General features: G+C 43.3%; 3 long non-coding RNA genes across 3 annotated transcripts; 1 reads left to right on the top strand and 2 right to left on the bottom strand.

Moving 5' to 3' along the window:
- Positions 1-61,619: 61,619 nt before the first annotated feature.
- Positions 61,620-68,001, bottom strand: LOC143663586 (uncharacterized). The gene is made up of 3 exons (XR_013166056.1): positions 67,891-68,001; positions 67,257-67,308; positions 61,620-62,046 (listed from the first exon to the last, which is right to left on the bottom strand). It is a non-coding gene; the product is annotated as an uncharacterized LOC143663586 (long non-coding RNA).
- Positions 65,857-69,968, top strand: LOC143663578 (uncharacterized). Its single transcript, XR_013166051.1, has 4 exons — positions 65,857-66,036; positions 67,899-68,059; positions 69,334-69,435; positions 69,656-69,968. It is a non-coding gene; the product is annotated as an uncharacterized LOC143663578 (long non-coding RNA).
- Positions 69,173-120,546, bottom strand: LOC143663570 (uncharacterized). Its single transcript, XR_013166049.1, has 6 exons — positions 120,421-120,546; positions 94,165-94,234; positions 88,758-88,852; positions 80,796-80,904; positions 69,669-69,814; positions 69,173-69,228 (listed from the first exon to the last, which is right to left on the bottom strand). It is a non-coding gene; the product is annotated as an uncharacterized LOC143663570 (long non-coding RNA).
- Between the last annotated feature and the right edge of the window lie 23,633 nt (positions 120,547-144,179).

The raw sequence follows: 144,179 nt of genomic DNA, 5'->3' as shown, positions 1-144,179 counted from the left end.
TGTTGAGTTAAATCAGGCAACACAAATAAATCCCTATCCCAGAACTCTGCGTTCAGAGCCACCTTCTGCATCTCAAAGCCTTTAAAGCCTAAATGCTCACCAGACCTTCCTGTGAGGGGGGCCCTTGATTGCTTTCCCCTACTGGGGGTAGAGGCAGGCAGGTACACTCTCCCTTTCTCAGGGTGGGCTGACCCTTCGGTGGGGTCAGTCCCTCCAGCCCCAGAACGGTGCTCAGGTGCAGCCCCACATCAGGACCGTCCCAACCCCAGCTCTGCTCCATTTCTCAGGTGCGGCAGCACCCGGCGCCCACAGTCTCGATTGCAAGGCTCAGAGGAATCGCTTGACTCTGAAATTGGTTCCAGGAATACTTTTGCTCCCATTATTATACTGCCTTCCCTGACACCCCCTCCCCCAGCACTTTTTTTTTTTACACTAAACTTTCTCTGAATTCACCTGATTTTTCCCATCTCCTTTACATTCTTTATGGCAATGGAGAAATAATCACTGCTTCTCCGGCAGGGTGATGGGAGTGTGCAATATTAACTGTAAATCAGGCAGAAATTGGTGGAAGGGGAAGGGTTTGATGAGGTGCAGAGACATTATATCATTTTAAAGCACTTTTCTGGTCTCCAGTAATCCCCATGTAAATGAAAAGGAGGCGATGTGCCTCTCTCTCCGAGGCTGCCTTTAGAATGCAGAGAAAATGCTCCTAGAAGGACACAGGATAGAGGAAAGCTTGGCTAGGACCTGGCAGGAGAGGCAGAAATGCCCAGGGCTGTGCCCCAGACCCTCCAAGCCAGGGCTGGGCATGCACCCTCAGACTCAAATAATCCAGGCAATGCTGCGATTTCTTGGAAGATGAAAACCTCCGGCTAGGGGGAAGGGGAGGGTGCTGTGCACCAACAGGGGGCAGGGCTGCATCAAATATCCTGCCTCCTCCAGTTCAGTGGTTTCATCCAGGAGTGGTACTGCCCCCAAGGGGGAGTCTGGATTGTATGGAGGTTTTAGGAATGGGGGGGGGGGGGTTTCCTTTGTCACAGTGACTGGGGGCACTACAGGCCAAGGCTGCTAAACATCCTGTAATGCATTGTGTGGGCATCCCATACAATGAAGAATTGCCTCTCTTAAAATGCCAATAGCTCCCCTCTGTGCAGCCCTCATACAAAGAAGATGATATTTTCTACCAGAGACCCATAACCATAGGAACAGCCTCACTAACACAGAGTACATTCCCTCCCGTGAACTCCTGGGTTGTCTTAAACTTAAGTCAATTAGCCTCTGCTTATTGACTGCTGGTTTCTCTGAATTAGCCTACCTGTTTTTCATCAAATCTAAGATGCCATTAATTGTAATGGGCATTATTGGTTTATATATTCCTAAGTAAGGAGAAAATGCAATGACCCAAAGCTTTCTCATAACTTAGGTTTTTACTTTATACTTATTGATGGTGTTCTTTAATATTCAGTTACTGACCCTTATATATATCACTGAAGGCACACCTAGAAAGAATATTAGGCATGCAATAAATAGGTTACAGTATCCCTAACCTTCAGACTCAGGAGCCATCTCTTGTGAATTGCTTTTCAACTCATAGTCATCAATGTCCATGCTTTTCCTCTCAATATCACCCTCCATGACATCAGGAATGTGGATGATGGGCCACGGTGGCTCAGCAGGTAAGAGTGCTTGTCTGCCATGCCCAAGGACCTGGGTTCGATTCCCAGTGCCTGCCCATGTAAAAAAGAAAAAAAAAAAGAATGTAGATGATGCTGCATTTCTCCAAAGAGGGTTTCATTAATGTCTCTGAGATTTTCTTCCAAACCATTGTTGCCCATTTTGCATTATTATTATTATATTTTTACATGGGCAGGCACCGGGAATTGAACCCAGGTCTCTGTCATGGCAGACGAGAACTCTGCCTGCTGAGCTACCGTGGTTTCATTTTGCATTTCTGACGCAGGCTCTTTCTTGATCTTCCAAGAAGGTGTCAACAGCACAATAGACAGGACTTATTCCTATCCTCAAAAGGTTGTAGAATATTTAGTTGAAGGGCTGCTGACTGGCCACACCTCCAGCATAACCATGAAGATGGCAGGTGTGCACGGCTCCATCATCACTGCCACCCCAGTCGCACAACTGTAAGACGACAAGATGCATCCGTTATAGAAGTGGTAAAATGGGTAGACTCTATGAAATATAGTATTCAAAAATTAGTGGGTCTGCATGGATGTGTGCCCAGAGCTAGTGTGTGTAGACATGCTCTAGGAGGCTCCTCAGAGACTGTGTCCGCAGACATGTCTGGGATGCCTGTCCCAGGGCCATGCCTGCAGAGGTGCCTGCGTTATTGGGTTGCCAGCTATAGGACATAAAATTGCAGGATGCCCAGGTTGGAAAATGGTGGCTCAGTGGCAGAATTCTCTCCTGCCATGCTGGAGACCCAGGTTCAATTCCCGGAGCCTGCCCAAGAGGAAAATAAAAAAAACTGCAGGACGCCCAGTTAAATTTGAATTTCAGATCAATAATGAATCTTTTTTTTTTTTTTTTTTTTTTAGTGTAGGTGTGTTCCATGAAATATTTGGGACATTTGAGACTCCATTTTATCTGGCAACCCTACTTCAGTGCCTAACATGCTGATATGGCCAAGATGTTTGAGTTCTGGCTGTGCCACAGGCTCTCCCTTAGTGGGTGCAAACCAAGGTGCCCTCATCTAATCTGGCACATTTATAACCAGCTTGACATTGGCCTCAGTTTGGCCCAGTTACTAACTTATACCGCACACAATCAGCCATGAGGTTGGGGTAACAGCAAGAAGTCGGATCAGGCCCCAGGCCTGGGGGTCCCAGTCCAGGGCAGGACAGACCTGCAGAGTTCTGGGTCAGGCTCCAACAGAGAGAGCTGGAACGGAAACAATCTCTTTGCCAGGGATACTCAGGAGGTTTCCAGACAAGGATGCACCTGGGACAAGCAGAGAAGTAGGGAGAGGTTTGTAGGCAGAGGGACTGATTTATGCTCAGAAGCATAAATATGAAGACGTCCTAGGAGTCCTAGGAGCAGAGATTAGGGATCAGTGTGCCTGGACCAGGAGGTGCGTTGGGAAGAAATGTGGAGGGAACTGGGTTGAACTCCTGGCTCTGTAACGTCATAGCTATGTGACTGAGGAAAGTTATTTCCCACTGTGAGTCTCAGTTTCAAACCGATAAGTGCTCAGCCTCAGGACTCCTGTGGCACCAAGCAGCACGGTTTGAAAATCACTTCTGAGGGCATGAGGATCTAACAAAAGACATGCAATGCACAAGATCAGGGCGGGCCATGGTGGTTCAACAGGTAAGAACGCTTGCCTGCCAAGCCCGAGGACCCGGGTTCGATTCCTGGTGCCTGCCCATGTAAAAAAAAAAAAAAAAGAGATGCACAAGATCAGATCAGTTCATTCTGTTTTAATTATTACAACAACAACAACAAACTAGCTACCAGTGACTGGAGCACTTACTACATGGTAAGCACTTTGCCATTATTAAATTAATTATAAATTATTTTAAAATAATGATAGCATATGCCAGGCATGCAGATAAGCATTTACTTGCTTTATCTCACTTGGGCCTCACAACATCCCCTCTGGGGTCAGTTTTTATTATCCCCATTTCATAGAGAATGAAACTGACACTCAACGCAATGACAAGACTTACACGAACTCACACTGAAGTTGGTGGCAGAGGCCAGACTGGGGACCCAGACTGCTGACATTTAGGCCTAGTTCTTATTTCTCTTTGACTTCCTGAAACTCCTGCAAAGCCGCTGAGGTTTCCTTATATGGCATATTCTGCATCCTTTCCCCAGGAGAAGGCAGCAGCTTTGTCTTTCCAAGCAAAAATAAGTACAAGAATCAAAATTCTACATGCATTCTAACTTCTATGCATAATATTTTAAATGACAAACTGCAATGAGAAAGCCCCTAACCAAAATTGGAGTCATGTGCACCCAGGTTAAGGTCAACGTCCACACAGGGGTGGTCTCAACTCAGGGAACAGAGTCCTAGTGGGATGGACTCTGAGCCAGGGGTGCCAGGGATGCCTGGGGTGGGAGAACTAAGGGACTCGAGGCAGGTGCCTGATTTCTCTGCCAAGTACTTGCAATTACAGCAGTTCTCTCAGTGCTGCGGACTCCCAGGGAAGATTCATCTGTTGCTCAGTTAAACTGATTAGGGATCATTTTCTCTCTGTTTCAGAGTCATTCCTGAATCTCAGCAGTGCAGTAGAGTTGTTGCCCAGGCTTCCAAATCATCAGGGATCATAACTATTCCAGACCCATCCGAGATGTCCCTGGAAGTCCCAGGGGTTTTTGTTTCTGCCCTCTTCTCCTCTTGCCAGGTTTGTTCATAGCATCTTACCATAGCATCCCTTCGAGTCTCCCCTGGGGAAGTTCTGAAAATGCAGTTCAGGAGCCTCTCTCCCAATCCCACTCAGGGGTCATGTGGTCCCTCGGAGCTTGGGTTGGCCTGAGTAGTACTAAAAGGTGGTCCATGGAATGGCCAATCATTGGTCTGCCACGAAATGGGGTATCCTGCTGTGATAAGCTGCCCCTGATCCCACATCGCAGAGAATAATTTCCCTGGCTGTGTCCTGGATGCTTGCCTAGTGTTCTTCAGCAGCCCATTCCGGGCAGTTTTTCACCTTTTTTGGCCATTAGTCCGTTTTGTGTCATATGACAACCTCGAAATCTCAATGATTTAACACAGCACTCACTTATTTTCAAACTCTGCACATCAGCTAGGGTTCGGCTAATCTAGAGTGAGTTCATATGGACCAGGCTGGCCCTTGGCTTCAGGTAGGATTGAGGTCCCCTCCTGTGTCTCATTCCAGGGCTCAGGCCTAAAGGGTAGTGGCTGCCTGGAGCATAGTCTTTCCACAGCAGATCGCAGGGGCACAGGAATGCCAAGCAGAAACAGCAAGGTACTTGAAGGTCCCAGCTCCAAACCAGCACACAGTCATTCCCACCCAGCTCCCCTAGCCAAAGCAAGTCATCTGACCCAGTTCCTCATCAATGAGACAGAGAAACATCTGCCACCCACTGTGGTTGCAGGAACTGCAAAGTCACATGATAAAGGGTGTGGATGTGTAATTCTGATGTAGAGGGAATAAGGAATACAGTGAACAACACAGACAATATAGTCTAAATTCTCCAGGGACACCTGTAACTAATAGTCTGACAAGATGGCCTGATACACCTGAGCTGAGGCCCTGAGCCTGGACACAGATGTGCAGACACATCTGGAGGGGTGTGGGGGTGTGCCTTCTAAGGAACACATGTGAATCCACAAATACAACCATGGTGGGAAACAAGCACCTCTTTAGAAGATAGCAAGTATCTACAGGACAAAACTAGTTTATTTAGTTTTCTTTTGCTCCAATGCTCTGTCAGGAACATGGCTATCATCCCTTTTTGACCTTCTTGGGACTGATGACACAACTGTGCTCATGAAACATGAAAACAATAGAATGACTTGGGAACATCTGGATTCACAGAGCCAGGACAGCAGGGCTGTAAAATCGGATCTTGACTTGTCTTGGAGATCTCAATCTTCTAGGAGGCAGGCTCGGGGCCTTCATTTGTCCAGAGCCAGAGCCTCAACTGGCTAAAAAGTACTCATATGAGTCTGTGTTTTGATTTGCTAAAGCTGCCAGAATGCAATATACCAGAAATGGACTGACCTTTACAAAGGGAATTTATTAGGTTACAAATTTGCAGTTCTAAGGCCATGAAATGAAATTTGGCCATGCCAAATTAAGGAATCAAGAGGAAGATACCTTGACTCTAAAGAAATGCCTCTGGCACCAGGGTTTCTTCTGTTTCATGGGAAGGCACATGGTGATGTAAGGAGTCCCTTGCTGCTGGGCTCCACTGCTCTCAGCCTCTTTTCCAGAGACTTTCTTTCTCTCTGAGCATCTATTGGTTCTTGTTTGCTTCTCCCGAGACACCTCTTTGAGCTCTCTGTGTCCTGTGGGTCTCTCAGCATCTCTGGGGCATCTCTCTCCCTCTGTGTCCTTCATTTGGTTTCATCTCTCTGCTCTCTGTATCAGATCTCTCCAAAATATCTCTGGGCATTTCTTTTTCTCTCTCTAAACATTTCTAGCTCTTTCTCATAAAGGGCTCCAGGAAAGAATTAAGACCCACCTTAAATTGGGAAGGGGGGGGTCACATCTTCAAGGAAACCACCTAATCAAAAGGTCCCACCTAATCAAAAGGTCCCACCCAAAAGCCATTAAAAGGACATGACTTTTCAAATAAGCACATTCAGGGTACCAAAACACTCAAAGCTCGCCTTTTTGCAGGCATCTGCCAGGTACACCAACTCTTAGCTCAGAGACAATCCATTTCAGATCTGGAAGGGTGCATAAGGGCATGTAATCAGACCCTCTTGTTGTGCAGGTGGGGAAACTGAGGCCTCAAAAGGAAAGGTACCATAGAGTCTGGCAGGGCTCCTTGTCTCACACCTCAGTGCTTTTTCCAACACCCCAGGGAATCTGATGACCCCCCCCCCCAAGACCTCCTAGCACCCCGTTCCTCACATTATCTAGTCATCCACCGACCTTGCCTCTACCCTGACATTGACTTTTCAAGAATCCTGGCAGAAGCTGTTGGTCCAGTTGGTCTGTTTCTACTTGAGAGAAATGGGAATTTCCCCAGGAAGGATGAGATGGCGACAGAACCAGGGACTGGAGTCCAACCAAGAAAGCTGGGGCCTGTACAAGGCCCAGCCAGGCTGATGGAGAGGCGTCTGGGTCTCAGCATCCAATTAGCACCCTCTGTTTTAGAGCTGCCAATGGAGACAGCTGCTGAGCAGCTGGAGGGGAGCAGGCTGGCTGGCCAGCTGGTGAATGAGCACTAATTGAGTGTCAGGAACTCCAGGCCCCACTGGCTCCCTTCACCTCCCCTCCAAACTCTCAGAGACCACCGCAGAGAGCCAAGGGCGGAAGGCAGCTAATTGGTCCGGGCTGCCCAGCAATTCCTTTCTCCACATTCTGATGCCCTGTCATTCAGCTTCCTTTGTCTTCCATTTCAAGGGCTTGGGAAAAAATGCCCATGTTGGCTGAGAAGTTCGCTGTAAACCTCAGAGTGGGAGGGGAGCTTATTTTTAAAGAGGCTCTTAGCAGAGACATCTTGGCGCATTTCCCACAAATGGCCCCAGTTGTCCTGACTGTGGAGAGCTGAGGCCAGCCTTCCTCCACACTTCTGCTTGCCTATATTTTTAGACAAGAGTTACCAACTCACCCGAAGACTAATGAAATTATTTTCCTTGCCTTTCCTTGGCAGCATCACTGTTTACTTCAGGGGAAAGACAAACTATTCATAACACTTAATCTTCCCATATTTGGGGGAAGAATACACCACACTTACCCAAGAGGAAGCAGGCGTGGATCTGAACACGTGTACATGCACAAACATACAGCTGTCAGGTGACCCTCCTTGTAAATACACTGGATACACTAAATGAGGAACTTAGAGAAATGATGAAGTAGGCTAGAATTTATTTAACAGGTGTGGCTGAGATGATATTTTGAGATGTGAATCTATCGAATTTATGTTTTTAATCCCCTGTAATTTCCCTCCCCTCCCACCCCATCCCCTTCCCCAGCAGGTAGTCAGCTCTGGGCTCATTACCTCAGGGGAGAGATTGAGCAGGGCGGAAAACAGAAATAGCCTGCAAATCTCTCTGGTTTTTTGCGTTCCAAAAGTCTGAGCCTTTAGGGGAAGGGGATTTTTCAGGCCTTGACAAGTGTTTTGGGACCAGAAGCAGGGGGAGAGCTGGGCTTCACTTTCCATTCCCAGCTCAGAGGACCACATAGAGGGTCAGGTCGAGAGAGAGAAAGAGGAACAAAGAAGACCCATCCCTGCTTCTCATCAGCCCCTCTAGGAGGGTCTCCCGGCAGACGCAACTGTGAACAGTCCATGAATTGATCTCCACCTGAAGCGTGACCCAGAAGCAGCAGATAGCCAGTAGGGCAGATAAGAGGCCCGACACCAAGGTGATGTGGAGACCAGGGACAAAGGACACGATGTCTATTCCCTCACCCTCCCTCCCAAGGCGTTCACTCTGCCTAGGTGCTCAGAATCGCAATTCTTCCCTGGGGGTGGGGAGCCCTGATATACAAGTTGATTTCTAGCCCCAACTTCTACGAAATGGGGGTACAGAAGTCAGAAATTCAATTTGGTAGTAGAGAAAGTTTTGTCAGTAATATGCTTTACACATCTGAATTTGAAGCCATACCATCTGTGGCCTTAAGACTTTTTATATCATATCTGCTGAGAGGCCTCCCTTGACCACCCTATCTTAAACAGTTCTCCTCTCCATTCACTCTCTAGCCTCTTCACCTGTCCTTTCTCCATAAGGAGACATTATCTGACATTACATCATATATCTGACATGACATCATATATTGTATTATTTCTTTATGTTATTGCCCTTCTTCATAAGGGCAGGGATGTTTTTTATTTTGTCCACTACCATACCTACACTAGAACAGGGCCTAGCACATAGCAATCTTAATAAATATGTTGAATGAATGAGCATATTGCATGCTCAAGGTGACACCTGGTGGTAAATGGGATATTGCAGCCCAGCTCTATTAAACATCACTGCTTAACTAAAAAGAAAGAGGGAGCATTTGTCCAAATACTGAAAGTGATACAGTTGGAAAATTCCAGGTATAGGAAATTTTTCTGTATCTAAGATGCAGACGTAAGAAGGAACATTGGGCTAGGAGTAGAAGAGTGTTGGGAGTGGAGCATGAGTCTAATGAAGAAAAGAGAATTTAAGATGGGGCCTTTAACTCTAGAAATATAATCACATGAGTGTGCCATGATGCCTCACACTCTGCAAGGTGGTCACCCTCCTTCCATTTAATTCAATTCTATTATTCCTCTTTTATTTCAATTTATTCCCTTCAACTTTTATTGAATTTTAACTAAGCACCAAGTGGGGACTGAGAAGGTGAGGAGAAAGGAGATTTGTAAAAGAGGTATAAGGGCATCCCAGAGAAAGCTTAAGATCAAGCTGAGGAGATATAACTGGTTGAGTCTCTTCTGACACTTGCAAACTGCCTTCTTGTCTAATTCCTTATTATGTCTTCCTTTGGCTTATCCTGGTTCCTAAGGCAGGAACAAGTGCCATTTTAAAGATGAAGATACTCAAGCTCCATAAAGAAAGCAACTTGTCCAAAGTACTCCCACCCCCGCCAAATTCTGGTTCTATCAGGATTCACACTTAAGTCTCTTCTCTTTTACCTCATGTGGTCTCAACAATGGAGGAGCAAAAACTCTCACTGGGGAGTTGAGCAGAGAGCAGGAAACAAACAGTAGACCCTAACAGACCACCAGAATCCAGTGGACCTTGGGAACCCAGGGATATAAGAAATGACCCTATCCCTGGTAAAAATCTTCACTGTAGTTACCTTCCATGAACAATCCCCCATTGTATCTGGAATATTGACAAAGTGGGAATTTGGCATTGCCAAGCAGGGGTCAGAAAGCCAGGTCCTCCCCATCAGGGCATCCACACCCTAGTCTTTATAAGAGAAAACCACTGACTGTACCCCTGGGAAAGTTTGCCCCAATTCATTATCAGACCATTTGTAGTTATCAAACTGTGCTCCCTCACATTGACCTTTAGATAGGAAACAGCTCTATTTAGGGAAAACCAGCCTTCTGTAATTACCCTCACATCGATTACTTAAAGGTTGGCTGTAGATGTGACTGTATGATCCGTGGGAAGGGCTGCTTCCAGAATCCCTAGATAATGATCCAAACCAGACAATAATTAGCAAACATTTTCTGCACATGAATCTGTCCCTATTGTTAAGCCCAGAAGACCCTGTAATGACCCCTGATAACACTTACTGTCCCTGGGAGTCCAGAAGACCTACTAGGTCAAAGTGGCTTCTTCTAGATAGAATCACAACAATCTTCTCATGCACATCTCTTCACTGTTTACAAAGAACTTGTTCATATCTTGCTCCATTTATTCCTCAAATCATCCTGGTGAGATACATATTCCTACTAACAAATGAGGAAATTGAGGCTCAGAGAGGTTAAGTGGACTTGCTCAAAATCATCAAGCTGAGCCAAAACTTTGGGTCTCCTGGTTCTAAATCCCTTGCTCTTTCCTAGGAAAACTATTCCTTTAAGAGATATTTTTGTGTCTACTATGTGTCTAGCCCTGTAGTGGATTGTGGAAAGAAAAGAAGCCCTCTGCATAGTCCCTCCTATTCAGAAATTCATGATATGAAGCAGAGGGAGTGGGGTGGGGGCACATGAGCCAATGGAACCCTAGAGGTAGCAGATGTGTAGTGAGTGTCCATAAAGTCACCCGCAAGGTGGGCTTCGTACATCAGAAATTAAGACTCAATTTATTTGAAGAGGTTAAGGAGGATATTTGGTGCAAATAAACTGAAAACAATGGATGAAGATTCCAGTTTGGGAGGGAGAAAAAGCATAAAGATGGATGAACTGAAATCCTAAATTAGCATATTTAAAGTAGCTAAGTAATGACGTCCTTACTCTGATTGGCACATGTCACCCCATCCCATTGTGAAGAGGGACTGGAGATTGGGGATGTGAATGACATTCCCTCAAGCATAAATTTCTTGGTTTCAAAGGATGCTTCAAGGAGCCCACAGAAGGGCGGCTTGGGTAGGGAGGGTCTTTAGGCTCCACCATCCCTTCACTGAGAAAAGTTCCATCTTTATTTGTTATACATATTGACCTTCTTATAGAGATCTATTGAATAATGGTTTCATGATTTTGGGGGGGAGAGAGGGAGGGGCAGCGCATGGTCTGGGAATTGAGCCCGGGTCTCCCGCATGTAAGGTGAGCATTGTATCGCTGAACCATCCGTGCACCCCATCATTTTTTAAAAATAAGCTGTTGATTTATAGACTTTGTCATAGGTATGGTGGTTTAAGATATTTATAAAGTGCCATGAATATCAACTTCACCATTGCTTATTTAAGATACACACACAAAGATAGGCATCAACAGTCTATTTTTAAAAAAACAAAATCTGTCTCAGCTGACTGGCTAATAATCAAATTCTAACAAGTTGAAATAATGATAAAAATAATAATGCTAATATTAATAATTATCTCTTTAGAGTTTCATTTATGTTAGAGATTCTTGTCTGTACTTTACAGGCATTAATTACTCTGATTGTCCCCATAATCCAGTGAGGTGGTCACGGGGGGCACCATTATCACCTCCATTTCACAAGTGAAGTAACGCGGGCAGAGAGTTCACAAGAGGTGATTCACATGGGTCACGCACTTCGGTTGAGCCAGGCAAACTGCCCACGGCGGGATGGTAGATCCACAGAGAGACAGCAGTCAACGTCAAAAAGAGAAAGGAGTTCTAGTAGATGCCGGGTTCCGTCTCATTTGGCAGTGATAAGCCTACCAGAAAGGTATTCCAAATCAGCAGGAACTTGATCACATCTGATTATGACTCCCTGGTAAGTAGCACGTAAGAATGGTGGGCCTCTAAGAATAGACCAGGTAGCTGCTGAGTTCCCTTCTAATTCTGAGATTCTGAAGTAATGAAGTTGCTGTCACCCATCCCTTTGTGTGCCCTTGTGTCTTTTAGATATCAAGCACACGACTGGCCTTCCATGGGGAGAAACAAATAGCCCCTGCAAATGTGAATTAAGCTTACTCAAGCTAGGCTTAAGAGAGGCAGAGGGAGAGAGAAGGAAAGAAAGAATGGCCAAGTCTCTTAACAAACTCTTGAGATAAACTCTACCATAAAGATATTGTGTATTCCTTTAGCAAAGACATTTAGCCAGCACTTTAGAACCACACGTTTAACTACAAACAGCATTCATTTTTTTCCATTTAGTACAGCAAATGAAAATCATTCTATTCATTAATGCAAATTCCCAAAGATCTGCCCTGCTGCACGCCCTTCAGTCAACAGGTATTTACCGAGCAGCCTTCCAGTGCCAGGCACTGGGCTGGGTTCTTAGATCTGGGATGCACTGTCCAAAATCTGTATCATCCAATACTACCCACAGGTGGTTATTTAAATTTAAATTTTAGTTAATTAAGATTAAATACTGGGCGGGCCATGGTGGCTCAGTGGCAGAGTTCTCACCTGCCATGCCAGAGACCTGGGTTCGATTCTCAGTGCCTGCCCATGCAAAAAAAAAAAACATTAAATACTATTTAGAATTCAGTTTCTTTTCTCATTTGTCACATTTCAAGTGTTCAATAGCCACATGTGGACACCATTGTTTTGGAAAAGCACAGAAATAAGATACTTCCATCACTGCAGTGGTTCTATTGGACTGTACTGACAGATAAAGCAATATCTGAATTGGGTAGGATGCAAGTCTGCTTTAATCTTTGGTTATTCTATATAGTAACAGCTGTCTTTTCATATATTCAATGATTCTGTTTGTTTTTTACCAAATTTATACTGGCCCAGCCCCTGGTGAGTCTGAATGAGTAAAATTATTCTCAGATATACTTGGATACCAAGAGCTGGGTAGCAAAAGAGATTTTTCAGGGGCTCATAATGAATGGACATAACCTGCTCATTTGAGCCCATATGGCAGTCCATATGCACATAAACTCACATGGACTTACACACACCTGCTCTTACAAATATCTACCCATCTTAGACGCACACAATGTACACACGCACACACTTGTGCATGTGATTTTGTGTGCCATCACATCAAACTCTTGTAGATAAATGCACTTGCACACACAGCGCTTTATACAAATGCATCCTAGGTTGCTGCTGGGATGTCACACATGATTGAGTTGGCTACAGTTAAGTTCTGTGGCTTTTTGCTATCCTGATATAACACAGAAACAGATGGGCCAATTTTTCTTGCATTTTACAGATTCAAGATAAATGCTCAGGAACTCCACGATAACCCTGTCCTTGGGATCCATCCATTTATTCAGCGTTCAGCAAGCATTGATTGAGGGCTTAGAAATCAACAGAATCACAGGGGAGATTTGGTAACTAAACCACAAAAATTCTATGATGAGTATCAGACCCAGCCCAGGGGAATTGAGGTGTCATCTTGTAGAATACAGGGGACAGCAGCCCCTACCCTGGAATGAAAACTGCAAGCAGTGACCCATCATCGCCCCCCATGTGTCTGCCAAGGATGTGGGGCTGTACTTAAATCAGAGGGTGGGGTGGGGGTGGGAGGAAGGAATTAAACCTCTGGATTAAACCAGATGGTGTGGATTAGGGAAGTTCAAAGGTAGAAAATACTGCTGGCCTTAGCCTCACTTCCTTCTTTCTCCTGCCGGTGTCTTCAATGTCGCTCTCATGCCCAGACTTGCCATCACCACATAAACAAGCTTCCATTTTCCCTTCTTAAGAAACACGTCACTTTACTCCCGCCCCACCGCCTTCCTAACCTCCAGCTATTGTCTAAACTCTCTTGGCCACAGAAAACTCCCCCAAAGAATTATGTACACTTCACTTCCTCATTCCAATTGATTCTTGGTATCTGCCCCGTTCTTCCTCTGCCCATCCCCTCCTCCCTGCAATCCCCCCCCCCATCTGTCTGTGTTCCCTCCCCATGAAGCTGCTAGGAGCGAATGGTGCTGGGATCCCCCAGCTGCATGAGTGCACTCAGCAGCCGCCTCCAGCTGTCAGCTCCTGCGGTGCCTGCTGTTGCCCCACCGACAGTCACCGGTCTTGGGGCAGCCTGCATCAGGGGGCTGATCAAGTGGGTGGGGGGCAGATATTAGGCTTGACCATCTCTGCCTGGTAAGGGCTCTCTGATGAGTAAACTCACTCCAGAGCACCCCGCCAGTTTGGCCAAGGCTTGCGTGGCACTTCAGCTGCTCCTTCTGCCCAATTTCTCCGGGCAGGGGGTTGATCCCTAATAAACATCTTGTGTCCTAAACTCCTTCTCAGCATCTGCTCGTGGACAATTTAACCTGCAACAGGAAGCCTCAACTGTGCAGGTGGACATTGTCCATGCCGAGGGAGCTACCCCTGAAGATTTCCAAGCTTTGTGGTCCAGGTGGAGGAAAGCTGAAGCTCCTTCCCCCAAACAGCTCTGCTTTGTCCAGAGCCTCACAAAGTCTCTTTTGATTTCTGCCCACTTCCATCTAGGATTTCTTCACCGAATATCTTATCAAGCGTCTTATGAAAAAAAGAGTTCTGTCCACTGGTCCTCTTTCTCTGTCCAAAATGCTCAGACCCAGGCTACAGGAGGAGCGGGGGTGGGGGCAGATGGGAAACAGCACACATCAGCACCTCCACTCTCCTCCCAGCACAGCCCCCTCCCCTCTTTCGCTGTACAGGAAAAGCTGTCATGCGACGTAATGGTTATCAACCAGACCCAGAGCGGGAGGGAGACAGTGGAGGAGAGGAAATGGGGGAGGATCCAGAACCAGCCCCATTCCGCATTTAAAGCATTTAGCCCCGTGCCTGGTCCACAGCGAGTGTCCACTAAATGATCCCTATTATCATCATTATTATTATTATGAACCACAAAGCTATCACCAGTCCTTGGTCTGCTGGCAGCGGGAAGCACTGCGGGCCATGCTGCTCCCTGCTCCAGAGCACTAACCCAGGCTAAATGATGGTAATTATGACTGAGGAAATACTAGTAACAGTGCCAAGTTCCAGAATAGTTACAGTGATGAGTCAAGAGGTCCCTGGCTCTCTCTGGCCTGCAAGGCTCAGTGAGGATTTGCATGCAGTCGGCTACCTGGCGAGGTGGGTGCACACAGGTCCACTGTGGGAGACCATCCCCTCCTGCCACCAGGAGTGCACAGCCCTGCATGGCACACAATGAGGAAGGGATGCAGCTCCAGCGTGCAGAAGGAACCACAGGGCTCCAGTTCTGGTGCCATGACCTCAGCCCCAGCGGCCAGGACCCCCTGAAGGCCTTCTGTGGCTCATTAAGGACATATGTGTGGTCCTTGCTTCATAGGCAGCCACAGATGTCAACACAGCCTGGTCAGGCTCTGGTTCAGGATTGCATTATGCTGCCAATTATTTTCGCAGGAAAGCATTGCTGCTGCCCGACGAGGCCTCGTGAGAGGAGCTCAGGGCTGCCTGCTCAGAGTTACTAGAAGCCCAGCTGTAAATGAGGCTTGTGGCCGGAGGAGTTGGTACCTTCTCCTTTAGAAAAATTATTCCTACTGATTCCTCCTCCCACTAAAATCGTCCCTAGTCTTACCTTTAATAGCCAGTGGGCAAACAGTCAGGTGCAGTGGAGTCTCAGCTGCTGAGAGGGTGACTAAAATTATGCCCATCAAGTGTTTTCATCCTTCCTGCAATTCCCAATGCCTGCCAGGTACTGGCAGTTCCAGGCTCAGCAGGGCAAGGTAGAGCAAGGACCCTGCGATGAGCTTTAGGGGTCCCAGCACCCTCTATCTGCTGTTTGTTCACAACTCATCAGCTCCCTCCAACCAGGAAGCAAAGGCGTGGCTCTTCCCAACATTTTTCCTGGCCAGGGGGCCTGAAGTTCTGTAGAACACTTTTGCTCAGCATGTGAAATGAGTTTCTACCTCCTCATGATAATGAATTGGGGTCTCTTTTCTTGCCAGGTCTATGTTCAGTTACTTGCCTCCTGAGATCCAGACACACTGAACCCTCAAGCACTCCTGCCTCCAAGCTTTTGGAACATGTTTGTTATAACTTCCCCCCCGAAGGTCCTTCTCCCTTGTCCACCTGTGAAAGCCCAGTCATTGGTCAATGCCCAACTCAAGGGTCAGTTCCTCTTTGTAACTCTCCTGGATTTCCCACACCCCTACCCGACCCCGTCCCACCCTTGATATCCACTGTTCACTCCTCCCTCCGCTGTCCTTCCACTGCATTCTGAGTTTCCACCTAACTTTGCAATGTGCTTATCTGTCTCCCATTCAAGCTGGTCCAGAGTGGAAGCACAGCCCTTCCTTCCATCTCTGCACCCTTGGCTTCACTTAGTATTCATTGCCATGATGTTAAATGAGCAAAGGTGGGAGAAAGGACAGGGGATGGAGAAGGAATGGGGAAGGAAAGGAAGAGACTTAAAAGAAACTTGAAATAGGACAGAGAAAGAGAGAAGTGAGGAAAGGAGGGGAAAAAAGGAAGCAGGGAGAAAGGGACAGAGGGAGAGCTAAAGAGATGGAGAAAGAGGGGAGGGAACAGACTCTCAAGGGCCTGACACTTTTATATCTTCCTCAGATGATCTTTGTATCAGGTGTTCCTCCTGAAGACTTTGGAACCCCTGCCTTGGCAGACACAAAGGTGGCAGTGAGGGGCACCATGAGGAAGGGGCTCCATGAAGGAAGTACCTGGAGGAGATACTGTTGGTGCCAATTGGCGTCCTAAGCCAATGCTGGGGTAATACACATACCAGGTTCCAGCAACATCCCAGACTTGTGCTCCATAATGCCCCATGCTGCCTCTTCATCTCCCAAAATGCCCACTTTGGTACCAAATTTAACCCTCTTCTAAAGGCATTCTACCTTTCTTTTGTCCTGTAGCCTACATTAAAACATGTATGGAATGTTCTCTTAATTCTAATTCCCTCCATTACTCCCCAGTCACACCTGGCTTAGGTATAAAAGTTGTAATATTGGTTATAGTGTAACTGATTTCAAACTGATTCCTAATAATTGCTCCCTATACTGTCAAATCTCATTTTCAGAAAAATAAAGAACTTTTTTATTTACTCATGATTTTTTAGGGCCACATTTCTAAGTAAATTGTTTCTTGCGCCAAGGCAACAAAGCTAAGAAAAAAAAAATTGATACCAATCAAAAGTAATGGGTTCTCTGCCTGATGTGCTCAAATGACCAATTTCTGAGACACTGGGGGTTTCAAAGAGAAACTTTGGGTTAGTTCTGAGTTTATTGCTAGCACTAAGCAGGAGATCAAATGGCCTATAGGCCTAAAAATCTGCAGTAATTCTGATAGTGTTAAAATATCAAAAGATGGGCAGGTTTTAGGATAATGAACACAATGGCTCAAGATGACAAGCTTAGAGATGATCTCATTATTAAACAGACTGATTACATGCTTAGTCACAGAACATATGTAAGAGAATGGCAGCCTGAATATAGGGATGGGCATGATTTTTAGTATTATAATGAGATATAGGTCACTTATAGGTTAAAGTTTAAGCTACTGTGCCTGTCAGGCTGACCCAATTTGCTTAGATCCAGCTTTGTTTATCAAGATAGCCTTGAACTTGGGGTGGGTTAGTTCTGAGCTGACCCAAGGCCCTTCTTTAATAAACATTAGGTGAATGTCTTTAGTGATCATAAGAACTTAAAGTTGAAACAGTGGGTAAAAGGGGTACAAGAAAAGGTCATTCACAAGGTTTTTACAATCAGAAGATAAAGGCTATATAGGTATGCAATCATTATCAAAGATCAAAGCAGCTGGATCACAGCTCAGTAATTTCAAGTATTTCCCTCTGTCTATTCTAATATATTAGAAAATAAAAAGGAAGATCCATGCAATGATTCAGTAATTATAACCATCCCCTAAATCCTAACTTATCAGTTACATTGACTTGTACACAGACCTTGCCCCTCAGACCACAGTTCTTGTCCTTTAGTTGGATATTGGGAGAATGCCCCACATACTTTTGAAAAATCTGCAGCTTTTCTCATAGTCCACCATTTGAATCTGAGTATGAACCTGGCCGGACCCTCAGGGGTCTTGTTCCCCTGTCTTGCACATAAGCCAGCAGTGGCTCAGCAAATTCCTAATAAATCAATGAGCGAAGGAAGAAACAAATGGAGGAGCAAGTGAATGTTTGTGAGCTGATCAGTGAATGAGTGGGTGAATGAATATGTAAACGAATCAGTGAATAATGAGGCCCACTAAGCACTAGAGGATGCTATAGTTCTCCAGGAAGTGGGATTGCAAGATCAGTCCCTGGGAGGCTACACTCCCAATCTTCAAAAACACTTTCTTTTTCCATCATGGGTATGGCCTACTCTTTGAAAAGATACTTGGCTTGGAATGGGAGATAAGCACTTTAATGCAAACCAGCCAAGACTTTGTGATCATTTTCCATCCCAAACCTTTAAAGGCAACCCCAAATTTGAGGTCTGGGACAGTCTGGGACCAGGTTGCCCAATGAAGAAACAGGATCTTACAGGTAGTGGTGAGCTCCCACTGCTGGGATTTCCAAGCAGTCTGGATATTCCTCCCCATTCTTCTGATAGGCATGGTCCCTTCCAAACCGGAGTTTCTAAAGGCTCCATGCAAGAGGAAAATCATCAGCCGGTACTTTCACTTAATGTTTCCCTTTGACAGACACTCAATACGTGGCAAAAAGAAAACATTCAATAAACAACAACTATATGCCATTCATCTGTGAAATGACAGACTGGATCCCCAAGTACAAAAATTGTATAGCACCCCCCTACTTCCCACACACACCTCACCCATGGCACTCATCAAAATGCAGTTTTACCTTGACATGTGAAATGTTTGATTAAAAGACTGGTTCCCTACAGGAGATTGATTGATACTTCTAGTTTTATAATAGAAGGCTGTATAGTATAGTGGTTAAGCTCTTGAGCTCTTAACTATGTGGATTAATACTATGTCTCTTTCACTTATACTGTATGACCTTGGACAAGTTATTTAACCTCTCAGTGCCTCAGTTTCCCCTTCAATAGAAAGAAGGATAGCACCTACCTTATGGGGTGCTTGTGTTAAAATAATTCAATGAATTCAGTTTAAACAGTGCCTAGCACGTAGTAAGTAACAAAGCTATTGCTACTATTTTAATTATTTATTTTTATGGAAAAATGAGATAGGTCACAATTATTTTCCCTCAGAATTTTGCAGCTATTTTCTATCATGTTTGAGCATAATTTGAAGATAAATCAATGACAATCTGATTCTCTTTTCTTGTAGGAAACAGATTTTTCTGTCTAATACTTGTAGGCTTAAACTTTGAACTTCCTTCAATATTTCTTCCCAACCATTGATGGATATTTTCATTTGAAGACTTAGGTAATTTTTTTCAACTCAAGGACATTTTCTTCCAGTGTTTCTTTGATTATAGCTCACCTCTATACAATGATGCCCTCCTTGGGGCTTCCATTATATGAATGGGTAACTTCCTGGATCTGGCCCTCCATACCTATTTTTGCTTATATTTTCCCATTCTTTTAAAAATTATTTTCCTCTTCTCTCAACATTTCTGAGTTTTGTGGAGAACTTCTCAAGCTAGTCTTCTAATTCATCAGGTTGGTTTTCTTAAGTATCCATTAACTACCCACAACCTCTACAAGGTACTTTAAACTTCTTTTCTAAGAATCCTTTGTTTTCAGATTGATCTTTTTTTTACTTGACATAACAGCATCTCAATTCTCACTAAAAAATGCAACTAGGAGGGCTTTTTAAAGTCCTCCCTATTTCCTGAAAATCTCTATTTTGCTGGAGTTAGTTTTTGCCAGCTGCTCCTATTAGTCCCTTGGTTCCTCTCTTTGAATTGATAATTCTTCTCACAAGACTGGTGGCTTCGCACCGTTCGCTCATACTTGTAGGTGAAGTCTATAGTTGGTTCACTTTGGATAACCCAATGGTGGTTAAGTCACTATACCTTCTCCCCAAAAGGAGAGGAGGGCAGTCAGCAGTTCAGGCTTATAAATTAGAATTCACTTCAGCTGCAAGTATCAGAAAATCGAAAATAACAGTAGTTCAAACAAGAAAGACATTTCTTTTTCTCACAGGCAGAAGAAATCTAGAGGTGGTCAGTATGGGGTTGATAGAGTTCCACAATGTTAGGGGCTCTGGCTCATTCAATCTTGTTGTTTCACCTTCCTCAGCATATGGTCTCTATTTCAGAGTCTAAAATGGATGCTTCAGCTCCAGCCATCAAGTCCATGTTCCAACCAGCAGTAGAAAGGTGTAAAATCACACACCCTCTTTTAAAAAACACTTTTTGAAATGATCCTTGCCATTCCATAGGCTAATACTCATGCAACCATACTCAGCTGCAATGGAAAATGTAATCTTTATCCTGGGTGGGCACTGGATCAGCTAAAAGTTCCATTGCTATGAAAGAAAGGAAGAAAGGATATTAGGGGACAATTGGTAGTTTCTGACATAGAATTTTCCTTTCTCTATTTCCATCTGTACCACTCTGATTTAAGAAGAATTAAGGGCTTGGGGGCAGAGCGGGAATTGATTCACTCACTCTCCCAACCAACAAATAGCAGAATAAGCAGTCCGTGCTTGTCCCCATCTGCTCTCCCCTTCTCCATTTTGTTTACCCAACTCAGAGATTTCATATAAGTGGGTGAGATCTTTTTTGTAGTTCCAAGCAATTATATAGAATCTCACTGTTATTTTGTTTGTGTCACTTCAGCAGGAATGATGAGAAGAAATCAAATTCAAGAACTTACTTGGGCATTATGGTTCGAGAACCTAAAACACAAATCTGAATCTATGACAGTATTGTTTAAAATCTTGCCCTCAATGAAAAGACGTTAATTATCATTCGTCATCAGAAAAGCACACGTGAAAGCATAGTGCGCTATCACGACAAACCCACTGAAATGGCTAAAATTAAAACGATGTAGAACTCCTGGAATTTGCATGCACTGCCCGTAGAAGTGCAAAATGATACTACTCTGAAAAACAGTTTGGTGGGATTCAAACCCACACTTACCAGCAGTTCCACTCCTAGGTATTGACCTAAGAGAACCGGAAACTATGTCCACACAAATATTTGTACATGAATGCTCACAACAGCTTAGTTTGTAAAATTAGAAACCAGAGAACAACCCCCAAATCCCCAAAAAACAGACAATCAAATTATGGTATGTCCATACAGTGGAGTACTACTCAGCCATTCAAAGGATAAAAACCTGACACACACAACAACATGGGCCAAAAACATTATGCTAAGTAGGAAAAGACACAACAGAGCACTTAATGTGTGATTCCATATTCCATTTGTATAAAATTCTAAAATAGACTAAGTTAATCTATAGTGGCAGAACTCAGATCAGTGTTTTCTGTCAAAGGACACAAGGGAACTTGGAGAGGGTTATGAAAACATTTTATGTCTTGGTTCTGGTGGTGCTTGCATGGATGAATACATTTGCTAAAACTCATCCAACTGCACACATAAAATGGGTGCACTTTTTGTTTTTGTAACATACTCTGTAAAATTGAATTTAGGGGTAGAAAAAAACCTACCCTGCTTCTCTGCTTCCTATGCCTGAAATAATAAAGCTCAGGCTCTCTAACAGAACTTAGAAAGTCTTTTCATGCTCTGGCCCCTGCCTCCTTGTCCACACTTCAGCTCCAAGTGGTCATGGTGACCTACTGCTACTCAAAACTCCAATCTGCTACGTCTTTGATGGAGAGAGCATTGCAGGGGGAAAATCCATTATTGCTTAATAAATGCTGTATTCTTGGCAGATACTATCTTTCAGGTCCTAGACTCTAAAGAAATAATAAAAGGAGACCTATTGGTATGGGGGCTGGGAACCGTTGAAAAAAAAGGCCAAGTCCCTCAGCTTTAACATCTCAGACAACAGTCCATCCATCCCCAGAAGAGCTTTCCCACTGCAGCAATATGCTCCTAAGAGTACTTTTTGCAAGGACAGGCTGGTTATTTTCCTGCTTGAGAACAAATTTTAAATTTTGAAGAGATAGGAAAAAAACCTCAGATGCTTGCAGTCACTCATTTCATACCACCCGTAATATGTCACTCTGCCTTGATGTCTCCCCCTTAATGGGTTCGGCATTTAGTGAGCTGGGTAGTGGATTATGTGCAAAATGCATTAACCTCTCACATGATTGTAAAAATTGCCTTAATAAAATAGAGCTAAATCCTACTTAATAGCAATAAAAGAGGAGCCACTATGTTCCAGGGATGCTAATGACCTTTGAGTCATTTCTTTTGATTTTAGAAGGTTGAACATTTGGAATTTGTCCCCCTTTTTTTTTTTTTAATGAAACTTTTAAGTTTGGATAACTGCTGGAAAATCACACGAGTTAAAATAAACTTCCTGCTCACTAATGTCCAGAGAACCAAGAAACTTCCATCATCTCCTTTAAGTTCTATCATCCTGAGACGTGCTTTTCAGGGCACAGATGCGAATGGCAAAAAAAAAGAAAGTGCACTGCTTATAATAACTAATATTTACCTGGTGCTCTACTGTCTACAAGAGACCTGTGAAGCCAATGCTACGGTATCTGTTTTACATGACCTAGAAATTTAGACTTCAAGAGATAATTTGCCAAAATTCTCACAGCCAATAGTATTTGAATCCATGTGCGAATTCTAGGACCACGCTGTCCCTAAACGCTGATGTTGCATTTACTTTTAAAAATATCACTTCCCCATGAAATGGAAGAAAAGGGTAGTGGGTGCTCAGTAACCTGAAAAACTGCCATGCTCCAGTCCCTGCTTGCCCAACAAAGTGAGGTTTACCATGACAACATCTATCTTTTACCAGAACCATGGTTTTCTGCCAGGCCCTGAAATAACAACAACAATCATTATTATTATTCTAATAATATTAATAGTACGATTGAAATAACATTATATAATATATTATATATTTTATTATACAATTATAATATATAATAATTTAATTATATTATCATTGTAATATAATATTATAATTATAACAAACATGGGCACAATAACTGCTAACCTTATTGAGCACAGGACCAGCTACCATCATTAAGCACTGTGTCAGGCACTGCGTTGGTTTGCATCTTTTTCTTAACCACATGCAGTTTACCACCTGACAACCACACAGTGCAGCCCAGGTGGCCAGTGGAGATGACGAGGAGGGTACAGGTTTAGTAGCTATTTAAGAGGCATCACCAGCCAAGCTTGGAAGAAAAGAGAGGGAAGGCCTAACGTGGAGCTCAGGATATCTGGCTCAGAACTGAAGCATAGAGAAGGAAGGCCACCACTGAGGCCCCTGTGGAGGACAGGAAAGAGAAAATGGAGTGAGCTTGGAGGAGATTTAAGGAGCTTGATGTGGGACTTGTCGAGTTTGAGAGCCGCGTGATTGCTAAAGGCCCTTCCTGTTCCAATATCCCTTAATAGTAATAGTCCTGATACTTCTTACAGGGTAGTGGAAAATGAGAGGGGCACAAGCCAAGCTCAAGATTTGGGTCTCACTCCCCAACATGGCTTAATGAGAAATGAAAATGACCTAACTTTAAATTGATCATTTAAGTCAAATGCAAAACCGAGAGGCAATTTGACAAAATTTTGATATCGTTATTTAGGTGCACATTTTCAAGAACTTATTTCTCCTGTGTTTCACGTCTGCTAGGGCATTGTCTTCCCCCAGGTGCTCTCCAAAGTGATCCCAGAGAGCAGGAGGGAGGAACTGGGAGTGTAAAGCAGAGAAGGGAGAGCCTGGGCAATGGCATGTTATTACATTAATTGTCACTGTGGGCACCAGGATCTTCTGAGAAGCCAAATAGGCAGAGCTATGTAGGACCTTCTGTGAGCCTCAGAGTTTTCTACCCAAGATAAAGATGTAAGGAGCATTTATCCTTTGACTTCCACACCCACTTTGGTCAGGGCTTGCCCCATAGGGAGCTAACTTCATGTATCTCCTAACAGCACATATGTGAACGCCTGGCAGATTCTCACTGGGTCCCACACAGAAGTTTCCAAGAACAGAGGCAGAAGGCAGAAAGTGGGACGTTCACAGTAGAGTTGAGGGGAAGTCCTGTCAGGTCATTCCAGTAGTGGCAGGAGTCAAAGGCAGGCCAAGAGGATGTGAGAGAGGACAACAGGCATTTGAGCTGAAGAAATCTTTAGAGAAGGCTCCTATAGTGAGTTTCACCTCTAAGATAACAAGGGTCTAAATTTATCCTGTGGTTCAGATTTCCAAGTGGCAGGGACTGCTGTGACTCCATCTGGAAATAAGGGCCACTTAGCAGATCAGAACTAGGGGGAGCCATGGCTCACCCCATGCCTTGTACCCTTTCAGGTCCCTGTCCCACCCAATGTTCCTAATGTGCCATGATAATTTTCCCTGAAGTCAGGTCTGCTCACAGCGCTGGGCTTTAGATCTGCTGCTCCCTCTGCTCAGGGCATCTTTCAAGCCCCCACATAGCTTGCAGCCTTCTCCTGGGAACCGTCCTGGCTTTGTGTGAACTGAGTCATGTTCTCTATAATTGTAACTGTACCTGTAAGCTGGGAAATTACCTGTTTACCTATCTGGCTTCTTTACCTGTCTATGAATCCTTGAGGGCAGGGACAATCTCCTAACACTAACTTTTGCTGAGCATTTTGCTAAGTCTTTTGCCTGGTGTACCAGGCAGCCAGTGGGTTGAAGAGTTTCTCCCCAAAACCCGTGGCCACCCAAAACCTCAGAACACGACCTTATTTGGAAATAAGGTCTTTGCAGACATAGCTAGTTAAGATGAGGCCTTTACTTTTCCTTCAAGAGAAAGGAAGAGCACCGTGAGGGCAGAATTGTGGACACAGAGACAAAGGCCAGCAGGGCCTCCTTGGGCCCGGGCGGGGGACAACGTTGAGCCACAGCAGATGATTCTCAGGTCTTGAAACCTAATGGAACTGGCCCTGCTAGGTTCTGGACTCCCTTTGGACTAGTGACTCCTCATTCCTTAAATTTTCTCCCTTCTAGAATGGGAATAGTTATCCTATACCTAAATTGCTATTGTATTTTGGAAGCAAATAATTCATTTTCTAGTCTCACAGATCCAGAGATGGAGAGGAATTTTGCCCAGGATGGATCATACTCAGTCTTGCCTAAATCTGATTTAGATTATTTTTTTAGATTTGGCATTTTTTGAATCAATGATATTTAGACGGGATTTTGGATATAGAGTTAATGCTTGAATGGAACAAATCTTTTGGAGATATTGAGATGGAGAGAATGTATTTTGCACATGGGATGGACAAGAATTTGGGGGTGCTAGACAGCTGTCATGGTTAGGGACAGGTGTCAACTTGGCCAAGTTGTGGTACCTGTTCATCTGATTGGGCAAGCGCTGGCCTGTCTGTTGCAATGAGGACATTTCATAGGATTAGGTCATGATCACGTCAGCTACATCCACAGCTGATTCCATTTGTAATCAGCCAAAGGGGAGTGTCTTCTGCAATTAGTGATGCTAAATCCAATCATGGGAAGCCTTTTAAGGAGGACTCAGAGGAGACAGGTTCCATTCCTGCTTTGGCTGGTGAGCCTCTCCTGTGGAGTTCATCCAGGCCATCCATTGGAGTCATCGGCTTCACAGCCTGCCCTGTGGATTTTGGACTCTGCATTCCTACGGTCACGTGAGACACTTTCATAAATTTTATATCTGCAAGTGTTCCCTGTTGATTCTGTTTCTCTAGAGAATCCTAACTAATACAACAGCAGACTATAGGAGGTTGAATAGTGCTCCCACAATCCATAACCTCAGAAGGTGACCTTATTTGGTAATAGGGTCTTTGCAGATACAATTAGTCAAGATGAGATCAAACTGGATTAGGGTGGGCCCAAAATCCAATGGCTGCTGTCCTTGGAGAGGAGAAGACACACAGACATGCACAAAGAAGGCCATGTGAAGACAGAGTCAGAGATTGGATGGCACAACTACAAGCCAAAGAATGCCAAGGGTTGCAGGGAGCAACCAGAAGCTAAGAAGAGGAAAGGAAGGATCCTTCCCTAGAGCCTTTAGAGGTAGCATGGCCCTGCTGACACCTTGATTTCAGACTTCTGGTCTCCAGAACTGAGAAAATACATTTCTATTGCTTTAATCCTACCAGTTTGTGATTCTTTGTTACAGCAGCCCTAGTAAACTAATAGACCTGTGTTTATTATCTCACTAACTTTCACAGCGACCTAGTGAAACAGACACTGACTATTCCCAAAATACAGATGAGAAAATAAAGTCAGTAATGGACAGACCCAGGATTCAAACGCAGATCTATCTGGCCCCAAAGTTAGCCCCAAGTTACCCCCCTGAAAACTCAAAAGCCCCCAGCTCAACCACAGGACTCCTGGGAACAGGGCTGTCATGATCAATTGTGCAGGTTTCACAAAGACACCAGGCCAGTGAGGGAAGGGGTCAAGAGAAAGCCAGCCTCTGACTGCTTGTCAAGCCGTTCATCTTCAGGACTGCTTCCTTCCAGAAGGAACTCCTTTTTCTAGTTCTCGCTCAGATACCAAATACACTAGCCTTATATAAGAACCATAGTTCATCAATGCCTCCTCCCTGTCAATGTCTTCCAGAAGAAATATCAAAGGCTGTCAAGGATGTGTCAGACCAAGGCTTCAAGTACAGAGATCTATCCTGCTCCTTCCCTTAAATTAATTCTCTCCTCCCCTTTGTGTTTAACATAGAATTGGGCCTGTTCCTCAAATTAATTAATTTGTGTCTACAAGAGAGGATTCCAAGAGATGTGTATTTTACAGTCCAAACTTTTGTTAGTGTAACATACATAGTTATAGCTTTCTACCTGAGCTCTTTTAAAATAATAACTGGTCCTTGACCCCCAAAACTGCCTTGGGCACTGCAAATGACCTCCTGCTGAGCTCTAGGAAGGCCTGTGACCCTGGCCCAGCTGAGACCTTCCTTCTGACCTAATGAGTAGGTCACTTAATTATTACCGTAACAAGGAAATTAGGTGTACCTGACTCAAAACCCAGAGCTCTTGTGTATGAAAAGTAGTCCCTTAGCTCATCCACAAGAACATAATTTTCACAACAGAGATATAGGCAGTATCATGACTGCAGGCTATCTCAGTGAAACTCTGGGTACTTAGCTCAGGACCCAAAGCAAGGGTCTGTGTCTCTTCAAATGAATGATGTACTTCAACCATTGACCTCAGGAACTCGTGAAGATGACAGAGCCAAGTTATGCCATCTGTGGTCCAGGCAATCACAGAGTAACCTCTCCCCTTCAGAGCCTAGTCTGGAGCTCTAATGCCAGTGGTCCTGGGCAGAAGTGAGGCAGGTTAGATAGGGAAGGAGGGAGGGGAAAGTGATCCTAAGACCCCTAACAAGAAGTTCCTTTTGGCCCACACCTGCCTAGCCCTCATACACCTAACCGTGACCAACCTGAAAAGAACCAATAAAAAATGCAGCTCATCAATCCCTTATTAGCATAGTCAGAGGGGGAAGGGCCCCCCAAGTCCTTATAATGCAAGGATCTGGACATCAGAGGGCTTCTCCTCCTTTGGAGAATGCCCATGCTCATCCCCTTTGAGCGTGTACTTTCACTACACATTAAAGTTTTGGGCTGTACACACTGGCTAATCCTTGGATTCCTTGGGTATACACAGTGACTAGTCCTTGAATTCTTTCCTGCAGCTGAGTAAGAACCTTCATGGCATCAGCCCTTGTCAAAGTCTCAACATCTCCAAGAACTCCCAGGGCTCTCTGGCGTTAAAAGTTCCATCTGCCCTTGTCTCTGGCCTGCAGCCCCTACCTGCCTTTCCTGTATCTATTTCTCTGGTTTCTGGGAGGGCTGAAGGGAAGTTTATTGCAAGCCAGTCCTGTCGAGATTTGTTGGGCTCAAAAGGAACAAAAAGTGTTTCATAGAAATGGAAATCATGCAGCACTATCTGTATTGTCTGTAAACACAAGGTCATGGCATCACACACCTCCCTACCCTGCTTCTCACCCCTCACCCCCCACCCCCTTAACTAGTTCTTACCCCAGGATCATGTGCAACTTTTGCTTTCAATCTCAGTTCTACCATTTGCTGATTGTGTGACCTTATCCAAGTTGCTCAACCTCCCTATGCCTCAGTTTCTTAATCTGTAAATTGGAGGTAAAGAAAGGTTCTTACTGTGTAGGATTGTGAAGAGTGCCTGAGTGTAAAGTGTTTCTTAATTAATGAAAGCATATCCGGGTGGTGCAATGGTGGCTTAGTGACAGAATTCTCACCTGCCATGCCAGAGACCTGGGTTCGATTCTCAGAGCCTGCCCATGCCAAAAAAAAAAAAAGAAAGTATATCCATCTTCACACATCCAGGTCTTTTGACTTGCTGTTCCCTCTACCTAAAATCCCCTTCCCTCCTGTTGGCCTGGAGAAGTCCTCCTTTCCCTTCAAGGTCTACCCTGGATGTTGCTTCACTTAAGAAATTTTCCTGTCTCTTCAACTGAGCTCTCCATTGCCTCCTTCATGCCACGACGCAATAGAGCTTCCTCCTGTATGAGAGCATTTGCCACAGTTCTTTCCCCAACTATGTCATCCATTTTTGGACTCTTAAATTATGTAGGGTACAAAGAAGATGCTAAATAAAAGTGGACTGAGTTAATTTAAATGATTAATTTGTTATGCTCATAGATGAACAAAAAGTGAAGTAAACGCATAGAAGAGTCCATCAAACTTATATGGCATGGTGCGATTAGAGCTCCCTTTCAGCAAGATAAATAGTGAACCCTCCAACTACGATTCTCTACCCTATTGATTTATGTTTGTTTGTTGTTTATTCTACCCTATTGATTTAATTGATCCAAGGTGGCACCCACAAATCAGAAATTGTTTAAGCTTCCCAGGTGATTCTAATGTGCAGGCAGGTTTGAGAACTACTCCTTTACTCTCCTGCCCTAATATCTTGTGCTATGAATTCAAAGGAGAGACCAATTTTAGGCTTTTCATATCCCCGGCAACCCAGCCATAAGGCATGCTGGAAACCACCAACAAGCAGAACCGACAGGAACTGGGTCCTTGGGCCCCGTCTAATCGTGAGAAAAACATCAACAAATCCCAACTGAGGGCCACTCTATAAAATACCTGACTGCTACTCCCCAAAACTGTCAAGGTCAAAAACAAGGCAAGACTTAGAAACTGTCACAGCCAAAGAAGAGCCCAAGGAGACATGATGACTAAATGTAATGCAGTTTTCTGGATGGGATCTTGGAAAAGAAAAGGGCATTAAGGTAAAAACTAAGGAAATCTGAATAAAGTATGGGCATTCATTAAAAATAATGTATCAGTACTGGTTCATTAGTTTGACAAACAAACCCTACTAATGTCAGATGTTGGTAATAGGGGATACTGGGTGTGGTACATATGGTAACTCTCTGTACCGCTTTTCTAAAAAAGTCTAACACAAAAGTTTATTAAAAACAATAACAACAACAACAAAAACTTACCTCCTTGGATGGCCCAGGACAGACTTGTGTATGTCATATTACCCTCAGAATAATGACTAACGCTGATGGGTCCTTCATTCACCAGCGACTCCCAGGGATCCCCAGCAGCAACCTTTTCATCTGCCTTATAACTTCAGCTTCCACATAGCAATTTTACTGAAACAAAGGGCTCTTCTGCTCAACTGAGCTAAAAACGACTGATCTAGTCTAATCCCCTCATAGGAGGTGCAGAAAGAGGAAAGGACCAAGAGATTCACCAAGTAAAGCACAGCGCTGGGGCCAGAACCACACACGCACCCCAGACTGTCCCCCAGGTGCTGTCCAGGCTCTCACCTGTGAGCCTAGAGCTCCTGAGGCAGGGACAGTGCCCAGTTCCTCTGTGTCCATACATTCCAGAAGTGCATTTGCGACACGGGAGCTCAATGAGTCCTGTGGAAGAATGAATAATACTGTTCCAACACATGACTTTTCCCAAATGCCAGTGTGATTCAAACCTAGAAAACTGCTGACATTTCAGATAAATGCAAAGCAGAGGTTCCCCTGATCTGTATTGATATATTTAATTTTATTAAAACAAACTTTTGTATATCTTTCAGCAAGTCTTTAATTTTATTAAAACAAATTCTTGTATATCTTTCAGCAAACCTGCTTTGGAAGAACACGAAAGATATACAAGGACTAGAAACCTGCTTTGGAAGGACATTCATGCATCCATTCATTCATTTCAGAAGCTTTATTGAGCAATTTGCTACACATTATGAATACAAGAAACAATAACAATTCATGTAGTAAAAATTCATTGCACACCTACTGTTTGTCAGGCTCAGTTCCAGGCACCACAGATACAACCCCAAACAAGGCCGACATTTTCCTAACCTCAGAGAACTTTATTCCAGTGCCTTAACAGAGATCTCAACTGTCATTGGATGCTTTCTGTAAGTCAGGCCTCATGCTCAAAGCATTTCTCATTTAATTCTCACAACAACCCTATGAGACAGGTCCACTGATTTTCCTGTTACTTATCCAAAGCATAATGAGCAGAGTTGAGCTGGGGATTTGAACCCAGGCACTCTGAATCAAGAACACACACTCTCGGGGCGGGGGGGCAGGCACAGTGGCTCAGCAGGCAAGAATGCTTGCCTGCCATGCCAGAGGACCCGGGTTTGCTTCCCGGTGCCTGCCCATGTAAAAAAAAAAGAAAAAAAGAACACACACTCTCAGTGACCGCGTTAGGGAGTCAGAGTGGGCCATGAGGAAGGAATTCTACTATTCACACTTCTTCCCTTCCTGGTTTCCTGGCTGATGAAGCACATGCACCAGGCACCATTGTCCAATGGAAATGAAGCAGCCCAGTAAGATTAGCAACCGGTCATCTGTCCATTGTGAACATTCCCCGCCCCCACCCATGCAAGGGAAAAGAGAGCCCATGCTCTCTGGGAAAAGCTGAGTTGGGGTGTAAAGCTGTGCCGGGAGGCCTAAGCACTCCTGAACCTCAGATGTGAGATGCTCAGAGCAGACCCCTCATGATTTTTTTCCCAGTCTCAGGTCCAGATGCTGCATCATACAGAGAGCACAGTGCAGAGTTGGGTGCCTGGCTGGAATAACAGGCAAAGGGAGGCACAGAGCCTTGTTTCTGTCTTTAAGACATGGTCACCCATCCACTCTACCTACCAGTTCTGGGAACAAGTCTTCCTCTGACCAATTACTTTATTATCCCTCTTCCCATGGGAGTGGCTCAGTTAGGAAATGGGTTGGCGAGGGGGTAATTCACAGGCATGAAGAGAGGTGGAAATTCTTTGCTATTCACGAGCAGAGAGGAAATATGGGGAGAGGGGCAAAAACATTCTCCCATCCCATTCCTGTCAAAAGGATTTACACAAGAGTGAGATACATACATGAATATTAAAACCAAGTGGGGACTGGGCAAACTGGTTGGGAGGTGGGAGAGGCTTCCCAGAGGAGGGTGAAGGTCTTGATTCCTTCATCTGGGCTGGGCTTTGAAGGATGTGTTGAAGTTCTCCACACAAAGAAGAGAGAAGGAAGATTCTAGGCAGTAGTAAGAGTCAAATCCCAGAGCATAGAAGCCCCAGGTAATCAGAGGTTCAGGGGCTGTTTGCATCTGGGATATGGAGAGTCTGAGCAGTAGTGTGAGAACATGAGGGCAGGAAGATGGGCTGGGAGCCAGATGGCAGTGGGCCTTGAATGACGCTAGGGAATGTGGTCTTTTTTCCAATCAACAATGAGCACAGGGAGAAGTTATGAGTTGCTGGGTTTTATCAGGGGAGGGGAGATTTATAGGTTTGGAGCTTAAGTGGTCAGATTTGTGATTTATAAATTTATCCTGACAACTAGTCTGAAGCATTCATTGTCATTTAAATGTTATTTGGCACCTACCATGTCCCAAATATTCCATAGGGGCCGGCGAGCTGAATAGACATGATCCTGGCCATCACTGAGTTTATGGATTGGCAGAAGAGATGGACATTAAATGAGTAATTACTTAATTCCAACTGTGATAAGTCAGGGAGGGATGTGTACAACTATCTGGGGAATATGTCATCTACACAGGATGTCAGAGGAGACTGCCCTGAACAAGAGGTGGTTATGTGAGACCTGAAAACTGAGTAGAGGTATCCAGGCAAAGAGGCAGGAGGAAAGGGTTCCAGGCAGGAGGAACAGCATGTGCAAAGTTGTGGAGGAGGAAGGAGCATGGCACAAGAGAACACGATGAGCAGAGGGGAAGGCCTCATGAGCTGAAATCAGAATAGGGCACAGGAGTGGGATGGGTGAGCCTCAAAAGCTGTGATTTCAGACTTTATCCTGATACCAGAGTGAAATCATGAAAGTGTTTTAAGCAAAATTATGCAAGATTCCCTTTAGCATTTTAGAAAGATTTTTCTCCCTGTTACATGGAAAACATATTGGAAGGAGGCTCGATGAACACCAAGGGACAGTGAGGAGGTGGAATCAGCACAGTTTGGTGATTGGCATTTTTTGAGGTGAAGAGGGAAAGGGAAAAGTGAAACATGATTCTGAAAATCTGAGCTGGGAGTAGGGTGAAGATGGCAAGACTTAGATCAAGAAAGAATGCATGGGAGAAGGAGCAAATGCTGGCAGGGACCAGGAGCATATGCACAAGAAGATTCCCTAAATCCTCACTATGGAAGAATGAGAGAGCAAAGCTGAACTTGCGAGAAGGTGAGAGGGGGCCTGGGCTGGAAACGAGACCAAGAGAGGCAGTAGGTGGAAGAGACCCTGGCACCTCTAAAATCTACTGCTTGCACTTCCAAGGGAAACTGACAGTGGTCGGGTCATCTGAGTCCTGCCCTGACCCCACAGGGACATAGACTTACTTCTGACTGGCCAAGTGGAGCAGGATCAAAGGCACAAAATTCTCCCACTGGCTGACATTTTGGGGAGCTCGCAGAATGGTGAGTTTCTCACATCCAATCCCGGCACCAATGAGGAGCTGAAACATATTGTACCCATTAGAAAAGAAATGCAAATCAGAAAGTCAGGCATTTGTGTCCATGACAACAGGGGGAACGTATTTTGGCAAATCTGAGTTCATTTATATTCAAATAAATATTTCAGTCTATGACTCTGGCACTTTTTGCATGAGATATTTCAGAACCGTATTGAATGTTGCTCTCATGCTAAGAACTTGAGAATTAAAATGAGGGCCAATTGCAAAGTCTATCAGACTCCAAGACTTGGAATTGGTTTTACCTCAAGGAATGAAAAGAAATGATAAACAAGGGGATGATTCAGCACATTTGTTGATAGACTTTTTGAACTGGAAAGGCCCATTCAATATTATCCTGTGCAGCCTCTCTGAACAGGTGGGAAAATAGGCCAAAGGGAAGCAGTGACTCAGCCAAGATCACACAGCAAATTAATCTAGAGCTCAGTTCTGATTTTCAGGCCAATGTTGTCTTCAGCATATCACGCAAGAAGATGAAATAGGAAGACTGGTGGGCACCAGAAGATTTTGATGCATCATCAGTTGTTTATCTTTTTCAGGGAGGATGGTTTTCTTCTCATTTTAAAAACAATCCATACCTTTTGTAGAAAATCTGTATATTACCAAAACTTCAGAGATATTATCTCTAGTAAAGCCAAACCCTGTAATTCTCCATACAGAAATAACCACCAGTAACATTTTAGTATATTTCCTTCCAGTTTTTTTTCCTGTGTATATGTCTTAGAATTGAAGTTTTAGTATATCTACAACTTTGCATCATGCACATTTCCCAAAGTCATTAAGAAGTTTTCATATATAAAAAGTTAATGGGCAAATAATATTCCACCCTACAAATACATTACAAATTAACCAAATCATTTATTTTAGTTCCCAGTTGGATATTTAGGTAGAATCCAATTTTTTTTATTATTTAATCAATTAATTAATTTTATTTATCAATTAATTTTATCATTTAAATAACACTGTGCTGGATATCTTTGTGTTTAAACCTTTACTTACACATAAGATTATTTCCTAGGACTAGATTCTTAGTTATGGAATTATTTGGGTAAGCAAGGTAAGCATTTTTAAGATCTCTTGATGCAATTGTATTCCAAAAACGGTTTTGGCACATTATATTGCTACTAGTAGAGTGTGAAATGCTAGTCTTTCCACACTCATAAACACATTACACACCACTTCAGCCACCCAGAAACACACAGCCTAAGAGAAGTAAGACAAGAGAAGCCCAGAAAATATGCCAACAGAATTTAGAGGAGAGGAGAAGGGCTTGTCCCTGTTGTGGGGAAATTTTCTTCGTTAGATGCTGACTTTACCCTCTCAGAGATTCTCCCAGGTCCATTAGTTTTGGCAGCTCCCACCTCTCTGCTCTCAAAGATCCCATCTCCATTGTCTTCTATGGCCGCATCTGAACTGGGTGTTGAAGAGTATTCTGCCATTTGAGGTTGTACAACTTTTGCTGCTTGCTTTCTTCCTGTGCAACTTTGGGGACTCAAGAGTTGTTTTAAAGCTAATCAGTCAAATCTCTCTTGAGCTCATCTCTTTCCCATGACACATAGCCAAAGGTAGAAAGTGAAATACAATCACTGTCACTCTTTCCAAGTGTGTCCCTGGAGAGACAGCTTCAGTAGGCATTCCAAGTTATCACAGGTGACAGTTTTACCAATTTTTTTGCCCTTGGATAACATGAGTTTCCATATTTCCAGCCTCCACAATCAGTTCTAAAAACTGTCTTTGTAACAAGAACACCCCACTTCTGGTACCAAGTTCTGTATTAATTAACATAATCCTATCTGCTAGAGCATAATCCCCTCAAATCTTATTGGATTAACATGATGTATTAGTTTGCTAAAGCTGCTAGAAAGCAATATACCAGAAATGGAATGGCTTTTAAAAAGGGAATTTATTAAGTTGCAAATTTACAGTTCTGAGGCTATAAAAATGTCCAAACTAAGGCACCTAGAGAAAGTTACCTTGACTCAAGAAAGGCCAATGGGTCCAGATCACCTCTGTCAAGCAGGTAGGGCACATGGCTGGCATGTTCTGGGGTCTCTGGCTTCTTGCCCAGGGGCATTTTCTTTCTTAGTCTCCAAATGTCTCTGCCTGTGTTAGCTCTGCGCACTCTTTCCAAAATAGTTCCCTCTTAAAGGGCTCCTGTAAGCAACTTCACCCTGAGTGGGAGGAGATACATCTTATGGAAATCGCCTAATTAAAAGGTGCCACCCACAATTGGGTGGGTCACATCTCCAGGGAAACAACTTAATCAAAAAGATCTTACCCAACAATATTAAATGAGGATTAAAGAACATGGTTTTTCTGGGGTACACAACAATTTCAAACCAGCACACATGACACATGGGGTTTTTTCAATTCCCTTAAAATCTGAAAAGGGGGTCTTGATGTGCTCAGTGGTCTGTGCTCCTCCAACAGTAATTCGATTTCCCAGGTTCTCACCATTTGCTGGCTCTATCATCTTTAAGCTTTGTCTCCTGAGGTCACTGTTCACAACTGCATCCACCCTAGAAGGGCACAGAGCATGAAGAATTGAATTTTAAAAAATATCATGGGTCAGGCCTGCATGTGGCACACGCACCAATCCCACGAGGACTCTACTGGCTAGAGAAGTGTGGTCCCTCTGCGGGCCAAGGAGGAAGACAGGTGGCTTTTGAGAAACTCTTAGCAGTGTCTTCCCTACCTTTCAAGGTCCAGCCCTGCACTTGCACCACTCACTTCATTCACTTTTCCCTGACCCTGGCCCTGTTGACAGATTTTGTCTTAAAATAAAATATTGATATATAGTTTCATCGTGGATTATTTTTCATTAATTTTTCTTTTTAAAAATTACTTCAATAAAATATTATTCATCTTGATTACTGAATTTTGAATTTTGGTATATAAATTTTATACCCAAGGCGCCTCACTTATCTCACTAAAGACCTGGTTCTGCTCATGTCCCAGAATCAGTAAGAGAAACCTCCACTGAGACTAATTTTTCTTCAATTTGAGAAAATTGAAGAAATCACTTTCACTTTCTTCATTTTGGGAAGAACAGCTCATCCCTCAGCCTCTTCCATCATCTATTCTTCCACAGGTTATGATAGATATGGAGTCAAATCCTAGCTCAGCCTGACAGCTGTGTGGCCTGGCACAAGATGCTTAACTTCTCTGTGCCACTTATTTATAAAATGGGAAGCACAGGTGCAGGGACATAGGTTTCCTGGGCTAAATGAAATGGCACATGAGAACGTCCTTAGGCCCAGGCTCATGAAAGGCATGAATCTGAGTCCAAATGCTAACTGAAAACTCCAGCCCAAGCTAGGTTGCATATGGACTATAAGAACAAAATTTCTTCTCCTGGATTTTAAATCTTAATAAGGAATCAAATGGAGTAAATAGCCTTGAGAAAGAATCAAACCCTCTCTATATATCTAGAACCCTCTCTGTATATATCTGAAATCTGGCCTCAGTGCCCTCCTCAATGTCTGGGTTTAATACAGTTTCTTCAGTGGAGGGGAAAGAGCCTAGGGCAGGACAGGTGGCAACATAGCTTCATTGTAAGTACAGCAATTTTCCCAGCAATGCCTGCCCATCACCCTGAAATGCCACCATGCTTCTAACAAAATATCTGCTGGGAGCTCTTTTCCAAAAGGGCCCACAGTCTTTGCAGCAAAACATTTGTAGCTCATGTAAACCAAAATTTGAGCTATAGATGTAAAGTGGCCCTATGACATCGTGCATGAATATATAGAAAATTTCATGAGCAGAATACTTGATTTAACCTCCTTGTCAACTCCACATCTGTCTGGAGCAGCTGCGGGGACTGGCAGTATTCCTGGCACTGTGGACAAAAAAGAGTGAGAGGCATGGGCTCTGTCCCTGGGAGTCAAGCTGGGAAGACAGGGTACACCCAATGGAATAAAAACCCAGCTCCATTAGTCAGAACTGTTTGAGCTGCAAGTGACGAATATTCTACTCAACTAGCTTAAGCAAAAAGGGAATTGATTGTAAGAAAATTGGGGGGTCTCAGAAAACTGAGGAATCAACAGAGCCAGGAATTTGAATGCTGTCAGACCTCTATCTCTCATCTCTCCCTTTCTTGTGTGACAACACATTCTTACATCTCCTTGTGGCCTGGCTTTCTCGCTCACAGTAGAAATCATTGCTGCCTGTAGCTTCAGAGCTTGAGATGGGATGGCCTTAACTTCCCCAAGAGAAAGACAAATCTGATGTTCCTAATTCTGAGTCCAAAATTCCTAGGGAAGGCATTGTTGGCTCATTTTGGGTCAGGTGCCACCCCTACAGCAATCAACTCTGTGCAAGGAATAGGATTATGATGCACCAACATAGTGGGTGGCTCTCCTGGTGGTCATGTGGATGGGAGAGGGTGGTTCCTGGAAAAGGGCTGCTGGGAAGATCCATTGCAAACCATATGGGGTCCTGCACAATCAGAACCCAGAGAGAGATACTAGCAAAATTAGAGAGGAAGAAACAAAGGACCCCAGCTCAGGTGCTGGCTTCTTAGAGGAGGGAGGGCTTGATGAAACAGAGTCTAAGCGTAGTTCATCAGGCACCCTATATGAAAGAGGACCAAAGGCACTTGAGTTTCCTCTCTTCTCCCATTGAGGGTAGAGGGTGGAGGAGTGGGAATAAATTCCTTAGGAGCCAGCTCCAACCAGCCTGCTATGTGCCAAACACTGTGATAAGCCTTTAAGTGCATTATCTCAATTATCTCCCGCAAAAACATTTATGAGGGAGGAATGAGTATTCCATTTTATAAACAAAGAAACCAATGGTAACAAAGATTAAGCCCTAGATTACACAGCTCTAAGTGGAAGAGTCAAATATCTAACCAAGTACAGGTGATGCCATGCCACATGGGTTGGTATCAGTGCCCCTCTGCAGCTGCACCCACCCTGAAAGGTTCTGGATAAAAGGTGCTTTGAGAAACATCTATTAATTTGCTTTGGCAAACTCTTTGGGAAAGGTATGTTAGTCTGGATTCTTAGAGAAGCCGATCCAGACAGGATTAGATGTGCAAAAAATGTATCAGGGGAAGCACCTAAGGGAGAAATGAGGAGGATGTAAGGAGACCCTGGGATTCAGGTTTGATCCCAAGTGAAGTGGAGAACAGAGGGCAGGTTTGGTGGAAGCATTCTGGAAGGTCATGCAATCCTAAGGAAAGTTCTGCAGATTGTTCAGCATTGTCAAGTCAAAGTTCCAAATGTCAGTCAAAGAACATTGCGTCTCCTGGGACCAAGTCTACCTTAGTATTCCTGCTATATTCTGTCATTGGCTGGGAACTGCTGGCCTCCAGGCAAGCACATGAAGGCTTTCAGATCTCAGTAGCTGGGGCTGGTGGTCAATTCCCCGACTTGCCACTGGAAATTGGAGAGATGCATTCTCACAGACACCACAGAGGGGCTGCATCAAACTAACAACCATTTTTAACCATTATCTGGAAAATATGAATGTTTATACCCATCATGGGAGATCAATAAATGATTTTCAAAACTAATGATAATTCTTAGATCTTTCTATTTTCTTTCCATGAATGATGAGTATAATCCTATTTCCCCCATTTATCACTGGAAAATGATATCACTGGATAAAGAGCTCAGCTCTTTTCTTGCCTTTACCTTTCTTAGAATGTTCCCACTCAATAATGCTATTTACTTCTATTCCTCTTGGGGTTAGGGATCCTTTGGCATTTGTTTTCTTTCCAGGTCTGTGCATGGTTTCTAGATTTGATTCCAGAATGAAAGAAACCCAAAATTGTAAGACTTTAAACATCTCTTCTGTGGCAAGCAAAGGGCTTAGGACTTCCTGTATCCTAACAATTCTCACATTTCACTGTAATTTTTTTTGCTTACATCCCCCCTAATGGACGGCAAGCTCCATGAGGAAGGGACTGGGACTAATATATTTTGTATTCCCAGCTCCTTAGCACGGTGCCTGGCTCAGTAAATATTTCTTGAATTAATAAATCACCAATCAAGTTTCCTATGTTTGATTATAGTTTATTTTACTCAATGACAATCTTGTAATATATCAACATTTCCAATAGATCCATTGCATTTGAGAAGATGCTTGGTTTTCTCCACTGCAAGCATACTAAACTCCCTCTTCCCCAGAAGCTCCCAGGCAAAGGCACTCCTTGCCATTCCTTGTCCTGCCACTACCACCATCACAACCCCCCACCACTACCATAACTATGACACGATTGGGTCAAATAAAGGGAGCAACTTCTCCCGCCCCATGGAGAGCTTTGCACATGGTGGATTTTAGGAAAAAAGTGTTACATGATCAGAGTTGAGATTCAATAGGTATACCCAAAGTCAGGATGGGAGAGGGAGCAATTGAGAGTCTAGAGGCAGGAGACTAGTTAGAAGACCATGATATTAAATGAGTAAGAAGTATAAACAGCATTGCATTCACTTTAAGTCACAGAATCAAAGTCAGCAATTCCAATGTCCTGTCTGTTGTAATAATCAAACCTCTAAACCTGATTTAATAATGAGGATTTTCCAGTCTGCCATTCCATTCTATCAGTAGGAGGCCTGCAGTTCAAGAAGAGGGATATGGTGGTTCTCTTCTCTTTTACTTCACCTTATGCTTCTATTCCTCCTACCCCATTTGCGATTCACCTCTCTGATCTCTCCAGGAATGGAATGCAAAGATGGAGAAGAGATAAAGGGGAGCCTGAAAGTTGTATTTTGACTGGTACCACGAAGATATAGCATTGCTGTTCTCTGAACTTACTTCTTTGACGTCTTCCCTTTCCTTTGTGGATTCTTTAGTGAGCCCTAATCTCTCTCAGCTGCAGTTCTCTGGACGAGGGCAAATTTATGTCTGCTCAGGTCAGTCACTTACCCTTCCTCAGCACCGAGGCATTGAGTGACACCTCCAGCTTCTCTCTGCTTAGGTCTATTCCCCCCTCCGGGTGGTCTTCCTGGAGGGAACCTTACACTGACTTACTCTTGTACATTCTCAAAAAACCCAGTAGATTTGCATTCTTCGTCCAAATAGTTGGAAGCGCAGGACCTCAAATGCAAGTTCTGCTAGGTTGCCACAGGCAGCCTCAATAATTCTCTTCCCCTTTATGTTTCTTAGGTTTAATCAGACACAAGTTGATTGTGTCCCTCAAACTAGAGGAGATGTATATTAAGCATTCCAAGTGGTCCCATAAAGTCTGGAGATAAGAGGCAGTTACTTCTACCTCTCCCCTTGGGACTCACAGCACAGCGATATCCCTTTCCAAAGCTCCTCTCCCCAAATCCTCTTCTTCTGGCCCTTCTCATCTATTTTAGAATGAAGAGGTAGCAGGTTCCATTCTTCTCTGGGGGATAGTGGAACTCACAGTACCGCTTTCTCTGAAGAAATCTTTACCCCAAATCCTCTTCAAATCTCCAATTCCTCTCCTTTCTATACCCTCAATGTGAGTAGCACTTCAGATGCTACTGAGCACTTGAAGAGTGTGTAGTTGGAATTGAGATGGATTGTAAGAATAAAATGCATGCAGGATTTTGAAGGATAAGTATGAAAAAAGAATAAGTATCACTTCAATAACTTTTATAAAGATTAGGTGTTGATAATATTTTGGAAATATTGGGTCACATAAAGTATATTATTGAAATTAATTTTACATGTTTCTTTTTGTTTTTTAAAAGTGATTACTAGAACATTTAAAATATATGGAGAGTTTAGAATGATACCAAATGCACAATCCATAAAAGAAAAAAATGATCAGTTGGACTTCATCAAAGACATTAGCAAGAGAATTCAGAAACATGCTACAAATTGGGGGGAAATAGTTGTAAACCATGTATCTGACATAACATTTGTATGTAGAATATAGAAAGAACTCTCAAAACTCAACCAAACAAAATGGGCAGACATTTCACCAAGGTATACAAGGAGGTCAACTAAGCACAGGAAAAGATGTTCAAAATCACTAGCCATTAGGGAAATGCAAGTTAAAACCACAATGGAATACTACTAGACATCCATTAGTAAAGTGGACAAAATGAAAAATATTGATAATAACAAGTGTTAGTGAAGATACAGAATAAGTGGAACTCTTATACGTGACTGATGGGAGTGCAAATGGTACAGCTACTCTGGAAAATGGCTTGGCAGTTTCTTAAAAAGCTAAACCTACACCTACCAATACTCAGCAATCCCACTTCTGGGTATTAACTCTAGAGAAATGAAAATGTATGTTTACATAAAAGCCTGCACACAAATATTCATAGCAGCTTTATCTGTAATAGTCTAAAGCTGGAAGCAATCCAAAGTCCTGCAATGGGTGGCTGGATAAACAAACTGTGGTACCTCCATACCACAGAAATCTACACAGCAGTAAAAATGAATGAACTGTTGATAAACACAACAACCTGTATAAATCTCAAAAACATTAGCTGAGTGAAAGAAGCCATTCACAACAGGTTACATACTATATGATTGCATTTTTATTTAACATTCTAAAAAGACTATAGTGGTAGAAAACAGATGAGTTGGTTAGTAGAGATTATAGGTAGGTGAAGATATAACAAGAAAGGGGTAACACGAGTGAGTTTTTGGTGTGATGAAATGTTCTGTACTCAGATTGTAGTGGTTGTTGCATAAATCCATACTTGAATTAAAATTCATAGCTCTATACACCAACAGAAAAAATCCATTTTCTTGTAGAATTTTTTTAAATGTCATGTTTTTGCTCGCATTATATATTTATTACACAGTGCTGGTCTCATTCCTCCTTTTGAAAGCTGTGGCTCTTTGATTTAAGCCTGAGCAGAAACTTTCATCCTAACACCCTACTGCCCCTCTATCTCTGTGTGCCTCCACCACTGGACTCTAACTACTTGTGTAGGCAATGATGTGTCACTTTGCCTCTTCGTGCCCCCATCCCTGAAACATAGTAGTTGCTCAATAATATTTGTTGAATAAGTGAATGGATGGAATACATGTTTGTGCTTTAGAGGAATTAAGAAAAATTATTGAATGTAGTACTTCTTTGAACTTCTCCCATCCCATGACCAGGAAAGGGTCCCAGGGCTTGACCCAGAAGCAAGGAGCTGAGGCTGAGTGGGAAGGGACCCAACCAGTGTTCAGCCATGAAACATAAAGAGAAGGGGAACTGATGCTCAAATCCTAGGAACCGGCAGCCAGAGAGCACACCAAGGAGGTGAGACAGGGTGCTATAATGGGATCTAGAGCCATGGGTATGCCACATATAGGAGAAGAGACAAGAAATAATGTCGATATGGAAGACAGAGTCTAGAGACATCCTTAGGGCCATGGGTCACAGGGGTTGGGAGCCTTTAATAAGAAGCAATGGCAAAACATTCAGGCAAGGAGGGAGTCTCATCAGTCCATATCATCAACTAGTATTATTAATTCCATGGCTTATTATTCTTTGCAAGGTTGATATTCCAAAGTAAATGAGGGAAATATGATGCACACTGTCATAGAAACAAAGTGTCCACGTTTTCAGTCCAGCGCATTCTCCAAGGCAAATGAAAATTGTTATGAAAACAATTTATACCCGGCAGACATAGATGATTGCCTGTGATGACCTTTTGCCAGAGAAAATGGGTCTGATAAAGAAAAAATGTGGGCTCATTAGGAAAAATTAGAAAAATCAAATGATTGCTCTTAAATTATGGAATCCCTAAGACTGGTGAATTTCTCTGTCCTTTTATGACATAAACACAATAAAACACAAAAAGAAATCATTTATTCAGAGAAAAGCATTGCAATTTGTGTGAACAAATGTTTGGTTTCTTGGGCAGTTTTAGAACAGGAGGTTTTTATAAAGGAAATGAAATTTAATTGACTTATGAACTCTGCTACGAATCCTTCTCCCGTAAACCTCAAGCTTAGAGAGCATTACACTTTATAAAGTGCTATCATATACATTATCTCATCAAATGGTTACAGCAACCCCTCTTACTCATATACGCCCATTTCACAAGTAAGGCAAATGGGATTAGACAAAATTAAGTGACTATCAGCTGGTAAAAGCTACAAGTAGGATGAGAATCTAAAACTACCCATGCTCTCTTCCAAGCAATCCATTGTCCTCATTATATCTTAGGTATGATTTGTGTATCAAAACCAGAAGTTACTGGTGCATGTATCTCTATGTAGGGAAGAGCAGAGGGAGGATCAGAAAAGTAAAGGGGAAAACCAAAAAAAGAAGGGGAAAAAAAAAACAAAAAAAACCTTTTCCATACAGACCCAAGCAGGGCTCTGGAAGCAGCACTCAGAGGAGAAATAGATATCAGAAGGGAAAAGCTAACATGTTAGCATCAAACAACCCCCAAATCTTAGTGGATGAACACAGGAAAAGTTTATGTCTCAATCATGTCAAGTTCAATGCAGATCAGTGGGTAAGGAAGGTAGGACTGTGTTGCATGCAGTCCTTCAAAGACTCAAATTCCTTGCATCTAGCTGGTTTGCCATCTTCTAGGGACTCAGCGTCCTCCAATGGGTCACAGCTACAGCTAAAGCACAGAGATGAAATCGGGATCTCATGAGGGGCTGGGGGGGCATATGCACTCCTTTCCATGTTTCATTGACCAAAAGAAGTCACATAGCCCCACCTCCATGCCCATGTAGTGTGCCATGGAAGGAAGGGAAAGCACAGACATTGACCAGCATCAGTAGCCTCTGACAAAAATTTTTAAAAAGTTTCTGTGAGTATGAGATCTTTTCCTTGGCACCCATGGAAGGCCCTTTCTGTGAGCCCCAGCCAGGCCCTCACACCTCTGGGTGATTCCCCGAGCGGGGACCACCCGACTACACAGGGCTAGATGCAGAGCTTTTATTTTTTCAGGTTGGAGGAAGTGGACCTTTCAGGCTTACACAAAAAATCTCTCTATATATTTTCTTCCAACGTAGCTGAGTGAAAGGGCAAACAGAAATTTGAAAGCGATGATTGCTTCCTTTGTGGGGGAGAAGGATACCCACTGGGTTGGGAACATATATGAATTCTGATTTGCAATCATTTCCACTATTTATGAGGTCACTGGACTTACTCCTGCTGAGTCCAATTTACAAAGAGCTTTGGTTGGATCAGGGAAAGGAATATTAGAATCCTGTTGACTTGGTGATGACCAGAGGACTATGGATACCACATGCAAGGCATGTATCAATGAACTGCAACGAAGCAAAATCCTCAACATCAGCTCCAATGTATTATATCCAAATGCCTAAGAAGATACAGCTTTCCAGGGAAATTAACAGTGTTGGGTGCACGAACCACTGTGATTTAACTCTGGACCCCAAAAATAGATGTGGGAATTTTCCAAATAAAAAAAAAATTGTAAGGAAAGAGTTTTCCTTACACTGTCATCATATGTCACTCCCAGGGCAGCTGGGATGATCTTTGAAATCTTTGGTTCTAACTCTTCTCTGGGGTTCTAGTCCCAAATATCCAACATTCCCCTAAATGTCACCTCTATCTCAACATATTCAAATCCAAACTCATCAACCTCATGCCAGCCCCAGCCCCATGTTAATCCTCCACTTCCATTACCGTCTCAGTAAATGATGCCACCACCATGCAGCCACCCAAGCCAGTGACCAGGGAATTTACCAAAGCCAGTAACCTACAATGAATGAATCCTCCCTCTCCTTCACCCATTGCTCCACTCAGTCATCGAGTTCAACCAATTCTACCTCCCAAATGTCTTTTAAATCTGCTTTCACTTCTCTATTCCCACTGCCACTGCTCTCCTGGATTAGAGTAACAACCTAGTTACTGAATTTTCCGACACCAAAAATTGCTTCTCCACTCCTTCCACCCCACTGCCACCAGAAGAAATTCCAAATCAGCCCGGCAGCAATTCTCCCCTGCTTGAACCGTTTCATAGCTCCCCATTGCTTTTAGGATAAAAATCAAATTCCTTCCTTTATTACTAAAGCCCCTTTTCAATGTGTCCCCTGATGTCATCTCCAGTGCGACCTACTGGTCGTTCTGCCCTCATGCTCAGTCATCCTGTGGTTTTGCAACACCAGGCAGTTCTCCTAACCCATCTCCTGACTTTGCACTTGCTACTCACTCTGCTGCAGATGCTTCCCCACCTCCCCACCCATTCTCTCTGTAGCTAACAACTACCTGTCCTTCAGCAGTAAGATCAACTCATCTAGAGGCCTTCCTAGAACCCTGACTCGGGTGTAAATGATGCTCTTCTAGAGTCTTGTCACTCTTGTGCTTACCTTTAACAAGACACTTGAGATGATGTGAGGTCATCAGTGGCCTGCTTTCTACTTGTCCATCGGCCCCCCACACCCACTGTGGAGTCCTGGAAGCCAGGTCTGCTGTCACTTGACTTTTGTGGTTGCCAACACAGTGGCTAGTGAAGAGCAGGTGCTCAGTGCTTGATTGCTGAATGAATACTCAAATTAGTAAATAAATTATGTGAAGGTGCAGAACACCGTTCAAATGGATTCATCCATCAAGAGGTAAAGGAAAGGGGAAGGTGAGAAGCTGAGGTTGGGGCATGGGCTACACAGATGTATCAGTCTGGACAGTTCAGAGTCACCATGTGCCCAAGAGACATGGGTCATCAGAGAAATAAAACGTACTCAGCCCCAAAACCAAACACTCAGTCACACTTCAAGTACACACTTTGAAAAAGATTCTGTAAAAGTACAAAGCAGATGTTGTCACTGAAACCGTCGCCAAACAGGACAAACCCAGAGGGTGGTGGTGGTGGTGAGACAGCGAACAAGAGGAAGGAGAGAAGGCAGGATAGGGGGTGTCAGACATTACTGTAGGTTTTAGGATCAAACTGGCTGGGTTTAGATTCCAGCTCCACCACTTACTAATTAGCTTGGGCACATCCTTCAGCCTCTCTGAGTGGCCAGTGCTTTATTATAAAGTGAAAGTCCATCCTGTATTTTTTCACATTTTCACATTCTGAAATTGTAATGTATCATCTTACAATTGATTAAGATATTTAATGCAATAGTGTCTCCCCCACTCCAAAATTATTAGAGGATGCTGTGGTTTAGGATTCAGGAATACAGAACCAGTACTTACCACATAGGACCCTTCTGCAGATTGCATGAGCCTATGCGGATAAATCCTTATCAAAGCAGCTGGTGCATAGGAATAGCTCAGTAAAGGATCACCATTGCTATTACAAGCAATTGGGATTAGACCCAATTCCAAGGAGGATGAGTAGAGGAGGCTACTTTTAGAAGCATATGTGGCTGGGAAGGCAGTGACTGACATTAACAGTGCTCCCACCAGGTAGAAAGCTGGCAGTTTGAGAATTACCTGAGGAATGACCATGAGTTCACATGTGAAGTCTTAATTTCAAACATAACTTGCTAAGAAAAAGGACTGAGGCAGTGCAGGGCACAGAACCAGACCTGGAGGGTAGGAGCGATGGTTTCTGGCCTCACTAGCCACTCTCTACCACTGCCTCACTGTATATACAACCTGGGATAAGTTTCTTGGTTGAGTTCCCCAAGAAGCAGACCTGGAGACAGGGATCTGACAGCAAGTGATTTGTTTGGAAGATGAAAGAAGCACTGGTAGGGAAGCATGGAAGTAAAACAGAGAAGGGAAGATGTTTTAGTTCTCTAAAGCTGCTGAAATGCAATATACTAGAAATGGATTGGTTTTTAACAATGAGAATTTATTAGTTTACAAGCTTACAGTCATGAAAGTGTCCAAATTAACGTATCATCAAGACAGTACCTTCTTTCTGAAGACAGGCTGCTGGATATCCAGGACTCCTCTGTCATGTGACAAGGCACATGGCAGTATCTGCTCATCTCTCCCTTCTCTTCCAGGTTTCATTGCTTCCAGACTCTGGCTTCACTGGCTTCATTCCTGTTTTTGTGCTTTTCTCTCTCAGCTTCTATGTCTTTTTCTCTCTGCCTTCTGTGTGTTTCTCTCTGTATCTTATCCTCTTATAAGGGAGTCCAGTAAAAGAATTAAGACCCACCTCAGGGCATTCCTCAATGATCTTCTCTGGGGTCCATAAAGCATCCAAACCATCACAGAAGGCAAACCAGAAAGGGTGCATTATGGTGCCAGTTATCACCGGGGGCAATGAAACTGCATCCCATTAAGGAAACTCTGGTGCTCAGAGCAGACGTGCATCCAGAGTTACCACATCCCCAAGAAGCAAGGAAACTGGGGTGTTTATGTTCCAAATCCTATGGGTCATTGGTTGACGATTGCTCCCAACACTTCTTCTGGCTGCAGAGGTGGAATAAGTGGTCTTTGATAGCCAGAGAAAACCCTAGGGCACAGAAATGCAGATTCTGGCAGTTGAAGTAGAGCTATGTGCCTGAAGTAGGAAGTAGTAAGAGTGAGGGGCGCTGGGCAGCATACCAAAAATGTCTGCTGCAGAAGTTGTATCCCCTTCAATCTCAGTTCTGCATTTGTGAAATGAGAATAATAAAGCCTAATTTGAAATTTTGTATTTCTGGTCTTTGATATAGCAATGCCTCTTCAATCTGGATGCATTAGTCTGGATTTACCAAGACACCAAAATCACATGGTAATTTGAACAGGGAAAGTTTAATGTAAGAATTAATAATTATAACAGAAGACTGTAGTAATAAAGGACAACAAACTCTAAAGAATTTTGGAATAGCAGGTATAAGGAACAGCCACTACACTCAAGGGCTGGGCAAGTATGCCCAAGGAAGAGCCCATCCCCTCAAGGCTGAGATCCAGTCTTTGTTGAAGAGAGTCTGGGTGGGTTCCATGCAGAGACAGAAGAAATGACCTTCTTTCCAACTCTGTGCTGGTATTTGAACCTAGTGCCACAAGATGCATTGAGGATTTTCTTAAAACAAAACAGAATTTTACCTTACTGTGGGACATGAGAAAAGCAAATTCCCGACATGTTCACATTCATCAAGAAGTGAGATTAAAAAAGCAAAAAGTAACGTCATGCCCATTGGTAAATGCTGGTACAAAAATGTGTGTTTGTGGCATCACTGTACTTTTATGAATTGCGAAAGACAGAAGCAGCTAGATCACTAAGTGGTAAGCTCTCACTTCCATTATGGCCAACTTGGGAGCATGTAAACCAAGAGGAAATAATCCTCCCCTTTGAATGTAGCCATGTTGGCGTAGGTGGACCAATGAGGAGCCAGTGCCCATGTGTGACATCAGGAGCAGAGGGAGTACTCTAAATGGCACAAGATCTGGACCTAAGCCAGGGCTGCTGTATGAGTGTCCTCCTGGGTTAGATGACATGTTGAGACCCAATTCAATTTGTCAGTATTGAGGGGAACTCTTCTCCCTTTCCTCACGTTTTCAACTTGGCTTATAAAGAAGACTACATCTACCAACACTTCAGCCCCCTCTCCACCTTCCTGCACTGACTTCTCTTTATGGGAGAATGGCTAATCTGATTGGTCAGGTCTAGACATTCATTGGATCACATTTTATAAGCAAGCAAAGTACCTGTGGTTAATGGCCCACTCCTGCCATAGGTTTTACTTGCTTCCCATTCAGGCCGAGTTCTTTTCTGTGATCTCTCTACTCTATCTATGACTGAAGAATGAAGCAGAGCCCCATTCTCCCTGGCAGTTGAAGAAATGGAGAGGGTCTCCACCACTTGGGTCAATTTGTTCCTAAGATCCAGGCACATTTCTTTTTGGATTTTACTAAACACCCCAACATTGTTATAATAAATTCCATTTTTGCATTAGCTCCAATGAGTCTATGGAAATCATAGGCATTAGCCCAATTCATATTGAGCAAATTAGAAATGAGCAACCTTGGGAGAGATGGACCAAAGATAATCAGACCTGCGTCTGATGAAAGAAAAAAGGGGGAAAGATCAAAAGGCAGAGCCCCGTCACATTCTGAGACAGCTGGAAAGCACAACTTACTTGTCTGGATAAAACTTTGAGACCTGGCTCAATTTCTTGGCTTCCTTCATCAACAAGCTCCTGAAGCCAGGTGCCAAGAAGTAATTTAGTCATAGCGCAGAGCAGCCACCTCCATCTCAGGGGAAGAAAGCCAAATCCTGAAAGTAGCCTCCCTTTTGGGAGCTCAGGGAGGGCACTTGGAGGGACAGGGTATTAATCCTGTCTCCCCATTTCCTCCAAAATAAATAGCTTTCTGCCTGAAGACAGTACATGTTGTAGTGCTCAACTTCATCAGCCCGTTTGGGTGGGTTGAGATAAGCTGTTTCTCCAGCTGCCTTGTTCATCTTCTAACTCTGGGACTACCTGCAAATATGAAGTCTCCTGGGAAAAGGAGTCCTGCTGTGGTATCGCTAACTATTCTTGCCTTAGAGGTTAATATCCACTTCCTCCACCTCCTGGTTTCTTGCTGTCCTGTACCTTACCTTCCTCAGTTTGCCAATGAAATCTTCCAGGCTAGTTAATGCTCACCCAACCTTCATCTAAAAATGTTACTTCCTAGTAAAGCCCTTCCTGACTCTCCCAACCTAGATTGGATCTCTCTCTTCATAGCTCGCTGCACCTCTCCTTTGCAGCACCCATCACCATTTATGATGCCAGCCTTCCCCTCTGGGTAGAGACCATGTCTTTTGCTCACTATTTATTATAGTTACCTGAGTATAGTGAGCATGTAAAAGTACTGGTTGAATGCACACGGCGTGGGTAGTTCTGGAGACAGACTGGTTGGGTGTGAACCCTAGATCCAGTGTAATAATATAGAGTGATAATAGTACCTACAGGGGGACTGTTGGAGGGAATACTACACAATAGGTGCTCAGCAAATGTTCATCAATATCAATACCATTGTCATTTGTATGATTTGTGCTGGCGGAAAGGGAGGGGGGATGTGTATAGACACTGTTCAGTGGGGTCCCAGATGTATGTGTGTGTCGGGGCTTGGCACTGCCCTCCATGAGGGCCACACAGATAGCAGGCACAAAAAGACACAGGCTCATACTTCTGGGAAGGTTCAGCTCATCAGCCTTGCAGCTTGCAAGAGCATGCTCTCTCCAGAGCTGGGTGACTTTGGAACTGCTTTTCCTTGGATATCACAGCCAATTAAGTGGCTGGTAATGAATTGGCATCATCAGAACATTATCATCGAATTGTCACCTTCAGGTAATCCATGCTGTGACCAGTGGGGTAAGTGCGAATACCTAAACGAATGAGTCTATGAAACTCACAATCTCAGGTCAAAGTTAAGACGTTGATGCCCACAAGTGAGGACCACAGGCAGCCACTGGCTTCCAAACATAATAGAAGCTTTTTACCAAGAAAACATCTTACAAAATATCTAAAATATAAAACCAACAGGAGTGGAACAGTCTTCAGTTGAACTGGGTGCCCTGGTACCCCTCTCCTTTAGCCTCCCCCGCTCAGTGCCAGCTGAACACCAACCACACAGCAAGTTAGAATTCTTGTTTGGTTTCCTTTTCCGTAGGACATGAGAGGTGTCCTGTCAGTAGTGAGCTTCAAAAATATCTGGTGATGGATAGGCTTCCTGCTGAGAGCACCCACTCACCCTCCCACGACCTTCTTCTTAAGCACGTGGCCAAACGTATATGCCCCCAGCTGTTTCTAAACCCTGCTAAGCTGATGCTGAGCTGTCTTGGGCTTCAGTGGGGACAAACATTAATGTTCATGCAAATTACTGCCCTGTTACCAGAGTCAGCTTCATGGGCATGTACCCTGTGTAACACAGGGCCCTGAACTTAAAAATGTGGGACCCCATGCTTGGATTACTCTGTTGTTGCTGTCTTGAAGTTACTGATAATTTTTAAAATATTTTTGCTGAGAAATCTTCACATATTTACAGTCCATACATGGTATACGTAATAATAATTTTTAAATTAGGGGTCCCACATTTTCATTTTGCACCAAACCCTATAAATTTTGCAACTGGTACTGGTACTCTGTCGGCACGGCCCTTCCTTCTGAGCTTCCTGCCTTTGTGACTGGTCTGGAGAGCTGGAGATGGGGCATGACCATCTCATAGAAGTCATCCAGTAGGTTTGAGCAACCTAATCATCACTGGAAACAGACAGATACAGTTGTCAGTTCCTATGCCACTGTATTAGTTAGGGTTCTCTAGAGAAACAGAATCAACAGGGAACATTCACAAATATAAAATTTATAAAAGAGTCTCACGTGACCACAGGAACACAGAGTCCAAAATCTGCAGGGCAGGCTGTGAAGCTGACGATTCCAATGGAGGGTCCGGACAAACCACAGGAGCGGCTCGCCAGCTGAAGCAGGAATAGAGCCTGTCTCTTCTGAATCCTCCCCAAAAGGCTTCCCGTGATTAGATCAAGAATCACCCTTTGCAGAAGACACTCCCCTTTGGCTGACCACAAATGGAATCAGCTGTGGATGCATCCGAAGCAACCATGATCCAATTCTGTGAAATGTCCTCATGGCAACAGACAGGCCAGCACTTGGCCAACCAGACAAACAGGGCACCACCACTCAGCCAAGTTGACACAGGAACCTGACCATAGTAGCCACCTGTTGGTTATGTGACCACAGGCAAGCCACTTTTTCTCTCTGGACTCAGTTTTCTAATCGGTCAAATGAAGACAGCTTCCTCCTCTCCCTGAAATTGCTGTAGATCCAGTGAAATACCAGATGGCGCCCAACATTTGCTGTCACTGTTGTTTTTCTAGCTCTATGCCTCGTCCACAAAAGCCTCCATTAAAGATCCTTGGTGCTATTTATTGCACTGACCAACCACGAGCTCTGCTCACCAGACGTACTCAGCTGACCATTGGGAAGAAGAGGGTGCTTTCAGAAGGGCTTCCTCCCTGCTAACCAACCACGAGCTCTGCTCACCAACGTACTCAGCTGACCATTGGGAAGAAGAGGGTGCTTTCAGAAGGGCTTCCTCCCTGCTAACCAACCACGAGCTCTGCTCACCAACGTACTCAGCTGACCATTGGGAAGAAGAGGGTGCATTCAGAAGGGCTTCCTCCCTGCTGGCCTGCCCATCCACCACAAAGTTAAAGTGTCCTCTCAAAACCATCATAAGCTTCTACTCCCTCCAAATTCGAGGCTAAACTTCAAGCATGATACCTGAGACCTAGAAGTTGGGCCCCACCTACCTTCCAAACCTCCTCTCCTTCCTCTCCCCACCTGCGCCCAGCCCACTGCACTTCTCAAAGAGCATAACTCATTCTTTCACACTTCCAGACTTTGGCTCATGCTGTTGCTTTTCCTAAATTGCCCTTCTTGCAACTCCACCATCAAAAATTGACCCTTGTTGAAGATGCAGCCCCTCTCTGAAATACTTCCTGTCTCTCCTCCCACTTGCTCCCCAGTGCTTCCTCGGGTCTTGCATTTCCTTTGCTATAGCATAAGTCACAGTAAGTCTTAGTGAACTATTAATGTGTCTGTTGTCATGCAACCATGGTTAAGGGCACAGGGTTCATCCTGACTTCCCAACTTCCCAGCTATATCTTCGTGCCTCAATTTCCTCATCCACAAGATGTGGATATTAACAGTACCTGCCTCCAAGTGTTATTGTGGAGAGTAATTGTTTTGGTTTGCTAAAGCTACCAGAATGCAATATACCAGAAAAGGATTGGCTTTTCAAAGGGGATTTATTAAAGTACAAATTTACAGACCTAAGACCATGAAAATGTCTGAATTAGGGCATCTAGAGAAAGATACCTTGATTCTGAAGTAAGGCCAATGGAATCTGGGTTTCCTCTATCACATGAGAAGGCACATGGCGATGCCTGCTATCCTTCTCTCCTAGCTTCTGGTTTCAAACAGCTCTCTTAATTCCTGTTTCCAGTGACTTTCACTCTAAGCTTCTGTGGTTCCTCACTTAGCTCCTCTGGGGCAAACTCTGGGTTTCATCTCTTAGCTTAGCATCTCCAAACATTAGTGTCTTGGTTTCATCTCTCTGCTCTCTGTATTGGCTCTGAGCACTCTCTCTCTCTCTCTCTCTCTCTCTCTCTCTCTCTCTCTCTCCATGAGGTCTTTTAAGGACTCCAGGAAACTAATTAAGACCTACCTTGAATGGGTGGGATCACATCTCCATGTACATAATCTAATCAAAAGTCCCACCCCCAATTGGGTGGGTAGCATCTCCATGGAAACAACCTTTAGAATAACATGTCTTTTATGGGGTGCATAACAGTTTCAAACCAGCACAGTAATTGAGTTCAAAAACTCATAAGTACTCACAAAAACTCTGTTATTATGATTACCCCTCAATCAACCTTCACATACCTCTTACTATGTTCCAGTCACTGTACTTAAGGGCTGGGGACACCGTGGTCAGCAAGACACCTACCATCTCTGCTCTTACTGAGCTTTGTGCCTTATGAATGTGGTGGTTTTAAAGTAAATGGCCACAAATTCTTTGCACTCTTCCTATGGAAGAGTGGGGGCAATGTCTCCTCCCCTTGTACCTGAGAGGACTTGTGACTACTTCTACCAGTAGGATGTGGTAAAAGTGTTACTGTATGACTTCCAGAGCTAGGTCATAAAAGGGCATGCAGCTTTCACCTGTGTTTCCTGGTACACTTGCTCTGGTAGTAGCAAGCAGTCCAACTACTCAGAGACCACTATGCTGGAGAAGCCATGGATAGGTGCTCCAGGCCACTCCAACTGAGATCTCAGTGGACAACCAGCTTCAACTGCTGTCCACGGGTGGTGGCCTTCTTGAGTGTCCAACCTAATGAAGCTTTCAGAGAGCGGCAGCCCCAGCTGACAAATGACTGCAATTACCAAAAGACCCCAAGTGAGAATTATCCAGCAAGCCCTTCCCAAATTCCTGACCTCCAAAATTACCATCACAGTGAAATGGTGGTTATTTTCCATCACTACAATTTAGAGTAATTGTTGTACAGCAATCTCTACTGCACTATGGGTTCGATTGATTGAAAACTCCTTAAGGACAGAAGTCATATCTTACACATGTCTATACACCTAGTATGTAGATTATGCCCGCAACCTGGGTGCTGCTAACTAACTATTCTGAGCATCCTGCTATGTAGATGTAGTAGAGGAACCCCAGGAAGCTGTTATGGACAAATCTGTGACTTAGAAACAAATATAGATAATTTAGAGGCATTTTGAGCCATGCTTCTTGGAATTGGACACCATTTTTTCTGGAAATGCTGCTTAGTGAAGATATTTGGTTATGATGCCACATGCCATCTGTGGTTGGCAGAATAATGGCACCCAAGGGTATCCACATCCTAATCCCAGAATGTTTTAGTATATTGTGTTGCATGGCAAAAGTGGATTAAGGGAACATATGAAATTATTCAGGTTGCTTATCAGCAAGTGGGGAGTAAAGTCTGAATTATACAAGTGGGCCCAAGGTAATCATAAGGGTCCTTAGAACTGGAAGAGGGAGGTAAGAAAGTCAGAGGAAAATGTGACCATGGAAGGATGACAGAGAGATGCAAAGTTGCTGATTTTGAAGATGGAGGAAGGGGCCATGAGCCAAGGAATGTGGGTGATTTCTAGAAGACGGGACAAACAAGCAAACATTTTCCCCTAGATAATTCAGCCCTCCCAACACCTCAATTTTAGCAGAATGAGACCTCTGTTGGCCTTCTAACCTACAGAACTATAGGTTAGAAAATAAATGTGTGATGTTTTAAGCCCCTACACTTGCTAGAATCTGTTACACCAGCAATAAAAGACTTAACACCACCACTATAGCAACAACTTAATTTGCCTCTTCCATCCATCTAAGAGTTTCAGTTCTTTGAAAACAAGTCTTCTTTCTTCTTCACTTATCCCTGCCTCCCCCGTGCTGCTAAATCTGTGTTCTGTACTGAAGAGGTTAGAACAAATATTTGTTGAATCAATGAATATCCTAATTAGCCAAGATTTTTGTATATCCTAGATTCTACTTAAAACCAAAATGATTCAGTACATTTTGAGGTATTTATCTGATGATGCAGATGATCTTTTATGTTATTGCGGCCCAGAGGTCATAATCATGGGAATCGGTGTGTAAACATACAAAGACACTAGTCACATTTGCTCTCCAAGAATCTGAATGTACCTCAGGGATCTAAGAATGTAGGGCACTGTTGCTGACATTGGGGCACAGAGAGCAGCCTCCCAGTGAGAACAGGCATTGAGAAATCCTGGCCCCACCACTACCTGGCTCCATGGCTGAGAGTAAATTTCTGCACCTCTCTAGCTCAGTGTTCTCCTGGATTAAATGAGGAACTTGGATAACGTTCTCTTCAAAGTTCTTTCTGGTGTCAGCTTTTTTATGGCAATTCTTTTGCAACATTTGCCAAAAATTTCTGGCATTTTATAAATATTGAAGAAATTGAACTTGCAAACTAGCCCTTTGGCTGATGACTGATGCATCTGGTATTTGGATTTCAATGTTGTCTCTTAATGACTAAATGAAGGAAAATACACAGTCCTATTTGGAAATATGGCCTCATAATTTATCTTCTTGTCCCGTGGGGGAGATCTGCTCACAGGAAGGAGTGGCAGGGCTCAGGGAGTGATGATCACGTTGATGCAATGGAGAGAGAGTCATGGTCAAGAGAATACTGGGTGTTATCCGTTAGCACTTCAGAAAGGAAGACTAGCCTGAAGACAATGTGTAACGCCTTCTTAGTTTGTGCAAATCCTTCAAGTCATTCCCCATCTCTGAAGTTGTTTCTTTCTTTTTTATTATTATGAGATAGATCATACAAAAGAGGGCTTAAAACATGCATGTACAGTTTGTATTGTTTTATTTACCTCTTCTGGAAAATACCTGTTTATGTCTTCTGCCCACTATTCCACCACAAAAATATTGTACTCGTACATTCGCAGGCATTCTTTCTATATTCTGGATATTAATCTGTTTTTTGACTACTTGTGTTGCAAATATCTTCTCTCAAGGTATGGCTTGCCATTTCACTCTTTGCGGTATATCTGATGAACAAGTTCTTCATTTTAGCATAGTCAAATTTGCCAATCTTTCCCTTTACAGTGTGCATGTTTCATGAGCTCAAACCGTAAAGATACTCTCCTCTATTGTGGTCTAAAAGTTTTCTAGTTTGTATTTAATTATTCAATCCACATGGAATTTATTTTTATGTGGATTTTGAGGTGAGAGGCAAATCCTTTTTTTTTATTTTTTTCAGTAAGGGTAACCAACTTTCCCGACACTGTTAATTGTATATTCCATCCTTTCCCTACTAATTTACAATGCCCACTCCATCAAGAACCAAGTTTATTTATGTGTACACTTTGTTTCTAGGCTTTCTTCTATTCCATTGCCCTATTTATCACTGCCTTAATTACTATACCTTTATAGTGAACTTGTTATCTAGTAGGGAAAAATCTCCCTAGCTTATTCTCATTTGGGAGGATCTTGGCCCTTTGCTGTACTGTCTAAATATAAGAATTTACTTGTCAGTTTCTACCAAAACCCTAATGGGAAATTTAATTGGAGTTGCATTGAATCAAAACAGCAGTTTAAGGAAATTTATGTCTTTGTAATGTCAAGAATTTTGACCAAGGACATGGTATATCTCTCTATTTAATTAGGTCTTAGTTTGATGTGTTTCAGTAGAATTTTATAATTTTCTTCATGAAATACTTGCATAGCTCTTGTTATATTTACTCGAAGGTATTTTTATATTTTTGATAATAACGTGAATAGTATATTTTTAATGAAATTTCCCAACTGAATGCTATCGGCATGTAAAAATTCAGTTGACTTTTATATATTGATGTTTGTATCCAGCAACCTTGCTAAAGTCTCATTTTGATTCTAATAAGTTAGCTATAGCTTCTTTGGTGTTTCCTATATAGTTAATCATAGATCTGAAAATAATAACAATTTTGTTTCTTCTAATCCTTATAGCTCATATTTATTTGTCTTTAATTTTTTGGCATGAAGTTGGCAAATGGGGCAAGTATTACCATGAGTCCCATTTTTATAAGTGAGAAAACAGCCGCAGAGAGGTTAACTAACTTGTACAAGGTCTCACAGCTAGAAATAGACAAAGCCAGAACTCAAACCCAGCCTAATCATTCCGAAATCAATATTGTTATCCCTATGCTATAGATTTCTTTTCCCTAACAGGAATATATTAGAGGTCTGTAATAGAAAATCTAGGCACATAAACATTGATCTGCCACTGAGAGGAAGGATTTTTATTTCTTTTAAAGAAAAAACTTATTTGGAATTGATCAATATATCTGCACCATCTCAAAATCATAACAAGAACTAAAAGAGGAAGGGAACTAACATACTGTTTTGTAAGTGTTTACTCATTCCATCCTAATAGCAACCAGCAACTTGTTACTGTTCCAGTTTTGCAAAAGCAACAGTAATCTGGAGGTTTTGATGGCAGGCAGAACAGCAAAATGTAAATATTGCATCAAGGAAAATATTTGGAACGGCCTCCAAGTATAATTTGCAACTTAGTTTTACAGCCCAAAGTAAATATTGACCAGTGAGGTCCTGGAAAGTTTCCTGTCTGTTCCCTACAGATCCATGGAGGCAAAGAATCCCTTTGGGAGTTGGGAAGGGAAAGAACTGCAAAGTTGTTTGTCCCTTTGCGTTCATTCATTTAATAGATACCATATTTATTAAAGACCACCTATCTGAATCCTGAGGTTAATTTGGGGATTATAGTTGAGAGTAATCCAGGCACAGTCCCTGCCCTCATGAGGCTTTCAGTCCAGCAGCAGTCAGACATTAAACCAGTAATCACTGGTCAGCATCCCTGGTACCCAAACCCAGACCCCCTCCTACCCTCAGGCAAACAGAAATCCTGTCTGAAGTTCAAGCAGAAAATGCCAGACTCCCACAGCCCTGTTGCAGCCTGATGACCCCTCTCTCCCAGCTCCTTGGTTTTCAGCAGCTCCAGTGCTGCTGGGAGCCTGTCCATCAGAGTGCCAATTGCGGGGGAAATTGAATCCAGGGGCTCTTCCTAGTCGTGTTTGCTCACTTTTTTCTTAGCGTGATCTTTGGTTTCATTATATTTAGGTATTTCTTCTATTTATCCGTGCACCAGGAGGGTGGGGGGTGGGGAGGAAGGTGCCTCTTTAAACCAAGCATGAAATGTATTAGGAACTTAAAGTTGAGAATAATGGGCATTTCCCCCCACCCCCTCCTGGAAAGCTAGCCTACAGAAGGAAAAATATCCATTCAAATAATTTCGTTGAGTCCTAAGTATAAAAAACGGAAGTCAAGGTGTCTGTGCTGTTATTATTTTTTCTGATGTTTTTGACACCCGCGTGCGGAGTTCTCCAGCGTTCACAGCTTCCAGAGCTGTGAGCTCCCACTTGGTATATTCGTAATACTCCTTAATATTTTCATTTTGATGTAATTTGCGGCCCCAGCTTTTTAAATATCCGCTCTGTAATAATGTTTAATTTCAGGGGTCACTCCGCCAAGGAGTATATTAAAGCTTATAAAACTCATTTCCAAAGCTCAAATATCAAGCTGTGATCAGGTTAGGAGGGCAGCATCTGTGAATATTTCATCTTTTATCATGCTGATAATAAGGAGATGACAGAGGCACATTATTACAATGAGAGAATTGCTCATTTCAGGCCTGGTGCTGGAAGCTGGGGTCTGCAGTGTGTATTACTCAATAAGAGCAATTCTGATATGAAAAGCAAGTTTACTGAGGCACCACTGTGTCTTATTTGATTGGAATGAATAATATATGGAGCTGCCGTTCGGGCGGCTGCCGACCGGGGGAGGGGAGGCTTGCATGGAGAGGCGCACTTGGGGATAGACAGCGAAATAATTTATCAAAGGATGTGTTTTATGGCCTGAAAATAAAGTTAAGATAACCGCTGTTTATTAGAATCATTATTTTGGAAATCTGTATTCTGGAAATCTTAAACATGTGCTGGCTTACACACAAGAAGACTCTTGATCCGTTCGACTGGTAGGGATGCCTCATAATTATCTATTTGCACACAGGGGCTGAGTGAATCTGACACCTGGGTTGATTCCTGCCACATTCTCCATTGGCAACTTTCATTATTGCTTTGCGTCAAGCCAAGTTCATCAAGCAGGAATCTTAAAACTCTGGTCCTCCTGGTAGTGAGAGGATGAAATACCATCAAAAGGGAGAGAGATACCCGTTGCCTCTAGAGAAAATCCAGAATGAACCACATCTAATTATCGCCCCCACCCTTCAGCCGCCACTGTATCCACACCCATCCTTTCCCCCTCCCCTCTCCCCACATCCACCCCCATCCCCACCCCCACCCCCATCACGATGGAAGAGGAATACCTCCTCTGCCTGGGACTAATCCTCTTGGTGCCCTGGATCCCATCCCTTCCTACCTGTTCCTACCCCCCTCTTCCTCTCCAGTGTCTTTTTACCCACTCCCTTTCAGCTGGGTCCTTCCCCTCAGTCTATAACCCTGATCAAATCTCCCCTTCCCAGGTAAAAACTCTCTTCCTTGACCTGCACCTCCCACCAGTGCTCAAGCTACTTCTCGTCTTTCCTTCTCATCTCACCCGCTGCCCCAACCAACTAACATCACGTCCACTCCGTGGGTCATTTCACATTGACTTCCATATACCCATGGTAAACATATTCTCACCAAGATCAGTGAAACCCTTCTAATTACCAAATCTACTTGACACATTTCATTTGACCTCTCAGCCACATTGGACCCCACTGATTAAGGACACCACTCTCTGCTGGTTCTCCCCCTTCTTAACTCACTGTTCTTCCTCTGGTTCCTTTCCTGGGATCTTCCCGCCCATCATGAAGATGGTGTTGACAGAGTTTCTGCCATGCCCTCTCCTCGCTCTGCCCTCTCTGCTGGGCAGAAGCTGTCACTGCTGCAGTTGTAGCTACCACACTTTGGCTGCTGGCTCAGAGCTTGTTGTTAATAGTAACTGATTTGCAATCTAGCCTCTTTCTTGGAGTTTCAAACCCATATATCCCACAGAGTGTCCACTGGCACCCCAGACAAAACAGGTGGGGAATGTAACATCAATCTAAGCAAACACACACCCCCATGCTCCTCCTGGTATCTCTATCTGGAATGCAGACAGAATCCTAAATGTAGTCACCCGACCCCACGTCCGCAACACCTCCATTTCCCTCATCCTCCACTTCCAATTAATCAAGTCCTATTCATTCTTACATTTTTCAGAAAATAGTTATTATTTCCCACTATAAAAATAACACATGCTTTCAAGTGATCTAGAAGTAAACAGAGAAGAAAGTTACACTCACCAGCACTCCCTCCATCCACAGATAATCATTGTTCACATTTTGACAGAAAAATTTAGGCTTTTTTTTTTTAATTCAGACATTCAGTAAGTCAATATTTCTTGAATGTCCGCCATTCTTTCAGGTACATATAGACACATTTCCTATTTTTAATAAAAAACAGACCTTATTCTATATTTACCATTTTCAATTTAACAAAGGATATCTTTCCATATCAGTAAATATAGATCCACATAGTCCATTTAAATAGTTACATAGTACTCCATTGAATGACTACAGTACAATTTACTTAATCAGGTCCCTACTGATGGATGTTAAGGTTGTATCCAAAACTTAATATTACCAATAATTTGCAATAAACATCTTTATTCATAAATCTTTTCTCACTTGTTCAATTATTGCTTCAGAATAAATTACTGGAAGTGGAATTATTGAGTCCAAGATTAAGCACATTTTTAAGGCTTTTGGTATTTGGCAACTGTCCTCCAATGAAGTCATACCAATTTGCTCTCTCACCAACAGTATGAAAATTTCCTTATATCCAGAATACTGACACTGAATATTATCAATTTTAACCTTTGCCACCCTACCAAATAATGTCTGTAAGTGTTTAATTTGTATTTATTTTACTATTTCATATTCTGTTGGGTATTTATATTTATAAATGCCCTTTGCCAATTTATCTATGAGGTTGTTCTAATTTTTCTTATTGATGTGTATGAACCATTTATTTATTAGGAGTAACAATAGACCTAAGTATAAAACCTAAAACTATAAAATTCCTAGAAGAAATAAGAGAAAATATTTGCAATTTGGAAAATAGGTTAAGACTTTGGAGACAGGAAACAAAAAGCATTAATCATTAAAGAAAAAATGATAAATGAGACTTCCTCAAAATAAAAACTCAGCTCTCCAAAATATACTGCCAAGAAAATGAAAAGGCAAGCCATAGACTGGGAGAAAATTGTTGCATCACATATATCCTATCCATCAACAAATTTTTACCTGAAATACATAACTCTTACAACTCAGTAAGACAAACTACTTAATTTTTTTTTTAATTGGGCTAAATATTTCAACAAATACATCACAAAAGAACATAAATAAAAAGCCAGTAGAAGAAGGCAGTGCGATGGTGGCTCAGTGGCAGAATTCCCACCTGCCATGCTGGAGACCCAGGTTCGATTCCCAGTGTCTGCCCATGCAAAAAACAAAACAAAATAAAACAAAACACACATAGACTGCTAGTGGATCTGTAAAGTGGGACAGCCACTTTGGAAAATAATTTGGCAGTTTCTTATAATATTGAACTTATCCTATAATCCAGCAATTCCAACTCTCTCTCCAACATATTTACCCAAAAGAAATTAAGTTTTTCTGTCTCTATGTGTGTATATGTATAAAGCCATGTACACGCATATCCACACTGACCTGTACGTGAATGCCCACAACACCTGTATTCATAATAGCCCAAATGCCCATCATGTGAAAAGACAAATTGTATTATATCCATATAATGAAATACTACTCTGCAGTAAAGAAGAACGAACTATTGATACAGCCAACAACATGGGTGAATCTCATACTAATCGTCCTGAGTAAAAGAAGCCAGATAAAAAAGAGCACATCTGTATGAGTCCATTTACATGAAACTCTAGAACAGGTAAAACTGCAGTACTAGAAATCAGAGCAGTGGTTATCTGGTAGCAACCCGCAGAGTGGCAAAAGGCATATAGCGGCACCAGAAAATTTTCTGGGGATATGGAAATGTTCTATATCTTAATTGAGGTGGCAGTTATGTGGGTGTATACATTTATCAAAAATCATCAACTTATTAAAACACGAATTTTATCATATAAATTATACCTCAATAAAATTGATTTTTGTAAAAACGTTAAAACATGATTATGACAGCATCTCAAAGCCAGATCTTTTTCTTGTGTTGTTGGTTCTTTTCTCTTTTGTCTTCCCACATTGTTTAGTAAGAAAAGTATTGGGTGCCAAGATTCCATTAATCAAGGTTCTTTTGGTTTTAATTAACAGAACTCCAATTCAAACTAGTTTAAGAAAAAGAAGTTCAGCAGATTAGATCAAGTGTCTTGGATAGAAGCAGCAGTGTTGCTGGTTCGCAGGACTCTCCAGGGAAACCCATTCCAAGAGCGTTGAACTCCTTGGCTGACTGGTACCCCCATTTTGGACAGTGGTAAGGGAGGGGAGGTACACAGTTGCGAATGGGAAACCCGGTAAGAAGGGTTTCCGGTAACAAGGCTTGACACTGGCAGCCGGGGAATGCACCTGTTCAGTCCAGTTTTTCCTTTTTAGAAAATGGTATCTGCAAAAGAAATAGGGAAGAACTTCTGGGTATCAGACCTTGGCAGCAGGCACTGGAATTGCTTCTCCTAACCATGAGGAATGCCTTTCTTTCTCATATAGGGGAAAGGTAGGAGAGGAAGGAATACAATTTTTCTATGACCATTAGAGTTACCAGAGGAGAAAAAAGATTCTGTTTTGCAACCTAAATTCATCTATATGGATATTGAATCATGCAAAATAAGTCCCACATTCCCTTCTAAGCCCAGAGGTTGTTGGCTCTAGGAAGCTTTTGTTCTCCTGAGCTCAGGCGTTTCAGAGGGCAGTATGTCTGCATCCGTGTGAGAAGGGGAAGGGAGTCTACCTCTTGGCATTCTCATGGACACGAAAGTATTAGCATACTATGTGGACTCAATAGATAGCCAAGTTCTTGGTAGTGCTAAGAGGAAAGATTAAAGAAAGAAGGAAGGGTAGAAGGACAGGAGGGACGACAACACATAAAACCAGAGTTTTCTCCAAGAAAAATGAAAAACTCCTCCTTGCACACCTCCCATCCCACCTCTTTGCCACACCCACTATGCCTTGCAGAGCCCTCTGCCATTGCCCTTGCTTCTCCCATTATCACCACATGTCCAAATAGCACCCATCCCTGCAGTCCCAGCTGTGAGGCTGGTCCTAGGGTACTGGATGAGGCCACCCTCTATCTCACTGATAGGAGCACTCACCAGCTAGGCCATTCCGTTAAAAGACCAGCCCAGCCTTATTAGCAAGTCTATGGCCTCAGAAGCAGAAAGAGTGTAGCTCATCCCATTTACAGGGCATATAATTCTCGTCATTGGCTTTTAGAGGATTTTGCTAATGGCTCAGGGACTATATTCACCATCACAATTAAGGCATTGCTAATAAATTAAGTTTTATGGACATAAATCAGCAGGTATGCTTATTCAGCTGTTACACCTCACTTAGAAGTAGGATTCGCACCTTAAGATGAAGTATATTTCTATTCAGGAGTTGTAATGGCCTTGTTAATGGAATATTAACTACCTCGGTTGTTGGACAGCAAGATGCCTGTTCCTGCTCTCTTGCCACAAGTGTTCTTAGCAAAAAATATTTTTCCAACTTTGTGTCATTATGGCTGATGAATCTCAGCCAATCCCACCCCATGCTCCCCAGCAGAAGGAAAGACTCGAAGTTTACCCTCCTCTGCCCCTGAACACTATGGTAGTTGGTTAAGTAAAACCTTAAGCTGTCGTAACGATACTGGTCACTCTCCTGTGCCCCTGTACCCCACAGGGATCAAAACCTCAAGCCATCACAACAATATTATACCATCTAGCCTCTCGAAATACTGTGGTGAAAATGGAATGTTGAGCTGGAAATCAGGATTCCTGGTTTCTCACCTCTACTCCAACAACAACCAGCAGTGTGGCCTTGGATAAGCCACTCACACTCTCTGAGCCTCAGTTCCCCATTTATCACACAAGAATGATAAAAATGACCATCGATAAAACTAACTGAAAAACCCAATCCTGGGAAATGATCAATTTTGGGCCACTTTATGATTATATTGCCAAGGCCAAGGAGAAACACCAGTGCCCAAGGATAGGAATGGATTAAGCCTGAAAGAGACTGAATGTCTGTCAATCATCCTATAAAGTTGCTAATCCAGAGAAAGAAATGGCTCAAGGTTGTAGATGAAAAGAGAGAGGGACTCCTTTCTCTCTGCTGATGCAGGAGGATGCTTTGGCCCCAAGCTGTGTAGGATGGAATGGCTGAAGAAAGGATTGTTGTCCCTGACCACCTGAGGTAGGTCAGAGAGAACAGCACAGCAAGCTTCCAAGTTTTTTCCAGCAGTGCAGGAAGGCAGCCATGTTCAGGGTGGTTAGTATCAGGAGTAGCAAATGAGTATGCATCAAACAGTGAGAGCCACTGGAAGTGATGCTTTGGACAGAAAAGAGAAAGGGCCATGCCATGAGAATATCTATACACTTGAAGAGGGGTATTTTCAGCAAGAGCTCCTAAACCCATGGGTATTTGAATTATGCGGGGATGGTAATCCCTGTCCTAGATACCTCACAGCAAAGGAAGCCAATCAGGACCAAGGACACCTGAGTCCCAGGTCCTGCTCTGCCCCAAACAACTGTGCAAACTTAGGCAGGTCCCTGGCCCTCTCTGACCCCGTTTCTTACTCTTAACCAGGTGATCTCAAGGTCAAATAGCCTCTGCCTCTGCAAAATACCAGTTAAAATCACTTCGAGCAAGCATCACCTTTTTTTTCTCTATGGGGAAAACAGACCAGAGACTTGTTGAAAGAATTTCTTTCTTTGCATCCACTTAGCATATCAATTCTCACATTTCTGCTTGAACTTCAGAGCAAAGGCCTCTGAAAAGCTGAGCCTTTGCCTCTTTAACAAGTGTTTTGCATATTTTCCTAGAGTCTCTTAGGGTCCTTTTTGCCCTTGAATTTCCCAAAGCTGCTCCTGGGCAAAGGTGGAGAGCTATTCTCTCCCCCGTTAATTTCCATACATCCTCCACTCTTTCTGGAGAGGGTAGAAGGCCAGCCCAAAGTGGGATGCAGGGAAGGGGTGGAGAATGGGGATAAGCAGTGTGAACTCCAGAAGGGAGGTTGCAAGTATAAGGTTGTTGGCGGGAAGCTCTGGCTTGCTTAATAAAGCTGATAAAATTAAACCAAAGCAACTGATGTTCTTCCTTGAGCTTGTGGCTTGCAAAAGACCTTGAGCCATGCCTGATGTGAGAGGGTTTCACACAAGCTTTTGGGTATTTCAAAGCCACGAGCATCCAGCGACCCCTAGACTCCTTCCAGAGGTAGAAGAGGAAGGGAAAGTTCATCTGTAACAAGGTGCCTGTTTTGGTTTATTAAAGATGCCAGAATGCAATATACTACATATGGAATGGCTTTTTAAACGGGAATTTAATAAGTTACAAGTTTACAGTTCTAAGGCCAAAAAAAAAAATGTCTGAACAAAGGCATCCAGAGAAAGATACCTTGACTCAAGAAAGGCCAGTGTCTGTCACATGGGAAGGCACGTGGTTGGCATCAGCTGGTTCTTGTTTTCATTCCATTGTTTACAGCTTCTAATTCCAGAATTTTCCTCTCCAAGCATCTGTGAGCCTTCACTTATCAACTCTGGGGTAAAACTGGGTTCTGGTTTGCTTAGCATTTCATGGGAAGACACATGGCAACATCTGCTGAGCTCTGCCTCTCCAACCCTCCGTATCTAGGTATCTGCTCTCTCTGTTGGCACTCCAAGCATCTCAATTTGTCTGTATCTATGTCAGCTCTGAAGCAACTGTTCTCCAAGCAACCGAGCTTCCTTCAGAATGTTTCCCTTTTTAAAGGACTAAAAGTAGCTAATCAAGTAAATTAATCAAATCCCACCTTGAATGGGCAGAGTCACATCCCATCTAATCAAAAGGCCATACCCACAATTGAGTGTGCTGCATCTCCATCTAGGTAATCCAATCAAAAGGTCACACCCATAGGTGAGTGAGTCGATGTCTATGGAAACAACCTAATCAGAGGTTTCCACCATGCAATATTGTATCAGGATTAGAAGAACATGGCTTTTCTGAGGTGCATAACAAGTTCAAACTAACACAGTGCCCTTCTTAACCTGCAGTATTTTCTCCTTTTCTCCATCCACTATGAAACTACAACTCCAAGGAGAGAAATCTGCTTCTTAGCAGAAATGGTCTTCAGAGGCACCTCAGTCAGCTATTGCTGTGTTACAAGCAAGCTCAGTGACATACCACAATGAGCATTCATTTAGCTAAGGGGGTCAGCTGGGTAGCTATAAACTGCAAACTGGGTCTCAGTCTGTTCCCATCCCCCTTGACTAATGGGCTAGCTGGGGTATATTCTTCTCACAGCAGTGACAGAGGTACTGGGGAGCAAGAGGAAATATGTGATCTTAAGACTACCTGGAGCTGATACCTTGGCATTCACGTCCTTTTCCATGGGCCAAAGCAAGTCACAAGACCAAGCCCAAATGTAAGGGGTAGGGAAATATACTCTGCCTTGCTGAGAAATCTTATGATAAAGGGCATAGATACAGAGATAGGTAAAGAATCTTCCATGAAAGGAATTCATTCCATAGTGTTTCATAGTTTATAGACCACTTTTTCACACTTTCCTTAATTTATTCTTCATAATAGCCCTGAGGGAACAGGGATTAGATCTCCATTTCACAGATGAGGAAATTGAATCTCAGAAAGAAGGATTATATCCAAGATAACAAGTCAATATGCAGAAGAGTGAGCACACCAATATCTTCATCCCAATTAAAGTCCAGAATCCTTGCCACAACCTCAATGCCAACATTTCTCAAGAAGCCCCTAGGAAACCTGGGATTTGTGGAAGGATCCCCATCATTGGCATCCAGTGACAAATTTTATGTAAGGCAAAAAGGACCTCAGGTTTCTTAACCATAAAATAAAGAGTTTGGGTGAAATCAGAACACACATGTTACCAATAACCATGCCCACACCTGTGGCAGACATCACCAATTGATGATGATACCCTTTCCCCATGAGCCCCTTTCCCCATGAGCCCCAATAAATTGCTCCAAACAGAAGCAGAAAGCCACTGCTATTGAGCTGGAGATAGCATTCAACCCCCAAAGCCTGTGATTCTGAAACCAACAAAACCGTAAAACAATAGCATGGAAAGGTCACCTGGCTGGGACCAAAAGAACTGATTCTAGTCCTAACTCTGCTCTCACTCACTCTGTAATTCAGGAAGCACATTAAACTTCTCAGAGCATTTGTTGCACCAGTTTCATGACCTCTAAAACGATTCATTTCAATTCTACCAACAGTAATTGGGTACCCACTGTATGCCACGCATTGTCATCAAGGAGATAAAGATATGAATGAGAATCTACCCTAGAAGGAAGGCAGGAGGCTAGGAATGCTTTGATTTCTGAGCTCCAATTCAACATTAATATTCTGCTAATTTGTCACTAAGAAGCACAAGGCACTGTCATGGGATTGCAGGCTCCCAGGATTTAGCTTGAAGCTCTCCCCACAGGGGTTATTGACAAGAGGATCTGACCTCAGAGTGGGGTTTTTGAGCCCCACTGTTTTCCATGGCTCCCAGAGTAAAAGACAAATGCTACTGTTGGGACAAATCTTTCCAGGCTTATCTCAAATCCTCCATATTTTAGGGTCAGACAGACGTGGGCATGAATCCCAGCTTTGCAACTTACTTACCTTATGACCCTGGGAAAGCCACTCATACTCAATGAGACTCTGTTTTCCGTATCTGTAGAATGGGTAGAATAATCATAGTTGCCGCATGAGGATGTCATAGATTATTAAACAAGCAAAGCTGTGCAAATGCTTGGGACATATAAATGCCCAGAATGAGTTCACATCCCTTTCCTTACTCTCCTTAAACACCCCATGCTCCAGCCCAGAGCTTCTCCACCCGAGCTGCACAATGAAATTCCTGGGGAGCTTTTTAAAAAAAAAGAGATGCCCAAGCTCCACCCAGACCAATTCAATTGACTCAAAACCTCTGGGGATGGAGCGAGATGATCCACACATTTCTGGAAACTCCCCAGATGATGCAATCATGGTTAGGAATCATTACTCTGGTCTCAACCAATTTCCCACCCCCTATATAAGACCAGCATGAGACCCTGGCCTCAGTCACACAGTTTCTTCTGCCTATAATGCTTTCTTCCCAGCCCCAACATTTCACTAGTCAAACCCTGCCCAACCCAATCCATATGGTCAAACTCCCTTCTCCATGGAACTTCTCATGAGCCCCTCCTGGAGTCCTGGGAACAGAGCTGCTCCAGAGACCAAGGTGCCAGCCATCCCCAGTCATACAAGCACTTACCCTTTCAGGGTCCAGAAACTTTTCACGGCTTCATACCTGGGTCTTCTCCTTGACCCCATGAGAAAGGGTGAGCAAGTGGAGCATACCTCTGGGTGAGCAGCAGAAAAGTCCACCTGGAGAGGGATATCTGGTCACCTGCTGCTATTATTCGGGACGAGTTTTGTCTAAGGTAAACTAACAAAGTAACCAGAATGCTCCCAAATCTGAAAGACCTGCAGGTTTGACTGATGCCACATAACAGAATTACTGAAATTTGTCAGGGGTCACACCCTCACCCCCGACCTGCTTACTGCAAACTCCAGCCCCTTTAATCGTTATCATTTTTCCTTATGTAAATGACCAAAGATGTCATATGTGCTCACAAATAGTACTCTTGTGCATCCTACTCCTGCCACCTTCAGAGATGTCCGTGGCAGGTAAAACCAGTCACTGAAGGATCTTCATCATGAAGTCCTCATCCCCTCATCCTGCCCTGTAGACCGGTGCCCTCAGGAAGAACATCTTCCCCTAACCTGGGGTCACATCCCGTTCAGAGTACGGGGAGAAGGAAGCTCCACTCCCGCACTCTGCCACGCAGTCCCCTGGGCTGCCTGTGCCTTCAGTCACAGTCACCAGGGGCTCTAAAGGAGGTTCACTGGGCTGGGTGGGGCCAGCCTCGAGGCTGCTTCCTCTGTCCCCTATCTCTGCCTCCAAAGCCCCCACAAAACCTTGTTCCAGGCCAATCAATTCATGCGAGCAGGCGGATGCCCTAACTCAGGCAGGACCCAATTTCCATTTAGCCTTCTTTGCAGCACAATGATCATTCTTCAAAATCTAGGCTGGGGAAAGCACTTTTGACAGAACAGCTCAGTTGCTGGAAGCTGTTATGGATCTTAGCTTCACTATCCTCAGTTCAGTGGCGAGAAGCTGCCCCCTCCCAGCTCTGTGGATTTTCATAGCAGGGGGATAGAAGCAGGAAGTTACTCCTCTTTGGGATGTTCTTTCCTTCCATGCTTTGCTTCATTCAAATATCTAACATTAGTCACATTCATATTTCTCTATTTCACCGTGATTATAATCTCTCATTTGTTTCATTCCCCAGAGACCTCAAGGAGCTCCTTGACCCACCAGCCCTTTCTTTCTCTGCACATCAGCCGTATTTGCCAGGATCTTTCTCTCCCACAAACATAATATTGTTGGTTTCTCCCAAGATTGGGAGCCCCTATTTATCCACAGCTGTTCTGGTGACTCTTTAGTTCACTCAAACTCTACCTTCTTTCCCTTTTCTTCCACACACACCTGGGAACTTGTTGGGATCCTGGAAGGTGTGTCCTCATCCATAAAAGACTGCTATAAAGACTAAAATAAAGACAGACATAAAAGGGCATAGCACAGTGCCTGGTGCACAGTAACACCAAAGAGGCCGTCATTACAGTTGCTTGTTACAACTATGATCTTTCCCAGGCCCACCCCAGCTGGCATCACAGGACACCCTGCAAAAAGACTCAGCTCTGCTTGGCCAGGAGGGCACAGAGCATTTGCATTGTCAGAGCCTGGACTTACCTGGTAGGACAGCTGTTCTCTGGGGAGGTGGAATGGTGTATGGGTAGACTGCGCGCGCGCGTGCGTGTGTGTGTGTGTGTGCGTGTGTGTGTGTGTGTGTGTGTGTGTGTGTGTGTGTGTGTGTGTTTGAGGACAGCTACCTATCCCCAGACTGGACATCTATCCACTCCTTCCCACAACCAAATCCTGGGGAGCACTTATTCATTTGTTTACTCATTCACAGGTTGAGAACCTACCAGGATCTGTTCGGAGTGCTGGGGAAGTGATGGTGTCTGCAGTATTGACTTTTGGTGTTCAGGTATTCTGGTATAACACGCCAGTTTCAAACATCAAACTATCAGCATCTTTGTTGGTGTAATACCATTTCAGCGTTCTTTAAAATCTGAAATATTAATTATTTATATCTTGAGAAGTACCCACAAAGTTCTATGCTACGCCAAAATTTCTGATTGGCTAAAGGCACACTCCTTTAGAAATGGATCTGCCTGTATTTCTCTCCTGCTGCTGTTATAACTCCCATGATCTAGTTGGTGAGTCATTATTACTTTCCTTTTGCTTTGGTTGATCAGCTTTGTTGTTATTAGTAGTTTATACTCCTCCCATAGCTAGTCTGGATTCTGCTGTTCTTCTGGGGCCCCCAATGGAGTCCCCTTAACATGGGGATGATGGACTATATTAAGAAGAATACGGTAGTGGGATGGGGGATGGGGAGAAAAGGCAAGAGAGACTGGGGATCCCAGTCTCTTATTTTTCCTCTGCCTCCCTCCCAGAAAAGGGCCAGATCTCTTGTCAGTGCCTTGATTCCTCTTCTCCTACAATCGTTTACTTTAACCATAATTCTCCTGGAAGAACAAAAGAGGCTCAGTCCTATTCCTTGACTTTCTCACAAGATAACTTAGAACAAAGTTGTAGAATTCCTTGGTGATGACATATATCATCATTTTTTTTATAAAATGTCAATATTTTAGTCTTTCTCAAAATACCGTATTGTCATTTTGGTTCAATGCTATCACCCCTACAGTACAATGATGAGCAAAATTCTCCACATTCAAAGCATTTATATTTCATTGGGAGAGACACATAACAAAGTAGTGAATAATAAATAAAATAATTTCAAATAGTGATATTGTTATATTAGTTAGTTTTTCCACGTAATCAATGATACTGACACTTTATGAATTTTAAAATATCATATGCTCATTTATTATTACTCATGAATCTAAAGATCACCACATCAGTTCTACTCGAGTCATCCGGGTTCCTTCATTCATCTGCCATTGGCGTAACGTCAGTCAAGTGGCCCTATTAGTAAAATGGCTGAATGTTGGCTGTAATGCCTCAGCTTGCCTCTATGTTTGCTCTCATCCTCCATCAAGCTAACTCAGATTTCACAGAATCTAAGAGTAAGAGTGAAAGTCCACAAGGCTCACAGCAGGCACATCTTTACTTCCAAAGCATTCTATTGGTCAAACTAAACCATAAGTCCAATCTAGACTCAAGGGGAGGGGAAATAGATTTCACCTCTAGATAGAAAGAGCTACAAAGTCACATTGCAAAGAGGTGTTAATAAAGGGAGAGATGAAGCAGTCATTTTTGCAATCAATGGCATGAATTATAAACAAAATTAAAAGGAGTCATGGGATAAGAAAATGACAGAGCTGAAAAGCTTCTTTATTTTAGGTGGTCAAGAAGATCTCTCTGAAGATATAATATTTGAAGTGAGACCTTAATGATAAAAAGAACAGCTATGCTTTGAAGATGAGGACAACAAAAAGAGAGAATAGCATACTCAAACCCTGAGCAGGAAAAATCTTAATTATGTTCAGGGATTCAGAAAGAAGTTCAGTCTGACTGGAGTAAACAAATTGAGGAAAGAAATAATAGGAGACTAAGTTAGAGACAGGTGGGGAGCTTTATAGATATGGTAAGATAATTTACTTTTTATTTAAGTATAATAGGAAGCCATTGGTGGATTTTGAGCAAGGAGGTGAAATGATCTGAATGACATTTTGAAGAGGTCATTTTAGCTGCTTTGAGAAGAATAGGCTACAGGGGTGCAAGCAACAGTGGAAGCAGGAAGACCAGGCAGGATACTACTGTAGTAGCCTAACTGAGAAATTATTGTGATAGAGAATACAGTGGAGCAGTGAAGGTAGTAAGAAGTGGTGCACTCTGAAATATATTTTCGAAGTATGGCCTGTAGGATTGGCTGATGGATTATATGTTGGAGAAGAAGGAGAGAGAAGTTTTCACCTTGAGCTTCTGGGTGAATAATGAGCTACTGAGTGAACTACATTGCTAAGATTTAAAAGTTGTGGGAGAACAAGTTTGGGAAAGGAAGAAGTAAATCAAGGGTTTTATTGTGGGCATGTTAAATGTAAGAAGCCAGTAGACACTGTGGAGGAGATGTCAAAGAGGTAAGTGGATGTGGGAGTCTGGAGTTCAGGGGAAGATTGGGTTGAAGGTAGACATTTGGGGTCACCAGCATGTAGAGAATATTAGAAGCCACAAGGTTAGATGAATCTACCAATGAAGAGAAAAAGGAAGGGGACCAAGTACTGTGACTTGGAACATGCTGATATTCAGAAGTAGGTCAGAGGGAGGAGAAAGAAGCAAAGGGATTGAGAAGTGGCCAGTAAAGTAGGGCCACAACAAAGAAAAAGTGCTTCCAGAAGGAAGCCAAAACAAATCCCAGTGGTCTGAGAGAACTGAGAAGTCAGAGAGCAAAATTCAATGAGGCCAAAGCAAAGTAGCAGCAAGGAAAAAACTTTATAGAGAGTTTCAGGGATCTGCAGAGGATTCTCTCGAATCCGAGGCTGACTACTGATCTGAACATGTGTAAGAGAAAACTACCCAAAGACGAAGAAAGAACCATCAGGAAAATATATATAACAATTCCCAGAGCTCACACAGAACTAGAAACAGACCTCATAATACATGGGGCATTGAGTAGAATGCTCAGAAACGTAGTGTCCTACTAGGAGTACTAAACTGGCTGCTTACTAAAGCCTGCTCTGGGCATTAACAAAGCTTAGAAGCAAGGTTTTAAATAATCCAACTGATTCAAGTAACTATGCACCAGAATAAAGAAAAAAGCACACTAATTAAATAAATATGGTAAAATCCAGTAACCAATATACAATTTTCAATATTCAGCACCAATCAAAAATTACCAAGCATACAATAGCGCAGGAAATTTTTTTTCCATAACCTGGAGAAAAGTCAATCAGTACAAACAGATCAACACATAGTGGAGCTAGCAAATAAGGAACTAAACAGCAATTATATACTTCATATTTCAAGAAGGCAGAGAAAGACATTATCATTTTGAGAAGAAAAAATAGAAGATATAAAAAAGAACCAATTGGAAATTCTGGAGATTATAAAATACAATATCTGAAATGAAAAATTCACTGGATGGGATTAATAGGAGATTTGGCACTGCCAAAGAAAAGATTGGTAACCCTGAAAGCATAGTAATAGAAACTATCTAAAATGAAACACCAAGACAAAGGAGAGTGGAGGAAAAAAAGAAGAAAGGTCATCAGCAAATTCTAAAGCAATACCAAGCAATGTACTTTCTCTTTCCTTCTTTTGGCAAAAAGGGGATTAAAAATAATATTTAGAGAAAAAATTGCCAATTTTTCCCCAAATTTGTTGAAAAATTATAAACCCATAAATCCAAGGAGCTCTAAAAAAAATCCAGACTGAATAAATCTAAAGAAAGTCACTCCAAGGTACATCATAATCAAAATTCTGGAAAACCATGATAAAAAGAAAAATTAAAATAACAGTGACAGCAAACTTCATGTCAGAAACTGAACAAGGCATAAGAAAATAGGGAGGCATTTTTAAGGTGCTAAAAGAAAAAAATCTGTCAACCTAGAATTCTTTACCCAGCAAAAATATCTTCCAAATCGGGATGTGAAATAAAGACTTTTTTATACAAACAAAAGTTGAGATACTTTATGTCAGCGACTTGCACTATTAGAAATAATAAAAGATGTGCTTTAGGCAGAATAAAAATGATATTAGGTAGAAATTTGAATCTATACAAGGGAATGAAGAGTACCAGAAATGATAAATATGTGAGTAAATATAAAAATTATTTTTTCTCATTTTGAATACCTTTAAAACATAATTGACAGCTTAAATAAAAAATAATAGCAATATTTTGTGTTGTTTATGGCACATAAACAAGTCAAGTAAAATTTATGACAATAATACCAAAAAGAACAGGAAGGAGAAATGGGCATATACAGTTGTCATATTCTTACACTATACACGAAGTGGTATAATATTATTTAGAAGTTGACTTAAGTTAAAGATGCAAATAGAAACTCTGATTCAGTTGCTAAAAAAGTACAACAAAGATAAATAAAATCAGCCAACACAAAGGATAAAATCATTAATTAAAAACTTCATTTATTACAAAAGAAGGAAAGAGAAAAAAGAAATAAAGAATGAACAGATGGGAAAATAGAAAAGAAATAGCAAGATAGGTTTAAACTCAACATATCAATAATTTTATTAAATATAAGTGATCTAGCCAGTTTAATTAAAAGACAGAGGGTGTCATATGAGATCCTTTTGTGTGGTATGTAAGAGAAAACCACTTCAAATATAAGAAGGTTCAAATATATAGGTTTAAAATAAAACATATTATGCAAATGCTAATAAAAAGAAACTGGAAAACTAAGTAGATTATCAAGAAAATCACACACTTTATAAAACACAGCACTCAAAAGATTAACTATACTTTTCCAGTGTACATGGAACATTTACAAAGATCATATTTGGATGTAAAACAAATCTCAAATAAATTTAAGATTATTAAAATCATAGAAAGTATGCTCTCTGGCCACAATGGATTTGAACTAGAAATCAGTAACAGAAAGATATCTGTTATCAAAAATTCCCCCAAATATTTGGAAATTAAACAACACCCATTTAAATAACTCATGGGTCAAAAGAAATATATGAGAGAAATTAGAAAATATTTTTAAGCAGAAGAAAATTAAAACACATCAAATATGTGACTTGTAGCTAAAGCAATGTCTAGAAGAAAAAATAAATCATTAAATGTTTATTTCAGAAAAGAAGAAAGATCTGAAATCAATGATCAAAGCTTCCACCTTAAGTAACTAGAAAAAGAAGAGAAAGATAAACCAAAATAAGCAGAAAGGAGAAAAATCATTAAGAAGAACAGAAATCAATAAACTAGAAACCTGAAAAAACAATAGAATAAATCAATGCAACCAAAAGCTGGTTCTTTGAAAAGATCAATAAAATTGATAAACCCTTAGCCAGACAGTAGAAATAAGAGAAGATGCAAATTGCCAATATCAGGAATGAAAGAGGATACATCACTACACATCCTACAGACATTAAAAGGATAAGAAGGGACTTCTGAGAAGATGGCAGAATAAGATAGAGTTCACCCCTGCTCCAAGGAGCAGCTAGAGAAATGTCAGAAGAAAAGACAGGGACAGTGGTGCAAATGACCTGAGAAGGTCTTCTACCACAAAAAGGTCCTGGATGAAAAAGCTGAGGAGTGAAGATGCAGAGAACTGGGTGAGTGGGCTCCATTAGGACTCCACTGGGGATAAGAGGCTGATCCCAGGAAAATGCATGCCACTGTGACTAGCTTAGGATATCAACCTCCTCAGCTCCATAGCCTGGAGCTCCCTTGGGCAACCCAGAAGTCAATGAACTAGCTTACCCTGCTAATAGAGACCATCTACTTAGTGCGCTATGCCTATTGTGCACCTTTCAAAAAGGCCCGGAGCCCTCAGGGGTGCATGGACAAGGAGGCTGGGACGAGGAAGCAAGCCAAACCATACCCCTTGACCACCCCATGCTCACACACCCAAGCATGCCACACCCCCAACTGCAGCCCATGCCCCAACCCCCACATTCCCCCATGCCCCACACACCTACATCCCATCACACACCCCGCACCTCAAGCACTGGGGCTCCACCGACCCCCCAGCCCTTGCACCCTGCCATCTCTGAGCCCAGCACAGGTGTGCATGCACCCCTTGTGACCTGCGCATATCCTACCCCACCCCGTGCCCCACACCCCCACACCCCACACACACATGCACTCCCACCCCACCTCCCTCAGTGCTTGGATTACTTCTGTGAATAATGCTGCTGTGAAAAATGGTAGGCAAATATATGAATTCCTGCTTTCAATTCTTTGGGTTATATACCTAGAAGTGGCATTGCTGAGTCATGTGGTAATTCTATACTTAACTTTTTGGGGAACTGCCAAACTGTTTTCCACACTGGCTGCATCTCTTTATAGTCCCCCCAACAATGTTTTATAGAATTGTTCAAATCTTCTATCTCTTTATTGATCTTCTGTCTTGACGTTCTATCTATTATTGAAAGTAGTAATATCAAAGTCTCCTACTTAATTAATATAGAACCATCCATTTCCCCTCAAATCTGACAATATTTTCTTCATATATTTTGGGGTTCTGCTGTTAGGTACATATATATTTATTATTGTCATGGATTCTTGTTGAATTGACCCCTTTATCAGCATATAGTGACTTTCTTCATCCCTTATAACCGTTTTTTAATTAAAGTCTGCTTTATCTGATATTAGTATAAGTAGACCAGCTCTCTTTGATTAATACTTACCTGGTGTTTTAGTTTATAAAAGCTTCCAGAATGCAGTTTATCAGAAGTGGAATGGCTTTTTCAAAAGGGAATTTATTAAGTTACAAGTTTACAGTTGTGAAAATGTCCAAATTAAGAGAAGGCTATAAAAATGTCCAAATTAAGGCATCCAGGTAAAGATACCTTGGTTCAAGGAGGCCATTGACATTCGGATTTCTCTCTCAGCTGGAAAGGCACATGGCAATGTCTACTATTTTTTTTCTCCAGGCTTCTTCAACAGCTTCTCTGGGGGCGTTTTCTCTTTGCATCCCCAAAGATCTCTGGCTGTGTAGGCTCTGTCAGTTCTAAAGCTTTGTCCAAAATGGTTCCCTCTTAAAGGGCTCCAGTAAGCAACCCCACATTGAATGGGTGGAGACACATCTCCATGAAAACCATCTAATCAAAAGTTACCATCCATAATTGGGGGGTCACATCTCCATGGAAACAATAAAAATGATCCCATCCAGCAATACTGAATGAGGATTAAAGGACATGGCTTTTCTGGAGTACGTAATAGCTTCAAACTAGCATACCTGGTATATTTTTTTCCATCTTTCCACTTCCAACATACTTATGTGTTTTAATTTAAGGTGAGTGTCTTGTAGACAACATATAGTGGGGTCATAATTTTTTTATATCCATACTACCAACCTCTGTATTTTGACTGAAGAGTTTAGTCCATTTACAATTAAAGTAACTACTGATAATGCAGTGCTTTCTTCTGCCATTTTCCTATTTGATCTTTCTACATATCCTTTTCTTGTCCCTCAATTCTTCAATTAATGCCTACTTTCATATTTATTTGATTTTTTTGTAGTGCACCATTTTGAGTAACTGTTCATTTCTCTCTGTGTATATTTTTCAATATTTTCTTACATTTCTTTAAATGTAACATCCTAAATCTGTAATAATCATGCTTGTTTTGATACCAACTTCAATAACATGTACAAACACCATTCCTTTACCCCTCCGCACCCCACCTTTTTGTTGTATTTGTTACAAATTTCATCTTTATACATTGTATGTATAAAACCATAATTTCATCCTTTATTGTTATGCATTTACCTTTTAGAACCTGTAAGAAGTAAAAAGTGGAGTTACATATGAAAAAATACAACACAATTGTGTTAGCATTTATAATTACCCATGTTGTTACCTTTACCGGAGGTCTTTATTCCTTTATGCCACTTCGATCAAGTCTAGTCCTTGAATGAGTGGAGATACATCTCCATGGAAACCATCAAATCAAAAGTTAGCACCCACTGAAAGTCTGAAGAACTCCTTTTAACATTGCTCATAGGACAGATCTAGTGTTGATAAACTCCCTCAGCTTTTGTTTATCTTGAAATATTTAAATGTCTCCCTCATTTGAAAGACAGTCTTGCTGGATATAAAGTTCTTGGTTGGCAATTGTTTTGCTTTGTTTCAGGCACTTTATTTCATCCCACTACTTTCTTGCCTCCATGGTTTTAGACAAGAACTTGGCACTTAATCTTATTGGGGCTCTCTTACACATAATACATTGCTTTTCTCTTGCAGCTTTCAGAACTCTCTCCTTCTCCTTGCCATTCAACATTTTAACTATGTTTCTTAGCATGGATCTCTTCAAGTTTATCCTCTTTAGGTCTAGTTGGGCTTCTTGAACATGTGTATTCATGTCTTTCATTAAATTAGGGAAGTTTTCTGTCATTATTTTTTTAATAGTTCTTCTGCACCTTTTGCCCTTTCTTCTTCTGTTCAGACTCCAGTAATGTATATTTTGGTACACTTGGTGATGTCCCACAAGTCTCTTAGGCTCTATTCACTTTTTTTCATTCTTTTTTCTTTTTGCTCCTTGGCCTGAATCATTTCAATTGTCCTGTCTTTGAGTTCACTGATTCTTCTGCCCTTCTAGAGAATTTTTCATTTCAGTTATTATGATCTTCAAATCCAGAATTTCTGTTTGGTTCCTTTTCAAAATTTCTTTCTATTTATTGAGATTCTCCTATGGTTCATTCATTATTTTCCTGATATCCTTTAGTTTTTTCATTGTGTTTTCTTTGTCTCCTTGAGCATACTGAAAATCTTTTTTTTTTTTTCAGGCTTTGGTATGTCCAAAATCTGCTCTTCTTTGTTGATGGTTTCTGAATATTTACCGTGTCCCTTGGGAAAAGACATCATTTCCTGTTTCTCTGTTTGCCATGTAATTTTTTGTTTGTACTCTGTACATTTTGATGCTTACTATAATATCTCTGGAATTTAGTCTATGTGCTGTCTGTTCCTTAAGTTTATATCAAGTTAGTGATATGACAGAGATTTCCTTGAGTTTCAGGGATTAACAAAAACAAACAAACAAATGAAAAATAAAAACTTTTTGCAATCTTTACAAATTTGCTCTCTCCTTCAGAGTTATCCCTCCTGTCAAGAATATCAGCCTGAGGTGAGAATCAAGTGAAGGATCCTCTTCATCTTTTTGGAGGTTGTATCTTAGCCTAAGCCTGTGCTCCCTCATAGCCTTAGGAATTCCCCCCACTTAAAGGTAAACTTTCCCTCACTCTCAGATGCTCAATTTGATGTCTTAAAACTAGTACTCTTTTCTCCCATTTCAATTTCACCAACATAAAACCACCCCAGTATGCACATATGGGTTACTCTATTCCCTCCAGAGGCCCACAATGGGAGCACAAGCTGGCTTCAAAGCATGCCAGGGAGTGAATGGGGGAGGAGTCAATAAGGGCACTCCAATCTTCTCCTGCCATTTTTAAAGCTGTGTTTTCTTTATTCAGCACTCTCCCAGTGCAATCCTTTCACTGTTTTGCAGATTGAAAGATGGATCTGCCAGTTTTTACTACTTGTTGAAAGATCCTGTGGAGGAACAGCACCCTGGAATATATTAGTCTGCCATCTTGGTCAACCAGAAGTCCTGAGTACCTTTTTGTTTCATTCTCTCTGAGCATGTGTGTTGGTTCACATCATCCAGGAAGCAGATGCTAAGACAGAATTAGTAGTGCAAGATATTCGGGGGGGGGGGGGCAGGAAAACACATATCAAGGATAAAGGAGAGAGGAAGCAAAAGTATGTGACCAAATTTGGTTTGTGTGTGAAAAGAGATGGGGTAGGAGAGAGCATTGGATATGGAAAGCATAAGACTGCAGTGTAGCTCTGAGAAAGTCATGATTATGCCAAAAAGGAGCCTGTGAATATTAATTTCATGTGTCTTCCTGGCTAAGGTATAGTGTCTAATTGTCACTGTAAGGGTATTTCTTAGATGGATTAGCATCTATCATCAGCTGGTTGCATCTACAGTTGATTGCATCTACATTCAACAAGGTGATTGCCCTCAGCAGTGAAAGGAATTTCCTTATCCAATCAGTTAGAGGTCTGAAAGCAGAACTGAAGATTTCAGCAGTCAGTAAGAATTTATGCCTTTTCTTCAGCCAGCCAGCTTCTCCTAGGAAATACAACTATACCCTTTTCAAAATTTCCAACTTGCAGCTTGCCCTACAAAATTCTGATTTTCCAATCCCCACCAGTTACATGAGCCAATTTCTATAATACATATATGTTCTGTCTCTTCTGTTTCTCTGTAGAACTCTGACTTACTAATACAGAGCCCAAAGTAAATATTGACCATTAGTGAAATCTTAAATTGAGCAAAAATTGTCCAAGTTTAGTACTCCAGCAGTACTCAGTCATTGGCTAGAAATAGGCTGGAGGGAATGTGGCCTTGGCATGATCATTCAGTGATCCAAGGATGGCCACTGGAGGCTGTCAGTCAGTTATACTCTGCACAACCAATTCTTTTCAAGAGAAGACTGAGAAAGCAGCCATAACATGGCTGACTTCAATATAAAGAAGCTTTGTTCTCAGGAGGATTTATCAAATAGGATGGTAAAGGAATTAGAGAATCAAAGGGATTATGAGGTTGAAATAGTTGAGGATAAACTAGAAGACAGTAGGTCAAAAAAAAAGCTATTACAACTCAAATGAAAGTTAGGATGCTTCTCTTTTTTCTCTTTTCTTATGGCATTGTTTGGGTTTATAAATTTATTGTTTATTAAAATTAGTTGACTTTTTCCAGTTCATTTACAATGGTTTATCAGGAATGCTGCTGAGGCACTTTCCTCATGTTGATTGTTCAAGCTGAATATGCCAGTCTTAATCAATCCAGTTTTGGCCAATAAATTCAATCCCAAGCTCCAACTTGGTATGAGGACAGCAGTTCGTGTCAGACAGGAAGGAAATCTGAGCCCAGCATAGCTCATGGCACTGATGCCTTTCTCCAAGCTCCCATGAATTCATTATGACTCCTGAGGAGCTGAGTTTATGGTTAAGAACCCGTCAAATAAAGTGCAACAGTATCAGAATGTTGAGGAAAACAGAACATAAGACTATGCAGCTCTGACACTTAAATATAGAGTAAATATACAACATGGAGGTGGGTGAGAAAAGGCAGCCCCTGAAGGCATCCGTCTGGTGTAGAAGGACATGATCTCACTCTTCTTTGAATTTCTAGCCCCTAGAAGGTGCCCATGAGTGTTTGTTTGAATGAATTAGTAAATGTGCAGGAGGGTACACACACACACCCCTCAGGGGGAGAACTTCTAGGGGAAAAAAAGAAAAGTCACCCCAGTCAGGAGTAACCAAAGACAAACTTGCAAAGATGTGGAGCCAAGAAAGCAGTGTAGGAAGTGGGAGATGAAGGCAACACTGACCTGAAAGCCACTTGTGGAATCAGGAGCCAGATGGAAAGAAATCATGGAGGTCCCTGGAAGCCACAGAAGGTGCCAGCAACATGAGATGCCCCAGCTATCCTCAACGAACCTGAGAGGAAGGAATAGGAATAAGATAAGCCTGTAGGAGGACCTGAGTCAGGTAGACATGATTTTGTTATTATTCCCGTGCCCTTCTCATACCCCCAGACGGATAGAGCTAGGTATGTTTTAGTCAGGGTTCTCTAAGGAAAAAGAACTGACAGAAAATAAATGTGTACGTGTGTGTGTGTATAATGAGATTTTTATAAGAATTAGCTCATGTGACTATGGGGATGGGCAAATCCAAGCTCTGTAGGGCAGGCAGCAAGCTGGGAACTCCGATGAAGGTGATTCATGAATTCTCCAGGAGAAGATGGTTGACTGAAGTGGAGATGGAAATTCTCTCTTCTGGCTGCTGAAATCATCACTTCTCCTTATAAAACCTTCAAATAATTGAACAAGACTTTCCTCATTGTTGAAGACGCTCTCCTCAGTTGATTGCAGATACAACGAGCCATATATGCGACCAAATTATGTATTATTTAAATCCACAAAATATTCTCACAGTAACAACCGGACACCACAACTTGGCCAAGATGACACATGACCTTACCCATCACACTAGGGGAATCTTGGATAAGCACAAATTGAGGCATTATCTTCATGAAAAGAGCTAGAAGTAATGATTGTCCCATTGCACAGAGCAGGCTCTGAGATGAATTAGTAGAAAGAATATTATGGAAGGCACAAGAGGGTGAACTTCCAGGAGGAAGCAGTCTGCCCAGACCTGACAAGGGTAGGATAATAATTCCTGAGGACCCAGAGCAGGAAGGGAATGGGAACAAGGTAGTGGAAAAAGAGTTGGAGTCTGTTTTTCCTGGGAGGGAAGATGGTAAAAGACTCTAAATTTGTATCAGAAGGCTTAGATATAAATTCCAGGACTTCCTACTTTCTAGCTTTGTGATCATGAGCCATTTAAACTCTCTAGTCCTCAGTTTTCTTGTCTGTAAAATGGGGCAGACATATGAAACCTACCTCAAAAGCAGTGGTGGATATCAAATACAACAGCACTGGGGCAGGAACTTCACCTGCCCACCCCACTACATCTCCACACCCTACCACTACCCAGAACATGACTTGGTACCTCACTGATATTTAAGCTATGCTACTTGACAAGGTCTTGTGAAGAAATGAATGCACCCCAAGATCAGGCCTCATAAGAGAGCTGATTTGAGGTCTGTGTTTGCACACATTGGCCAAGGCAGAGGCCAAGGCCGGTATCTGTCAAGAATAGGTTTTCTTCCAAGAGGTATCTTGTTCCCTCTTGATGTGACACAAGCAAATAGACTGTAGGTTTGCCGCCCCAACAGCAAGACTGGCAAAACGGGTGTGAGATTAATGGCTTTTCTGTTCAACAAAGGCCTTCCTGCAAAGCAGCAAAATTCAATATGCAAACCCCAGTGCCCTGGTCTCAGACCCCACCCTCCCGGTGGTGGACAGCTAGCAGCTCGTACCCCGTAATGTATGCACGCTCCAGCTACTGGGACCACGTTATTATTCATTACGGTTTTCTATTACCAGGTGATAAATGACGCCCCCAGGCTGGCGTTGCCCTCAGAATGCTTATTAAGGTTCACTTAAGTAGGCGTTGATTTAGCTTAAATCGGTTGTTCTGTTCAGCCCAGACGTGGGCCTGCCCCAGCACTGCCTCTAAGCCTCCCTTCACCAGGGCTTAATTGAATTCTAACTACTCACAGACTCCTATTAGAGAGGGGTGGAGTAGGAAGCCCCATGCAGGGCCATAGGGTGGCCCAAGCCCTGGTCGTCTCAAGAGCCCTATGTAATCCTAATTTGATAAGGGTCTTCCCTTTGACTCTAGCTAATATATTTTGACAAGCATCTCCAATTAGGCAGAGAGAACTTCCTGGATGGATTTAGCTGACAGTGAAATGATGGAATCTTAGGTAGAAGTAGCCCTTGGAACAACAATGTGACTGTCCCTAAGTCCTGCCCCTGGACTGGACCACTCAGGTCATGGTATGCACAGGCTGCCCTGATCCATCCGTAGAATTGTTTGCCACAGTGAAAGAGCCCATCCTGGCTTCAGTACAGCTGGGTGGCCCTTGGAAAGAAAATGGCTATGCTAGAGTCATTGTGGCAACAACAAGGATGACCACCATTCATTTATTCAGCAGAGATTCCCTGAGCATAGAGTGTGTGCCAGGTGCTGGTCTGGATGCTAGACTAGTTCATTAGTGAATAAAACAGACAGTACTCTCTGCCAGCATGGAATTCACATTCTAGAGTTCTATTTATTTATTTTTGATTAAGCGCCAGTGTTTTAAGGGTTTTACCATACTACCACATTTAGTTGTCCGCACAGCCCTCTATTGTTTTACCTATTTTACAGAGAACAAAACTGAAGTCTGGAAACATTAAATGATTTGCCCAAGGTCACATAATTAGTGTAAGGTGAATAAATGATAGAGTGGAATTTGAACTCACACTCCTAACCACCATGTTGTAAAACTTCCTATTTATTTGTTGTTATACATTATTGCACCATAACATGTGCCTAGCACAATAGAAGCTATAATGTGCTTTTCACATTCATTAAATCTCTACCACAACCTCCTGGACACTAGATATTGAATGTCACCCTCTTATAACTATAGTATAATCTCATGGTTAAGAATAGGGGCCCATCATCAAATGCACTAAATTAGAATCCTTGTTCTGCCTCTTATTAGCAGGGTAACCTTGGGCAAGTTATCTATCCCTTCTGAGCCTCCAGTTTCCTTGACTGCGAAATGGGTGGTAAAATAGTACTATCTCAAAAGTTGTAAGAATTAAATTAGAAAGTGTGTGCATAGCACTTTGCACAGTATCTTGGATATAATAAACTGTGGTCTTGAGTCCCTGGAAGGAAATGCACAATGCCCCGAAGGAAATGAGAAGCTGCCTTAAATATGGAGACAGGCCAAGGGGTGGCAAAAGGAAGCCAGATCAAAGTTGTAGGAAGACCTGGTGATGTTTGGGAAAGAGAATCCCTACACAGACAGAACATGGTAAGGACTAGGGTTATTCTGTATTTTCAGCTATCATTTCCTTTTCTTTCTCCCTTGGTAAACTTCATGGTGAAAAAGCTCACCTATCTCACCTGAAGAACCAAGGGAAGAGGTGTTCATTAAATAGTAATAACAGCATAACAATAATAACTGGCACTTATCAAGCACTAAGAGAGTGCCAGGTCTGCACTATGTGCTTGATATACCTCAACTTATTCCACCTCACCAAAATCCTCTGAGGCAAGTACTATCTGTCTTAATTTTCCAAGGCTGCTATAACAAATACCACAGACAGGAATAACGGGAATTTGTCTCACAGTTTCAGAGACCAGATATCCAAAATCAAGTGTCAGCAGGGCCATGCTTTCTCCAAAGTCTATAGCCTCCTGGTGGCAGTCTGTTGGCAATCCAAAATTCAGTCTCTGCCTCCATCACACGGTAGCTTGTCTCCTGTTTCCTCCTAAATCCTGCTACTTGCTCTCTAAATTTCCTCCCCTTATAAGGGCTCGAGTCATTTGGAGTAAAGCCCACCCTGGTTCCATTTGGCCTCACCTTAAATTAACATCTTCAAGGATTCTATTTACATATAGGTTCATGCCCACAGGACTGGAGGTTAAGACTTGAATATGTCTTTGTGGGGGATGTGACTCAATCCATAGCACCACCCTTAACATCCATTTTACAGATGAGAAAGCTGAGGTTAAAAAGAGGTGAAGGGATTTGCCTAAGTAATTTAGCCACTATAGTAAATGTCTATAATGAGAGGCATGGACCCCACCTCACCACCTGAGGAGAACATAAACAACCTCAAGGCATAAGACCAAATCTGAAACAATTTCCATAAGCCCATCTCCTCTGCCTGGCTCCTAACTTTTCAAAGAGTTATGCAAGTGGAGGAAGAACGAAGAAAAGCTGAAAGCTGTAAACAACACAGCCCAAACTGCCTTGAAGGTGCTCAAAAAACATGCAGCAGTTATCAACTAAGCTGACAACAAAATGTCCCAAGCCATCAATCACATCCTTAGTGTACTCTCTGACTTTTGTGGTTTTTTTGCATATGTGTGTGTGTGTGTGTGTGTGTGTGTGCGCGCGCGCGCGCGTTAGTGAAAAACAGAGGGATTTACTACATGAAGATGTTTGGGCCTTTTTTCTTTTTCTTCAATTGTTTCTGAACTTACTGCTCAGTTCTCAGCTAGAACCAACAGGAAAACAGAACAATGCATAGAAGCACAGAAGCTTCTGAGAGAAAAGGGGGGTCAGGTGCTTATGTTACCCAGAGGGAGACCTAGGTCACCCCCCTGTGTCTGCAGCATCTCAGGACTCTAGAGTCAGCCCCTTATGGGCAGTTTTCCAATGTAACGGAACACACACAAGGCTCCACCATCCCTCAAACCCAAGGAATTGTCCACATGCTGCTTAGCCCACACTGCATTGATCCAAAGCCTGGAGAATGCCTTCCTTAGGCAAGGTCACCTTTGGCTGCTAATAAGACTCAGCTATAGAATTATTCATCAGCTTTGGGGGAAAAAACAACAACATCATTTTCATCATAAAAATATAATATAACTATGTTACAGAAGAATTGGAAAATAGGAAAAAGAAACAAAAATAAGCCATAATTCATTCACCCTGACAAAACCACTATTAGCATTCTTGGTGTGTTCCCTCTCTTTCAACTCTGCATTTTACATCATTGTAACCACGGGACATTTGCAATTGTGTGTTCCCATTTTTTTTGGCCTTGGTATTACATCCCGAGCATTTTTTCCCCATCTTATACAACTGTCCATTAATAACTGTCCATTAATGGGTACCTAAAACTCTATGGAGTAGATGTGCCATAATTTACTTAGCTCTTCTTGTATTGCTGAGTTCCACTATTGTAAGTAATGCTGCCATGAATGCGATCTTAGTTTGCCTGGGCTGCTATCAAAAATACCACACAATGGGTTGACTGAAACAGCAGGAATTTGTTGACTCACATTTTCAGTGGCCAGAAGTTCAAAATCAGGGCGATGGCAGAACCATTCTTTCTCCCTGAAATCCGTAGCCTTTTGGTGCTGGCTGCCTGCAATCCTTGGGTTCCTAAGCTTGTATTTCTGCCTCCTATCGTATGATGGTGTCCTCTCCTATCTCTTCTCACTTCTCCCTGTGGCCTTCTCCTTATAAGGCTCTGGTTATCCTATTAAGACCCATCCTCATTCAAGTGGGCCACACCTTAACTAAAAATAACACCTTCGAGAAGTCCTGCTTGCAATGGGTTCACACCCACAGGAATGCAGATCAGGACTAAGAACATGTGCTTGTTGGGTGTGTAATTTGTAATTCAACCACCACATGCGTCTTTGTATTCATTGCTTCTCTTCCCCAGTATTTGGGATTACTTCCTTAAAGTAAATTTTCAATATAAATGCAATTACTGGGTCAAAGGAAACAACCAAGTTTTTGACTCAGCTTCAGTGTCACCAGCAGTATGGGAAATTATTTGGTCTACTACACAATTATCACATTTATATATTTTTCCTCATTTAATTAAATAAGTTTAATATTGGGTGGGCCACGGTGGCTCAGCAGGCAAGGATGCTTGCCTGCCATGCCAGAGGACCCGGGTTCAATTCCCGGTGCCTGCCCATGTGAAAAATAAATAAATAAATAAATAAATAAATAAATAAATAAGTTTAATATAAAAGATACCTCTTTACCATTCTAACTTGCTTTTTTTGGGGTCCTAGAGAAGACAGACAGTACCATATCATTTTTAAGAGTGAAGAGCTCTGGACTAGAATAGACTGTGGTCGAACATATAGTTCTGTCATTTCATTCACTATTTTGCTTTAGTTCTTAATTCTCTCTAATTCTTAATTCCCTCTAGCCCATCTTGTCTGTAAAGTGATGATAATAATACCTGACTGCCTAGAGAGCTGTTGTTAGGATAACACTAACAGATGTATTTTAGTCCATTTCCTGTCATATGGTTAGCACCACGTGCTTCTGGTTGTAGCTTATCAATAATTTTGAAGCACTAAAAGTCTGATTACACACTCAATAAGCATTTATTGAGGCTCTGGAGATGCAAGAATGAATAAACCATGGGCCTAGTCTTTGAAGAGTTCCCAGTCTGGTTGGGAAGAATAAAAAAGTGCCTAATGTTTCAATAAAGCTCAGTGATGTCATACCAGTGTGAGGTTACTCAGGGACATAGCCACACCTGAGGGTGGGGGGAGGAAAGACATGAAAAAGACACAAGTGGAGATGGGTGTTGACCAATGGGTAGTGTTCTGATCGGTAGACATGGCAGGGGGCAGATAGGAGGGGGCATTCCAGGTAGAGGGAACTGTAAGGCCTGGCCCGGTAGCCTCTGGCTGGAAGGCCCCCCACCTGAACTAAAACTAGTGCATATCCGGGCATACAGCTGTTCAAACACAGCCAATCAGGACCTGGCCTGACAAAGGACTCTCACTGCACACAGCCCGTACCTATGCCCACTGCACATGCCCATAGTTATGACCCCCCCGCCAAGGCTCATAGCTATGCCACCGGCCCTAAAGCGTGCAAAACTCCTAACCTACCACAGGAGGCCCCGTAGGCATCGTCAGCACCCCCACTAGCTAGCCTATATCTAGCCCCACCGCCCCCAGGGGGACGCGACTTCCCCGGCCCTCACCCTGAGCACCTGGACCCGGGAACCTCACCCCAGGACAATAAACTTTTTTTAAAACTCAGACTCAGTTCCTCTGATTTTTCAGTCGGTTACCGTTTAAAAACATAACAGGAACAACACAAGCAAAGGCCTGAACGTAGGAAATCTCACCCAGTGTGGATATGGACAACAGCAACTGGGTTCACTGATGTAGATTTGTCCACACTGGGCAGCTGATCTGATTCTAGGTGGGACTTGCTTCATAGTACTCTCAGCTGCCTCCCTCAGCCTTCTTATTAAAGCTAATGGGAGGAGCAGGTATTTAAATTATGCATCTATAAATGTACACTTCCCTCTTACAAATGTGAGCTTACCCTTAATGCTTCTTGAGATAAAAGTGAGGCAGGTTAGATAGAGAAAGAGGGAGGGGAAGTGACCCTAAGACCCATACCAAGAAGTTCCTTTTGGCATGTGTACACCTAGCCCTCATACCGGCACCTGAAACAAACAATAAAAAGCAGTTCCTTAATCCCTTATTAGCATAACCAGAGGGGAAAGGTCCCTTCCAAGTCCTTATAATGCAAGGATCCTGGCCTCAGGGGGCTTCTCCTCCTTTGGAGAATGCCCATGCTCACCTGGTTCAACCATGTGCTTTCACTACCCATTAAAGTTTTATGCTGTGCCAACTAGTTCTTGGATTTTTTTTCCTGCAACTAAGTCAAGAACCCTCACAGCACCAGCCCTTCATTGAAGTCTCGATTTTTCTTGAGAACTCCGGGGCTCTTCAGCCTCAGAAGGATGCTAATAGATTAGACAATACCCAACCAGAACCCAAGAGTGCTGATCAGTGCATTGTCAGGTTGGAAGCCCTGACACACTGGACACAGGAGGGGGCACAGCTAAGGGTGGAGTTGCTGTGGTAGGAAGCCTTACTCTGAAAGTCTTTTTCTCAGGGTCTGTTTTCCCCATGCATAAACCCAACAAGGCCTTGGACTGGAAGCAGTAGACAAGGCTAAGTTTCATAAAAAAAGTTTTGAAAAAATCCACCCTCCAAGATCTAATGCCACTATTCCTCCTTCATCAAGCCTTCTGCCACCCCCAACCCTAACTGATGACTTCCTCCTCAGATGGATGAAGCAAATCATTCTCTCTTATAGCTCCATCCCACACTCATTTTCTGGTTAGCTACACTCACATCAAATTTCCTGAACTTACCTGCTAGATGGCAACTTTCTTGAGGGCAACGATGTGTCCTGCTCATCTTTGTCTTTGTTTCCTTCACTCCCATTTGGAAACCAACTCCAAAGTAACTAGTAAAAAACAAACAAGCGGGCAGCCCATGGTGGGCTCAGCAGGCAGAGTTCTCATCCACCATGCCCGAGACCCAGGTTCATTTCCTGGTGTCTGACCATGCGAAAAAAAAAAAAAAGAAGAAAGAAAGAAAATTTACCTGGACTATAGGTAAGACGTGACCATCATATGCAAGGCTAAGTCTAGGAACCCAAGCACTTAAGCAACTCTCCCCCAACCCCAGTCCCTTCCTCAGACCCACCAGGCCTCTAGTCTACTCTCTAGACATCCATTTTTCTCTTCTCCACCCTGCAGACCAGCTTCTCTTGGCTTAGGGTCGAGAATGCTCACCCTACAACATCTTAGACTAAGTTGGAGCTTTGAATGACACAGACTTACTCCAGTCTTGATTCCAAATTTCAGGAAGAGAGAATTAATCTGCTCAGCTTGAGTCTGATGTTCACCCTGGTACAAAGGTACTTATGATAGCTAACAATGATGGAGTACTTTCTAAGTACCTGGTACCGCTCTAAAAGTTCATGTGTATTAACTCATTTAGTCCTTTCAACAAGCCTAGGTGGCAGGTGCTACTATTATCTTTATTTCAAAGATGAGGTAAGTGCTACACCAAAAGTTTAGGTATGCATGCCTTAATTCACACAGCTGGTAAGTGATGAACCAGGAGTTCAGCTCTGGAGTCTGATTCCAGAGGCCAAGCTTTTAACACTGTATGATATTGGTCCTGGATATTGTGGACAGTGGACAGAGCCTAGTGAGAAAATAGGGCTCTGGGCACAAACAGGACTGCCCAAAAGTAGGCAATTGTCAAAGAAGCACCATCCTTCAAAATCATTTATTCCTGTTTCTAGCAGTGGATGAATGGATGGATAGATGGGTGGGTGGAATTTTGACAGTCTCATCTCCTCATTGCTCTGCCCACTTCCCAGTAAAGTACTCTATTGGCTGAATCTCAACTCTGAGATTATTTTTGAAAATCAAAGGGAATATGGGAGAGATTTGGGTTTTTATGTTCCTTGATGGATTTGATAATGAAGGAACAAAAGCTGAAATTGCTTCAGGAAATGATAACACACTCCTCCTTTTATTTGTAGAAAGGATAGTGAAGAATGCTTAGAATGCAAGGAATAAAAGTGGCCAGGTCATTAAAGAGGGGAGGAAAAGAAAGTATAGTGTTCTTGAAAGTTTCTGAGTAGGGCAGAGACCAGTTGGCATATAGTACTCATGATGGGGAGATGCGGTGAAATGAGAAGGTGCATGGAGAATAGGAGAAGATAATTGAACACTAAATACTGTGGCCTTTGGATCTATATGAAAAGACTCTGTGGCGAGCGTCCTACCTTCTAGATCATGCAGGTTTAGACAGGAAGCTAACCCATAGTGACCCGTGTGTAGGCCAAAGACCTGAGAGGACCAGGTAAGACCTCAAGGTTCTTTGTGCTACTCAAGAGTAGGAAGGAGGGCAAGGAACAGAAACCTGATTGAAGCCTAGAGAGATGAGTACTCAGAACAGGTTAATTATGACTTACAGGGTTTTAAAAAGTATGATAGTTCTTAAAGCCTAGAACTATAATTGAAGTGCCTCTTTTTGAGGTACTTCCTCTTGCCCAATAAGTCAATGCTTGTCCCTAGATGGGATTACTATGTGAGTCCTTTGTCCCAGCAACAGCACAATTCAGTTTCTTCCTAGGGTGACTTTGCTTTGCCTCTCATGTACCCTGAATACAGAATATATTTTCCCTTACTTAAAACCTTAAGTAACCCCTCATTGTCCTCAGAATAACATCTAAGTTCTTTAGCTAGTCTGCAAGGGCCTTCATGAGATGTCCCCTGCTGTCCCCCAGCTTCATCTCACCAGAACCTCACAACCTCTCCAAAGTCACACTGGCCTTCTTCCAAACAGAAGAGGCCCTTGAATGAGCCTCAAAGTCTTCACACATGCCATTCTCTCTAACTGCATGTTCTTCCTCCCCAACCTCTCAGAAATATCACACATGCATATACACATAGCCAACTCTTACTATCCTTCAGATCTCAGTCTCTCTAGACTGCTTTCTAGTACCACAACATTGGACCTTAAAATCAAAGTGTGCATGGAAGATGGCTGTGTTTCATTTCCCCCCACCCCTCCAAATAGGGCTCTTATCAAATCACTAGTGTATTTTCTAATCAATAGTACATGTGAGAACAAAGAACTACAGTAATTGTTGAATGAATGAAACCAACACAAGAGTTCTGCCCCTTCTCTTACAGCCCATGCTTCTCTGCTTCTAGGACCAGCCCACTCACTCCCTTATCCCTGAGGCCACCTAGTCCATACCCCCTTCCTGTGCTGGCTCTATGTAGTTCAGCCACACTCAGAAACTCCAGGCAGGAGTGCTTTGTTTATGAAGTAGAGGGGTGCTGTGCCTGCCATTTCATCATCAGTGCCTCAGATCAGACAGGTTCAAAAGTTCCGATGCCAGGACTCAGGTGAGAGTCTCTGTTCCCAAACAATCAGACCAGCCAAGCACACTGGTGGAATTTCCTACAGAAGAATCAACTTTTTTCCAATGTTCTAGACTGAATTATTATAGCCAGAGGGAGCCATTCATCAGCTGTGACAAAGCAGGAAGCTTCCTGGGCAAACAGCTTTGTTGCTGCATGAGATTAACCCAGACTGTAGTAATTTGTAACAAAGATAAGAAAATTGCACTGGTCTTTCAGAAATAAATCTGAATTCCGGAGTGGACAAAGGGGACTTCAACTTGAAATCTGCTAGTGCAGATATAATCAAATTTATAACAGCCCCTGAAGAATATAAAAAGCAAAATGCAGCTTTCCATTGGAGGTGTCATTTCAAGACCCACCCTTGTGAAATCATTTAGCTGGAATTCCTAACAGGCCACAAGTCAGAATCCCATCTAACTTTTATGGAAGATTATTTGGTTTATTTGAGAATCATTCCCTCATCCACCTGAATTCATGGTATGAGATGTCATGGAGTGGTGAGTCGGGGGGTGGGATATGAGGTTAGGAACCTACCCATTACCAGCTGTAATAACAACTTAGTGAAATGCAGATATTAATGGAGGCCCCTCCCAAGACTGTTGTGAGGATTAAATGAGATAAGAATGTGAAAGCACAATGCTTGGTCTGGTTATTAATGAGAGTCTGCTAACCTATTAGATACCCTCTGTTGAGTTCCTACAACTGCACCAACTTGGCCTCATTTAATCCTCGCCATAATCACATGAAGAGGGCACTGTAAAGTATCTCCATTCACAAATGAAGAAACTGAGGGCCAGAGAGGTCATGGAAACCATCCAACGTCTCACAGCTGGTAAATGGCATGGTAGATTGAAACACCTGCTGTTGGCCACCAGACTGTGCTTTCTGCTCTGCAGCAGACCCTGTGCTGCCCACAGAGACATAAAGGTGACAATCTTGTGATTCCAAATGTGGTGGAGCACAGAGTTTGTCTGGAATGCAAACCCATATGTAAATGCCTTTACTACATTAATAATTAGCTATGTTTACTATGTCATTTGATATTTACATTACTCCACTGCATGGATGAGGAAACAACTGGCTGAGGTTAAGGGATATACCTGAGATGACACACTGACAACAGAGGAGCCAGGAATTTACTCCACATTCTAACCACTCTGTTGCAAGAGGAGATGCTATAAGAAAGATGCTGGAAGAACTGAGGGAAACAGCACCTGAAGAAGGGTCTGGCAAGTCTCCCCAGAAGAGATAAGTTCTGAGCTGGAGGTAAGAAGAGAAAGAGAAACAGGGATGTATGTGTTCAACAAACAAAGGGAAAAAACAAGCAAAATCTCATATTGTTACATGGGACATGACATTCAGGGGTGAAAGTCTCCCTGGAGGCGTGAGAGATGACTCCCAGGGTTGAATCTGGCCCTGGCATCATGGGATCAACAATGCCGTCCTGACCTAAAGAGGGAAAAGAAGTGTAACAAATAAGGTACCAGTGGCTGAGAGAGTTTAAATAGAGTCAAGAGGCTACCCTGGAGGTCACTCTTACGCATGCTTCAGTGAGACATTGTTACCTAGCATAGCTTGCCAAGCCCCCAACCAAAACCATTCTTGTCAATCCTAAAGGCATTATATAAGATTCTACAAAGGTTCCATGCACTACGGTAACTTTCCAGAAACCTACAACCTCCAGATGGGTCCCTGGGCAAGAAAAGTCCTGAAATGCAGAGGGATCAGCCTCTGCATAACATCAACTAGTTCCATCCCCCTGTCCCATATTACTGACAGCCCCTTCCAACATGAAAAAGTTAGAGTGGCCATAACCCAAGTACCCCTAAAGAGTGGGAGAAAGATCAAAGGTGATGATGGAGTTATAGGGAGAAGGTAGGGCTTAGCAAATGAGTGTGATTGCTAAATCATTATATTAATTTTTTTTTTTTTTTTTGGCTTGGGCTGACACTGGGAATCGAACCTGGGTCTCTGGCATGGCAGGCAAGAACTCTATCTGCTGAGCCACCATGGCCACTGTGATATTTCTTTTAGTCTCCAGTATCTTAGAGCAGCTAGAAGTAAAAACCTAAAATTATGGAATTGTGACCCACACCCAACTCTGAAATCTGTTCTACAACTAATTGTTGTGCTATGCTTTGAAATTTTTGTATAGATGTTATTTTTCACACACACACAAAAAGTCAACTGTGATGATTTAAAAAACTGCCTAAACACAATTTTTTTTTTTTAAATAAAAAACCTAAACTTGAAGACAAACAGAAACTAATAAGCCTAACTGCATTAAAAAAAAAAATACTCACGTTGCCCTGGGACCCCAACTCCTTCCCCAAATGACCCAACCATCCCTGTGCTGGGTACAGCCACCAGGGCCCAGCTGCAGGACGTGAGTCAGAAGACGGCAGGCCGCTGCTCTGCAGAGTGCTCTGGAGGGGAAGGACCCAGGTTACTCATCTCTTCACACCCACGGCCATCACAGGCATGGCCCAGAGCAGGCAGTCGGGATGCGCTTGGGGACTTAAACTGAGTCCATTAGAACTTGGGCCTAGGAGAGCTCTGGAGGACTGGGTCACCCAAGCTCCCCATTTACAGACAGGAAACTGAGACCTAAAGGGGGAAGAATGGGTGAGGCTCTCCAGTTCCATGTGTACACGGGCCCAGAAGGTACCAAGGAAAAGGAGATAAGGAGGAAGGAGAAGAGAGGCAGAGGAGTTAACCTTTAATGTGAACTGGATCTGAGCTGGGGCCCCAAGTTAAGATGGTGACAGCAGACAGAAATTCTAAGAGGGAAGGAGTACAGCGTGGGTATTAGCGCTGGACTTACCTCGGTTTCATTTGGGGTTTGCCTCTGCTGGCTGCATAAATTTGGGCAAATTCTTTCCGAGCCTTAGTTTCTACATTTAGAAAATGAGGATCGTAATCTCCATTGTCAGATTACTGTGAAGATAAAGAAAAATGAAACATATAAAGAACCTAACAACGCCTGGCATATAGTGAGCACTGATCACCAGGGTCCCAGTTACAGCTTTCCTTTTGTGGGTGCCAACTCCAATCCGTTGCCTTGTTCCACCCCTTCCCCCATCACCTTGTGTTTGCGCCCCACCCCCACCCCTTCCAACCTGTCAGAGTCAAACTACTGAGACCTAGTGATGCCTCAGCCCCTCCAAGGTGCCCTAAAACGTCACCTTAAGCAAAAGAAGAGAGGCATGAAGATTGGTCTGGGTTAGTGAAAGCGTTTGCTTCCACAAGCAGGTGCCGGCAGAAAACGGGTGGGAGAGTGACTGTCCCCCACCCCTGCCCTCGCCCCCTATTTAAAAGGTGAGCACCCTAGAAATGGACTGGCTGGTCAAACTCCCCCTCTGTCCCATCCTCTCTACCCTCAGGGTTTCTGAAAACAAGAATACAAGTTCTGCAATTTGCAATGGGGACCCAGACACCTCCTAGAGCGATCTGGCCATTAAAAATGGGACCAGAGGATTCATTTTGGAAACTTTCAAAAGAAAAGTTCCCCAAAAAAGCATCAAATGTGTGCAGAGGTGAACACACAGCTGGGACTTTTTTTTTTTATCAGCTACTCCCCACAAGCAGCTATTTCCCCCAAATCCATTCTTCCTTGAGGGTGCATTAAGATGTCTCTTTCTCGTACTTTACCTGCAAAGAAAGTAAATATTTTTCAATGAAATTCAGCGATCAATTAAACACCATCTCTCTTTAATGTGAACGTTGAGCCAACAGCCGCGGCACATCCCAACAAGAACATTTAAAGCAATTAAACTTTAGTTACTTTTAAAACAAATTCTTTTAAATGCTAATGACCATTGTTTTCCCACTTGATAAGTAAAATTTTGTGTCAAGCAAGGTTAGATGATTGCAATGATTTAATTGTACTTCTTAAAGAAAGGAAAATGTTAAGAAAAAAGCTAAGATGGACCTCTTACCACACTCTTACCGTAAAATGTCCTGTAACAATAGAGCCGTGATTTGCTGAAATTAAAATGCTATTATGGTGAAATTAGGGCTTCAATATTTTTAGCAGCTTTAATAGGCCTTGCATTTTAAGGGACATCTGATAATAGATAATTACATTTCATCTTAAAGAAACTGAGTTGTTTTCTTAAGGAAAATACTTTTCTTTCTTCCAGAGAGGTTAAAGCCAAGCCATCATTAGAAGGAGCACCAAGCTCGAGGTTTCTGCTTCAGCTTGGGAAATAGAGATTAGCATATAAATAGCCTTCGGTGCCTGCTTGATTCCAGCTATTTTGCGTTTCAATGTGGCATCAGAATGCACTTAGCGAGAAATGTTCGAGTGGAGAAAGAGGTCTGTAATATGTCGCTTTTATAGAGGGGGGAACCTTAAGTATAAAAGATCATCCACTCCTCTGTGGGCTTTTTTTTTTTTGTATCCTTTCAATGCCCCAATTACAGACTCCAAGGGGCCACCAGGCCCCCTAGAACAGAGCCTTAGTTTACACGGTAGCTCTTTCTCTGGACTGGAAAAATAAGTCAAAATGTGTGCATGGGAAATAAGATAAATACCCGGGCTTCCTCCTGGATCGGCAGAAGCCCTCAGGGGTCACAGCCCTGCCCTTTCTCCTTGCCCCCACACTACCCATCAGCAGCGGGGGCGTGGGACAACTCCTCCAGGACCCATTTGCTGGAGCAATGAGGGAAGCTGCTGGCTTCTTGCCTGGAGGCCGGCTTTCCTCCTGGGAAATCGCAGGCACTGGGCACCGAGCCCGGGGCTCTTTCCACCCTCCCCTCCCATCCCTCTAATCCCCCCAGCGCACGTACACACACATGCATTCTGGCCAACTGTGATTCAGGTGGAGTCTTGGACGGGTGCAAGATGATTCACAAGCCCCACACTTTTTATTTTAGGGTGCCCAGATTTTCCTGGGTGCAGTAGTGGAGGAGGGGCAGGGGCCAAGCAGCAGGTAAGAAATTAGCACCCAGTCTAATTTCTGCAGTGGGGTGCACCAGTCCCGAGTCTTAGTCTAAGCTTTCCTGTGAACTCATGGACTGTTCATGCCATCTCTCTGCCTGAATTCCTCCATCTGTAAAAAGTAGGATCATAAACCCTGCCTGCTGACTTAAGGGGGGATTATAAGGAAGAAATGAGAAAATGGATGTGAAAGAACTTTGCAACCTTTCTAGCTTAGCCATGCACCCAGGGCAGTGCACAGCCTCCCGACCTGAAGGGAGAGGGACAAGGAATACATGTTTTCTTGGGAAGCCACTTAGGAAGTAATAGCTCTCAGCTGTCAGACCAAATGCACCCCATTTGGATGATTTGGAGAAGGCATGTGTGAAGACAAGGAGTTGGGGTGTAAGAGGCAGGGGTACCCACATACTGGCATCAAGACCCAGCCTCATCACTTGTAGGACTTTGGGCTTGTCATCCTGCCTTCTGAGCCTATTCTTCACCCTTAGATAGGAGAGCTGATGTGAGAGATGCCTTCCAGAGATATTGAGGCTCAAGGTAGAAAATGGCAGAAAAGGCCTTCCGGAAACCAGCATAGGGCATTTGTTTACTTCTTGTCATTGTAGTCTGCACACAGAGGGAGTAAGCACCATGCCTGAGAATTCTGCAGCAATGGGGCGGGCAGCTGCAACTGGGGTAGGACAGCTGCAGCCACCCAGGCAGCCTCATGCTCCCAAACCCAGCAGCCTTCACCACGGGGAAGTACCTTGGAGGACCCGAGTGGGCGGGGTGCATCTCTGTGCTTGGTCTTCTGATCACTACAAAACTGCCAGACTCCCAGGCCTCGGCTTTCTGAGAGGTCATGACAACTTTCACGAGGACCCTTGCAGAACTGAGAATTCTGACCCAGCTGCCATGGGGTCGCCTCGCCTGGACTCCTCAGTGGGGAAAAGGGCCAGGAGGTAAAGTCTTTATTCCTTCTGTTCCTCTCTGCCTCAGCTTCCAACACTCTGCTGGCAGAGGAATAATGCTAATTCCCAACTTCATACCTGAAAAGTATGTTTCCACTTCAAAACGTTAAGAATTGGGGAAGTTGCCTCCTTAGAAGGAAGCCAGAGGGGGGACACTTGAGTGACCTGATGCACTGACAGGGGACTCAGGCCAGAATCCTGGCTGCCAGATGGGGTCACTATTGCTGACCTCAGATGGTCTTCCCCACTGTGCCCCCCAGTTCCCCCAACTATAAAGTGAGGGCTTTGCATCAGACCGTCTCGAGGGACCTTCCTGCTCACACTTCCACTCCTGCATTTACCACCGTCCTGAGCGTCCTCTGGCCTCAGTGCTTTTCAACCTAGACAAAAAGCTCCACATCATCTGACCTGCTAACCCAGGGAGCTATGTCAGCTCTCATCACCCCTACTTGTGCTTGTTGGAAAGGATGCATGTCCCCTATATCCCATTTATATTGGAATATTTAAAAATCACTAACTATCAAAAACTTTGACGGGCCTAAGGTTTTACCCTATTATATTTGGGGATCTTAAAAGTCAGTACGTTTCAGGTGGTGTGCTGGTTTGAAAGGCTGTATAGACCCTAGAAAAGCCATGTTTTAATCAAAATCCCCTTTCATGAAGGTAGACTAATCCCTATTCAATACTGTATGTTTGAAACTGTCATCAGATCATCTCCCTGGATGATGTGATGTAGTCAAGAGTGGTTGTTAAACTGGATTAGGTGATGACATGTCTCCACCCATTTAGGTGGGTCTTGATGAGTTTCTGGAGTCCCGTAAAAGATGAAACATTTTGGAGAATGAAGGAGATTTGGAGAGAGCAGAGAACGCTGCAGCACCACAAAGCAGAGAGTCCACGAGCCAGTGACCTTTGGAGATGAAGAAGGAAAACACCTCCCGGAGAGCTTCATGAAACAGGAAGCCAGGAGAGAAAGCTAGCAGATGACACCGTGTTTGCCCATGTGCCCTTCCAGCCAAGAGAGAAACCCTGACCAGGTTCACTATGTGCCTTCTCACTTGAGAGACAGACCCTGAACTTCATCAGCCTTCTTGAACCAAGGTGTCTTTCCCTGGATGCCTTAGATTGGACATTTCTATAGACTTGCTTTAACTGGGACATTTTCTTGGCCTTAGAACTGTAAACTAGCAACTTTTTAAATTCCCCTTTTTAAAAGCCATTCTCTTTCTGATATATTGCATTCTGGCAGTTAGCAAACTAGAACACTACTTGACTAAGAGAGGGTCTGTTAGTATCCTCATTTTATAACCATTTTTGCCCATTTTTATGAATGTAGGCTCAGAGGAGTCTAATGACTGACCCACCATCACACAGCTGTTAAGTGGAAAGCCAAGACTCAATCTCAGGCTTTGTTTGTCTTTAATTTTTATTTACAAACATTCTATAACCACCAAGCAAAAACTCCCCCCTAACTAATTGGATTTGCTAATTCTAGATATCTCATTCGAAAACACAGAATATTTGTCCTTAAGAGCCTTGCTTATTTCACTGAGCATAATGTTGTCAAGATTCATCCATGCTGTCAAGCTCAGGTTTTTACTCCATCATCACATGCTGTCATGCTTTCCTGGGTGACCGTCATAGTGGACCGCTGGACTGTTAGCAACCAATGTGATTATAGGACAACCTGTGTCTCTGATGCCTCAAATTATTTTCCAAAATGTGATACAAGGAACACTAATTCTACTGAATGTTAATAGATTTTCCTTGGAAAAAAGTTTCATGATTAAATGAGTTTAACAAACACTGAGTTTAAAGAGTAGTTTCTTTTTTAACTATAGGACTTTTCAGAGCCCTTAAGGTGTGAATAACGCACTGCAAGAGGGAACAGAGTATGCAATTTTCCCTGAATTTATTTTTTCCATAGAACCCCGTCCCTCTTTTTTCCCAAGAGCAACCTGTGTTCCACTAACAGGCTGGGTTCTACATCTCTGCTACTGGGATCCCCAGGCCAGCAGGATCGGCATTCCCTGGAAGTTTAGAAATGCAAAATCTTAGGCCCTACCCACACCTGTTAAATCGGAGTCTACATTTTAATAAGATGCCCAGGTGGTTCACATGCACACTGTTCTAGTCTGCCAAAGTTGCCGGAGTGCAGCACACCAGAGAAGGACTGGCTTTCAGTAAAAGGGGATTTATTTAGTTAACATACAGTTCTTCAGAGGAAAGGCAGCTAACTTTCATCTGAGGTTCTTTCTTATGTGGGAAGGCGCAGGACGATCTCTGCAGGCTTTCTCTCCAGGTCTCTGGGTTCCAACAACTTTCCCTGGGGTGATTCCTTTCTGCATCTCCAAAGGCCTGGGCTGAGCTGCGAGTGCTGAGATGAGTTATGTTGAACTGCTTGGGCTGTGCTCCGTTGTGCTCTCTCATTTAAGCACCAGCCAATTAACTCAAACATTATTCATTGCAGCAGGCATGCCTCCTAGCCAACTGCAGATGTCATCAGCGACAGGTGAGGTTCACATGCCATTGGCTCATGTCCACAGCAACAGAACTAGGCACATTCACCCGGCCAAGTTGATGCACAAACCTAACTACCACACACATTCAAGTTTCAGAAGTGCTGGTCAACTGTATATACATAAATATAATAGCAAGCATGGTTCATTCTTCATGGATTATGTCCATGCACTAGCCATCAAGCTGAAACATTCAGTGATGAAAAATATTAGTTATGTGGCATGACATGAACCGAGCAGCTAGATTTGGAGTTAAGTTGAGATACTATAGCATCACACAGAAAGAATCCAAGAAAACCTTCACAATGGAAAGTTTCTGCCCATCTCTAACAGGATATGAAATTGATGGACACGTTTAGCAAAGGTGTCTAGGAATGCTAAAGGTATTCCTAGAATGTAGACAGGGAAAGCATTGCACATCTCTTCCTAAAATGTGAAAGTCTTTTAATTCTAAGGACTATATTCCCATCTCCTTTAATTCCCCCTCGATCACAGAAGGAGTCCAGGTCACTGGGCCCCCCTGAGTTTATCAGCTGGGATATTCTTGGGAAATGGTCCGCTGGCTTCTAACCTGGCATCTGAGAAGGCAGCCTCAAGGAAACAAAAGCTTGTCTCGAGGTTTCAAAAATCACAGCTGAAATGACTCATTCATGCAAGCTAAGATGTATGCCTGAAGAAAAATCCCTTTGCTTTTGGCTGCAATTATTCCAATTCATGTGGTCACACTCTTTCAAGTTGACTTGACATTTCAAGATGCAGTTTGATGTATCTTTGCTTAGTCAAAGATTGTAACATAAATTAGTCTTTACGTAATGACTTCAATGTTTTTAGAAGACAAAAATCTTCCATAGTATATTTGTACGGAGAGGTTCAGTAAATGGCCCAAAGACATAGAGCTTGAAAGTGATGATGGCTGAATTCAAACCAAGATCTGCCTGACGTCCGATCAGGGCTCTTCCCATTATGGAAGCAGCCCATGGACACACACGTGTTACATCATCCTTTTCACATTTGAGTCATATAGCGTGTACTCTTCCTTATACCATCATTTCTCCATCATTTACGATACAAGGAACTGCTGCTAAACCTTGTCTCCCTCCCTACATCCTAGAAAGGAGATTTTGGAGTTGAATATTTCATTCATCTCTACAGAAGTTTTTTGTTCAAGTGTAGTCCAATATCCCATCTGGCCAAGATAGTTTTCCTATTCTAAATTGTTGTGCAAATCATTTTCTCATGCTTCCCACACATAGGATGACATTGTCTCCCTTGGTTACTGGGAAATAGGTTTTGTAGCAAACTGAGCCCCACACCCCTAGTGGAAGCCAGGTAACCAGCAACCAGCCAACCAGTTTGGATGCATCTCACAGTCAAGATATCCAAAACAGAACTAGGCACCCTTCCTGGGATTTGGCACCATACCACAACCAATTCAGTTGAAAGAAAATAAGTCTTCCTCAGTTCCTCCCTATTCTTCATCCCCCCACATCTAATCTATCCTAATCTATTAGGAAGTCCTTTCCACTCAACTTCCAAAGTCTATGATAAATCCATCACTCACTGCCTTCACCCTTGTCAGCACCAGGGCTAAACTACTCTCATCCCTTACCTGGCCTACTGCAACGGTCTCCTAACTCGTCTTCTTGCTCCATCCTGTACATTCTCCATAAGGCAACCACAGTGATCAGCCGTCATGTCCCACCACTCCCCTACTTAAAACCCTTCCCTAACAGAGTGGAAGTTCCGAGAGATCTGTGCCCCAAATTTCGTTTTCACTTTTCTTGTGAAGACACTTATCCCCAGTGTCTTCAACAGTGCCTGGCACAGAACAGGCTCTCAGTAATCACCATTTGCATGAATGAATCAAGTTATAATTTTAATTACAAACAACAGCCACAACAATCTGTTATTAATAGAAAGGTGGCCCCACTTCATAATTTTTTGTTTGAGAAAGTGTGGGTTTACAAAACAATCATGTCTAAAATACATGATTCCCACACACCACCGCAACATTAACACCTCACTTTGGTGTGGAACATTTGTACATTTGACAGTAGTCATTTTTATATTTTTTATAACCAAAGTCCATGGTTGAACTTAGGGTTCACTCTTTGTGTAGTGAATTCCATGGATTCTTTTAAAAAGTTTATTCTGTGTTTATAAAATCTAACATTTCCCCTTTTAATCACATGCAGATATATATTTCAGTGCTGTTAATTGCTTTCACAATGTTATGCTACCATCACTACCATCCAAATTACCAAACATTTCCATCATTCCAGCTAGGAACACTGTGCATTTTAAGCCTTAACCTCCCATTCCCTACCCTTACCCCATCCCTTGGTAACCTATATTCTAAATTCTGACTCTATGAGTCTGCTTTTTATAATTGTTTCAAATCAGGGAGATTATACAATAATTACCTTTTTGTGCCTGGCTTATTTCACTCAACATGATGTATTCAAGGTTCATCCATGTTGTTGCGCATATCAGCACTTCATTCCTTTTTATGGTTGAATAATATTCCGTTATATGTACATAACACTTTTTTTTATACATTCTTTGGTTGATGTACACTTGGGTTGCTTCCAGCTTTTGGCAATTGTGAATAATGTTACTATGAGCATCAGTGTGCAAATATCTGTTCAGGTCCTGCTTTCAATTATTTTCAGTATATACCCAGTAGTGGGATTGCCAGATCATATAATAGTTCTACACTTAGCTTTCTGAGGAACCCCTAAACTATCTTACACAGCAGCTGCACCATTTTACATTGCTACCGCAATGGTTGTGTCTATTGTGTGTCTATTTCTCCATACCCTCTCCAACACTTGTTATTCTCCATATTTTTAATAGTGGCTATTCTAATGGGTGTTAAATGTTATGTCATTGTGGTTTTGACTTGCGTTTCCATAACGACTAATAATATTGAACTTCTTTTCATGTGTTTTCTGGCCATTTGTATATCTTCTTTGGAGAAATGTTGGTTCAAGTCTTTTGTTCATTTTTTAATTGGATTGTTTGTCTTTTTATTGTTAAGCTGAAGGATTTTTTTATATATTCTAGATATTAATCCTTTATTAGATATATGGTTTCCTTTTTTTCCCATTGTGTAGGTTGTTGTTTTATTTCCATAATAAAGCCCTTTGAAGAACAAAAGTTTTTAATTTTGATGAGGTCCCATTTATGTATTTTTCTCTTGTTGCTTGTGCTTTGAGTGTAGAGTCTAAGAAACCAATGCCGAACACAAGGTTCTAAAGATGCTTCCCTACGTTTTCTTCTATCCCACTTCATCTTTTTCCCTTTTTGTTCTAACACTGTGGTTGGTCTTCTAAAGCGATGTCAACGTATCTAGGCTTAAGCAATTTATTTCTCCCCTTCCCTAGAGCCAGCAGAAGCATAGTAAAAGGACTTTGCGGCTTACACACACAGATGCATCTCACTTCAGTTATTTTGCTTCAGAATAGATGGGATATTATGCTGATTGAACTGGACATTCTCCATTTTTATTATTCTAATTATAAACATAAACTAGTGGGGGTAAAATCAAATGAAAATCTTTCTATCAATTTCACAATTAACATTTTATTTCAAGAGACCAATCAACTCAAATGAGGGCCAGTGACCTTAATCTTTCCCCAAATACAGCACTTGATTCCTCATATTAGTCAAAAATCTCCAAACTATGAAATAGTTGTATTAACCCCATGCTTGCATCAAGAGGCTATTACCACATTTAAATAAGCCAAGGGATCTTTGTGACCTTCCTGTTATGGTTTGTATGGACAAAAGCAAGTCTGTGCAAATCAAAATTGGAGAAATAACAGGGCCACTTAAAAAGGGCCCCTTTTTTCATTTATTTTTCTAAGACTGTGGAAGAAAGTGTGATTGGAGGTCACTTATTTTGCCATTGATTTGCTAAAATTAACCCAAGATGAGACTAAAACCCAGAAGTTAAAGACAGCTAATTTTAATCATAAAGGTCTGTTAAAATCCAATCAGAAATAAACATCATCTTTGGAACACACAGATGGAGAAAAATAAAACTTGATTTTTAACAAAGAAAGAAACAGAAAAAGACAGAATTTGACCTGGCAAACAATGCATCTATTCAACATCAATACCCTGCCGAGATCACAGCAAGGTCATACACTTGGCAGGGATAACCCCTGCCCCCAAAAGGCCACAGGTAAACACAGGAGATGTATACACATATCCCAGACAATTATTCAGACTGGAGAGACCAGTGACTAAAGGTCTAGTTTACAGTGATCTGGGCAATTCCAGTTTGGAGTAGTTTTGGGGTGTATACCATGCCAAAACTATCCACAAAACCTTTCAAGCTCAGCCAAGCAGCTGTCAGTCTTGTCCACCTGACTCCTAGCCACTGATTGACATGCCTGGAGTAGCTCCATCCAAGTCTTTGCTGAAGTGACTAACTGTTCTTCAGCTTGCTTGCATTGATGATTGGGATCTGTATGCCTAAAATTCTTAAGCTGCAAGAAATAAAAACCAGCATAAACTGAACTTAGGCGGCAAAGGGGAATTCATTAAAAGGATGCAGGACTGTTTCCTGCAATTCAAGGTCAGGAACAGCATCAAGTTTTAAGAAACAACTTGTTCCACCTTTCATTTCTGTTCTCAGCACATATGCTTCTCAGTTTACAAGGCAGAAAGAAATGGCCACCTCTTGCTCCCAAGTTCCCATCTGGTCAATTCTAATGACCACCCCAGCCTATACTAGAATTTTTTGGATCCCAAATCCTGAGAAGAAAGAATTTGATTGACTAAATTTGGGTCGGATGCCTATACTGACATTTTTCTGATGGCTAAATGGGAAGGGCCATGTGATACAGACATGGCACTGAGGTTAGAACCCAAGGATGAGGAGGATAATTCAGGAAGATCTTGGTGAGCTGGTCAGAACCTCTCAGAAGGAATCCAGTACAGGATTGTATTGTCACATTCAGAGACATGACCTAATACACAGATGGTTCCCTTTGTACCCAGACCATCTCCTCAGGCTGGTACACAGCAGAGATTAGTAACCTGCACCTCATAGCACTCTGGGAGGGGCACCCTGCCCATACCCTCTGAGATCACTCTGTATGCTTCTTCATAACGCTTAGCTTAATTTATAATCCTACAATTATCTGCATACTTGTAAAATGAGAATCTCTTTCTCCCAATCAGCTTGAAGCTCTATGATGTGAGGTACCACACTGCTTTTACTAACGTTCATATACCACCATGTTTGACACATAGTGGACCCTCCCTAAAGAGTTGCTGAATGAATGAATGGATGAATGAGGGAAGCAGGGAAGCTTTGCTAGATGATTTGATAAATGAGTCAAGTCTTGAAGGATAAGCAGGAGCATTTTAAGAGAATAAATGTGGAAGTATTCTTGGCAGAGGGAAAAAGAAGTATAAAAACACAGGGGTATGTGGTACAAATATCAAAGAGAGAACATAGTATTGGAGGTTCTAGCCTAGACTGTGAAGCAGATTGTAGCAAGAGATCTGGCTAGAAAGGGGAGGTGGAGGCCATCTCATGAATGCTCTTATGTGGAGATTGGAGAATTTGGAGCCAGAAAGTCTTAATTGGGATTTTAGACAAAATCCATCTGATGGGAATGTGGGGCTAGACTACAAGCAAGAAGGGGACTTAGGTAGTGTATGTAGTCATCCAGAAGAGACAAGCAACTGCAGTAGGGATAGGGAAGAAAAGAATTTGAGTGCCATTAAAGAAGTAAAATCAACAGGAATTCTTTAGAATGTAATCTTCTCCATTTTATTATATAGTTATGCACATCTTATCTCCCTTGCAAGACTGTGACCTTCTGACTCTGTCGTTCCCAGTTCTGGGCCACCAGGGCTTGCTTAGTGCCCACCCAACACAAAGCAGGTTTGTTGAAAATTTGAAAGAATGAATAGTCTAATCACCACCAACCAACAGTGGCAGCAGTGTGCTGGGGTGGGGTGCCAAGTAGCATCCTTTGAGCGTTTCATAGAATCTTGCCTCCCTTAATGCATAGTGCTCCTAAACTTCTCTTTTATCTACCGTACTCCCCACCATAGGCCAGAGCTCAGGATAAAATGCCATGCGTCCCTGTTTAATGGGCTGGACTGAGGTGGACTGAAATGAAATAGAACTCCTGTTCTTTAGAAATGGCCTAATTTGCACACCTGAAGGGGAAGGGGAGTGGCTGGCAGAGCTTCACACCCACCCACCCAAACCCCCTGCAAAAGGCTGAAGGTAGATGGAATGAGAGTGTCTGCCCTGGGCTCCTGTGAGGATAACTTAACTGAATTGCCCCTTTCAGCTACATCTCAAGAGAAGGGGGATGAGGGTGGAGGTGGAGAACATCAACGCACCAAAAAAGGCTGGAACACCTGAGTAAGGACTAAAGGTCAGAAACCTCAAAGAACTGAAGGTAAGCCTGAACAACTGCCAGAAGTTTCTAACCTTAAGAAATAATGCAAGCAAATGAAAGTTGTTCCCAACTCCTGGCACATAGTAAGTTCCTAATAAACATGTGATAAGTGAATGAACATATGAACAAATAAGCAAATATTTTCTGCCTGTTTATAGCAATTTTGGGGAAAAGTTGAGACTGGAAAAAAATCTTTTAGTGATCAGAGATATTATGTTGTACCTATGAGTCTGTTTATTATTATCTTGATCTATATTATTCATAAGCAGGGGAAAAAGAGTTCTAAATTCAAGCATTTGTTTCATGTCAATAAAAAAAATCATATATGGAAACCACAAAATAACTGGATCATGGCACATACCTCAGTGCTCTCCACGCCCAAGGCAAGCCTGGTGATGTGGACTGAATGGTGCACCCCAGTTTGGACATATCCCTGGTCTTGGGCTGTGTTCTGGTGGGTGTGAACCCATTGGAAATAGGACCTTTTGATGAGGTCACTTCAATTAAGGTGTGACCCAACTGAATCAACTGGCCTTGAATCCAGATTACCAGAGTTCTTTATAAGCAGAGGAAAAGTCAGACAAAGACAGTAGCCAGCAGCTGGAAAACAACAAATCCTACAAGAGAAAAGAAAAGCCAAGCAACCCCAAAGATTGCCAGCCAGCCAGAAGGTCCTGACCCCAGGAGGAAACAAACCTTCTAGCCTCTGAAACCACAAGCCAATGACTTCCTGTTGTTAAGCCAATCCACTGTATGGTATTTGTTTTAGCAGCTGGGAAACTAAAACACCTGCTCTTTCAACCTTCAGAGTAAACTACACTTTTCCCTGCATACTCATGGTTGGCATCTACCCTGTTGGGAAGCATAAGACCCAGGGGAATCTAATTAGCCTATGACTATATCAGGCCTCCTGATTGGCCCAAACAATGCCACTGTCCTATCAGTCAATATTCCTCCGTAAATACTTTGATGGACATTCTCTATACACACAAAACAGCTTGAAATAATTGAATCATGAAGAGGAAAAAGGAAAAGAAAGAAGAGGAAGAATGCTAAAAACTACACTGCACTATAAAGATTTTAGTAGGTTTTCTTGCATCTTTTCAGTTATTTAGGTTTAACTTCTAACATAAATATTTTCTCACACTTACCAAAACCCGCTGCTCAAATATCATTTTTAGAAATTGCATAATATTCCTTCAAGTAGCTGAGCCTTAGCTCACCTAACCATTGGGCAATTGGGCCTATCTCTATCTTTTTGTTGTTCGTTTGTTTTATCCCTGAGCATAAAGCTGTTGCCATATAGCAGGTTAACTACCTGGGAGAAATGCTGGGGCATCCAATTGGGAGAGATAATGGATGCAACCATGCATGTTTTCTAAAAGAAAGTATTGCTTTTGCGTCCTGGACAGGTTATGGGGAAGGACCAAAACCCTGTGACTCCCGAGTCCATTCCAGCTTAGAGAACCAGCTAAACCCAACTTCCCCAAGATCGGCTGCCTCAGGATTTCAGGGGTGGGGCCCAGGTATCCGTATTCGTAAGCCCTCCAGGACACTGTGCTCCACCCCATACATAAACATCCTTCACAGGGCACAGCTCATGAAGGACACTGAGGCTCAGGTCTCTTTGTGGCAAACAACTGAAGCCAACTAGGAATGACTTCAGCAGCAAAGGAAGACTACCAGGTAGCTCATAGCATCAGCATTGATAGGGAGAACCAAGCTGGAAAACTGAAAGAGACAGGGGATGTGTGTCAGTTTGGGGGTATTGTGTACCCTGGAAAAGTCAAGTTTTGGTCCTGATCCAATCTTGTGGGCACAGCCATTTCCTTTAATCCCTATTTAATGCTGTAGGTTGGAACCTTGGCTGGATTGTCTCCACAGAGATGTGACACACCCAATTGTGGGTGTGACCTTTGACTGGATGGAGGTGTGACTCTGCCAATTCCAGGTAAATCTTGATTGGTTTACTGTGATCCTTTAAAAGAGGAAATGTTTTGGAGAGAGTCAGAGCTGACAGAAATGGCAGAAGCCTCAGAGCCAACAGAGAGCAGATGTAGATGCTTGGAGAACAGAGACACAGATGTTTGGAGATGCTTGGAGCCCAGCAGACATCACCATGAGATGTTAAGCAAGTCAGAACATGGAAAGAGCAAAGGGAAGCCAAAAGATGAAGGCCAGCCCTGGAGAAGCAAAGTGAGGAATCCCCACAGGAACAGAGGATGAAAGCAACGGTGCCTAGGAGGAAGGGACCAGCAGATGCAGCCACGTGACTGCCCTGCTGACAGAGGTGTTCCTGACCCATCACCCTCCCTTGAAGTAAGGCATCTTTCCCTCGATACCTTATTTCGGACATTTTTAAAGGCTTAGAACTAAAAACTTGCAACTTACTAAATTTCCCTTTATAAAAGTTGTTCCAGTTCTGGTATGTCACATTCTGGCTGCTTGCAGACTTAAACAGGAGGCCAAGAGAAGTCTGGACAGGACACCACTGTCATCCCTCCCGGAGCCACCACTTCCACCTGCTGGCCCCACAGCCACAAGGATGAATTCTCACCAGTCCACCATCTCTGTGCATCACTCACCTTAGAATCACTGCACTGGGCATGAGCAGCTGATTGTCTGCACAGGACCACCGTCCCATGGGTACCTGACCCACTTCCCCTTCCATACTGGAGGAAGGGTTTTCCCTCCCCACCATCTACAAATAGGAAGTGTATTTGGATGCCAGGCAACACCAAAACACAAATATCTGCTCTACATCCCTTGACCTCTATTACTTTATTTGACATCCCTAAGATCCCCAAGAAGGTGAGAGATCAGCAATCATGCCCCATTTTGCAGACAAAGAAACCAGGGCTTGTAGAGAGTAAGCGATTCTCCAAATTAGTGTCAGAGGTGGAAATGAGCTCTTTCTCCTACTCGAAACTATGTATTCCTGGCCTGATTTTGTGAAGTATTAACAACTGAATGTCCCTCATTTGAGCAATGAGTTATTGGAAGAGGATCTGCCATCACAATTGTTTGGTACTGTACTCCATAAACTTACAAACGTGCACATCATTTGTCTTTCTTCTTGTTGTTGTTAATACTTCTTGCTCCTGGAGAAAATACTCTGAGCAGTGATCTCATCTGTTGTGCCATTCAATATATTAAATTAACATCTCTATGCGTGGACTAAAACTTAGAAATGAAAAATCTGGCCCTTGCAGCCAAGCCCAAATATCATTTATCTTCACCTTGTATATCAGGAAGACTATTTAAAAATGCAACTTTGAAGTTCATTGGAAACAAAACTGTTTGGTTAATTATTTGGAGGACTAAATCTCAAAGAAAAAAAGTTGGAACTCCTAAAATTCTAGAGCTAAACCTCAGAGGCACCTTGCTCTTTCTGCTTTTCCTTTTGCCAAGCTGTGAAAGTAGACTAGAAAGGGCCCACAGTGGGGATGCCAGAGAACTCCCCTTTTTACACCAGCGAGGTGGTTGATGGGCATCCTTGTCCAATTCCTAGTCCCCACCCCAGCCTCCCTGAGTTCAAGGAAGTTAGAAGGTAGGAATGGAGTGTGGATGAAGGTTGTCTGAGGCGCCCATTATTTTATAATAAAATAACTGCATAAAATTATATATTCTTATGTATGTTGGTATATAGATAGCACAAAATCTAGGCTATAACCCAACTTGTACTGTTATCTCTAGGAGTGGTAGAATTATAAGTGACATTTATAGTGTTCACTTTCTATACTATATGTTGTATTAGTCAAGGTTCTCCAGAAGAATAGAACCAACAGAATATGTGTGTGTGTGTGTGTGTGTGTGTGTGTGTGTGTAAACATTAAGAGATTTAGTATAGTGTCTGGGTCACATGACCATAGGCATTGGTAAGTCCGAATTCCATAGGGTAGGTCACATGTTGGGAACACCAATCAAAGTTTCTCATGAGGTCCCCTGGAGAAGTTGACTGACTGACCCAGAGATTAAAAATTACTCTTTCTGACTGCTAAAACAGTTCCCCCATTAAGGACTTCAGCTGATAAGATGAGACTTGTTTCATTGTTCAAGGCAATCTCCTTTGTTGATTGTAGATAAAATCAGCATAGATGCAATCAACTGATAATGATTTAAATCCATGAAATACCCTCCCAGTAGCAACCAAGCCAGTGCTCACTTGACCAAACAACTGGACACCATAACCTAGCCAATTTGACCCATGAAATTAGCCATCACATATGTTCATGTTAAGTTTTTTTTTTTTAATGAGTAGACATTTCTTTCATGATCAGGAAAAACAAGAAAGCAAACAATAAAGATAAATGTCATCTTTAAATGGTGGGTTTCCAGTCTGTCAAGACAAGCTGATATAAGCACATTAAAACGTCTCTTGTCAAAAAATGGCCACATCAAAAAGACAACATCCAAAAGCCCCATGTAGGATTGTGTGCCAATTTGAATCTGTGGTGGGCCCCAGAAAAGCCATGTCTATTAATCCTTGTTCAATATTGCTGGTTGGGAGCTTTTTGATTGTTCCCATGGAAATGTGACCCACTCAATTGTGGGTGGTAACTTTTGAATAGATGATTTCCATGGAATTGTGACTCCACCCATTCCAGTTGGGTCTTGATTAGCTTACTGGAATCCTTTAAAAGAGGAAACATTTTGGAGAGAGTCCCTTTTAGAACAATGAAAGAACAACGAAGCAGAGAGCCCAGGCTGCCAGAGACCTTTGGAGTTGAAGAAGGAATACATTCCCAGGGGAGTGACATGAAACAAGAAGCCTGGAGAGAAAGCGAGCAAACATCACCATGTTTGCCATGTGCCTTTCCAGTTGAGAGAGAAACCCTGAACGTCATCGGTCCTTCTTGAGTGAAGGTAACCTCTTGTTGGTACCTTAATTTGGACATTTTTGTAAGACTTGTTTTAATTGGGACATTTTCATAGACTTAGAACTGCAAATTTGCAACTCAATAAATTTCCCCCTTTTAAAAGCCATTCTATTTCTGGAATGCCAGTCTCAACTGAGGTGGAGGGTGCTCAGAAAAGGGGAAAAGTGAAGGTAAAATGTCTTCAGGAGCAGAACCATGGAAGCTGGGATCTGAAGTCAAGAAATCTCGGGCCAGAAGAATGGACCCACACAAGCACTCGAAGAGGGTGAGCTTACCTTGAAGGCAGAGGATGGATCTTCCACCTCATTGCAGTAGAAAAGTGGTGCCACCTTGGTCCTTGGAGAGTGTTCTAGTTTGCTAGCTGCCGGAATGCAATATACCAGAAAGGGAATGACTTTTAAAAAGGGAAATTTAATAAGTTGGTAGTTTATAGCTCTAAGGCTAAGAAAATTTCCCATTTAAAGCAAGTCTATAGAAATGTCCAATCTAAGGCATCCAGGGAAAGATACTTTGGTTCAAGAAGGCTGATGAAGTTCAGAGTTTCTCTCTCACCTGGAAAGGCACATGGTGAACATGGTCAGGGTTCCTCTGTCATCTGGAAGGGCACATGGTGAACTTGGTGTCATCTACTAGCTTCTTCTGCTGGCTTCCTGTTTCATGAAGCTCCCTGGGAGGCATTTTCCTTCTTAATTTCCAAAGGTCACAGGCTTATGGGCTCTCGTGGCTATGTCATTCTTCTCTGGATCTCTCTGAATCACTCTCATTCTCCAAAATGTTTCCTCTTTTATAGGACTCCAGAAAGTTATCAAGACCCACCCAAATGGTCAGAGACATGTCATCACCTAATTCAGTTTAACAACCACACTTGATTAAATTGCATCTCCAGGGAGATGATCCGATTATAGTTTCAAACATACAGTATTGAATAGGGCTTATTCTGCCTTTACAAAATGGGATTTTGAATAAAACATGGCTTTTCTAGGGGACATACATCCTTTCAAACCAGCCCAGAGAAGGTGCAGCACATTTCTTGGGGACTGGGGAGAGCCTGGCTGCCATCATGTGGAGGGGTTGAGCATGTGCCCTGAAGATGGCAGAGAGCCCAGGTGCAGCCCAATGCTTGGAGAGGGTGGAGCCGAGAAAAAGGTGGTCTCCTCAAATGTCCCCCAAGGTGGCATTTGGAGAGAGGTGGGCCACTGCATAGGCCCTTGGAAAGGGTGGGACTGTGCTTTCTAAAGCCCTGAAGATAAATGACTCTCAGACTTTGAAATCTAATGGTCTTTGCCCTGCAAGTTTTCAAAACTGCTTGGATCAGGTGACCCCTGTGTTCCTTCCAATTTCTCCCTATGGAAATGGGAATATATATCCTATGACTGTCCCTCCTTTGTATGTTAGCAGCAAGTAACTTATTCTGAGATTTACAAGTCCAGAGCCAGAGGAGAATTTTGCCTTAGGACGGACCATGCCTGTGGCTGACTTTGAGATTTTGTACTATTCCTGACTTTGTATTGCACTTGTATTGTTACTGAAATGCTTTAAAGTTTTCTGATATTGTTATGGAATGAATGGATTTTGCATTTGGAAAGAAAATTTGTTTTTGGGGTCCAAAGGGTGGAATGTACTAGTTTGAATCTGTGGTGGACCCCAGAAAAGTATGTACTTTAATCCTCATTCAATATTGCTGGGTGGGAGCTTTTTGATTGTTTCCATGGAGATGTGACCCACCCAATTGTGGGCACTAACTTTTGATTAGATGGTTTCCATGGAGGTGTGTCTCCACTCATTCAAGGCAGGGTTGCTTACTGGAGCCCTTTAAGAGGGAATCATTTTGAAAAGAGCTACAGAGCCCGTGCAGCCAGAGACCTTTGGAGATGAAGAAGGAAAACACCCCTGGGAGAGCTTCATGAAACAGGAAGCCGGAGAAAAAGCTAGCAGATGCTGCCATATTCACCATGTGCCTTTCCAGCTGAAAGAGAAATCCTGAATGTCATCGGTCTTCTTGAACCAAGGTATCTTTCCCTGGATGACTTAGATTGGACATTTCTATAGCCTTGGTTTAGTTGGGACATTTTTCATGACCTTAGAACTGTAAATGTGCAACTTAATAAATTCCCCTTTTTAAAAAGCCATTCTGTTTCTGGTATTTTGCATTCCAGCAGCTAACAAACTAGAGCAGGCTGTGTTCTTCCTCCCCCATCCTGATCTGTCTCAAGCTCACTGGGACTCCCAGGGAGAAGCTTTTTGGCAACATTTTTAGTTGGAAGTTTGAAAATCCCAATGAAATAAAATGGATCTGTGGATGGAGACAGCATTTCCTGAGCTCTCATAGGGGAAAAAGTCCACCTTCTGTGGCCATTTCGCCATTTTCCAGGGACTCCATAGAGAAATGTGTATAAATATAAATAATAGAACACTGAGGTTAGGGGAAGAATCAGGGAGTTCCTAATGACCTGACTAGAAGATGAATGAGGGAAGAAATAAGGTGAATGTGAAGTGATCTAATTCTGGATGGTTATTAGAATTATGAGTGAACTGCCCCAGGCTTTTAAGTCAAGTCATATTGCTACAGAGTTACTGTTTGGAGATGCACAACAGGAGGGGAGAAGCTTTTAATGCTCCGGCCTCTCAGCTGAAATGTCAAGAATGTTGTCCAGTTTGAAAACTGACTTAATAACATTAGCATCTCCTGCCTGAGCCCAGCAGAGGCCTTGGTGATGCAAAATGTCAGCACACAATTTCTCACACCCGGCCGAGGCATTTTTATCCCCAAGTCACACGGGGGGGTCTGTCCCGGCCCCAGGAGCCAGGTAACAGCCTAAAGATGGGTCAAGCCCCGGGTCTCTCCTCCAGGCCTCCAGAGGGCTGAGGAAAGGCCAGGAGAACAAACAATTCAGGGGCCTGCCCCTAACTTCCTCTGGTGGAGACAGAAGGATGCAAGACCAGTGCCCAGTCTACCTGTGGGCATGAGACCCCCCTCCAGGGTTCAAGAGTGGGCAAGATGCCAAGATGCTGAGGCCACGAGTAGCCCCCAGAGCCAGCCAGAATAGAGCCACGTGCCAGGGATGAGTAAGCAAATATGTGTGGTCACTCCTGACGCTGGCCCTGGGGATATAGCTGTGAGTAAAATACTCCTGGCTCTGCCCTGCTGGACCTCACACCCAGCGGGGGAGACTGACTTGACAATAAACATCTGTAACAGCAGCAAGAAAAAATAGAGGATGTTCTGAAAAGTCAGGGAATGTAGTTCAGGTTAGGGGTCAGTAAAAGATTTCTTCAAAGAAGTGGCATTTAAATGGGAACCTCTAGGACAGGAAGGAATCAAGTTTGCAGGCCTAAGAAATGGAGTGTGTCAAGGCCCTGGGCTGGTAAAGCCCTGCAGTCCATCAGGGAACAGAAAGGAAAGCAGCCTGCTTGGGGCACTGTAAACAAGAGTGAACATGGCTCAGGGGACGCATGGGGCCAGGGAGGCAGCACAGACAGAGCAGTCAGGAGACTGTGCTTTGAACCAAAACTAGTCCAGCCAATCCAGGGCAATATATAAGATTCTACAAAGGTTCCATGCACTAGGGAAACTTTCCAGAAACCTACAACCTTCAGATGGGTCCCTGGATCAGGTAAGTACTGAAACCTAGAGGGCCCAGCTTCTCTAGTTCATCAGCTAGTTCCATCTCTCTACCCCATATTATTGACAGCCCCTTCCAACAAGAAAAAGTTAGAATGGCCATAGCCCAAATACCCCTAAAGAGAGGGATAGAAAGATCAAAGGTGATGGTGGAGTTATACAGAGAAGGTGGGGTTTAACAAATGAATATGATTGCTGAATCATTAAATTGATATATCTTTTAGTCTCCAGTATCTTAGAGCAGCTAGAAGTAAAAACCTAAAATTGTGGAATTGCAACCCATACCAAACTCTGATATCTGTTCTACAAGTAATTGTTGTGCTTGCTTTGAAATTTATTGCTTTTTGTATATATATTATTTTTCACAAAAAAGAAAAAAAATCTATCGTAGTGATAAAAAAATATATTTATTCCTTCTAGCCTTCTATATTCTGGAGAAGCTAGAAAGAAAAATCTGCGATGATGGTGTGGTAGGCTATGACAAACTGTGGGCTCTGTCCTATAACTACTTGTTGAAGAGTACCTTGAAAACTATTACTTTTTTCTTTCTTTGCTTTGTATATATGTTATATTATACAGTTAAAAAAAAAAACTTTAAAAAAGAGAGAGACTGTGCTTTGGAGCCATCCAGACCTGGATTCAAACCCTGGCTTCACCAGTTACTAGCTGTATGATCTTGGAGAAGTAGCTGTATCTCTCTGAGCCTATCTCCTCAAACACACACACAAAAAGGGGGCTAATAATCCTGATGTCACAAGATCAGTGTCAGGATTGAGTGGTATCACACACCACGCAAGTGCTTAACTGGTAAATATTCAATGGATGAAGTTAATGTTAATACCGAGACCATCCAACAATCTTGGGGTGGCCAAGACTGATTCTTCCCCTGTACCATCTGCCCAGGACATCAAGAAGGAGTAACATTTAAATGCTTAGTATGAGCTCTGGCACCCCAACACAAGGCCTGGGTCTTCCTTAGAATCATCATTTGCAGTTGCTCTGTAGCTGTCAGTCTCCCCTTCATCTTTTCTCCCTCTGCTCATAGCTGGGCCCACCGGGACCCCTGTGTCCACATCATCCCCCTCATTCCTTCAGTCTCTATGGCAATCTTGGCTGGTGGGCATCTGAGGCAGCCTCGGCCTCCCCTCGGGGTTAGAATGAAGCTGAGTCCCCAGCCCCGGGCCCAGTAATTCATCCTTGATTGCCGGGCTCCACTGTGGCTCAGAATTCCAGAGTAAACCCTGGGACCTGGTGTTCTAGTTTGCTAGCTGCCAGAATGCAACACACCAGAGACGGATTGGCTTTTAATAAAAGGGGATTTATTTTGTTAGTTCTTCAGAGGAAAGGCAGCTAATTTTCATCTGAGGTTCTTTCTTATGTGGGAAGGCTCAGGGTAATCTCTGCTGGCATTCTCTCCAGGCCTCTGGGTTCCAACAACTTTCCCCAGGGTGATTCCTTTCTGCATCTCCAAAGGCCTGGGCTGAGCTGCAAATGCTGACATGACGTATGCCGAGCTGCTTGGTCTGTGCTACGTTGCGCTCTCTCTTTTAAGCCCCAGCCAATTAAGTCAAACATCATTTCATTGCAGCAGGCACACCTCCTAGCCGACTGCGGATGTAATTAGCAACAGATGAGGTTCACGTACCATCGCTCATGTCCACAGCAACAGAACTAGGTGACTTCACCTGGCCAAGTTGACAACTGAATCTAACTACCATACCTGGGGTGTCCAGAATACCCCTTGCCCCACCCACCACAGCTGCTCCAGCAACCAAACCTCAGAGTCCTGCCCACTCGCTGCCTGGCCTAGAGCCCCAGACTCCAGCACTGTGATTATGACCTAGTGCCCTGGGCCTGGCCCCTGCTTAAATCCTTCCCATCTGCCTTAGGCCCAGGGGAGGCCATCTTACACATGCACCATGCACAGCCACATGCACACAGAGCTTCCAGGTCCAACAGCCCTCTGTGGGAGTCCCAGGGACTTTCCTGCCACTCAACTCATTGCCCTTCCCAGTACCTTAAAGGCCAATGTCTTATCAAGCCTGCCATGCTTTGGATCCAGAGCCTTGGGTCATCCTGGCCAAGGCCAGGTTCCCGGTGTCTGCTCAGCCTGACCCCAACCACTTCCTCACTAGCTATATGTTTGGCTGAGTCCCATCCCCATGCATCACCCCAGACCCACCTGATTCAGAAGAATTTGATGCATTGGCATCCACCCTTTCCCTCCCAGCCCTCTCCATCTCACCCTTCAAAGGACGTGGTTGTTAAAATACAATCCCAACCTGTAGAATAGACTCCTGGAAAATAGCTTTTAAAACAATAGTAGGATTTTTTTGTTGTTTTATTGCAGCACAATTTTTGAGCATTTGTTATGCACCAGCTATAGCTAAAATGTTTTATATGTATCTTCTCAGTTCATCCTTATTAAAACAAAAGAAAGAAAGAAAGAAAACCCTCTGAAGTAGACATCACTATTATCCTCATTTTACAGAGGAGAATATAACAACCCAGAGAGGTTAAGCTACTTTCCTGAGATTACACAGCTAAAAAGTGGGATGCTGAAATTCAATCCTAGGGCTGCCTGGTTTTAAGCAGACACTCTTGACCCCATCATACTACCTTCCCATCATCAGAGATACCAGGCATCCCAGAGATGATTCCATTCAACCCATCTCCGTACAGACAAGAAAACTGAGGCTCAGAGAGAGAATTGGGTTTATCAAAGTCACACTAGGAGCTAGTGATAAATCCTGCGGGTTTCCAGGCTCATTGGCCCAGGGATCTATCCTCCACATTAATCATTCCAAAATCTGCAGGGTAAGCAAAGGTTATGTGGCTAATGACGGTGGCCTCTGGTAAGAGTCAGGCAGAGTAACTGTCATCCAACTCCTCACTGGATTAAAAAAAAAATACTAAGCTATGTTTGCCAATAAATATCTTAGGAAGCTAACGGGCATTACTTCACGAATTCTCCTACATTGAGATTAAAGTGGTGGTCCTTCAGAGGGTGAAGAAGGTCTCAATGAATTAGGAAAAGCAGTGTCTTGACTTAGGGTATAGCTGGATCCAGAAGCTTGCCTCTCTTCTGCTCCGTCTTTTGAAGCCTATGTCTTACCTCTCCATTTTTCAGAAGATTTGGAGTCCAAAAGACCTACATTTTGGTATACACAACTGATGACAATAATTGACTCCTCTCCCAATTCTCAAGAACTGGACACATCCACAACCTTGGAAGGGGCATACTGAAGTGCCAGAATTGGCAGTTGGTTGATTGGCCAAGGATGGACACATGACCCAAGCTGAGTCAATCAAATTATCTCCTCCTGAGATTTTGAGATAAAGACATGGTTGTTAGCTCTGGGGAGTGTAACTAAGAGGTCAGGAGACTTAGGGACTGAGGCTCCCACCATTCTGAAAGGACCACAATGGACCTGGTGCAAATAGATGTATGAATTGAAGTCAGGTCATAGAAAAAGAGGAGAATGAAGAAAAAGTAGAGAGATGAGAGGTCCCAAGGTCTTCTCCTGTGGTGAAGCCAGGAAGGACAGCTCTATCACCCCCCCACAAAGGCATTGGACAGTGCCTCCTACCCTTCCCCAATTCCTTACCTTTTGGGGAGGAAGCACCCAGGGCCACTGCAGACACACCTTCAATTCTTGGTTTCCTGCTGCTCACTTCCAAACCATTCACCCATCCAAAGCAAGTGAAATCCTTCCCCAGAAAACATTCCTTCCACACCTCCAGCCACAAGCAGGTAGAGTGACCCAGTTAGATCCTGTCACCCTCCTCCCTGCCACCTGCACACATACACCTTCCCTATACCTGTGGACAGACTGTTTTCCTGGGGCCTTGGCAGTAAGGTCTTCATACAGAATCTGAGCCATTCTATCCTGCTGGTTCACACAGGTCCAAGGAACACCATTGGTGGTAGTTATTTTTAGCTGCTTAGAGTCTTTTTTTCCCTAGATGCCCCATTCCCCATGACAGTTGGGGATTGTCAATCATATGACCCCATCTCTCCAGCTAATCAAAATACACCAACACACTAGCCTCAGTGCTTGGCCGAGGGGTGGACACATGATCCAAGACCCTCCCTAGATAGAATTGCTCAGAAGGAAACCATAGGTAGGGTTGAACCAGGACAGATATCTCCAAAGTACAGATGAGAGGCAGAAAGTACAGAGAGGGGAGGGGTTTTCCCTTTCTTACATCAGCCTTGCACAGAATGTCCCTCAAGGCTAATCTGGAGATGGCTGTTTCCCTAGTGCTGGTGGCATTCAGTGGGGCCATGGATTAGTCAAAATAGGCTCCACTAGATTGCAGGAAGAATTGAACTGTGAAATCCAGAAGCTTTACCAAATGTAGGTTTATTTCTTATAAAAAGTCAAATGTGAGTCAAGCTGCCCTCCTCTGCCTGGAATATGTGACCATCTCTGTGGCAGAGGCAAAAAGAGAGATGGAGGAGGCACACCAGCTTTAGACTGCTTCAGCCCAGAAGTGACAGGTTCACTTCAACTTGGAGTCTAATTGGCCAGAGCTACTCACATGGCCCCAACTCAGTTACAAAGGTGATTGGGACATTTGAAAGGACAAATGGGGGAGGGGGGAGTTGTACAAGAGTAGCTCCGTGGTAGAATTCTCACTTGCCATGCGGGAGACTGGGATTAGATTCCCAGTCTGTGAACCTACCCCTCGTCCCTCCCCCCGCAAAAAAAAAAAAAAAAATCAACGAATGGTAAATGGTACTACATTAATGGGATAGTCACGTGGAAAAAGAATGAAATGTGGCCCCCAGCATCCAAAAAAAAGGACATATGGATGTTTAATGAGAACCAACTGGTATAAGACATGTGAAATCAAAAGAGCCTCCAAATGAGAGTGTTCTTATTTGAATTTTCTCCAGGGCCCCAAAGGGCCATGGCTATTAGAGGGGAGCCCAGAAGCCTGGAATCACTTTGTTTAACCTGCCCTGAGCAAACAACAGCCCACTTTGCCTTTGACAGACCAAACCCCAGTTGGGCACCTAAGTTATCCCACACTGGGTGGGACACAGGCTCAAGTACAAGGCTCAACCGCCATCACCCAGGACAGGCAACCAGACCCATGGCCTCCTCTGCAGCCCATCGGGGCCTCTTGGCCATTGGGCTGCAGAACTACTCCAAATCATCAAGGCAGAAACTTCTGTAAAAAATGCCCTTCCTGAGCAATTAGGCCCACACAAACAAATTGGCCCAGAAAATCAAGATTCCCACAAGTGCAGGGACTTGATCTTGAAGGAAGACAACATTTCCAGCCTTGTATCTCTTAATCAACACAATTATGCAGAGGCCCTTGCCAAGAGTTCCCCTACTAGTCTCTACCCAAACCCCAGATATTGCTCAATCTGTAACAACCTAATTAGTGGAGGAAGGAGGGCAGGGGAGGGGGCAGGGCAGCTCTCAGGAAGCTGCTGCACCTTCAAAGGAGCCATTCCCTGCAAGTGGAAGAGCTGGGAGTTCAAGGTGAGGAGAAAATGGCAGCCATGCTTGTAAATCAGCACTGCCTAATGTAAACAATGTACTCTTCCTGCTTTTAATGAGCCCATTTTCCCCCAGCTGGAAGGGGCGAGCAATGGCAGGGAGGCCTTTGATGTGATTCATTGGAAGCTTGATGCTAGCACAGAGGCATTCTGTAGCAGGCTGAGCACTTTCATCTCCGCAAAGAAGAGACACCCCCCTAATATCACGGGCTCACCTGGAAGACAGGTCTTTTACTATAGAGATTCTGGAATCCACTGTCGAAGGGAACCAGATGGCTTTGCTTTTACTCATCTTGATCAAATTAGCCCGGAAGCTGCCTGGCTTCCTGGAGGGGTGGGTGCGGGTGGGGCAGGTGTGGAGAGACTGGGGATGTCACAATGGAATAGATTATGCAAATGTGTTCATTTGTATAAACATGAATGTTCTTAAGGAAATCATCTGACTAAATAGAAAAATTGTTTATGATCAATGAGCAGAGTCAGACCAAACGCCTCAAAATGATCTGCACCATTTCTCTGGCTTGTTGCCAAAAGCTCTGCTCCCTCTTCTGTGTAGCCAGTGGGTCAGGTGAGGACTGCATATGGAGAGCACTGCACATGGAGGCCTATGGAGGTGTGTGAGGGGGTTCAGGTGAGACCCCTCCCCCAGCGGCCTCAGGAAACATGGCGGCCACCAGAAGGTCAGAGATGGAGGTGCCACAGAACAGCCTGGGGCTTCCTTGTTCTCTCAACCTTCCGGGAAGAAACCGGGTGCAAATCACACCTTCAGTTTCTGCCTCCACCTCCTTCTGCTTAAGATGCAGTTACAAGTCAGAGAGAGCAGTTTAAGGACAAATCTCTCAGACCAATCCCAAGCTATCCTCCAAACGCCTCTCCCCCTTGGCCTCTTGCTTCAATGTCATCCTCTCCCTTTCTGACACCACATTCCTGAAGTTGTCCCATAGCCAGACCTCTCAATGCAAATGTTTCACTGGGAAACATCTACCCCATGGCATCCCATTTTCTCCCAACCACAGCTCTATGAAATAAGCAGGATATTATAAACCATCCACAGAGAGTGTACACACTGTACACATCATTCTTTTGTTTGTTTCTTTTACCCAAACCTCAAGAGGTAATGTAATTTGACAAGGTTTACCCAGATAGTAAGTGGACAAAAGAATGTAGCAGAGCCCACCTTAAAGGTGTCACTCAAACCAGTGATGTCTCCTGCATCCCTTAAGCCCCAACACCAGCTGTTCACTTGGCATCTCTGTGGAGAAAGCAGGACCAGTACATTCATTCACTCAACAGTAACCATATTTTCCAACAGACCATAAGCGGAGAGATTTCTCCACAAGCAGATCACCCCTTTGCATCAACCGGTTTATATGGTAGCTAAGGAAATTTCTGGAAAGAACTCACAGAATGTCAGTGACTGGAATGCTGATAGGAACAGGCTGTATACAGGTATGTCTAGGAGTCTGGAGCCCTGAAAAAGTCATTGCCTAAACAATATGGAGATCAAAGAGGGCAGCAATCCATGCCATCTGAGCAAACCAAGGAGGGCTTCAGAGAGGAAATGGCATTTGAATTGGGCCTTGAAGGGTGAGTTGGAACTCATGAGGTGAAACTGAAAGTAGAAAAAACCAGGAGCTGGAAAAACCCAAGCAAACTCTGGAAGGAGAAGGGCACTTTGGGGGTTCCTTTGCAGCTGGAATACTCAAGGTTCACACCTGGGGAAGGGAGCAGAATGAGTGGAGGTTGAGTGCAGGGCATGAGAAGCCAGAGGCCATGCCAGGGAGTTTGCATATTATCCTTCCTCGGACCTGAGCATGTCACATCGTCAGGGCCTCCTCCTCTTCCTCCTTTTGCAGTGGACACCCTGGAAAGTTACCTCAGCTCTTCATACCTCTACTATCCTGGAATAGGAGAGACATCAGGTCTGACAGAGGGTGAGCCTGCTGAGAAGATCTGAGGAAGACCCAAAGGGATCCAGGTCAGGGGGCAGATCGGAGCTTCACTCCACTGCTGTTCTCCTGTGCTCTGGTGCCTCACAAGTGTGGGGGCACTAGATTTCCTCAACCCCCAATATAATCTGGAGTGTCCAAAGAAAAGGGCAGGATGAAGATATAGTGTACACAGCAAGGCAGGAACTAATTCCCTGTTATTCAATGAGGAAATTGAAACCAGATAGAGGAAGGATTTGCTCTAAGCCACATTATGAGGTGGTGGCAGATTTGAGACCAGCACCCAAGGTGTCCAAATGCTATGGATTGGAGTCCACCCTTTGGCCATAACTCACTCCCAGAATACAATTTATTTATAGTTACTAAATGAAGCGGGTAACATTCCAGCCTCCCAACCAACAGACACACATACTCAGCTACCACATCCCGTCACTGTAATAGCAAAAATAGTAATAGCCCCTGATGGGGACCAGACACTGTGCCAGCACTTTGCAGTCATTACCTTGTGTTGTCCTCATGGTAATCCACTGTGGTGGGAACTATAACTTTCATTTTCCAGATGAGAGAGATGAGACTCAAGGTTGCTGAACCCTCTCTCCATGCAGCGAGTGCTACATATCCAAAGAAACATACAGATACACAATGCTGGAATTAGCAACTGGCACCATGTCTTCCTAGTTCAAATAAAGCAGATTTCAACAATGGGTGGGCACAACTCTGAAGGTAAATAAGGTCACTGTGGCCTCTGAGAAGCCACAGTAACTCCTTCACTCCACAACAGAATGCAGGGAAACAACACAGTAAATGGGTCCCAGAAACCAACAAGGACTCTCAGACCTGACAACCCAGCCAGCTCTGCAAATTGTGTGGGCCGAGGAATGGATGCTGCAGAAGCTGCCAAATTCTCCACTTTCAGTTTCCCGAATCTCACCATAACTCACCTGAACTTGGGTGACATCTCAGTAGCCACCATACTAAGTGAAGCAGCTGTCATGGCTCACTTGTATCACTGCAACAGCCACCTAACTTCTCTCCCTTCCTCTTCTCATCATTACCCGCGTCCCACTCATTCTCCATGCAATGGCCAGGACTCCCTTCCTCTTCTCATCATTACCCGCGTCCCACTCATTCTCCACGCAATGGCCAGGACTCCCTTCCTCTTCTCATCATCGCCCACGTCCCACTCATTCTCCGCGCAATGGCCAGGACTCCCTTCCTCTTCTCATCATTACCCAGTCCCACTCATTCTCCGCGCAATGGCCAGGACTCCCTTCCTCTTCTCATCATCGCCCACGTCCCACTCATTCTCCACGCAATGGCCAGGACTCCCTTCCTCTTCTCATCATTACCCAGTCCCACTCATTCTCCGCGCAATGGCCAGGACTCCCTTCCTCTTCTCATCATCACCCGCGTCCCACTCATTCTCCGCGCAATGGCCAGGACTCCCTTCCTCTTCTCATCATCGCCCGCGTCCCACTCATTCTCCACGCAATGGCCAGGACTCCCTTCCTCTTCTCATCATCGCCCGCGTCCCACTCATTCTCCATGCAATGGCCAGGACAAACCTTTTGTATGCATAACTGATCACATTCCAACTTAGAACCCTCTAATGGCTCTCCATCATTTCAGAAAATAAACTCCTTTATATGACCGCAATTTCCTGCCTAATCGGGTCTCTCATCTCTCCTACCCAGCCATGATGGATTACTTTCAGTTGGTCTAAACATGCCTCAAGCTCACCTCTGGACCTTTGCACATACTCTTCCCTCTTCTCAGAACACTCTTCCCAACTCTCTACCAACTTCTGTAATCTTTAGGACTCAATTTAAATATCAACACCTCTAAGAGGTTTTTCCTAACCATCACTATCAACCTCAGGTTTCAAGTGAGCTCCCTATTTTACCCCCTCATCATGACTACATTTCCCTTTTGTCACCTTTTCCACCCTTTTTCTAAACTTTTTTTATATCTGTCTTTCTTGCTAGACTGTAACCCCGGGAGGGCAGACCATATCTTTCTTGTTCTCTGCTGTAGTATATTCCAAACTCTGAGCACAGTGTCTCATTCATGATGGGGTAATACATATTTGATGAAGAAAGTAGAAGGAAAGGAAGGAGAGAAGGAAGAGAATAGGGATCTCTGTCTTTTAAGAGCTGCCTTCCCTTTCCTGGCTGAGAAAACTGCCTTCAGTAACACTGAAGAGGAGGGCATTTATTGAGCATTTACATATGTCAGGCACTTTACATACAGCAGCCCATTTAATTATCACTCCTCTATAAGGTAGCATCCATCATTAGCCCCATTTGAGAAATCTAAGAATCAGAGAACCAAGTTCGCTCATCATTGGGATTTGAATTCAGGTATGAGTCTAGAGGCTGGGCTTTTAACCAGTACGTTATACTGGCTCCCAGAAAGATCCAGAACAGTCACTCACACTGTGAAATCTTCTGTATGCAGGACCGAGTTGACCATAAAATAAAATAAGCATGAACTTGTATTTCCAAAGTGAATTATGTAGAGGGAGAAAAAATGTAATCTTGAAACCCTTAAAATATATTCTCATAAAGCTCTAATCAGTCACTCTTAAAGAAGGCGAGCCTCACATATCACCTGTTGTCTGCCAGAAAAGGAAAGTAAAATCTTCACTTGTCAAGTGCGTAAGCCAAGAAGATAAGGAAGGTTAGAAATGAGTGTGACCTCCAAAATGGCGGAGCAGAGTGAGAGGGAAATGAAGATTTCACTCTCATAGTATATGGGTCCAAAAGAGGCAGTGCTTTTCTACCTTCGTACCGGAAAGACATGCACTGGGAATTTCAGCTCAGGACACCACCACCTACCTCACCCAATGTCAGGCCAAAACAGACTTCCTTGGAAACAAAAGGAAAGCAGAGATGCTGGTAAATATCTCTGGGGTTCTCAAAAAATATGAGCCCTCTTATGATATATAGCAAGTCTGAGCGTGACGTGGGATTCTCTGTAGGCTAACTACCCACAGCATTCCCCTCTCCCTCATTTACAGAAGCCCCATTTTGTTCATGAATGCTCTCTGGGTGTGTATTTATTCTGGTCTAAGCCAGACAAGGTCATTCCATCCCTCTGGTCAGTGATTATTTAAGAATGAGGATAGGATGCCCTTCCAACCAGTGAGACACAAGAGAAAGTGGGCTGAGGGACTTCTGGGGAATGCTTCCTAGATCTTAAAGCGATGCCTGGAGCTGTTGCAACCATCTTATACCTGTGAGGGGAGCAGCTGAAATGTGGAGAATGTCAGAGGAGAGGCAGAAAGAACCTGAGTCCCGGGTGAGGTCACTGGACGGCAGAAACACCAACCCTGGAGTTACCCCAGCTCCATTCTTTTTATTATGATGAGTAACAAATTACCCATCTTGTCTAAGCTCCTTTGAGTTTGTTTTTCTACTCCCTGCAGCTGAAAGCATCCTGGTTGATACATATTGTGGAAAGAGCACTGATCTTGGAGTCTAAGCAGATTCAAGTTCAAATTCCAATTCTGCCATGTGAATTTGGGCAAGTAGCATCACTTCTCTGAGTCTTGCCTCCTTCATCTCTTCCTGCAGGGAAGGAATTAAACTCATTTGCGTGACAAATATTTATGAGTACCTAGTCTGGGGACTACAAAGGTAAATGGCACGGTCACTGCTGTGAAGGAGTTCAACATGGTGGGAGAGTCCTGATAATTGTACAGATAATCACATTTTCTTCAATATATGATAGCAATGTTAAGTGCATCATTATTTTTTGTACTAATAAGAAAGAACATATGCTGCAAATGAAACTAAGAAACAATGTGTTTTATCACAGGATTTTTATTTTATTCTTATCAAAAGAGCTGTATTAAACTTAGCTATTTTTTAAATCACATAACTCTTAGATGTACACATTAAAAAGTATATAAGCAAAATTAATTGTTTAAAAATATTAAAAACTTCTTCACTCTTCTGAATCACTTTACTTCTCAGAGTGGTTTTTGGCTGTGATGTCAAGAGTGCATTTCTTCAAAGAGGCTTCCACTGTTATCCCTAGGATCTTCTCTCCTGCTAATATCCATGCCGCAACTTCTGAATCTGGACTTTCTTGGTCTTACCTGAAGTTATCAACAGAAAACTTTGGAGCCCACTCATATTCCTTCCTCAAATGGTCCTTAACTTGTCTGGGCCTGAAACATCAAGGAATTGCAGTTGTCCAGGTCAATCCACCAGAAATAACACACCCTTCTGGCACACCCAGGTAGCGACAGTCACCTCATGCCTGCTACCTGTCTGACGGCCCCTGTGACAATGCCATGCCCTGTAAAAATGCATCCCGACTTCAGAGATATTAACATGGAAAACCTTCAAGCCGAGGAAGACAGTAATGTGACAATGGCACTTCCATGTGATCTGGATTCACAAAACTTACCCAATCCTAGATGCTGTAGGACACATTGAGTCCTTCAGCTTTTTAGAGGAAGTGAGTGGCCTTTGGGCAGGATCCTGAAGCATAAAGAGGAATTCACCATAAATTCAGGGGAGGGCATTCTAGGCTGAGGGAACAGCCTGTGCCTTCCACAGAAGCACGAAGAATCATGGCACATTTGGCAAATAGTCAATAGTGCGGTCAGGCTTAAGCAGGAAGAAATTAACAAAATATGAGGCTACTTAGGAGATTCTTAGGTTAGACTAAGGAACTTAAACTTAAGTCTATGGACAATGAGAGCCACAGAAGGTTCAGATGTGTATTCTGGAATGATCTCTCTGGCAGAGGAATGGACTGGAGGAGAAAAGACAAAAAGCAGGGGAGCTTTTAGGAGGCTGTCACACTGATGAAGCTGCAAGGTGTGGGTGGGGAATTAGTGTGCTGGTTTGAAGTTCTGTACCCCAGAAAAGGCCATGTTCTTTTAACCCATTTCTGTGGGGGCAGGCTTATTGTGGGTGGGAACTTTTGGTTAGGTTGTTTCAATTGAGATGTGACCCACCTCATTCAAGGTGGGTCTTAATCCTTTACTGGAGTCCTTTATGAGAAGATGAAAGACAGGAAAAGTCAAGAGAATTTGGAGAGAGAGAATCCCCGGAGATATTAAGAGAAGACCCACAGAAGCTTAGAGAGGAAGCCACTGAAACCAGAAGCTGAAAACAACAAAACCGGGAGCAAAGGACCAACAGGTACTGGCCATGTGCCTTACTATCTGATGGAGGAACTCTGAACCCTAGATGCCAGCAGCCTTTCTTCAGAGAAGGTATCATCCTGCTGATGCCTTAATTGGGACATTTTCATGACCTTTCAACTGTAAATTTGTAATTTAATAAATCCTTATTGTAAAAGCCAACCCATTTCTGGTATATTTCCTTCCAGAAGCTTTAACAAACTGAAACAGACACTCTCTACATATGGCCTCCAGCAATTCCTCTCATCCCTCTATGCACAAGCTGTTCTTTTCATCAAGAGGTGGAAACGCTTTCTCTTCCGCTTGAATTTGGGCAGATCTAGATTTGTTTGACCATAGAATGCAGCAGAAGGAAATTCTGGCACTTCCAAGACCCAGACTTAAGGAAAATTGACAGCTTCTATGTTTCTCTCTGGAAGCCAGCATCACGTTAAGAAGTTCAGGCAAGGCTCACAGCTGAATGCAGCTGCAGGATTGACCTCAGTTACACCATGAGGAACAGAAGAACCATTCACCTGGCCCAGTCAACCCACAGAAATAGGAAATTATTGTTTTAAGCCACTAGGTTTTCGTATGCTTTGTTACACGGTAATAGCTAACTGATACCCAGAGGGATGGGAAGTGGGGGGATAGGAGGTGGGGAAGAATTGGAGAGACAATTATGAGGATGAAGGAGACAAAAACATCAAGAAGTTTACATGAAGTGTATACACAGTGCCATACAGACAGCCAGTGCATCTCTGTATGTGTGTGGAGTGGGGGCGAGGCGAGGTCACCATGGAAGAGTTGCTTCACAGTCAGAACCTGAGCAGGAATAGACTCTGTAGCTTGGAGTGCATGGGGTAGCGTTGTGATTTTGACAAACAGCTATACATCCTCTAAGGGTAAGCTGCTGTTGAAGCCAGGGAGAGGAACTTGCCTGAGGACTCTGTAGTGTTCATGGTCCAGAGCCAAAAAGAAATAAAAGAGATTCAGAGGAGACAAAGAGAGCAGACACGTAGGTGTAGGGTCTGGGCTCTGTGGAGAAGGAGAGCATTTTAACTGTACCTTCAAGGACAGAGACAATTTCCACAAGGGATGATAGGTAGAAAAGCATTCTGGGGAGAGGGAACAGCATGTGCAAAGTCACAGATGATGATGGAACACAGGGGGTACAGAGGGAAACCGTGAGAGGTAAGAGTGGGGCTTGCAATGAGTGCAGTGACCAATGGGAGCCTTTGCAAATTCTGAGCAAAATTTGCAGTTCTGATCTCTACCATTACCTTTTCCCTTTCACCTGGACATCTAAGGCTGTCTCATACTGGAAATGCCAAGAATCAGACCCACCATGCCCTGCCAATGTTATTTCATTTACTAAAAAGCCTTTCTAATCCATACAGAGAGAAGGAACAAATTACTTAATTTCTCTGAGCTTCAGTCTTATCTGCAGAGTAGCAAAGGATAACACTACCTACCTCTCAGGCTAGCTGTGAAGATTAAATGAGATAAGGTATGTGACAGTGTTTTGATTTCTCTATGTAACTTTTTTTTCTTCCCCATTCCTCTTGGTTTCCACAAGGAGGAAGCATGTCTAGAGACTCTTGGCTTCCTGCCTCGCCTCTTTCCCACCCCACCTTACCGGGTGAGTTTAGGAGAGTTGGAAGTGCCTTTCATAAGGCATCAGGATCTACCAGTCTGCAGAGAACACACATCTTGCTCCACTCTGTGTTGGGCTGAGCACCCACAGTGTCCTAGTGCATGGTGTTCAGTGGTTCATGGAAGTCAAGAAAGGGTGGAGAATATGGGTCCCTGGTCCAAATAAGTCCTGAAACCTAGAGAGCTCAACCTCTCCAGAACATCAGATAGTTCCATCTCCCTACCCCATATTATTGACAAACCCTTCCAACACGAAAAAGTTAGAATGGCCATAGTCCAAACACCCCCAAAGAGAGGGATGGAAAGATAAAAAATGATGGTGGAGTTATACAGAGAAGATAGGATTTAACAAATCAATATGAATGCTGAATCATTAAACTGATATCTCTTTTAGTCTCCAGTATCTTAGACCAGCTAAAAGTGAAAACCTGAAATTGTGGAATTGTAACCCATTACAGATGAGGTTCACGTACCATCAGCTTATGTCCACAGCAACAGAACTAGGTACCTTCACCTGGCCAAGTTGACAATCGAATCTGACCACACTACATTTCCCAGAATTCCATTTCCTGTATGTTTCTGGTTAGCATGGGCCACAGAGAAGTTCTCTTGGGAGTTGTGGAGAGCAGAAGGGATGAATTAGCTTGAGTTGGAGTTCCCATGGGTAGAAACGAAACAGAACCAGGGACCCAGCATCCTTAGGACAGTAATTAGGGAACCATCTTGACCCCATCCCCCCTGCCGGTGAAGCCCATATGCTACACAATCAAGCTTTATACTCACACCTCACACTTCCTCCTGTTCTAAGAAAACAACATTGGCATACTCTCTAGCATCCAACAAGAAATATTTCTGTTAAAATGTCAACAACATTATCACTTTGTTTTTAAGTGGTGGCATATTCCCTGGTGCTCAGAATCAAGAACCTCAATGCAGACTCAGCTATTTTGCTACTCAATTCCCCCACGGTTGAATCAGAAACCAAGATTCAGGAGTGACAAAAGAAGATACAAAAAAAAAAAAAAAAAAAAGCCACACTGCGCTTGCCCAATGAAACGAGCTAAAGGGTCAGCTGGGATTCTCTGGGAATTCCAAGAGGTTGGAACCCATGAAGTGGATTCTTCCAGCTTTTAGATCACCAGCCCAAGCCGTCTATTCCCTCCCCTGCTTTCCCACAGTGCTTTGAATAAACATCCACTGGCCCATTTGCCACCAGGTCACATGCATTTCTGCCCCAACCAACCCTGAGCTCCTCAAGAGCAAGATCCTGGCAGGCTTGTCTTTGTCTCCGGCATTCAGAGGACGTCTAACCCAGAGACAGTCAGCACTTTTGAGGGTGTTTATAAATCAGATAATAAAAGAAGATACCAGATATTGCGGCTCTTATGTTCCCAGATCACTGATCCTAGAAAAGCTCTCTGAGATCTTCAACTCCAACCTCCTTCCCATACAGATGAGGAAACTGAGGCCCAGGCAGAAGAAGGTCAAACACAAGCTGTGAATTCCTTGAAACAGAAATGATGACTTGTTTATCTGTTTTCTCAGAATTACCACAGGACCAACACATAGCAGGCTTCATTAACTACTGAATTAATGCATGCATGCATGTATGCACAAATGAATGAATGAATGAATTTGGTTAGTCGTCACAAACCTAGAACCGGAGGTCAAATCTTCTGACTGCCAGTACCCTCAGATTCTTCTTCTTCCTCCAGGCCACCCCCATCCTACCCTCTAGCTTACATCTGATCAAAAATACAATTGACCTTCAATTGTTTAACCAGACTTCCCTTGGAATATTCACCCAGAATCCCATTGGGTTGCTCACCCAGAATCCTGTGCTCCTTATCTCAGCTGGGTTGAAAGTAGAACTTTCTGAATACCAATCAAAGGCATTTTGAGTGCAAAGGCATGAAAATCCTGGTTGCCAGGGCAGCTTTTCCAAGTCCATCTGACGAGGGTCTCCAGCTGTGAAAAGGAGCGTAGAATTAAGACAGCTTTCAGTTCTCCTCTCCACCACCTCCAGCCCTGCATTCCCACATAATGGTCACTGGGAGATATTAGCATCTAAATTATTTTAAGGAGATATAATAAGATTCGCCCAGCAGGCCATTAATGACGAAAGAGATTATTACTGGAAAAAATCCAAGACTGACTTTGAGCAGAGATGGTTCATCTAAATGACCCTTTCCCTGCACCCCAGATCATCCTGGTCCCCAGAGATTATACAGATTTGAAAAACTAACTGTCATGGAACATGCTCACATTTATGCAAGAGGATCTTACGGAAGGAATCCCCTGAGAATTAGGGTCAGGAGTGCATAGCAGTGAGATAAATGGGATGTTCCCTGAATCGTAAGAATCCTCAGTAGCAGAATTTACAGGAAGCATCTACAGTCTCCATATTTGGCAGGCATCCAGCCAGAGTTGTCAAGTATTAGATTAATTTTAATTCAATGCAAAAAAAAAAAAAAACACATTCGTGGAGAATTGCAATTGAGAGTTGAAACATACAAAAGCCAAGAGTCCTTAAAGTGGATCATTCCAAAGTCTAAGCATCCTTTCATGTGTCCATCAAAAAAGGCACATGCTCAGGGCTCTCCTCAGCTATCTGCTACCTTCCAATTGGACTCATTTAGCCCACTAAATGAGCCACTTGGCAGTGATCTGAAGGGATAGAAATGTTGATTAATATGACTTCATAGGTCCTGGTCACAGGGGTTAAAGTTCAAAGTCCTTGACATGGCATTCCAGATCCTCCATGACCTAGGTTCCAATGCCTTTCCTAACCTTGTCTTTTTACAACCATCCATGTTTTGCAGGCTGCAACCACATCAGCCCTCATAAAACACTATAATCTTCCTGCCACACTTAACTTGCACTCTTAGCTCAATCTCTTCCACTGGAAAGGAGCATCCCAAATACCAAGGCACTTCCTCCTCCAAGCCCCAGCTTATTCTTGAGAGGGGTCACCGGACCCAGGGGAGGCAGTCCATTGGCTAACCATCAGCCAGTCTTCTCTTAACATGTTTGACAGATACAAACTGTAGTTAGTGGGTAGTTAGCAGTCTCGAGCCCTTGAATGGGGAAGCCATTTTGAGGCAATGTGCAATGATGAGCAAGCAAAGAGAGTCACCCCACAGAGAGTTCAACAGAGACTAGAGGACAGACAAGTAGAGAGGATGGGTCTTGGTTTCCATGCTGTCTTGTGACTCCTCAATGCGTTTGCTGCCCTTAGGGTCAACATGATGAATTTATTTCTCTCACAAACAATTCTGAGTAAGTGGCTTTCATGGATTCCTTGGAAGCACTCTCCCTGGGAGCATGTGATGGCAGTCCCCTTGATACAGGCAATGCTTGTCATCCAACTGGCTACTCACAACTGCCCCATCCCATCCCCTGTGTCTACATCCAGCAGTATCCCTCCAACTTCTTTCTGCAGAGGTTGCCTTGGTCCTGGCAGGAAGCCAGGGTGCCTGTTTGGTGGCATCTGTTTTAAAAGGACCCTCCTGTATAGTACTTTCCTCGTGACCTATATCAGTCCATGGGACATGCGTTCATTTATGCCCCTCTGGCCTGTGGTCACAGACACTTCCACTAAACTCTCTGCTATAAATTGTGCTTAAGCCCAAGCTGGATGCCGGTCCACCATGTCACTGGGCATCAGCCCACTGTGTATCTCAACTCCAGAGGCAGCATAAGGCCTTAGAATAAGCTCCCCAGCCCCCTCTCCCACCCCATGGATGGTACTGGTGAGGGAAATGCCACAACACTCCAACAGACAAACAATTTCTCAATTGTTTTAGAGCCTAAGCCAAGATTGAGATAGAGAGAGAACCATGCTGGTATCATTTTATACTAGCTTGAGTGGACTTCCATCTATTATGAGGTTTCTACCAGTGGGTCGGGCCTCTGGGCCTTTGTTTATGCCAGTCCCTCAATCAGGAATGCCCTCTCTTCTCATTTCTCAATCACCCCATTGAAGCCAAGCACCACAAGGTGGAAAGACAAGAAAAGAGAAACACAAGGACAGGGCTCCTCCTTTTATCCATTTGTCCTGAGCAATTCAGCCCCAGCCCCAAACCTGAATTCCTCAGCACACAACACTGCAGTTAACCAGGCCAGGCTCCTTAGAAGGCAATTTAGAGATCACCTCTCATTATTTCAGCAGACCTCAAGGGATCTCAGTCCCCCTTCCCCCTACAGGGAGTTTATCTAAGTATCCCTTCATTGTCTATTTCCCAAAAGGATTTCTAAAAAATGCCATTTTCTCCATCAGATTATAGGTCTAGTAATATTCCTTATATCACCGCCACTGGCCCTACTGCCACATCCTTAATCCAAGAAGGGAAGGGGAGGGCTGACCTGAGCCAACTTGGCCTTGTGGCTTCCAAGGGAGCTTGGGGCAGCCTCACTTGAGACCACAGAACACCAGAAGCTGGGGGGAAGCCCATCAGAAGTTAAGGGACAGCCAAGATCCAGGTGAGGGACCTCACCAAGGGAGAGTCAGGGAGAGCTGTGACTCTAAGAGGGAACATGGTGGCAGGCAGGTTGAGCCCAGTGCATCTTCTTGTCTCTCCTCCTTGAAGAAGTGAGAGGAAACTCAGAGATCACCAAGCCCAAGCTCAAGGGATCTCTAAAGCCTCCACTTGACTTTCCCAGTAACTAGAAAAGAAGAAAGAAAATGCACTATGTTGAGAACCTTCCATGTGCTGTGCCTAGAATCAGGTGTTTTACACAGAGTACCTAATCAGTATTTCCAATAACCCTGTGGTGCTGTTTCCATTATTACTACTGTCATTCTCATAAGTTCAAATTGGGGCTTGGTCACTCAGCTAGAGCCAGGATTTGACTTCAAAACCTATACTCTTCTCCATTGCCCACTAAGCATTTTCAATTAGATGCTTATTAAACACCAACTAAGGGCTGAGCTTTGCACTGGGTACTTTAACCTTGTAGTAAGCACATTCAATCTTTGTGACCGTCCTTCAGAATTAGCATAGTTATCCCATTTTACAGATGACAAGCCATCAAGCCCTTTGTCCAATAGTAAGTGGTAGAGCCAAGATTTGAACTTAGAACTGTTTGACCAAGTCCAGCACTTCCTCCATTATTCCAGAGTTGTTGGGAAGCTCATTACCTGCCAGAGCAGACCAGTTTGAACTTGGAAAGCTCTGACAGAAAATTAGAAAAGGCTTGGGACAGAGACTTTTCCTTCACTGGGAAGCAGACAATGAAGAGTAGCCCTCAGTTGGCTCAGATGTGTATTAGAATCAAAGAGTTACTCTCTAAGCCCAACTCTGCAAGTGAAATCATTGCCCTCCCCCCTACGTGGGACATGACATCCAGAGGTGAAAGTCTCCCTGGCGATGTGGAAGATGACTCCCAGGGATGAATCCAGACCTGGCACCGTGGGATCAACAATTACATCCTGACCAAAAGGAGGAAAAGAAGAGTAATTAATAAAGTATCAGTGGCAGAGAGAGTTCAAGTAGAGTCGAGAGTCTATTCTAGAGGTTGCTCTTACACAAGCTTCAATTAGACCTTGCTACCTATCATTATCTACCAACCCCCACCAGGACCATTCCAGCCAATCCTAAAGAACACCTAGGGTAATATATAAGATTCCACAAGGCTTCCAGGCACTAGAGTAACCTTCCAGAAACCTACAGCCTCCAGAAGGGTCCCTGGTCCAGATAAGTCCTGAAACCTAGCCCAGCCTCTCCAGAACATCAGAAAGTTCCATCTCCCTACTCCATATTAGTGACAGACCCTTCCAATATCAAAAATTTAGAATTGCCATAGCCCAAACAATCCCAATGAGAGGTATGGAAAGATCAAAGGTGATGGTGGAATTATACATAGAAGATAGAACTTAGCAAATGAATATGAATGCTGAATCATTAAATTGAAGTCTCTTTTAGTCGCCAATATTTTAGACCAGACAGAAATAAAAACCTAAAATTATGAAATTGTAATCCATGTCAAAGTCTGAAATATGTTCTACAACTAATTGCGGTGCTGTGCTTTGAAATTTATAGCTCTCTTGCATATATGTTATTGTTCACAAAAAAAGAACGTAAAGAAAGTCGATTGTGATGATAAAAAAGTATTTAAGCCCTCTAGCCTCCTTATATTCTGGAGCAGCTAGAGGGAAAAATATAAGAGGATCATATGGTAGCTCATGACAAACTCAGGGATCTGTCCTGTAACCACCTGTTAAAGAGTGTATGTATGTATATATATATATATATATATGTATATATAAAGAATCCAAGACTTAAAAGAACCTGATGGCATAGACGCATTCTTAAACTGGAATTCCAGATGAGAGAGGGCATTTGGCCACCAAGAGTGACTCTGCTAAAAGGGAAGGAAAAGCCACAAGCAAGTTAGTTTTCTTATTTGGGTCTCATTTCCTTCATCTGCAGAATTGGGTGAGAGCTGGGGAGAAAAGAGTTGGGATGGCAAACAACCACTAGTGTGCCCCATTCTTCCTTCCCACATTCATGGCAAACATTGTTAATGTAGTACCACATCTTTCTCTCAACACAGTGTTCTAAGCAGCCACTCCTGGCAAAGATGAAACTATTTGCCAACCCTGGTTTATAACATGCTCTATACCACCTCCCAGACTAAAGAAGGCAAAATCCCAAGTGAGGAATCTCTGCCTGGAAAACCAGGCCAGTGTGGGGCCTGGGGTCTGTAAGAGACTCCTCGTTGGGAGATAGAGCTTGCTCTCCCAGGATAATTCTGAACCGAGCTGGTTCTCATTCTAGGGACATGGGGAATGCAGAGAGAGCCCATAAACTGGGGCTCCTGGTTTCCAACTTGGAAAGGACCAAAAAGGACCAAGCCAACCGGTCCCTCATTCTTCCAGAACTGTAGCACTGACTTACCAACATCCCCACCCCCTGAAACCTCACCACCATCGTGGGGATCTAGCTATCTTACCACCCGTGTGGATGGCTATCCCAGAGCCTGGCCACTGTTTCCATGTCCTTTACCTCCCTTCACTGTAGCTACCCACCTCTTGGCCACATGCCTGGACTGACCCATTTCCACAGGCCCCAGTGTACTTCAGCCTGCCCCAGGGTCACCTATTGTGTGAAGGCTCCTCCAACCTTTCCAACCAGAGACAACCATTGTATGATTTCTTGTGAAGTCTTTAGAACATGTTCTCAAGTTGGTCAGAATCCAGGCTTGATTGGATCACTAATATTTGGGTGTGACCTTGAACCTTACATATTCTCTCTGCTCTTCTCAGTTTCCGCACAGTAAAACAAAGATAATAATCATACCTGTTGTGTTAGCTTCCCGTGGCTGCTGTCACAAATGATCACAGACTTAATTTTTTATATCACTTTATTGTGATATAAAACAATACAGTTCTATTATGTTACACTTCTGGAAGTCAGAAGTCCAAAATGGGTCTCTTGGGGCTGAAATCAAGATGCTGACAGGGCTGCATCCCTTCAGGAGGCTGTTTCCTGGTCTCTTCCAGCTTCTTGAATCCACCTGCTTTCCAAAGAATGGTCCCTTCCTCCATCTTCAAGTCACCTATGGCTAACCAAGTCTTTCTCACCTGACATCACTCTGATCCTCTCTTTCCTGCCTCCCTCTCTCAATTATAAGGACTCTCGTCATTACATTGGGTCCATATAGTTAATCCAAAAAAATCTTCCCATCTCAAAATCCTTAACTTATTCACATCTGCAAAGATCCATTTACCATATAAGGTAGTTGATTCAGAGGTTCTGGGAATTAGGACAAGGGCATCTTTGGGGGGGCATAATTCTCCCTACTCCACCTACCTCAAGGGGCTGTTTCTAAGTATTAAATAAAATAGTGCATATAAATAGCTTTAGCACGGTGCCTTGCACTAAGTAAGGGCTCAATAAATATCAGGTTTTATTACTATTAAGTTCCCAACCTCCATGCTATAACAAGTACAAATAACTGCTCAATAAGCATTAGATATGATATGATTGTTGTTGTTAATGTTAGAAGCCTCCCCAGCACTAAACCTAATCTTTCCTCTACTACAGCATTTGTTATACTATAATGTACTTAATTCATTGCAAGTCTCTTCCCCCTCCTCTCCTGGCTTAAGGAAAGCGACACTGGCTTCACACAGGACCTGGCCTAAAGTGGACTCCTAGGAAGTATTCCAGAAAGACTAACTAAGGAAGAGTCAGACACTGGCTGCTCCTTAGGGTCATGGTGGTGGGGGCAGATCCCAGGATTCTGACTCTTCAGGAAAAGGTGGGGGACTCACTGTTCATCCTTTGCCTATGGCCCAAGATTAGCCATTGCTTACTGGTCAAGTTGGAGGTTCTGAACATTGTACCTTCACTCCTGCTCCCTCCACTAAGATGCCGATCTTCAGGAGGAAATGTTCAACATGGACAATTAACCTGCAGGCACAGAGAACCACGCATGCAGCCAGAACTTGATCTGCATTTGTTTCTTTACCCAAACGCACGACTAGACTGTCAGTTACTGGCCTGGAAAATTTCTGTTGAGCAAACATTACTCTCCCAGGTTGGGAGAACTAGCCTGGGGCAGAGACTTGACATACCTTTGCTCTCTGAGCTCCACTCGATGCTTGGTAAGCTGATGCTTGGTAAGCCGAAAGCAAGAGTAGGAGTTAGGAACCAGGAATATTTTAACTCTTTCCTCTTGCATTAATAGGAGTACAAGATATAACAATGTATATTGAGTCATCAATTCGTGGTTATTGTCCTTTTGCCATGAAGGTTATCAGGTCCTTCAGTGGCCCCTTTCCTTGCAGAGGTTTGTTTGAGAACAAGAGGTCCAAAAAAGGGGCAGAAGTTGCCTCCGAAACGCTTCCCTTCCTGGTTTTTATTTCTTAAATTCTGAGCTCTTTGAAGACAATCCATGATTATTTCCTCTGCCCACATCATTCAGTCTCATTTTTTTCTAATCCCAATGTGCACATGTGCACACACACACAAATAAATACACATCTACACACATACACTCTAGACTCTAGCTATATTGAATTGCGTTCCTCAACTCATCATGCCTTTCCTCCCATGCTCCCCCTCCCCCAAAGCCAGGCCTTTGTACTTGCTGAGTTTCCTTTCTGGAACATCCTTTACCCCTTACCCTTTTTACCTAGCTACAACTTCCTTTTATACCAGATCCACACTTCAGCTCCAGGCACTCAGAACTAGAATAGTCTATTAACGCATCTGCCTGAGCACCAAAATGCACGGTCTATTTTGCTCACCTTTACATTTCTAGTCCCCAGCATGGGACCTGGTATGATTATTTGTGAGATGGTTGGATGGATGAACAGAAATAGAATCAAATCACTAGCTTATACCCAAGCTTACTTTGGCTCACCCAGAGAAACTGTTTGAACTCCACCCTCCAGCCACACCACCAATGGGTTGCCTAAGATGCCTTGTCTGTACCCACCAAATGGCCAAGACAGTTCTCTGAGCACTGCCTCCTCCAGGGCTCTGGCGGCATCTTCAGTCTAAGGAATTACAGGGTTTCCTGTGGTTGACTATGATCTAGAAAATCCTTAAGATCTCCACATGATTGACATTCCATTTGGGCTAGCCTGGTCCTCTCAGGGACATTTAGAAAGTCTGTGAATCAACGTGAAAGCCCATTGCTCATAGCATATCAGGAAAATCTCTAGGAAAAGCAGTTCCTTGTCCCAGCCCAAACTGATGGCCTTGCCAAGCTGAAAGATAACGGGATGAGGATTCGCTGGGGGGAGCTGGTAGCTGAGGACAGGGATGAAAAATGGCTGCCTCACAGTAGGTTTCAGTGTTGGTTTGTTTTGAGCTAGAACGATGTGGTGCCTGCCCCTGGAAAAAGCACTTTCAGAGTTTTCTCTCTAGGGAGAGACCATGGGTGGGAACCATGATCGCATCACTTGTAAAATGGATATTGCTCCCACCACCCTGTGAATTCTTGCACAAAACTAACTCTTTATAGCTTTAAACTCTCCTCTCCTTCCTTCCACCCCAAACCTGCTTCTCCTCCGAGGGTCCCCACACTGGTAAATGATGCCACCACTTTCCAGTCACGGACCATAAACCTCCGTCTTCCCAAACTCCCTTTTATGCATACTCTCTCCCCTCCCCATCTGTCTGTCTTTGCCAATGGTACCAAAACAAAGTACCAGAGACTAACTGGTTTCAACAGCAGAAATGTATTGTCTCACAGTTCTGGAAGCTAGAAGTCCAAATCAATTGGCCCGGGCATCCTTCCTCTGAAACCTGCTGGGGTCTAGCGGTGGCTTGGTTGCAATTCGTGCTGTTCTTTGGCTTGCAGTATGACTCAATCTCTGCCTCCATCACATGGCTGTCTCTCTTTCTGTCTCTGTCTCTTTAACTATGTCCAAATGTCTTCTCCTTATAGGGACACCAGCCATATCAGTTTAGGACCCACTCTAATACAGTTTGGCCTCATCTTAACTACCAACATCTTCAAAATCTTATTTACAAAAAAAGTTCCCATTCACAGGACTGGGGGTTTGGACTTGAAAATGTCTTTTTGGGAAATATAATTCAATCTAGAACATCATCCCAGTAAGCAATAAATACTTTTAATTCTTCTTCCTAAATAAATCCTCTTCTAATCTGCTCCTTGCTCTCCGTCCTCAGTGGCCTCCCTGGCACAGGCCTCATCATTTCCAGTCTCAACGAGTGGAAGGTATCTTCACATGTCTCCCCTCTTTCAGCCTCGTCCCAACTAAATTCATCCCTCTGAATCATCCTTCTAATACATACTCATTCCTTTATTGGTTTTTTTTAAAAAAAGCATCTTTTGAGAGGATCTTTTATGCTCCACACACCTTTGTTTGGTGCTGAGAATACAAAAACAAAGACAACACAGGTCCTATTATATTATTCTCCTGTCCAAAAGCCTTTGATGGCTCCGCACTCCTACATAATATAGACCATTCGCCTTAGCATATTAGTAAAGGCCTTCTGTATTGATGCCTCAAATTTACCTCTTTGGTCACTCCTCCCTCCAAAAATTCCTAACACAAGACAACTTGCTGTACCACACACACACCAAGCCTTCTCGTGCTGCCATGCTTTATTTTTGGCCATGCTGCCCTCTCAACATGGAATGTCTTTCCCCTTCCTTTTTCCCCTTATCAAAACCTTCCTCATTCTTCAGTGAGAGATGCTCAAATGGCATTTCCCCCATAGAGTTGCTATGATCCTCCAGATTGGAATTTATCACCCAATTCTCTTCGCTTCCAAAGTGTGGCTCTAACACCAGCCTATAGTATTTATTTCCTCTAGGTTCATGGCTTAGGTAATGAGGTGAGGAAATTATTATTTAATGACTGGCACTGGAATTTCTCTTAGAGGGGAAAATATTGTGTTTCAGGATAATACTTTAAACTCTAGCTCCCAAGTCCTTCCCTTGGGGTTCACAGCTCCTGGGTGGGATGGGGTTGTCCCAGGTGGGAAATGAGATTTCCTCCCATGCACTGCCCCCTTCAGGGCCCTCTCTGAGGAGAGGACACTGGAGTAGAGACCCAAATAAAATGAGGGAATTCTGGGAGAAGAATATTCGAGGTCAATGGGAATAAGGGTGTGCTGGTGTGAAGCAGCAGGATGTGTGCAGGAAACTATATGCAGTCATCAGTATGTGATCTGAGGGGTATGGGAGCATGCTTAAGGACACCAGTGGACCCTGTCTCTAGGAACATGCATGAGCAAATGCAAACACATTTTGTTTCACCCTAAATTTCAGGAGGTTCATAGACCTCAAGTTTACCTGTAAAAACCTGGCAGGGAAGAAACAAGTTGGTGCATGGACCCCTTAAACATTGCTGTATTGAAGCAAAAAGGTGGGGCAGGAAGAGGCAAAGAGAAGAAGCTGAAACCACAGGTGGGAGTCTGGTCATAGCAGACCTTGAGTGTCCCCATCAGTTCTGTTTATAATGGACTGCCCTCAACACGTGTTATGAACGCCAGTATGGGATGCAGAAAGATTTAGGAAGATGTTGCAGGCAAGAGGTGATGAAGGCTAGGAAGGATGGGTTGACATACTTAAAGTGAAGAACGTATTAGTTTACTGTGACTGCTGTAACAAATGACCACAAACTTTGTAGCTTAAAACAACACAAATTTATGCTTTATGATTCTGGAGGCCAGAAGACTGAAATCACTTCACTGGGCCACAGTCAAGGTGTGGGTTCCTCCTGGAGGCTCTAGGGGAGAATCCATTTCCCTGCCTTTTCCAGCTTCCTACCTACATTCCCTCTTCAAATCACTCCAACCTGTGCTTTCAAAGTGACATCTCCTACTTATTGCTCTGTAGTCAAATCTCCCCCTGCCTCCACCTCTCCTGTGATTTCCTTGAACCCTCTCCAAATAATCCAAGAGAGTCTCCCATCTCATCATCCTTCAATTAATCACATCTGCAACGTCCCTTTTACATATAAGGTGACATTCACAGGTTCCTGGGATTAGGGGGTGGGTAGCTTTGGGCATCTTTATTCAGCTACCATAGGGCATACTGACAATTTATGAATTTATGTAAATTAAAGAGACAAGAAGTATCCAGGAGGGCTCTGTGGTTTGGGGTGTGAGCTGCCACTCAACACTGTCACATTAAACAACATGGAAGGCAGAGTGGGAGCAATTCGGGACAGAGAGGAGGAAGTGGGGTTTTGGACATGTCCAGTGGGCCACCTAGGTGGGTGTGTAGGTCTTGAGCTCAGGGAAGCATTCAGGAATGGTTCCAGAGATTAAAGAGCATCACGTATAAATGTAATTAAAAGCATGGGCTAGAAGAGTGAGAGTGTGGAGTGAGAAAAGCAGGGAGGTAGCAGCAGAGCCCTGGGGTGGGGATGGAGGGGATGGAAATCAGGAGCCCATGAAGTGAACCTCAAAGTTGACACCAGATCGGTCAGAAGGAAACCAAGTGGCTGCAGAGTCACAGACATCTCAGTGATTTTCAAGGCAAGGGGAGGAGTTCCCAGCGTCCCAGGTGAGAGAGATGAGAAGTGAAGATGAAAATAGAAGAGTGACTGTTGGATTTAGCCAGCAGCAGGTCAGTGATGTCTCTTGGGAAAACAGTTTTGGGAAATGGGGAAGCCAAAAGCCAGACTGCAAAGGATCATAAAATGAATGCAAAACATGAAATTGGGTGGTGCAACAGCGGCTCAGTGGCAAGAATTCTCACCTGTTGAGCTGGAGACCCAGTTTCAATTCCCAGAGACTGCCCACGCAAAAACAAAACAAAACAAAACATGAAATCCCCTGAAACATAGAAGGGAGGCTTTGAAATTAAATAAAAGCTGACCTTTACTGAGCACTTACCCACCTAGTGGATGCATTACATTCATTATCCTATTTATTCATCTGCATGACAACCCTACAAGAAGTTACTACTGCTATCATCGTCTCCACGTAGAGATGAGGAAATGGAGGCTCAGGAGGTAAAGTAGTGGCACAGTTAGCAACTAGCAGAACCAGAATCATAGCTGTCCCAGGCTGTCACTGAGGAGTGGTGGTGCTGAGCCACCATGCCAGGCTGCCTCACCTCGTTCCGTCACCCAGGCCTCACCACCTGGGTGGGTCACCATGGGTTAGCTCACAAGACACTGAATAGCCCATGGGTAGGGATGGACTGTGCCTGACTCACTCCCCTGTCTCTTCCTAGAGGCCTGGAGGGTCACTCAGTGTTTGTAGAAGTGAAACTAATTTATTTGTACAAACTGACATGTTAAAACTTCTTCACATCCTGGAGTATCTGTGAAAATCCTCTCCAGGCAGGATTGGAAACTGTAACCTCCTTGATCCAGGCAGATGTCTTCTGGGAACGAGGATCAGCAGAATTTGCTGCCCTCCCTGGAGGTGCCTCGTGGCATCATAGAAAAGTCACACCTGTGCTCTGGAACCACTGGGCTTCACAGCACATGTAGAACACAGCAAGGAGAGCTCAACATCCCTGCACCTGGGACCAGGCCACCCACCACCTGCGGTCACACAGCGTGTCTGTGAGACTTGCTGCTGCTTGCATAGCCTAGTGGCTCCCCAAGCTCCAATCACACAGATGAGGTCCCTCTCATCATGAGTGGCTTCAGCTGATGGTTCCTCCAGGACCATCCAGGTCCATTCTGACCCCAGCCTCTAGTCTTAGCTCCAGCCCCGCCTCAATCTGGATGTTCTACCCAGCCAGACTCCCACCAGAATTCCAATACAACAAGTGAGTGGGGAGTAAGCAAAGGAAGTAACCCCTTTCACCCTATGTTCTTCTAAATTGCTTGGATGTCATATCATCACCATAAATATTGTATAAATATTGAGAGATAGCATAGCAATTAAGGCACTGACATCAGGCTGCCTAGATTCAAATTTTGGCTCCTTTACCTGCAAACTAGGTGACTTTGAGTGAATTATTTTACCTCTCTTAGCTCAGTGTCCTTACCTGCAAGAACAAAGATAATACTGATAAATAGATAAAACACATAATACAATAGTTAAAAGACACCCTCAATCTAATTTTGAATCCCAGCTTCACCATCTAGTAGCTGTGCGATCTTGGGCAAGTTGTTAAACTCCTCTATTTTGCATCAATTTCCCCATCTGTAAATGGGATTGATGCTAATAATTATATATATCTCACAGAGTTGTTATGAGGATTAAATAAGTTAGTGTAACTAAAGCACTTAGCATAGTGTCTGGTTTAGAGTTAAGCACTGTAAATATTAGCTATTATTATTACTTAATAAATTATTATTACTTAATAAATATTAGCCATTATATAATGTATGCTTATTTTTACATAAACAAGATCATACTGTCAATATCGTTCTGCAACTTCTGGTTTTTTGCTTAACAAAATGTCTTGCATTTCTTGGAGGTATTTTCACATCAATATTTAAAGAGTACCTTATTATTTTTGAATGACTGCGCTAAACCATCAGGAAGTACCCACCTTATTTAACTATTCCCCTATTGATGAGCACTTAGGTTGTTTCCAATTTTTTGCTTTTATAAACCATGCTGCAATGAAAGTATTTGCTCTATAATCACTCATGTGAGTATTTCTCCAGGATAGATAACTGCAGGTGGCATGGGTGGGTTGCAGGGTGTGTGCATTTTAATTTTTGATAGATGCTGCTAAGTGGCCCTCCAAAGAAGCTCAACCAGCTCACATTACCACCCACAGTGCACTAGAGCACTCATTTCCTCAATCCTTTCCAACATGAGAT

This window comes from Tamandua tetradactyla, chromosome 2 (assembly GCF_023851605.1).
Source record: "Tamandua tetradactyla isolate mTamTet1 chromosome 2, mTamTet1.pri, whole genome shotgun sequence".
Lineage (NCBI taxonomy): Eukaryota > Metazoa > Chordata > Mammalia > Pilosa > Myrmecophagidae > Tamandua > Tamandua tetradactyla.
Note: the sequence above shows the minus strand (reverse complement) of the source record. Positions and strands in the feature narration are given on the sequence as shown.